Source organism: Zingiber officinale, chromosome 6A (genome assembly GCF_018446385.1).
Source record: "Zingiber officinale cultivar Zhangliang chromosome 6A, Zo_v1.1, whole genome shotgun sequence".
NCBI classification, from domain to species: domain Eukaryota; kingdom Viridiplantae; phylum Streptophyta; class Magnoliopsida; order Zingiberales; family Zingiberaceae; genus Zingiber; species Zingiber officinale.
Window position 1 is genome coordinate 132,664,878 of NC_055997.1, and position 142,106 is coordinate 132,806,983.

Genomic DNA, 142,106 nt, shown 5'->3' on the forward strand with positions numbered 1-142,106 from the left:
TAATCAAGGCAAGAGCAGTTAAGCTCGTGGAGCAACAGAGAGAGAATGCGCAAGCCGAGCGGCTGAAGCAACAAACAACGTCAGCATCAGGTGGCCGAGCGGAGGCAATGATCCCCGAGCAGACGCCTCCCCCGAGACAATGATCCAACCGACATTCAAGGGGGAGCACCGCCGAGCGGATGATGATGGATTGGGACTTGGATCAACCATGAAGCGCAAATTATCTCCAGCCTTTCCGGGGCAGGGTGAAAGGTGCACCAATATAATGTGTGCTGTATATTTTCCATTTGGCTGTATATTTGAAATGTAGGAAGCAAAATGTTAAAACGCAATTGGCATTATCTGCCGAGCGGCCTATCTCCATGATGTATAAGATCTGAGGCACTGACTCAATGTCGAAGACCCCGGGTCGATTGGCCGGGCGTAAAAATTATCCGAGCCAAGTCATCGAAGATGAAGACCCCTCGCCGCTCGGTAGGGCGTATGTCATCAGTGTTAAAATTAGCCTTAACATTTGGAGGATGAAGACGGTCGGCGGCTAGATCGACCATGGAGTGCGAATCATCTCCAGCCGTACCGAGCTGGGTGAGAGGTGCGCTGATGTAATTTTATATATTTTTTGGTCGCCTATGTCATTGTAATACAGGAAGCAGAAATAATTAAAGGATGGCAAATAGCTTCGCCGAACGACAGTGTCAAAATTAGCCTTAATGGCCGTCGAGCTCCGACGTTAAAAATCGAGAGACGAGCCGACGTCTATAAACCCTCCGAGCGGAAGACCGTCGAGCTCCGACGTTAAAAATCGAGAGATGAGCCGGCGTCTATAAACCCTCAGAGCTGAAGACCGTTGAGCTCCAACGTTAAAAATCGAGAGACGAGCCGGCGTCTATAAATCTTCCGAGCGGAAGACCGTCGAGCTCCGACGTTAAAAATCGAGAGAGGCGGGCAACCAGAGGCTAAGACCGTCGAGCTCGGCGTTAAAATCGAGAGAGGCAGGCGTTTATAAACCCCAGTGGAAGACCGTCGAGCTCCGGCGTTAAAAATCGAGAGGCGAGGCGGCGTCTACCTCCGAGGTGAAGACCGCCGAGCTCCGGCGTTAAAAATCGAGACAGGCCGGCGTCTATAAACCCCGAGCTGAAGACCGCCGAGCGTTAAAAATCGAGAGACGAGCAGGCGTCTATAAACCCTCCGAAACGCCGTCGAGCTCCGCGTTAAATCGAGATGAGTCGGCGTCTATAAACCCTCCGACGGAAGACCGTCGAACTCCGGCGTTAAAAATCGAGGGAGGCGGCGTCTATAAACCCTCGGCGGAAGACCGTCGAGCGACGTTAAAAATCGAGCCGGCGTCTATAAACCCTCCGGCGGAAGACCGTCGAGCTCAGGCATTAAAATCGAGAGACGGGCAGGCGTCTATAAACCCTCCGAGCGGAAGACCATCGAGCTCCGACGTTAAAATTGAGAGACGAGCCGTCGTCTATAAACCCTCCAGGCGGAAGACCGCCGAGCTCAGGCGTTAAAAATCGAGAGACAAGTCGGCGTCTATAAACCCTCCGAATGAAAACCGCCGAGCTCGGCGTTAAAATCGAGGCAGGCGGTGTCTATAAACCCCGAGCGGAAGACCGCCGAGCTCGGCGTTAAAATCAAGAGGCAGGCGTCTATAAACCCCGGGAAGCGTCGAGCTCAACGTTAAAATCGAGGCGAGCGGCGTCTATAAACCCTCAGCGGAAGACCGCCGAGCTCGGCGTTAAAAATCGAGAGGCAGGCGTCTATAAACCCTCCGGCGGAAGACCGCCGAGCTCCGGCGTTAAAAATCGAGAGACGAGCTGGCGTCCCTCCGGCGGAAGACCGCCGAGCTCCGACGTTAAAAATCGAGAGGCGGTGGCGTCTATAAACCCTCGGCGGAAGACCGCCGAGCTCCGACGTTAAAATCGAGAGATGAGCTGGCATCTATAAACCCTCCGGCGGAAGACCGTGAGCTCGACATTAAAATCGAGGCAGCCGGCGTCTATAAGCCCTCGGCGGAAGACCGTCGAGCTCGGACGTTAAAAATCGAAGACGGCGTCTATAAACCCTCCGGCGGAAGACCGTGAGGACATTAAAATCGAGAGACGAGCCGCGTCTATAAACCCTCCGGCAGCCGTTAAAAATCGAGAGACGAGCCGGCGTCTATAAACCCTCCGAGCGAAAGACCGTCGAGCTCCGACGTTAAAAATCGAGAGACGAGCCGGCGTCTATAAACCCTCCGAGCGGAAGACCGTCGAGCTCCGACATTAAAAATCGAGAGTCGAGCCGGCGATTATAAACCCTCCGGTCGGAAGATCGTCGAGCTCCGATGTTAAAAATCGAGAGACGAGCCGGCGTCTATAAATCCCCCGAGCGGAAGACCGTCGAGCTCCGACGTTAAAAATCGAGAGACGAGCCGGCGTCTATAAATCCTCCGAGTGGAAGTCCGTTGAACTCCGACGTTAAAAATCGAGAGACGAGCCGACGTCTATAAATCCTCCGAGCGGAAGACCGTCGAGCTCCGACGTTAAAAATCGAGTCGTCACCGACTATAAACCCTCCGGCCGGACGAATGCAATAAAGAGGTTTCGCTGGTGAGTCGTTTATTCGGTCGGCCAAGTACCCAAAAGTACTTCGTCAACGTCCAGCGAACAACCTCTTTTGTCGAGACATGATATATTAAGCATAGTGGAAAAGCTACGCAAAATATTTCGTGAGAAATCCCTTGCAAAACGCAAGAGAGGTGGGATGAGAGGCGATTAACGAGGAGAAGCGGAGGATGGTTTCTTGGATGCACCGCTCGACACTACGGGCGTCCAGTCAGTCGAACTATGCGCCTCCTTCGACTGGACTTAAAGGGGAGGCAAGTGATCCGGTGACAAGGCCGGGGGGGGCCTCATGAGGGCAAGGTCGACGACGCGTGGAGGTCAACAGTCAAAGGGAGCTCAACGAGCGGGCGGGACATGCTGATCACTAGGCAAGGACCTTCATTCGAGAAAACAACCATCTGGCCGTGAGCCCAAATTTCTAATAAAGGAAAAAGATCATATGGCCGAGCGGAAAGTCCGCTCGGCTGCATTGCAAATCAAGAGTAAAGGCCGAGCGGTTTCCCGCTCGGCCAGGGTGTCCGGCTACAAGAGCCGAGCGGGCGGCGACTCTGAACCATCCCGGACGAACGACCACCGACGCCAGACCAAAGGCGAATAGTCTGGCCGAGCGGCTTGATGGCCGATCCGGGAAGAAGTCACAGAGTATGGGACAGCGGGTACGTCATCTTAGTAACCCATGTTGCTAACAACAGGCATGTTCGAAGACCAGGCCATACTCAGTATCGTACGACAAAAGGTTCTTCTGTCCCATCAAGGAGACGCTCAGACTGTAGCAGCATGGCGTCAGACATGCTCTTCTGACAAGCTCATGCTGCGGTATGGTGTATGGCACGTGCACACCTCGGTTTGTGTGTACCAAGCTCCCATAGCTCTATATAAAGGGCCTCACTCTTCACCGGAGGTATGCATTCTACGATATTTGGAGTCACTTCTTTGTTGTCGAGCTTTGCCTGACTTGAGCGTCGGAGGGTCGTCGCCGGGAACCCCTTCCCGGCTCGACTTCTTTGCAGGTTCGCCGGAGGTTCGTACGACCGGTCGGAGATCTACGTCAACGACTCGGAGAGCGCCACGTGCCCAGCGTCCGTTGATTCAGCTTTCGGACAGGATCAGATGCCTTATGTTTGAGTGTGCAGGAGCTTAGGAACATAAGAAGTCGAGCGAAAATGATCAACTCAGAAATTGACTTAAAGACCTGAGGTGTCTCAGTTAATTGGAGGTACCTCGGATGCACAACAAATAAGTTGTCTCAAATGTAGCTTAAGGCACCTCTAATGGACTAAAGGCACCTCAGATGAATAGTAGTCGAGGAGCCTCCAGATGATCAGAGGCATCTTCAATGCTGCAAAATCGTTAAGGAGCCGTTATGATACAGATGAGATTCTATCTCATTGGAGGCACCCTGGATGTCATTGGAGGTGCCTCCAATGCCACATTAGCAAACAGTCACATCGACCAAAAGTCTATAAATAACACCCTAGAGGTAGGAGTTCAACAACACACTTTGTATTTATTTTCTGTACTTCATTCTAAACTTCCAACTGCTATAAAAGGTTTCTCCGCCTCCAACCATTGTAAAAGGAGTTTCTTTTAGTGTTTTCCATTACTTTGAATTAATAATTGTCTAGGTTGTAACCAAGCAAATCTTCTGAGTCCCTTCTTTACTTTTATATTACTTTTAATTAATTAATTAGTGTGCTCTTACCAAGATAAAAGAAAAAGAAGTTTTAATTTTATTTGTAAGCTATTCACCTCACTCTAGTTGGTTCACTCGGTCCAATAAGTGATATCAGAGCTAGGACGCCTTAGAATGACTAATCACCAACTAAAGCAATAAGAAGATGGCAAGATCAAGCATTCATCTACTGATGTTTAATGGGGAGTTCGCACTTTGAAAGGGTAAAATGGATGTATACTTTAAAACTGATTTTGACATTTTACTAACAATAAAATATGATTTTGAAGTACCCCAAAATGAGAACGGAGGAAAAAAAGAAAAGCACCAATGGAACCAAAAGTGATAAACATACTTTGTAGTTAATGGTAAAGTGAAATTCCACCCGCTGAGTGTACTATTATCTTAGAAAGTCAACCGAATTGATGCCTACGACTCCGCCAAAGAACTCTGAGAGAAGTTCCTAGAGCTTCATGAAGGAACCTCAAAGGTAAAACTAACAAGACGAGACCTACTCCGAAATCAACTAACCAACCTCCAAATTGAAGAGGGAGAAAAGGTGGCTCAACTTCACATACAAATCAAGGAACTAATCACCAAACTCAACAACCTCAGAGAAATGATAATGAATAAAGATTCAGTAAGATATGCTCTAAATTCATTCCCGAGAACTCCAGAATGGACGTTAATAATAGATTCTGTTGGAGCAATCAGTATGACCCAATATTTTGATGTTTAGACAATGGTTTAAGTTAGGTTTATTATTGTATTTGATATGCGTTGTGAGTATGCAGGATGCAGGTACAACAAAGAAAATCCAAGTATGATCTTGGCAAAGGCGAAAGTCCAAATGGAGTCTTGGTGGTGTAAGTCCAAACTTGAGTCTTGGCAGTGTAAGTCTAAGTATGGCTTGACAAAGATAAAGATCGAGGTCGAAGAAAGCTCTTGAAGGCAAAGTGTGAAGGATGGGAAAGCATCCTAGGGACGCAAGACTGATAGAGGAAGCTAGAAGGTAAGGTCATGGGAAGACTCGACAATGAGGACAAGACCGATGGAAGCTCCTGAAGGCAAGGCGTGAATGATGGGGAGACATCTGAGGGACTCAAGGCTAATGGAGGAGGCTTGAAGGTAAGGTTGAGAGTTGTGCGGGCAAGGGAGGAGTGCATGAGTGATTGTATTCGGGGATAAAACCCTACGTTAGGATGATTTACTAGTCAACTAGTATGTTTCAGTCGACTGGTGGTTGAGAACCAACAATTCAGAAGGATGCAAAATTTATGGTTGCAGAGTTACCAATCGACTATCACAAGTGCCAATCAACTGTTCAGTTGACTGGCACAAGGACCAGTCGACAGTGTAGTCGACTGGCAGCAAACAAAATGTTTCAATTCTCTTACCCCATGAAGACTAGTCGACTGGTAAGTATGGTAATCAATTGGTATCGAGCTGTTGGAATATAACAGTCGATTTTTTCATAGAGGTCAGCCTATTTGTAACTTTACCAATTGACTAGCTGCAGGAAAACAACTTGGATGTTTTCCCCCGAGCTCTATATAATAGAGTTTAGGATGACTAGCTTGGGTAATAAAATAGACTTAGTTAAAATCTATTAGAGTCTTCCAAACTCTCATGTGATCAAGCGTGCTTGTGCGAGATTATGGTAAGGTTTCTCCACCCACAAAGAGTTACTTGAGCTAGTTGGGATTTTTCAGGGAACCATTCATTGATGGATCGTGACAACCGTAAAGTAGGAATTCTAATCTTCGAACCACGTAAACGAATGTGTTAGAGATTTATTTGTATTTCTTTATAGTTTTTATCTTTCATATTTGTTGTTTTGTATTTCCGCTAAGTTAACAAGTGTAGGAAGTAAACGACGTAGGTGATTGACTATTCACCCCCTCCAGTCAGGCATCAAGATCCCAATGATTAGTATTAAAACAAGGAGCGCTCTTAAAGGACTAATCGTCTAAAGGAGCAAACGTTAGAGGAAAAAGATGGAGTCAGAAGGACCATTGGGATAAGATATCCGAATCTCATCTCCTTACAATGGAGATGATTTCGAGTATTGGAGGAAGTAGTTGGAAACTTGGTTCCAAATGGATTGGGATCATTGGACTGCGTTGGAAGTTCCTTTCAAAGTTTCGACGGATAAGAAGGAAAAGTGTCTCCGACCTCAGTATTAGACTAAAAAATAAAGGAAGTAATTGAAGATGAATAAAAAAATAACTAGATTATTATTAAATTTATTATCTTCCAATATTATGTCACGTATAGATATGTATAAATATACTCATGACCTATAACATATGATTGCTCAATATAAAAATTGTATACAAGTCCAAGAAGTAGAGCCTAAGAAAACTCAAATAAATTTTTTTCTAATTTTAGATTGTGTAGCACTAGTTCACTAGAGTTGACAGCTTACGGCAACGTCTTCTCCCGCAGCAGCTCACGATGGCGGCGGCGGCCTCTTCTTCGGCGACAGCTCATGACGCGGGCTGGCGTCGCATGCGGGAGAGATGAAGAGTAGTGGCCCAGAACGTAGAAATGATTAATTTTAAATGATTAATTATATTTATTTTTTATTAATTAATCTCCCCTCCTTCCCAAAGTAAAGATAATTATTTTCCTTCCCCTGCCCATTCATTAATTAACTTTTCCTCACCCACCCAACCAGAGTTTAACGACAAATAAGATTAAAATCACATCTACATTCTGATCAATACAAGTGTACTTACATTTTTTCCGTTCTCATTTTTCTCAAACAGAGAGTAGCAGACGTACAATAAGACTACGATGATTGGTAGAATAACACCTTTTGTTTCATCAATGATTAATTGTAGCGATAAGTTGCTTCACGATACATTCTTCAATCATACACGTTGTAAAAAAGAACCATCTGTACCGTGAATGAAGCTACCGCTTGCACTAACAAGATGAAAAATAGCGTGTAAGATTATTCTCTTGTTGCATTCATGTTTTGACATCTTTTAACAGTCCACCTTTATCCAGCTCTGCGACTAGATCTTTCAGTGATGGAACTTTACCGGCCAAGGTCCTGTACAATCTGGAATACCTGGCTCTTGTACCATCGGCTGTTCGTGCGAGGGCTAGCAAACTAATTGCTTCGGGCAATTGATCAAACACCTTTTTGATCTCCTCAAAACTAATATCAGCAAGAACAGAAGGCCTTGGAACAACTCTGATGATCTCACCGCCCTTGGGCTCATCCACACGCGCATCTGCTTTGATGACTAACTCAGAGCTAGAATTTGCACCACATTTCACAATGAAGGGGGCCGTAGAACCGGTGTTGAATTGTAACACATTCCACTGTGATACAACCTCTGCACTAGAAATCGAATCTGCTAGTGGTTGTAATGCTCGTGTTTCATCATCTAGGGAATCATCTCTTTCAGGGATCTTCTGCAAAATTAGGACGATTATATGTTAAACTCAGGAATTTGAATCATTGATCTTTACTGTCTTTGTCACTTCAGCTGATGTATTGATCATCTCCAACTCAGCCTTAAATTAATGTTCGCTAACAGACTTCAATACATCATACCAATTGTAGAAAGGAATGATGAAATATATGTGAACTCTTGTGCTCGACATACCTCGACAAGTTTACGAACATCTAAAATTTGCTTTTTAGCACATGGATGATCAATGTCAAGGAGTGATGGCATCCTCTCCAAAAGTTCATCCAGAGTTGCAAGCATCACTTTCCTCTTCGATTTATTAAGAAAACTTGTTGAGGTTTGTCTCATAATTTCCTGCAAGAAAAAAAGTAAATGTTTATTTTCAGCTGGGAGAACCACTATTATTCCTCCAGGAGGTAACCAGAAGAGAGAAAGGAGAAAAAAGGGACCTTGACTTCTTTTAAAATGGTATCCAACGAAATGAGAGATGCCAATCTCGCATCTTCAGCAGCTGTAGAAGGATTTCGGATAGGTGAACCCCCTTGTTCTTTTGTTAATAATGCTGAATCATTTCTCATTTGTTGCAGAATCTATAAAAGAGAAGAAGCAGCAGAACTCAGATTTCTCTAGTGAGCAAATATTTCAAAAAAGGTAGCATGGATTTAAGAAAACCAAGCATGTATCGTCAAACAATTTGACAAACATGTTTTAGAGCAAATTAAGAACATTTCTTAATAACAAACATGAAGCACAATAATAGCATCATCATTATCAAAGCATGTTAGTCCCACTTGAACTTAGCTGCATAAAACTGATGCTCCATTGGGCTCCATCCTAGGGTATAAATCATTAGTGCAAAGACAAACCACAATATATTAGAGGTAATCATGATCTCAAACTGTCGATTGGTAAAATTAGCACAGTCAAAATATATCATTTTGACAGTCGGTAAATGTCACAATGTCACCCATGTCGACAATCTCGGTGGTATCAATTGCGACATGAAAGTTACTGTGATTGAACCTTTGCATTAAATTTCATATATACGGGTCACGAGGAGAAGAGAAAACACTATAAATAGGGAGAGGAGAAGCACCAATTGAAGCAGCACCAGCATCAACAGTGTCACTAGTGTCGAAAAAAAATTGATATGCATCCATATGATGTGGAGAAATCAATTTTAATATCAAATGTCATAAGAACATTTGAAGATAATATTTTGATTTAGTTAACTCTCTATGCTATACATTTGAAGATAAACAAGCTAAGCGAATAGAAGAGCTTTATTATTAAAACTCATTTAAGTTAATCTTGACATCAAACTCAACGATTCTGCCACCAGAACTCAAGTACAGTGCAATACTTTAACCTCCAAAGAAATTATTTCTCTATAGAAATCATGCTAAATTATTTTCATCCATTGATACACTCATTATGCTATTAATTTCTTATTCTTTCTAATTGGACAAAAATACAAAATTCTGGACAGAATTAATCACACTAATACAACAAGTAATTTTACATCTGCCACTGCCAATATTCATTCACAAAACATTAAATAAAGGGAAAGCCATTATTGAATCCCAGTTTTGTTTTTTTGGTAAGTTTTAATTAAGATAGGAAATTGAGTGCTTTAATACCTTTTTCCTCTTATGATCAACAGATTCCAGAGCTGATCGCAGCTTACTGACGTGGGCATGATCCTCAGCTTCCTCTGTTGCCAGAGTACCTGCTATATCCTGTTTAACAAGCATATAATGAGGAAAGTTCCAAGTAGGAAATTTACCAATTGAGAGAGAAATTGGAGTACTTCAACTAAGACTGATGGTTGAGCATTTTAAATTACTGAAATATGCACATTCATCGAGTATTAAAAGATGGACTGTGACCATGAATAACAGGATAAAACATGGAGACGTGTAAACAAGGATATTTCAAATTCCCAGTTAAAATTCATGTATAAAAAAGAATAGATATTCATGGTGCATTTGATTCAAAGAAATAGAACAGTTATTCTAAGGGAATGGAATGGACATAATATTTTATGAATAAAGATTCTTTGATTCATAGAAGAATAGATAAAGAATATCTAGCACTATGTTTATATTAGAAGCATTATTAGGAATAGACAATGAGTTGTTTTGACAACTATAAAATAGCCCAAAATGAAATATTTAGTCAATTAATCTTTAAGCTAACAATGATTGCCTGGTCTTGGTCCTGGTCCAGTGTTAAATGAAATATTTCAGGGGAGTAGACAATCACTTCAACCAAATTTGTTGACCTCAGTCAAACCAGTTCCAGCTCAGAAAAACACTATCCAAGCTACCCGAACTTAACCAAACCTCACTTTACTTAACTACCTTTGGACACATTCCTTATAGGTGACAACCAGCTCCTGAAAGAATGTAATTGGTCATAAAACTCTGGAAATATGCAATCATTAGTAGAGTAATAGTAGCACCTTTAAGTGTTGCAATTGTGATGAATAAACTTGTTTGGTGTATTCAGACAAAAGTTGGCCTAGAGCATCAGTACTTGGAGGCTGTGCAGTACCAAGACCGGCCATCCATCCATCCATAATAGCAGTCGACAAAAGTTCTAGTTGACCAGTTGAACTTCCACTGACAGAATCAATACCCGCAACAGAGAGGAAATCATAATTCTCTGCAAGCCATGACCGAATTTGCCGCTGCAACTCGCCAGCTGGTGTATGAACAAAGAGAGCAGCAAGTGACTTATTTCCAATTGCAAAAGCTTTAGCCTCCTCAGTTATTTCCCGCAGCTTTCCTCCAGAGACATGCTGTCTCCATGTCTCCTACATTTATGAATTAAATAGTACTTAGAAAATGAAAATATGTCATCCAACAAACTAGACAGCAGTTTTTCCTTAATGTGAAAAAATCTGATACCTGGTCAATCCCTCGAAGCTTCAAGACTATGGATGACAACTTGGACTTCCTTTCTTGCTTTATGTTAACCTTAAAACCATGGACTTCTTCAGGGAAAACAGTTCTCGAACCAGAATCATAGTGAACCAGAGACCTACTGGGACTGTTACCACGGCTGGAGCTATTATGGCCAGCATTAGCTTTTTCAAGGAATCGTTCTACCGAAGAAACCTACTAAAAAAGAGTGGAGACCAGATATAAAGGATTTTCACTGTTCTCAAGAAAGAGCAGTTCAGTTAGAAATTCTAGAGTTAATGTAGAAGAGAGTGGGATACATTACCTTGATAGACTGCAGCTCAGGTGATCTAGCAAGCAGAGATCTTATGTATAATATTCTGACACGTGAAACTAGCATAGTATCCATAACCCTCTTAGGTTCCATTTTGCGAATAAAGGAAAAAACAGCATCTCTGATCTCAGCAAGTATTTCGTGTTCCCTAGCAGCACCTGCTTTGATGACTGCAGCCAAAACCTGCAAGACAGTCTATCAGTATGGTATTTGTACTGCATAAAGATTAGTTAGGAAGTTGATTATATTTTACGAGTAAAGACACTCCAGACGCCAAATACAATGAAGTACCAACTACCAACAATAAAAATACCAGCATAAGATAGGAAAGATGAACATTTATGATTATTTTACAGATTATGAGCCAAACAACTCATTGAATTTATTCATCGATAAATAGATTTAACGTGTTAACTATATCAGCAATATTAAAGAAGTAGATAACTCTATATTATAAAAAAAACTAATTTTTAGAGGTGCCAAAAATGAACCTGACCTAACAACCGGGCCCAAGTGAACACGAAAAATATTGGTTTAGGGTTGGGGGTTTTAGGGTTCGGATCAGATCGGGTTGGACCCAAAATTTGATCCAGAAAATAAATTTGGCTTGGGTTGGGTTCGGGTTGACCCGAAATCTGAACTCTGAGGTGTCTGACCCACATATTCTTGTAGTGAGCTTGCTCTGGACTTGAGCTTTCAAGACTGAAGACTTCCATTTTCTTTTCATTTGAGAAGTAAATCGTTGATTTTATTTTCTTCACCTTGGATTTTTCATCTATAAAGGTGAATTCTTTTGTTTCTCAAGTCAATACTTCATCCACATTTGATGTGTTTCCTTTTATTTCTCTTTTTTCATGTTTGTTGTCTCTGGCCCAGAAAAAGCAAATCTTGGTTTTAGTATGGATTTTATTGCTGGGACTAATTTAATAATTTACTTCCTGGGATTTTTTCAGTTTTCTGAATTTTTTGAAAAGTGTCATGTTTAATTATCCATGGATGAAAAGGGTGGGGCTGTAATTTCTAGAATTTATCTCTCTGATTCTTAGTAGTTTAAGTTCCAGTAATACGTTTTTGTTTCCTGAAATTAGCTTTGTATTCAAGGTGTTTGAAACCGCATAAATTTCTTGAAGCTTCTGTTTGTTCCTTGTCACTATATTATTTTTGGTTCATTTAGAAGGTGATTATAAGTATCCGGGTTGGTTGGGTTATTCGGTTGGTCTGGGTTTGGGTTTATAGTTTTCAAGTTGGTTTGGGTTCGGATCGGGTTGAAAATTTTTTTATAATACCCTTACTTTAACCCGACCCGAACCCACCCGACCATCCGAATTGACACCCCTACTAATTTTGTTCAGTAATAACCAAGACAATGTATACTATACTCTTTACATTAAGACTTTGGGGGACTACCCAATTTACACTAAGCATTGGACTATAGTTCTGCATAGGAAGGACAAAATTCACTACATAATTTGTGAGCAAAGATGATACATGCTGCATTAACAACAAGGATTTCAATAGGTTTATAGAAATAAATACTAGTCTAACATGGAACCAAGACAAAAAAAAAACTAGGCACAGACAAGATGCAGTTGACTCTCTCATGCCACCCAAAACATCAAACAAGCTATTACAACCTTTAGCGAGAGACACAGGCACAAATTCATAAAGGTAGAGGAGATAAACTACTCTAGGAAATTCTAGGGTTTTAAGGTCCACTAGATTGAAGGAAGACGAGAAGAAAGATAGGAGGTTTTCATCTCATTTTTTCCTTCTATTCTTTCCTCTCCTCTTCTTCTGTTGGCTCAGGGTTGCAAGATGACTAAGAAGAGAGGTGGGACAAAACGGACAAGTGAGAGAAGGTATATGAAGGAGAAGGGGGAGATAACACAAAGAGAACGAGAAGGGAAATAGAAATTAGGTTGGTGAGTATGATCTTGATCAGCATTGAGATGTATCGTGTAGGCATAGGTGATAAATTTTTATGAACACACTTTATCCACGTCAATAAATAACACATACCAGCATCAAAAGTTTATTAGCACCATCAGATATTGCAGCAAAACTCTCGAACTGGTCAGGATCAAAATCACCGAGTGCAACAGTAAGATATTCTCCAGCAGGTGTTGTCTTAATTTTCTCATTACTTGATTTTACAAGAGCTCCTGTATTTTCATTCTTATCCTGTGAACCAGGCAATGATAGGGCATTGAGGGAAGGCAGTCTGTTGTTATCACCCCTGCCCAAATAGAAAGAATACATATATATTGCAGTCTTCAAAACAAGAACAGAATTTGAATGTGAAACGAACCTGTTCAAATCTTTTCCCTGCATGTCCACAGTTCTTCCAGTAGCAGGGTTCGACAGAATCTGCAGGGCCAAAAAAATTGAGGGCATTGAGATGGAATGATAGACCAAAAATAAAGTTTCTTTTGAGTTTATTCAGTTTGACAAATATTTATAATTCCAACCATGATATACATTACATACCCCAAAGGTTGTTAAGATTGAGAACTTATTTAAGTACAGCGAGAAGTTCACAGGATAGAAGTTTAAATATACAATTTTTTAATTTAAGAAAAATAATTTGTTTTGACAATGTCAAAATAATATGTTATCATCTTGTTACCAAGTCATATTTGTCCCATTCATTGGAATCGGCTAGTCAGCTATATTAACCCTAACCCAATGATTGAACTGAATATGATAATGTTATTATGTGGCAAAAAAAAGGTGAAACCATCACCTCGGCGGCCCCTCCAGGGTGGCCCCACACTTCTTGGAACGGGATAAATCATGGGGGCTTGACCAGCAACAGTAGTGCATGATATTAAAAGCAGTATTCGAAGATTTGAATATTTGATGTTCCCGATATTAAAATATAATACCAAAATTGATTGGCAAGCTACTTATGATCCAAAAGCTTGAGCTGCTAAGAAAGTGACCAATCTATATATTAATTTTCTTAAAGATATGAACTCTTCTCTACAGTACATCAATGTAAGGACATTTAATGAATAGCTCTAGTCAATAAAATTGCTCTCTTGCCAACAAGAGACACCGTGGTATAAGCATGTTATTCACAGCATGCTGTAGGTCCTCGATTTTAGTGCCTACACAGTTTGAATAGTACCAAATAACCTAAATGTCATTTGGAGTCTATTAGTCAAACTTCATTAGACTATATCAAACATGACTGAGACTTTAGATCAACCTCATAGAAATAAGTATAGGATAGAATGCCCAATTACTTGTCAAATAGATGAACCAAGCATCACCTAAATGGTAAAACATATTTGCAAAGTGACACAAAAGCTATATCACTTGATTCATGAAAGAAGTACAGAAATGTGAATTTTTCTATTACGACGTACCGAATTGACTGACAAAAAAGAATGACAAAACTCGTAAGAGAAATGGAAAAAATAGTATGCAAGAAATACTACAAAAAGCTTTGTAAGGAACCTGAGGTGAAGAAGCAACTGATGATTTTTCTGTGAGCCTATCAAATAGCTTCTCATTCTCTTGATGCAATTTCTGCATGCAAAACAATACAAAATCAGAATTCAAGAGGATATTGGCAAACAAAGCAACAAAATAAATAAAAAAGAAAACCAAACTGAGTTAGCATATAATATAATAGAAAAGATAATCAAATACCAAATAATGCATCAAAACATGATATCCAAAATATTATTTTTCATCAAACAACTGAATCCAAAGCAATTCTCATCAGCATTATCCCACATCACCTAAATAAAAATATATCTTATTAACTGTCATGTAAGCATGGAGCTATAACTGAGGACAATAAATTAAACCAGTTTAATATACCTCAATAAGAGCATCCCTCTTTGACAGCTCCTCTTCAAGTTTCTTTGTGACCTGCAAAGACTCGGCAGTATCCTCTGTTCCCTTAGGAGTAGAAAGAACTCCAGTGGGGCTTATCTCAGATCTGCTAGTTGTATGAGCATCACTTGATTGGAGGGCTTCATTGAGTTGAGATTCGATACCCTTTAGTTTGGCCTAGCATGTGGAAGTGAAGACATTCAGGATTTTATAGATTCAAAAGTATTATTTTAGAAAACATGCAAAATCCACCACAAACTTCTTAAGATTCTTGATTGGAAAACTTTGGAGAAATTTTTTACAAAATTATCTAGTACTTGAAACTTGCAACATGTTCATCACCAAAAGCTCTTAATGCAAGATATGTTGTGCTAATGTCAACAAAAATAAAGGGACAAACAAGGCTCAATGACTCCAAAGTTTAAACCCAGTGATATTTCTCCTCCAGTTATGCACAACACTTAAGCCTCCACCGTGGCCACAAACTCTTTGCAGCAAATCATTCAACGATATGCAAAAACTCACAAATATAATATATTAGTATAATTGACCAGGAGACACATAATCTGTTTTCCTTATGTAAATTGTAAACTAAACTAAACCTTGTTCAAGTTATTGTTATTTTTTAAAAAAATGAATTGTTGGAGAACCATAATTCGAAGGTAGCTGCTCTGTTTTTTCCATGAAAAAAAGCTATTCCTAGGCATGTTTTGTTGATGCAGTACTTAATTTTCAATTTTGAGCAAGCTCCAGTATGAAACTTGACGCATTAGCCTAAAGAATGTTTAAGCCTAAGTAGAAAGTATGATTCTATGAGAAAAAAAGCAAATGAGATGAGTGGCAAAGGAAAAAAAAACAAGAAAAATATAGGCACATAATAAAATAAGTAGAAGTGGTAGAAGCATTTGCCGTTTGGAAACAAAAAAGTTGTTAGACTCTGTACAGTCAAGTCTCTCATTTGGATCAGCAAGGTTAGACTCACTAATTCTGACAATGACAGTTTCGCCCAATATTTAACATGTAGAAAACACTAGTGGAAAGCAGAACAGGCACAAATAGGAGTCAAAGAAAAATAGCTTTGCAAAATCTGGCAAAAGATAAGAAGATAGAAGATGTGAATGCTAAAGGACCCAACATCAGAGCTAAACGCTCAAAATTGCAATCAGAATAATATGAAGGAATTGTTTCTATTTTCTACAATCATTTAATATATCCAACATGAATTCAAGTAAAAGCATCAGTGATCAAAGATATTACTGGGGGAAAAAATAAAGATGGGTGAAGGAAGCTTCCCAACTTATATTATCATCTGAATGAAGATAGGGAAATAAAATACAAGATCATAAATCAGTTTTGTTTCAAGGTTTAAACCTGTAGCTTCTGAATGACTTGATCGTGTTCATGGATCTGGGTTTTCTGTTCTTGCTCGGATTGCAACAAGCGAGCAACCTGATTCCGAAGCTGAACATTCTGTTCTTCTTCAACCTTGTGTTTTTCTATCAGTGTTAAATTTTCTGCCTGCAAATAGAAACATGCAGTAGAACATTACCAGTGGCTCTATACTCAACTGCATTAGCCATAGTAATCAAGAATTCGTTCAAACATGCACACGTAGATATGCTAAAATGCAGGCATCAATGTCTGAAATGCACAGCAGGGTGTGAATCATCTAAGAATTCCTTAATTACTATAAAAAAATTAAAATTCCAACTCTTATTATAGGCTTTTTGATCCCACCCCGCATAAGATCCATAGTACTATCAAATCACATGGAGCATGGTAACCAAACATGGATTTGTTCGCTACCAACCAAATCCGACGGCATGGGAAATAAAACTCCAGTACAAAAGGAGGGCCCTTGCATAGGAAACTGAATTTGTAACATCAAGTACCAGCATAATGGTAACAACAATAATCATGATTTAAGGTACCAGTCTAACACCAACTTAGAGATCACAAAATGCCTTAAACAAAACTTCCATACTTCAGGTGTATCAAAAGTTGACTGCAATTTTTTGGAATCTAAACCATTTGATCACAGCAAAATTGAACTTTGAACAACCAATGATTTGGAGATCAATCTTTTAAAAGGGACATAAAACCACAGAGACAAAAACCAAACTAAGACCTTTAAATCTGCTTGAACTGTCAAAGAAGCTTTCTGAGCTTTTTGAACTTCATTGAACAACTGAATGCATTGATCATTAGCATCTTTAAGAGCAAGCTTAAGCTCTGTGACTTCATTCCTAAGATCAAGAACTTCTTTTTCTTTCTCATAAAGTTCCTTTCGTGAATCATTTGCCTAGAAAATAAATAATAATTTCATTACATAGCTCATCAATCCTATAACTATGGCAATTACTTCATAGTGTTCTTACCACATCTTTCCATTTCTTAATTGTATCACGATTACCAAGGCTCAATTCTGCATTTCTTGCTCTAGCAGAAAAGTTTAGCGTAGACAATGCTTTAGAAAGATTTGAAGCATTTGAGCAGACATGTGCAATCAGCAAGGTCTTTGAGCTACCACCTGCCACAGGAAAAGGCATAAAACGTCTAACATTACATTAAAGAATTTGACAATAGGAAACAGAATGCAGTGAAATTAAAATGCAATGCAATGGGCACTGGTTCATCTTATTCATGGTTAATAGAGTAACTGTCATATGATGAAACTTTCTATTAAATGAATTGAGAAAGACACTCTTCAACAACATTATAAAATGGAGCCACAACAGCAGGAAATATTTGAATAGGATATGACATCTGAACCAAAAAGATGAAACATCCAATAGAGCTAATCCCAACTCAAAGAAGACAAAACATAATAACACCGTCTCAAACAGGCTTAATCAAAGTATTTTTTTATAAAAAAAAAACACTCACTTTTTGTATGATCCTCCCCTAAGATAGAAGAATTCACAAAATATTGAGTATAAAAATAAGAATAAGCAAACAGATGATGGAAGGTCAAAATCTAATGGTGAATGCTTCAATGAAATAGAAATACAGAGTCCATAAGGTGTTCAGTCGTCATCCCTTAAGCCAAGTGATGATTATAGGCTGATGATTAAACTAGTCTATTACACATTGACCAGCAATAAGGATATGACTAGGCTTGTTTTCGCCCTACTGAATCTCAGAAGTTTACCATATCATTGTCATGCCATCAATCATAATTGGGGACTATATCAATGGGGTAATCAATCAGAATTGTCAAAAAAAAATGTACAGATTATCATTGAGTTTTCCTACATGAGTAATAATTTCATTGCAATTTTTTAAAGTGAATTGTTCATAATCATGTTGTGTATCTTATAGGACTGAGATCCCTATCGCTCCTGCTATGCTGCCTACAAACAGAGATGAACCTAGTTATGCTCTTATCCTAAATCACTTAGTCGATGAACCAAGGCAGATTGATCCTATCTAATGCAGAAAAGGGAATAATATGAATTTTAAATTTCAAGTTTTGGGTTGTAATAATTATTGGAACTATGTTTTATTTTTCCTTTCTTTTTTTGGGTAGTTTATCATTTGAATGGTAGTAAATTAATAGGGGTAATTGTAGAATATTGTCACTTTTCCTCATTTTCCCTCTTCTTGAGGTTAAGGTTTTCATTGCATGCTATGTCACTATCCCAAAGGACCCAAACATGTAACCTCTAAAATGTTAGAAGGTCTATTGAGCAGGGTTCCATAGACAGAAATCCCATTCAGCAAAAAAAAAAAAAAAAAAAAATGTTCGCATAGACTAAAATCAATGCAAGGAAAGATCCCATACAAAATGAACTCCTAGGCCTGAAGTAGCATTATGTGCTCCCAAGTCCCAAGTCAGTAAAGAAACTACAAACAAATCATCATGACCAAAAATTGCAAAGATATCTTTCATGGAGCATCATATAAAATTTTAAAATAGGGCATACCCAGGGAGTCAGCAAGAATTTGGGTCATCCTCGAATTTTCAAATGGTATAGACTCTTTCTTTGTAGTCAATGAATTTAAAACATCACCCAACCTAATCAGTATAAAAGGAAAACAAAAATTGAAAATAAAAATATAATGAGTTAACATTCTTTAAAGTTCTCAGAAAACATCAAACAAAGAAACATATGAACAAAAAGCATTTCAAACTTACGCAGAAAGTGACTTTGAAACATGTAAAAAGTTTGTTATATGATCTCCTGTAGCATCTTTCACCATAAAGCAATCACTTCCAGGTAAATCAACAAGAGAGAACTTGCTGTAAAGAGTCTCTCTGGTGACCCAATTGGAATACTGAATATGAATTGTAACAATCCTGGGGGAAAGATACAAGGTATGTATGAGATGAAAATGTCACTACAAATATACACAAACAATTTGCATAATTGATGATTTGATTGTAATTTAAATGACCATTTGACAATCAAAGAATTAAAGATGATTGACCCATTAAGAGAATTGAAAAGTTCGCAAATTTTAGTTAAAATGAAAACACTGCTGCAAAATTAACCACAGCATTGCATCTACCATCCATATTACACCAACATATTGGATTGGAATTTTTTTTAACAGCTAATGTATTTGATTTTCATGGATAAAATTGAGATCACTCTGAACAGTTTTTACATTTAAAATGAAAAATTGATGCAAATATCTACATCATACAGGCTACAATTTTGAAGTCAAATACCACAGTTAGAACATGGCACAACTAATTTGGATGTTTAATGTAATGAATGACAATTCTTCAACGTGGTCATCAACATGTATTTGTCCCAACTATGACTGGGGTCGGCTAAATGGCAATTAAAATAATAGTGTAACATAAAATTGCTGGTGTAACTGTTAGATGACTACAATCCTTTTTGGCTTGATTCATCTTTGACTTCCATCTCAAACAAGAGATATTCCATTATGAAGAGAAACAAAAGTGGTTTTCTCAGCCACCTCCTCGATAGTAAGAATAGGAGCCTATTGAGCCCTATGGAAAGATGTCAAAATCCTCAAACATTTCAGTCCCCATAAGGAGAGTTGCTAGTGTTCAAGAAAGAGATATTCTAGCTGCCTGCCAAATGCTGCCGGTCATACATTGCAACGCAAAGCTGAGGGTGGTGTTACCTTCCGTGAGGGGCTGACCATGTCAAGCATCAGAAAAACATGAGTCTTTGGTATAAGTTGCAACAAATGAATTTCTGAAGAAATGGCTAATTCGGAAAAAAGACAAATTGTGTTACAAAAGACAGGAGGGGCGTGTGTAGTTTGACACAAGGAAACAGCAAGAGAAGGTCAGCAGTCAGCAGTCTTGGACTATATCTTATCCACTCAATCAAATATAATTTTTCCAAGTTATGTAAGATTTTGCAGATTAACTTAAGGTTGATATGGACAAATCTGAACCAAATTCATCAATAAACTCCAACCAAAAATGATTCTCCCATATAATAGGCAAATATCAACCAGTTAGGAAATAAATCCTGCCAAAACATGTTCATTTTTGCACAGATTCACAGTTGAACCAACCTGCTCCTAGCACATATAGTCACTCAACTGTGAATCTGAGACAACTATCTTAAAGAATCCTAGCTCAAGACAACTTTTATACATACAAATGCGAGATGATGGCTTTTGATAAATGTGCCCCTCGATTCTGCAGTGCAACTTGAAGTACTTTAGTAAATTCCAAAGGATTGTCTACTTTCTCCTGCACTAGTTCCAAGGATGAATCCTGGCTGCTCAACTGAATGCTTGATGAAGTGCTTAAAGAGTTTGCAAGCAAATCTTGAACCTAGCAGAATATCAAAAGCAAAACAACAAGAAATTAATCTCATAAGAGAAATACATGCCTGCAAATTCTAGCAACTAGAAGTAAAGCCTGTGCTTCCTTAGAGCACTATACAAGGGATGAGAGGTATGGGTATAAAATGAAGGGGGAAGAGAAGTATCTTGCTTGCAATAGTGCCAAAAGGGACAAGAATCGCTTCCTAGAATCTCATGTTGTTGGGTTTGTATGGCCCTTAAAGCTGATGCAGGCAGAGGCTGCCTATTCTGATTCCAGACACAACTTGCAAAGATTATGATGCAAAGACTCGAGAAGGATGATGTCAAAACAGAAGGTTCCATTGAGCAAGGGCATAAGGTTCCTAGGCAATAGAGGGGCTTCCCATCCGAGTTGAGTTGGGTTGGCTATTTACAAGAGAGAAATATCCCTTGTTTTTGTATTTCTCTCCTTAACTTTCAAACCTATGAAATAGTAAAAAAAGAGCTTCCCTCTTTCCCTTCTTCCCACGTGATCAGTTATGGATCACTAAAGAAGTGAGCTGCTATTAACATGAGTTCAAACATTTTTCTCTAGCTCGATGGTTCAATTTTCTCATCTAAGCAGATTGTAACAATTGGTGTCAAAATAAATGTAATCCTAAGCATGGTGAGGTGTTGAAAAGGTTGTCCTCCAAATTGTGTAGTCACCATTGGACCTCACATGTTGATGGGGATTCTCTTTTAAGAATTAAGATTTGATGGGAATTTCAAGCTTTAAGCAAGGAAGATTGAGACATGCCTCAGTTTAGTCATGCAGGAAGAATTGTGAGCTGATAAAAAAAAAGGCTATATAAGCTTCAATGAGTGAGTTACTATTGACATGTTCTTAAGCATTTATGTGTTAGTACTCTATCTATGAAGGTTGTGCCGCCTTGTTTCATCTCATTCTCTCCAAGGAAACCTAGTTCCAGAGATAACTAGGAAACAAATGAAAAATATTTGCAAATTGGAAGTCTTGTAAACCTGTTCATTATGAAGCTCAAAGGCAGTAACATAGAAAGTATACTGAGATGTTGAAGCAGTATCTGAATTAGAAAGATCAAAAAGCTCCTCAAAGCTGCGTAGGTATAAACCACGTTCATGACTAGATCCTTCCTGAAAGCAGGATCTGAATTAGAGATCAAGCAATGCATGCAAGCAATGTCAAACAATGTATTCAACATAAAGAATAACCTTTCAAACTAAAAAGGCAATGATGTCCTGTAATTACTATGGATGCTTGGAAACTGAACTAAAGGACGAAGAGGCTAGAGAAACAAAACTCAATCCCGCTAAACAACAATTTTAAGCTCAATATAGCAATGAGATTATGCAGCTACATAGGGAAATAAAGATTATGAATTGTTGATTATTTAGAGTAACAAAGAGAAAAAAATACAAAAAATGTGTATGCCTAAATGGTTGGGTGATCATCAAACATCCAATATTTAACCAACTCAAAATGTCTTGAGAACAATCTTCCTTCGCAATGCATTCAAGTTTGAACTGTGCAACCACCATTTCCTTCAGTTAATTACTTTCATTATCCTCAACCTAATATAAATAAAATAGAGCACTTAAGAAGCTGCACAAAGACATACAATCTTATCTCCAAAGTGAAGAACATTGTGAAGGTAGTGGGAAGGCTAGGAATTTGCTTATTTCTCCAAGATGTAAGGTTTCAGCTATGTAATGCCATGCCATCCAATCCCAAAACCAGACTCTACCGCTAATGATGAATTTGTTGTCAAGAATGTATACATTGATTGTTTGTTTCTTCAACTTCTCCAAAGAATAAAAAAAAACACACTAGATCCACAAAGTACAAGCAATATGTACCAGTCCATAGAATGGCTAGTTTGCAAAACAAGGATACCAGGATTATACTAGAAATCTGGGGAACTAGGAGAAACCACATTCAATGCACATAAATTCAAGTCATAAGGGTGTGTTGATTCAGGTCACATTACAAAGTTTTACAATTGGTTCTGACCAGCACAAATCAAAACCTTGAGAGCTATATGTTGAAAATGTTTATAATTCAGCAAGGCACATGGTTACGCACAACTTATTTTGGCTTGAATTCAATGATATCGATTGACACAACAATACTGAATAGCTGAATTATGGTTTGATTTAAGTTTTTTAACAGCTTAAAAAAACTGAACAAGAGCACCTGGAACTTGAGAAGAAAAAATAAAATGGATGCTCTAGTTTTAAATGATTAAAAAATAGTATTAATGATTGGATATAATTATAGAAGGACCTTTAAAGAATGTATTGAAAAATCAGTGTTTCATTCATTAAGAAGCAATTTACTAACCCACATAAAAGTCTAAATGGATGTTCACAAAGGTCAGAATCATAATAAATTCAACACATGCAGCTACTTTAACTTTGTTGTAAGCATATTAGGAGGAAACTAAAAGAAAGAAATAATAAGATCAGGAGGGGATCCAATGAAAGAAGAAAACCATTGTGTATGTCTTCCCAGAGCCACTTTGGCCATATGCAAATATAGATACATTATATCCATCCAAAGCTGACTGCACAAATGGTTGAACATCACAAAAGAATTCCCCTGGAAATGTGCATACAACAAGATGTTATGAGAAGTCAGGTAAATGTGCTTAACATGCATGGTATAACAAGCTGAATGGAGAATCAAAATTAGCTAAAAATTGACTCTTTAAACTTTATATTTAACTTCTAAAAAATAATGGAACCACGAACCATAAAACCAGCTTGTCATGCTGGTTCTAACATGTGAACAATTAGCAGAAGTTGGACGCTAGTAAATGTCTAGAATAGAAACATCATTTTACCTTGTCCAACATGAGGGCCATATACTCGATCAAATTCATAATCCTTCTTGGGATTGGCAAGTGAATCATCACAAGTGTTTACCCGGACTGTATATTCATCTGGAAGCTCAATTATTGAAGGGCCTTCATCTTCAAAAAGTGGCCTTATGCGACAATACACTTTAACATTTCCTAAAATAACAAAAAGCTCAAAACATAAGAAAACTGGAACAAGAAATTGTCAAATCTGAAAACAATCAGTTGAAATGAATTAATAGATATTTTATGTACCTTTGGCAGTCAACAAATCATTGAACAATTTTTTCTTCTCATTGATTACGGGAGTTATTCTAGCCTCACTTTCAAGAGAAGCTTGATCTGAAATAGAACACAGATTTAAAACTATGGGCCAATTTAGTTAAATATTAATTATAACCTATTCCACAAGGAAATTTTTTAACTAATACTCTCCGATATGACTTTCTAGTCCTAAAAGAGGAGCCTGATAAAATAGACAGCCATTTTAACCAAGAAATCAATTATACTGACAATACCCTGCAGAAAGGTAACAATCAAACAAACTAGTGAAGACAAAATGGAAAAAAGAAAAATATAGACAGAAACAGTGAGCAAACATTTCTTAAACAAGTAGGGAAAATAGCAGGTTTAGGCTTACCTAATTTCCTAGCCCTGTCTGCAAGTACACCAAGATAGCGTGTAACTCGATCAAGTTTGGCATGAGAGTACTCTTTTAGATCAGTGGCTTCCTGCCTCAGTTCCAAGTAGTAATCTCTTGTGTGCTAAGAAGACAAGTTGACAACAATTATTGGTGCATTAGATATGGTGAAAAAATTGCATAAAATGAGACAAAAGGATCGAGTCATCATTTCCTTCACTAAACACATTTAAATATTGAACCTTTCAAAAGTATCTATGCAACCTACTCCGTAGCTAAAAATTCAACTTTCATCAGGTCGTTTTGGCTATCAATTTGATGTGTTCAAAATTTTAAGCAAATTTATTCCAAACTTAATGGTTTACCTTTCTAGTTTCTTAACGTTGTGAATTATCCATATAATTCTTCAATGTTCAAGAAACCAACCAACTCAAATTCAAGTTTGGTTTCATGTCACATGACGTAAAAATAATAACTTTGTTAAAGGAAGTGCGACTTCGAGTTTGGGAGGGGAGTTTACAAAAGAGGAAAGGAAGATAAATCCAAAAAGAAAGGGAGGCAAAAAAACGAACCTTTACTTGTTTTTCCAGCTTCTGGAGCCGAACGGCAATCGACTTTTTCGAAGAGTCTGGGCGGGGAGTTAGAGACGGCTGCGAAGGCTGCGAAACCGACAATGGTCGGACCAGGGGTCGGGAGCCCCGGTCCTCGCCGACGTCGGCCGACCTTCTCGGCTCGAAGCCCGGCAAATCCCACGTCCACCGGTTCTTCGGCTCCGCCATTGCCACCGCACCTATTCCCTTGAAGAAAAAACAAACCCTAGATGCAAACCGCTGAGAAAAACAAGAAGATAGAATTGCAAAAAGGTGGGGTTTGGAAAGAGACGAGAGTGGAATAGGAAGGATAGCCAGGGAAGCAAGCGAGGCCTATCTATCTGTTCATCATGGAAGTCGTGAGACGAAGAAACGAGGAGCAGTCGCTGCCATAACTTTTTTTCTTGGCTCAGAAACGGTATTGAGTTGGGTCCGCGTCGATTTGGGCTTGCATTGAATCCAAATTAGGGCTTGAAAAAAAGGTACGAACTCACGGCGATAGCTTTCGCCATGAATGGGGTCAGAGGAAAGGAACGAGAAGGACGAGACAAAAAGGTGAATCAGATGTGGCTGTAGACTTGCTTGCGTTTGAAATCTATTGGAGGAGAAAGAAGACGACGGTTTGGTTCGAATATTTAAAGTAATATATTAATGTCTATAAATAAATCTTCTTTGAAAAATACTTTTAAAATTTAATAATTCTTTTTTAAATACTTAATTAATATATTATTTCACTCTTCCGAACAAGAAAAATGAAATCTCAGGGATAATTACATAAAATGATAGGGTCGAAAATGACAGGTCATTAATTTATATTTCTAATTTTTTTCTAAGATTTTTTTCGTCTATCATTACGCTAAAAAAATATGACACATTTCTTTGTTAATAAAACTGAAGAAACCATTTAACTTGAATACATTAAATATTTATGATACTGTATAATTACGAAGAAAAAATAAATATAACTTCCATCATCTCATCTATTTAGTTTTGTATCATGAATACAAGTTATATTCCTCCCTATTAATCTAGGGATGGATTGACGGGATATTGAGACGACCGATTTACTTTTTTGCCACATGAATGCAAACTATATATTATTATTATTATTATTATTATTATTATTATTATTATTATTATTATCGATTCTGTTCAAAAATTGATGAGATGGATGTTGGGATGTGATGCTCCTTGATCTCCTATGGACTTTGTTCCGACCTGCAACACAGCTGACGTCAGTGCCGAGTTAGGGAAGGGGGCCCCGACGATAGCCCTCCGACGCTCAAGTTAGTCTCCCTTGAAGAATAAGAAGAAGTAGATAGCAAGAAGACTGTAGCGCAATAGTACAATATCACATACCTTCGCTGATACCTGGACCCCCCTTTATACAGGGCTCCGGTAGCACGTGTGCACGCCTCCTAAAACGAGCATGCATCTCAAAGCTTCCCCTAAAAAGACTTGGCAGTAAAGTGTCTCTGACACAGTACCTTACCAGGGCGAGCATATCTCTGAAATGATAGTGAAAACTTCCACCGTACGATCCTCTGTCTGACCATGCCGTCTGTCAGTGGCACTAGCTCCCAAAAGGATGTCGAAATATATCCTACTATGTATGTTACTTGGCCGAACGGAATAGCCACTCGGCCGGAGTTCCGCTGTCCACGTGTATCCATTGTCGAGCCGAGTAGAATAGCCGCTCGGCCGAAAGTCTACTGTGTCCGCATGCTTCATTGCTGGGTCGAGCGGAATGGTCGCTCGGACGGAAGTCCTCTGTTTGTATGCTCAGCTGATGTCGAATCGAATACTAGGTCAAGCGGGGTAACTGCTTGGCCGAAGTCGGGCTCTTGTCGATGTCATACTTTGTTGTCTAGCCGAGCGAGGTAGCGGCTCGGTTGAAGTCGAGTTCCTGATGTCATGCCTTGCTATCTCGTTGAGCAAGGTAGTCGCTCGGTTCAGCTTTTGCGTGTCATTTCCCTTGAGCATCGGTTTGATTGTTTCTCGTATCGGAGAAGGTGGGTTGGAGCCTAATCCCCGATCGGATCGGAGCATGAATCGTCTAGCCGACCGATGTCATCCACTCGTTTACCGTCTTTATTTTGACCTTTTTGACTTTCATCGTGACAGTGAAGTGGGACCTTTCATCAGCAGCATCAATAATAATAATAATAATAATAATAATAATAATAATAATAATAATTATTATTATTATTTAATACATTAGGGTCTATTTTTTTTAATGCAAAAGACGACTGTGGTCAGTGGATGATTTGTTTATTTGTATCTTACCGTGGGGTCACATTTTACTCCAAATATTGCTACTATTGTTTGATAATTTATGTGTTTAAAATGTACTCAATTAATTGAATAATTCTAAAATTGGACTATCTTCTTCTAACTAACCTTAATGCAAGCCGTCTTCATTTAATTATATAATTTCTATATTTTTTTAATTATCACACATAAAATACTGAGCATTTGGAATTCTATTGATTATGTAAAAAATGTAAACAAATTGAAAAATAAAATATATACATAAATGTCACAAAAAGTTAGCATAAGTTTATAAGAACTATTATAAATAGTAGCGATTGTGCAGACATATTAGGTGAGCTAGGCCCTATTATGTAGGTCTTTTATTTTATTTTGTTGTGAGATAAGATTTAAATATTTTTATAATTTTATACACATCTAGGGGTACTTACAAAAATTAAGATGAGTTAATTACCCAATCAAACTATACTTGGCTTCGCCTCTAGTTGCGTATATAATATAATACATGAACACATGTAAATAACAACCCCTTCTTCATAAAAAATCAATTTAATTCTTTATATCATATATTAAATTGATAAAAACAAATGCTACAATTAATCTTAACCAAAAGACTACCCATAAATTGGATAAGGGTGCGCTAGACCTATGCAATAATACAATGCTAGGATGATGCACAACAGCAAACTACTATAATGAACTCCCCATTATAAAAAATTAATTTAATATCATACTTGAGCTTAACTAAAAAATTGAGAAAAGTATAGTTTCTAATATCGTCAACTCAAGGTATTTAATATATCGTAGATGAGTCTTGAACTTTAAATCTCTTATTAATGTGTTTATGAAAATTATTAATAAATTTTAAAATCATTTTTTGTGTGAAAAATAAAAGGACATTAAAATAATTTTATTTTAGGTTTCATCAAAATTAGTTAGTATTCTTAATAAAATATTATTAAGATAGTAGGATATGAAATTCCATAAAAATAAATTTGGGTAAAAAATAAAATAATATTTTTTATTTTATTTTCATCCTTAAACGTCCTTATTTCAATATTGTTATAGTGTGTTTTACTAAAATTTTCAAATTTAATTAAAATTATAACTAATGAAACAATACCATATTGAAATACTTATTTATAACTTGATAAAAAATATTTTAACTTAATTAAAAATCAATTTAACTTAGTTAAAATGCTCTGTAATTTTGGTAAAAAATGATATAATATATATAAGAATGCCAAAATTATTATAAATATTTTTTTTATAAAATTGCTGCGCGTCATAATAATTTTGGATAAAATTATTAGAAAACAAATATATTTAAATAGGAGCCACTGTTGGGTCAAACCCGATCCAGTTCGCCTTTCCGACTGGGCCGCCATCAATCTGGCAGCAAAGTGGGCTAAACGGCCCGTCTCGCCATATAAATTTTGACCATCCCATGAATCGGGTCAGAAGCCGATTTAAGATGTCCGGCCAGTATCCGGTCCAACCGGTATATAAGACGAAGCCCGAAAAGCGAAACCCCAAAACCCTTCTACTCCTGCCTCCGGTGCTTTATCTCCTGTGATAACTCCTCTGGCTGCTATGCCGCGCGCTTGATGCCCTCCCTGTTTCCAACTACTGCAACCTCCAAGTTCCGACATCCACTGCAGTAACACCGCCTACGGTTTCTTGTTCTGCCTCTCAGATTTGAGCTGGGAGTTTTTATACTTTTTTTTGTTTTTTCTTCGTTTGTTTTGCTTCAAAGGGTTTGGACATCGAAACGTGTCGGCTCGAATGGCGCTCCAGATGCGTAGGCTCTTCCTCACTAGCTCATTGCCTAATCACTCTCGGCTTACCTCAACCATGGTAATTCTGCTGGCTAGTATATTTTGGTTATGTGAAAAAAAAAAGATTTTTCAGAAAAAGAACGTTTTTTTTCAGTGTCTTAGTGTTGATGATCGGAAATTGTCAACGTCTTTCAAAATGTTTAAAAGTTAAAATATTTGATGACTGTTAGAAAGTAACTTACCGCGCGTCACATAAAAAGAACTACTTCCTCTTTCTTTCTCCATACCTGTCTGTTGTCTTTCTCATGTGGTCAGTTATCATTTTGTCAATGTGCATTTACGTCACTTGCCAAATTATTTGCCAGGGAGCACACATACATTTGGTTTGCTCTATTGCCACTCAACGGGTTGGAATACCTGGTCACCCTTTCAATGCTAATTAATGTTATTTTTGTGTTTTTTTTGGTTCTGGTTTATCAGCTTCAGTACAAGTTGGGGCAGAATTTTCCGCCGATATGCCTGCAAAATTCAGTTTTCTTCAACAGTATAAATTATGGGATGCATGCCCACCGTACAAGAGTGAGATTAATGTACAGTAGCATATCAAAATACAAAGAAGCTGCTACTACTTTTAAGCTTCTTCATTCAAATAAAGAGAGCTCCATTTTTTCAAGGATCGGAAACAGTCTCTCTTGTCAAACTCGACAAGCTGACAATTGTTCTAGATTTAGATACTTTTCTGGGGAACTTCTTATTAATAGATTATTTTCATCTAATATAAAAAGGAAAATTCAGAATAAGACAAGGTCAAACAGTGTTGGCAAAACACAAGTGTCTGGAATTGAAAGTAAAGGGGATCAAGATCCTTCAGCCAAGGTGTCTCGAGGAGCAAGGAAGCAAAAAAAATCCACTGCTACCAGTGACAATGTTGATGGAAAAACACATGCTACAGTATCAAAGTCATCTAAAAAGGCACCTGTTATTACCACCAAAATCACAAGTAAAACATCCAATGTTGGTGAGAGCAAAAAGGAGTCTGTTAAAGTTGTCAAGAAAAAGACTAAACAAGCAAACACCAAAACTCCCGTCAAGGATTCTAAAGTTGTCAAGAAAAAGACTAAACAAGCAAGCACCAAAACTCCTGTCAAGGATTCTAAAGTTGTCAAGAAAAAGACTAAACAAGCAAGCACCAAAACTCCCGTCAAGGATTCTAAAGTTGTCAAGAAAAAGACTAAACAAGCAGTGACCAAAACTCCCGTCAAGGATTCTAAGGCTCCTGAGACTAAAAAACAGGACAGTAGTAAAAAGAAGCCTGGACAGTCTACAATAATGTCTGTGAATGGTTTGAATGCTGCTGGAAGAGTGCTTAGTACAGTGGGTGGATCTCATGAAACCAATTCTACTTATCAGAAATCTTCAAATAAAGCAAAGCGTCAAAAAATTTTCACACCTCTTTATCCACCTTCAGGAAAATCAGTTGTGGTTGTTGAGTCTGCCACTAAGGCAAAAGTAATCCAAAAATATCTTGGGGAGTCATACGAAGTGTTGCCTAGTTACGGCCATGTGAGAGATTTAGCTGCCAGATCCAGATCAGTAAGGCCTGATGATGATTTCAGCATGGTCTGGGAGGTACCTGCTGCTGCATGGACTCATCTTAAGAGTATTAAAGTAGCACTAAATGGGTCAGATTTCTTCTTTTTCTTCATGCATTCTTACTTTGTTTTCCTTTTTATTGTAGATATGTAGCATTTCCTCAATTCAAGCTGATTTTGATGTTTTGGAAATTACTGAAAATATTTTGTATCTAAAGTCTAAACCCATGTTGCTTTGGTAGAAAGCTCCAATTATACATCGTCTCAATTAACACATAATCCCCAAAGATTTATTAACTACAATTGCTGCTAAATAGTAAATGTTGAAAATAGGGTGTCAAATGGAAGTATAAGATTGTCTATTCAATTGAAAGAAGACAATTCATATTAGGCTGCTAATTTGTGAATTACATGGTTCTGTTTTTGACCATATATTATCTGTTTTCACTCGTCTTAGTTCATTTTTTTCTCATATACTTGTGGTTTGTTTAGTTTCTGTCTCCCTATTTATGTTACTTCTTGATGCTATCATATCCATTTGTTGATGTAATTCTTCTAAATCTCTTCTACTATTGCAATTCACTTTAGAAGCTTAATACTCATCTACTTGCTATGTGATTAATCCGTTGCTAGTTTTATAATGTGATTAAGCTGTGGGGAAACCCTTGTAAGTGATCCAACCTTGTTCTCAAGATAAGAGATTTTATTTGTTTGTTTAGTTTCTTTTTTTTTTCACAATCATTATTCTACTTTTGCGGTAAAGTTTTCATGGCTTTAATTCTTTTTTCTCTTATGTTAATTTTGATTTTTAGAGCTGAAAACCTGATACTTGCATCTGATCCTGATCGTGAAGGAGAGGCAATTGCTTGGCATATAAATGAGATGTTACAGCAGCAAGATGCCTTGAATGAAGATATCACTGTCGCAAGGGTTGTTTTCCATGAAATAACAGAATCTGCTATCAAGAAATCATTACAGACCCCAAGAGAGATTGACATGAATTTGGTCAATGCATATCTTGCACGAAGAGCTCTGGATTATTTGATTGGTTTTAACATATCACCCTTGCTATGGAGAAAGCTACCTGGTTGCCAGTCAGCTGGACGAGTCCAGTCTGCTGCTTTAGCTCTGATATGTGATAGGGAAACAGAAATAGATCAATTTAATAAACAGGAATATTGGACAATTGATGGTGAATTTCGAGATGCAGAGTCAGATTCTGCAAATAGGAATACATCTTTCCTTGCGCATCTAACCCATTTAAAATCCAAAAAGTTGGATAAACTTTCTATAGGTTCTCACGAAGAGGCAGAGGGTATTGAAAAACAAGTTTCGCTCTCCAAGTTCAAAGTCAAAAATATAAAAACAGGCAAAGCTCAGAGGAACCCTCCAATGCCTTATATAACATCTACTCTACAACAGGATGCAGCAAACAAGTTAAACTTTCCCGCTGCATATACAATGAAGGTTGGTTAGAGATCTATGTCAGAATGATTTCTTGTTGTTAGTATGTTGGTCATTTCTGTTTAGTATCAATTTATAATATATTTTCCTGCATAAGTTAGCTTTTGAAATGACCTTTTTATTGAATGTCAATTACATTTTCATCCTTCTTTTCTTCTTTTCTTTGTTTGTTATGAAGTTCTCTTCCTTTTGTTATGGGTTATCATTTTTACTACTAGACTTGTTTTGCTGTCTACATATTGCATTGATTAGATGAGGCAAAACAAATGGATGTAGATATACACCAAAAATTTTAGATAATATGTTGATTTAGTGAAGACATTGACTTTTCTAGGTGTGTTCCTAAAATATGGTACCGGAGAGTGTATGTGGTCCTTCAACCTTGCATCTCTTTCCTATTCATCTAGGAATCTGAGTAATTTAAAATGTAAGGAACCATATAAGATGCTAAATAGATATGAAACTATTTCACATAATCAATTACCTCTAACAAACCCGATGGATATGCAAAAAAAACTTATGTGAAAGGCATTAAAATTTACTGAAGAAAGCCTATGTTGCATGGATACGGGTACGAGTATCGTATCGAACACGTTACGGATACGGTTATATGGTAAATTTTAAAAAATATAAGACACGATACTGCTAGGATACAATGATTATTAAAAAAAATTATATATATATATATATATATATATAGTATTAAAAATTAAAAATCCTAGGATAGAAAATCATATTACATCAATCTTAATATCCATTACAAACAACAAGTAAACATAACAAAATATAAAATACCAAATCTATCTTAAACAAGTAAAAAAAATCAAACATCTATATCGGTCTCATCACCAACACCGCCTTCGTCAGTAAATAAGACTGATTCAGGTTCATCAAGAGACAATTAGCAATTTCAAGGATAGCAGCACCCTCCATGTCCATGGTATCAAATCCATTTGCTCCAACATCCCACATCTTACTTTCTCCTTCACTATAATGTGGACTTCTACTAGATAAAAGATGAAGATTATAGTGAACATATACCAAAACTTTCACTCTTTGTGGTATTATCTTGTTCCTCTTCAATGAGTGTATGAAACTGTACGTGCTTTCCCAACATCCTATTGTACAATATTTTTCTTTTGGCATAACAAATTAAAGAAGTGTTATACTGTTATTCCATTGCAAAATAGGCTGCACATTTTAATTTTTCTGCTAACAACAACAATTAAGAAGAAAAAACAGATTTTGGAAGGCAGCGATTTCAGAAATTCTGAGCAACGATATCAAAAGAAAAAACAAAACAGTAAACTTGCCAGAAACGGGAGAGTGGAGCGCAGCGGTGGGAAAGAGATCTGGCGGCACAAAGGGAAGCAACAGCAAGCAGCAGGTCCGGTGGCGCAAACAACAGCAGCAAACAGCAAGTTCGCCGGAGGAGGGAGGCAGGCCGACATCCAGGGGCGACGACAGTTCATCCTTTGTCGACGGCAGAAACAAATAGGGGCTGCCCTTTTGTTTGTTCTGCGGCAGGAGAAGGTGTTTGTTCGGTAGAAGAAGGAGAAGGGGAAAGAACTGGGAGAAGAAAGAGAGGATTTAGGGTTTTTAGGCCAAATTTGTTTTTATTTATTAATCAGTTTAAGAAATTTAGTATTTTTCAATTTAACCCTTGAAATTTTTATTTTTTGCAATTGAGCCCAAAAGTATCCAAAAACGTGTCTCATCAGTGTCCTAGCCGTGTCCTTGCCGTATCCGACTGGTCAATCTTTTAAAAAGTCGATAACACGATTTTTGCCTTATCCGACACGCATATTTGCGTGTCGTGTCCGTGTCCGACACTTCAAAAAAAAAAAGTTAGGAGTGTCCGTGCTACATAACAGCAAACAAATAGCAAAATGTGGTGTGGTTGTAGGTAAGTATTCATGTTGTTTCATTTCATCTTCTGTGAACATTATAATTTGTTTAAGGTGAGCCTTAACTTCCAAAGAACACAATCAATGATCATTACCATTGATCAGTATCCAACATTTGCATGTCATTTGCCGCTTCATTTCTTTCCATCATTTTCATCTTTCTTTTTTTTCGTCTCAATTAGATCAAAAACTTACAACACTGATAACCTGTTTCACATTTCACCTTTGCTGCTTCTTCTGCGATGATAGGTGTAGAGTATGTAATTTCTTGGACAAAATTCTTTGCATAGTGTATATATGATTGCACATAAAATACACTAAAATCTCAACAACTCCAATTGTCCCTCTCCCCTCCCTTCAATTGTCATATTTTCCTAATTACCTGTTTTGTTTGCCTTTATTTGCAGTTGGCTCAGAAACTGTATGAGGGAATCAAGCTTTCAGATGACGAAGCAACCGGATTGATTACATATATGCGAACTGATGGATTGAATGTTGGTATTTTTTTCCATTTGTATTGGACTTGTTCATTTTCTGACAGAGAGATTTATAAATCACCAAGATCCAAGTCACATTTCGTTAACTTCTCATATCTGATTATAGTAAGCTGAATTAGGCAATCAAGTGTAAAATAAACTAGCATTAGAACCAAGACTAAAGCCAGTGATTATACAATTCAGTTAAAATAATCACATAAATCCATGTTAAGTATATATTCTCCTTGTTGATAAGATTGTAGAAGGCATATGCTATTGGTGAATGGATATAGTTGTTGCATTAGTTGCATGTCATGCTTTCATTCAAGTGATCAATGAACATTCAACTAATTGTGAATTCCAAACCAGCTAGACATCCTTTCTGGTTGATTTGTTACTGTTTGAATATCACCATTTTTTTGAAAGGCATTTATATGTATTTCTTTAACAGTCAAATCTCTGGAAGATATTTTACTTTTCATTTTTCGAATTGCCCACCCTCTTTATTTTGCTTTCCTACTAACGTTATTGATAAAGCCTATCTGGCATCAAATGTCATGTTTTTGAAAGAAATATCTGACTCAATATCACAGAATGGTTGTTGACTGTTGAATAATTTTTTGCCTTTTTGTCCCAAGGTTTCTAATGAAGCTGCCGAGGATATTCTCTCCTTGGTCAAAGAAAGGTGAACCTACATAAACTATTAATTGACCTTCAATTGGTCTTTAAGTATTTATTATCTGTTTTAAGCATGCCGTGCCACATTTTGGGATTTTCAAAAGTTGTGCTAGGACACTTGTGGTTTAGAAATCTGACATTAATCAAAGATATGTGATAGAGTTTGTTCCGTGTTCACATTCTTTATTCTATTTTGATTGATATGAACGACAAGGTTATCCAGTATGCCAGTATTTGATAGGTGAGAATTCATCATAGAGGCATTGATACCCTTTCTATTATCTCATTGTATTCTCACCTTGTTTCATCTGAATAAAAAAGGATAGAATGAAATGTAATCAACACACATGGTTGTTAAGCACTCAACAAACTCTGAAAGGAATGTGTATATGTAACAGAAGCATATTTGATGTTGGTGGGATATATGACTATTCTGCATTAGCTTATACAATAGACAACACTATATTTAGCGTATGTTTAATGATATAATTTAGCATAAGTAATTTATTTTGACCTCAAGCTATAAAGTATGAAGATAAATGCCATCTTTAGCTTATTTGAAGGAATTGTAAGCAACAGTAGATGGAACTTGCTAAATATTCCTCCAGTTGCTTCTCCAAACTGGTTGCACCAAGTATTCAAACTTGGACACATATGGTTATACTACTCAAATTCTGTCATGCTAACTGAGTGACATTTTGTTGTTTTCTTGAATTTTCTTTGACACAAATTTTTAGTCATTGTTATCCATTATAATCCTTTCATTGTGAAAATCAGTTCAAAATTACTGTAACCTTAGAGACTAGAAGTACATTGTTTGTTAGACAATTGAACCTTTAAAATTCTTTAATGTTAATAATATGAGAACTAATTTTCTTCAGATGTTATTTTTCTAGTGTGTTAATAATCCATCTATATTCAATAAGTGAGCTTTGATCTAGAAAGAACCAGGTATTTCTCTTGGTAAGGCCTACAGCTCAGAAATCCATGTTCCATATAGCTTCTCTCAGATAAATCTTCTAGTTTTCACTAGATTCCAAGGATGTTAATAATCCATCTATATTCAATAAGTGAGCTTTGATCTAGAAAGAACCAGGTATTTCTCTTGGTAAGGCCTACAGCTCAGAAATCCATGTTCCATATAGCTTCTCTCAGATAAATCTTCTAGTTTTCACTAGATTCCAAGGATCATGTCTTCTGAACCAAAAGTGATGTTATGTGCGGAGAGATTAGTCATTCAAACACTATGATAGTGATCCAAAATCTATGATAGTAACATAATTTTGTCTTCTTTTTTGTTATAATGCATAACTTTTGTAAGTGATTATTGTTCAATATCTTCACATTTGTTTTTACAAGATTTTTTCTCCACAATGTATCATTGAATGCTTATATCTCTGAAATACAGGTACGGCATAGAATATGCTTCAAAAAGCATACGCAAGTACTTCCGAAAGGTTAAGAATGCCCAAGAAGCCCATGAAGCTATTAGGCCTACCAGCATTCGGAGGTTACCATGTAATGATAATCAATTTTTGATCTAATTTGATTGCTGTATTTTACCTTATCTCTAGTTTACTGGAAATATTTCCATGTACATCCTAAGATCTATTCTACCCTTGATGATATTTTGTATTGCAGTTCATTTAATTTGAAAATATCTAGGATTTTTTTAATTGACCTGTACCAAAATAAAGTAGCAATTTGTGAAGGCATTCATTCTGATTAGAATAAGAGAAAGTTCATACATGCTTATGCACACGATTAGAAGACTGAGTTGTTTAATTTTGTATGCTGTTAAAGTAGGAATTTGTTATGGCACCTTGATGTCTTAATATGGATTTAGTCTCAGTTATCTCTTCCTTTGTGCTTTTTTTCTTTTATCAGTGCTTATGCTATGTTTTATATTTTATTTATGCCAGCATCTTTAGTTGGGATCCTTGATGATGATTCTCTAAAGTTATATACTCTTATCTGGAGTCAGTCAATGGCATGCCAAATGGAAGCTGCCAGTATCGAAACGGTGAAGCTTTTTTTCTCTGCTAACGCAATTATTCAATATCCATGCACATCTATGTTTGCATGTGTGTGGTGTTTGCCACCCTAATTCTTACTTTTCACTATACTGGGCTTAATTGTTTTTAATTTCTATGATGTGCATTTACTTTCTTTTCCTTTACTTTGTCATTCGTTTGCCTGTTGTAGATTCAAGTTGATATTGCTAACACTGAAGGAGGCATGTTACTTCGGTCAACTGCTTCACAAGTTGCATTCCTTGGATACCAAGCTGTATATGAGGTTTGTTCTGTATATTATATTTAGAGTCTTTCCTAACTCAGTAGGAATTTATTTTATTTTCGACATGGTTTCTTTTGTATTTTCATTTCAGCATGATGTGGAGTTTTCTAGGCCTTCCTTATTGCAAGTTTAGTTGAGACTGATGTTTGAAATCGCATTTTGTGTTAGACTTCGGTCTTTGGCTGGGAATTGATCATGGAAGCTTCCCTTTGCAGAACGCAAATGCAATCTTGTAACCTCTGAGGAAGCTTTCACTAACTCAGTGGAAAACTTAATTGACCTCGCAAAAGCTTTGCTGTAGCTTCTTAATCTCGTGGAAGCTTTGCCAATCCTGTAAAAGCTTCATTGACCCCTTAGAAGAAGCTTCACCGACCTTGCAGAAGCCTCATTGTAGCTTCATTGACCTTGCAGAAGCATTATTGACCTCATGGAAGCTTTTTTGAAGCTTCACCAACCTTGTGGAAACTTCGTTGACCTCTGAGGACGACTCCAACTACATTAGCGAGATGTTCTACTCTTGAAACACCTAGCGAACTTGCAGAGCAGAAACACTTAGTGATCTTGTGACCTCCTGAAACACCTTTTGACCTCTGCGATAGCTTCACCGACCTTATGGAAGCTTCGTTGATCTTCAAGCAAGACTCTGGCTGTGTTCCAGTTGTCTCAGGTTGTTTTGTGCTCTAGTTAGCCAGCAGAACGAGAAAGTTTACTCATGCCGACTGAGACTGCCACATGTGCATATCTTGTTGTGCATAGGTTGCCTCTGAAGAGACCATGTGTATAGTTGTGTTCTCGTTACATAAGCTGGATGAATCCGAACTGTTCATGCTTTGGAACATGATTCATGCTACCATCAAGACATCACATAGGACAAGCAAGTTCTCTGGTGAATGGTATCATGAACTTGCCAATGTACCTTGATTAATTCAATTCTTTCTGATTAAGTTCAAGGGTAGTTAGTCTTGGTATTTTGGGGAGGTGGCCAATGCCATTCTCAAGTAGCCGAGTATCCTCTAACCGTTAGCACTAGGTAAAAAGCAGGCCAAAGTCTGTAGCACTGTCAGCATGGTTACTTATGACACTTCCGTACTTTTCTGGTTTGTCTAAAAATAAATTTTGTTTTAAGTAGTCAGCTGAAAATTCTGAATTAAGTTATTCAAAGTACATCCTTAGGAGATTAGTAGCACATCAAACACATTTCAAGTGATGTTTCATATGTAAATTGCATGATTGATCTCCTTTTTTAGTTTTTTTGCCTTTTTGTCTTTTGTTAGAGAATTTCAAAAATTTGTGTATACCAGGACAAAGAGGTGCAGCTTCCTGAAAAATATGAGAAAGAAGAGGATGCTAATGTTGCAGCTTTTCATGCTCTTCATAAATTGAAGGTATATCCATAATTCCTTACTGCGTCTTTTAGGTCTAGTGATCTCTCATCTCTGCATTAATGACAGACAATATAAAAGCAAGAACAAGGCATGTATCTCAACTATTTGAAATCAGTTTTTAGATCTTCCCCACCAATGAATATTTGGTTAATATCCATGCTCATATGGTTTTTGACATCAACTGCTGAGAATGATGACAAATTCTGTCTGATAGTGACGCTATTCGATTATGAATGATGTATGCTTGTTAACACTTTAATAATGTTGCTTAGTAAATGCTTCTCTTCTAGGTTCTTCTTTGCATATATCACTTTTTTTTGTCAATAGCTGAATGATATGCACTATGATTTCACTTAATGCAGGTGGATGATTTTTTAAATTTGCATAAAGTGCACTCTCATCAGCATCACACAAAACCACCACCACGCTATTCTGAAGGATCATTGGTTAGTATGGTCTACTACAAGATTGGGTTAATATTAGTTATCTTTTCCTATTATTTCTTTCTCAGTAATTTGCAAAGTTGGATTTTCAGTTTATCTAATGTTGCCAACTTTCCATTGTATATACTCTTATGAAGGTGAAAAAACTAGAAGAACTTGGAATTGGAAGACCATCAACTTACGCATCTACAATGAAAGTGTTGAAGGTATGATTTAAAGTGCATTGAAAGTACGATTTAAAGTGCATACTATTGATGATTTCTTGGACATCTATATCTCATGTTTCCCAATTGAACTAGTGATATTTTCTATCAAAAGAGTAAGGAATTGAAAGAAGCTAAATTCTGGAGTTTAGCAAAGAAAAAAATTACAATTCCTTTGTGTAATATAAAATTTTAGTGGAAATACGAGGAAATGTTCAATAATATCCTTTTAAATTACTTATTTGGTGACATTTGTGAGACTATTGATAAGGCAAGAGTGTTACTCTCCGAGTCATTGTGTCTGATGTTATTAGTTTCTGGTCATGATTGTGTTGTCTCTCTGGATTTCAAGAAATATGTCACTGTCTTTAACTAATTAATCATTGAGATGCATTTTGTTTGCTTTATTGGTTTTAATAATGGTCATGATTATTGAGGTAGGAAGTTTACTGGTTTCGGATATTGTTCAATTAACTATTTATTGGCCAATATATCAAGCAAGGTTGGTTAAATACCCTCAGTGATTTTGTCATTATGCATTGCTAGGAAGCATGCTGATATATAGTCACTAAGATTCTCTTTTTCACTCTATTTATTCTCATTTATGTTTTGCATAGAGTATGATTGTGTTATCATGGAAACATCATGTTCTAACTCACGTTAAGGCACTTGTTTAACTACAGATGGTTTTAGCAATTTTATTTTGTTGGGTCTGTCTCGGCGGTCAAGTGTTTATTTTCAATCTAGCATCTTGTGGATTGACATTTGAGATGATTGTAGCTACTCTGATTTGTAATACTAGGGAGCAACTAGAAGTTTCCATGGGTAATTGCTTCTGAGGTTTTATGTATCTATTAATTATTAACATGCCGTTCTCCTTCTGTATATATTTTTCCATGTCTTGATCAGCTATTGCCTTTTTGTTCAGGATAGAAACTATATATCAATGCAAAATCGAGCTCTTCTCCCTGAATTTCGTGGGCGCATGGTATGAGATCTGCACAGTAGTTAGTGCATGGTTAATTATTGTAAATTTTAGGAAGGCAAATTTTGATTGAGATCATTGCTATCTTAGTTTTTTATCCATTTCATCTGTACTGAATTCTGTTGATGGTCATCCTGATGCTATATAGTGAGGGACTTTGAGCTCTTTAACATCTGTTTGACTCCATGAGTAGACTGCCAAAATTTCTTAACCGAAAGGAATTAATTGCATTGTACAATGTTCAAATGCTACCTAATTCCTAAGAGCCTGAATCAGCCTCAAAGTTCCTTGCTGATCTGTGTCAGGTGGCATGTGATGCATGGTTTAAAGTGCCATGCCGAGACGGTCGAAACAGACAAAACATCTCGTCCGTTCGGCGACCGGCATCGGCATGACCCCAGCACCAGACCCGCGACAGGTGCGACGTGTTGTGCAACCCCGTGATCACAGCGGAGGGGTTGCTCGACCTTGCAATAGCAGCGAAGGGGTCGCATAACCCTTCCGCTGTCGTCGCCGAAGAGGCATCGTGCGACCCTGCGATCGCTGCAGAGGGTTTGCACGGCCAACGCGGTTTTGCTGAAGGAGTCACACAATCTCCGCGGCCATGGCTTGTCGCGCAATCCCGCGACAACGCCGAAGTCGTGCAGGCTCGCGAGTGGTGTCAAATTTCAGATTTTTTTTTTTAATTAAACTTATTTTAATTATTTTAATCAACTCCTAGCTATGATGGAGATAATCTAAAGAGACTTTATTACATCTTAATAAAATTATTTAATTAATTTTATATTTCATTTATTTTAATTTAAAAATTATAATAAAATTTGTATTTATCTATTTATCTATTTTCATATCTTTTCTTTTTTTTAAAGATTATTTTTTATATTGTTTATTTTTTTAAATATTTATGTTAAGTATTTTAGTTTTTAATTAATATATTTTATATTTAAAAAATATCGAAACTATATCGGCATGGCACGATATGGCACCGAAACCATATCGATCTGGTTCAGGACCAAAATCTCGGCACGGGTGGAAATTTTAAACCTTGATGTGATGTATTAATAGTATTAGCAGATATTTGATCTGAATAGAGGCCAATCAAGAAATAATTTAGAAAAAAAACATAGTAACCATGAGCAAATCAAGATGATGTTTCTTACCATAACAAGTTATACTTACCAAACTATTTCGCAAATATTTTGAACTTGGTGGATATCTTTCATATGGAGTTGATTAATACTAATTAGCTTTTCAAAACTTTTATGGACGCAATTATAGTTGTGTACTCAATCTCAGAATGATTATACGGAGTTATTAGATAACAATTTCAACAAATGGCATACCTGCCAAATTATCGGGTTAGATACATCACAATACACTAAATCACCAGCATGTTGTGCATATGTATTCCTTAATGTAGAAAAGAAAAATAAGAAAATGGAGACATGTAACTTGTCAACTCTCAACTCTAGTTGACATTTTGGGAGATATCAAATCAAGAGAATGCACACAATGACTAAGGAATTAGCATGGTTTATATTTCACTCGCCGATCGACACAACGCTGACACCAGCACACCACATAGCCTTGTGGATGCCTGCATGAGGCCTCGCGGGCGCACGAGGCTGAGTTTTGTTTTTCAATTTAATATTTTTTAGGTTTTTAACTATGCCGCTGAATGTTTTTTTTTCAATTTCTTTTTTACTATTAATTTATTTTTATGGTTTTAATGCTTCTTTCCCCTCTTAATTTTTCTCCTTCCCCATCATTTTAATTTTTTTATTCCTTTCATCTGTAAACACATGAATTTTTTATATTTTTTTTTTTATTCCTTTCCTCCTTGAATACATTGGAAAAAATTTTCTTCTTAGAATGATTAAAATAAATTAAATTCAATTTAATTTAAACTTATTTGATACTAATTATTATGTCTAGATTTTAGTTAATACTAAATTAATTTTTACTCAATCTTAATTTTTAAAATATTAATTTAACCTAATAGATATATTTATAGTAATCAAATATTATAATAATATATTTTTTATTTAAAAAAAGTACGACACAATACGATATCGAAACTGTACCGTTTCGGTCATAAATTGAAATTCCGATACAACAACAACCACCAAGCTTTATCCTACTAAGTGGGGTTGGCTATAGATTGAAACTTCGATACCGTTTGAAATTTTAAACCATGGGAATTAGTCAAAAAGAGAGCTACGTGGATGTTCAGTTCCTTTAATTGGGGAGTTTTTCATATATACAATCTCATAGGATAAGCCTCTGGTTGTTGCTTGTTAAGCATTTCTTTAGTAAAAAAAAAATCAAATATTACTAAAGCAAGTCTCTCAGCTTTGTAAGACCTTCTAGTCAGTTGTTTTACCTTTCTTCATGTTTCAATTTCTTTCAGATCCTGCTGTTGTTTGGTTGTTTGATATTCTCTTCAATAACCACAGGTGTCAGCATTTCTTTCCCATCATTTTTCAGAGGTTGCTGATTACAGTTTTACAGCTGACATGGAGAATGAGGTATCCTATTGTTTACTCTTCCAAACAACTCTCTTTAAGTTCTATGACTTCTTTGGCATTGAGTGGATAGGAAAAAGAAGATATGTTCATCTGAGACAATGTCATAAATAATAAAAAAACTGGCTCTATTACTGCTTATAATACTGATCATAGAATTTTAGTTTTACATATATGGAATAGATATGTGTGCTCTCATTTTCTCATCTTGTTCAGACCAAATCTTTACTTTCATCTTGTGTAGAGTAATTGTGGATAAAACATAAGCTTCTGGAGCAATTTGTAGCTTTTGCTGTTATGTTATTTCATTTTCACAGAAGAATGTCAAATGGTGCTATTTCATTTCCTTTCAAGAGGGTTATCATCTTTAATAGTCACTCTTGTATATTTTTGCTGATTAAAACTAATTCTTTGCCCTCTTAACTTTACTACCCAAACCTTCCATAAAATTTTGCTGTAATTATTAGTATATCTGTTGTCTATTCATTGATCTAAAGGACCATAATTGTTTTTCTTAATTTTTGTGAAAATTGTTAACTGTTTAAGGATTTGGGGAGAATTAATTATTTGGTAGAATTAGAAAATAGAAACAGTTGGAATTTTATGTCTTTTACTAGTAGAACAAACTTAAAGATGGTAGCAAGTGTTTTATTTAACAAGCTATAGTTAAAATGCATGTGCCTCAATGATATATAAACTTTTTCTCTATGAAATATTCATTGATTTCTTTGTATTTATTATGTCATTCTTCAATATTTTCAGTTAGACAATGTGTCTACTGGAACCACCGAATGGAAGGGCCTTTTGAAGGATTATTGGATACGATTTAGCAAATACTGTGACCAAGCAAGCAATTGTAATTTCCTTGAGGTAGGTGTAGGCTATCCTGTTTTGATATATAACTTTTATTGATGTTTATCATTGTAGACTTCACTATCCTGCTTTTTCTCTCTTTATTGTTAATTATTGGAGGTTTTCATTGTGCAGTTGGAAAACATGTTGGAGAAAAAATTTGACAACCTATTATTTGCTTCATTGAGTAGCAGGAAATGTCCTAGGTGCATATCTTACTGTTAAGATGATCTTACTTTGTTATTTTTAGGTCCTTTGGCTATCATCAAATTTGTTGTTCATTTCTATCTTGTAACAACTAAAGTTTGGAATACTATTTGGCTTTAACTTTTGCAGATCATCTACTTCAATTAACATATAACTAAATGCGTCCTTGTGTACTATACAGTTGTTCTGTGGGGACATTGAAGTTTAAAATCAGTAAATTCGGTGCTGGCTTTTTCATTGGGTGTGATCAACATCCAAAATGCAAGTATGTCAAGATATTTTTTCTTTTTTCCTTTATGATGCTTTGCTTTGTCAAAAGATACGGAATGTGAATGCTAAAACAGTACCTTACATCCAACTTTTATAATTTTTTTTAGATATTCAATTAGCTTCAAACATCAGAAACTTAAGATTTTTAGTTAGCTAGAGAAAAAGTGTTGGTTTCTTTTTCCATGATCCAGCTGGTAGTTTACAAGAAGTGTAGCCAGTCGAATACCTTACTGCAGGAGAAGGCCCTCAAGAACCACATCTAGAATAGAATGAAGTGAAATCTGATGCAAAAATGATTATGAAAGTATATTTTATTCACAAATTATTTTGCTTCAGCTGCAGGCTGCAGCTATTTGTTTGAGGTACAAGTGTCAGGGGAATTAGTGAGAAATTGTGCAATCATTGTAGCAAAAAAAAAAAGTGATAACTCTCACTTGGGCCCCTCCATAACTGCTCCACACGATCTAGGAGGTAAATCAAGGGCTTCACCCAGCACTGAAGCCCTTGCATGGGATTAGGTGACCAGTGATGCATTTCACACACCCTGAGAATCAACGTCATGATCTATTGTAGCAACACCACGTGCAAGTATCAACTGTGCCAGCTCGTGGGGCAGAAATTGTGCAATTATGTGGCTAAAAAAAAGCGATTCGCTCGTTCCAGCGCTCTCGCCAACCCGTCCTTAGGATAACATGGAGGAGGTAAATCACGGGTGGCTACTAGTCATTAGTACAGGTGGCCAAAGCATGGAGGAAGGCATGCTCAGACATACCGAGTTTCGACCATAAGACCTTATGTGGCAACACCCCAAGCCTTAACCACCGCCCCGCCCCGAGGGGATAGAAATTGTGCAATCATGTGATAAAAGGCGATTCGCTCGCCCCCAGCGCCCCCGCCAACCCGTCCCTAGGCCAACACGGAGGAGGTAAATCACGGGTGGCTACTAGCCATTAGTGCAAATGGCCAAGACATGGGGGAGGTTATGCTCGGTCACGCCGAGTTTCGACCCCAAGACCTCATGTGATAACACCCCATGTCTTAACCATCGCACCGCCCCGAGGGGACTAGAAATTGTGCAATCATGACTATGAGGGAGGTTGTTGTGATCTCTGTATGAGAAAAAAATAGGGGGCTCATGAATAAATAATGTGACAAAAGATGTAGATAGAAGAAAGAATAAGGCAGGTTGAGAATGCATGATGATCATTCAGAAACAAGCAACATGAAACACTCTGGCATCAAAGGACATTTGCCCATATTTTTATAAATTCTATGTTTCTAGTCACGATCAATCTAAATTCAATGTTTCTGTATTGAAAATGATGTCTGTCTTAATGAATCCATTTTCTACTATGTGCATAACTCGTGATTTCTGTAATTTTGTGCCCATGGTTTTCAAAGTAGTAAAACTATATTTTTTTAAACTTAATTTACAATTTGATGTCGCAGGTATATTGCAAGCTCACTATATAGCAATGATGACGACGACGACATTGACGAAGCTGAGAAGATAGACGTGTCTTTTATCCCAAAGGTTCTGGGATGCTCTCCTGGTTCTACTGAAAAGGTTTGTACCATTATGTTTTACCACATGATCTTTGACCTCCTTTGTTTCGTAATGTCCTTCCCCATGTATCAAAACTTAATCTGTGTTCATTGAAAAGAACTTTATTGTTTCCATTTCCAATAGATTTATTTAAAGAAGGGACCTTATGGATTTTATGTGCAATTGGGAGAAGATAGAAAAGGTTTCTCACCAAGAAGAGCTTCTCTTTCTGAGGTTTGTAACTGCATATTGGTAGAGAACTGTTATGTATGTGTTACTTAGATGTTTATCTGATCTTATTGGTTTCAAACCCCCATGTGATAATTTACTTATCCAATTTGTCCCTCTGGGAACAACCTCAAATGATGTTGATATGCCTGGATGACATATTGAGAAATACAACCATATGTCTCATTATGAATAATTATCTCTTTGATGGAGTTCTGGAAGTATCATTCTGCATCTAAATTTTGATTTCCAGCCGCAATATGGTTTCGGTACCATTTTGTGCCAGATCAACTGAACTAAATTTTAGTCCTATAACATCTTCTCTTAACTTGTTTACGTCCAGTATATGCAAGACAATTGAATAAAAATCTCAGAGCAACAAGTTAAATAATGACAAACATTTCAACTAGTGATTATACCTCATTGCTACCAAAAATGATTGTTATGCATCTGCATAAATCCTCAGTAGTTTGACATTGATATTTATATTTCTTGTCAGGGAATTCTTCACAACCTTTTTTGTCCTCTAAAAGCTCAAAATTATTCTGTTCAAGCTTGGTTTCATAATGTATTTGTTAATAATGCTACTTGTTTGGGACCTTGTTATCATGTTTTTTATTTTTCGCATATATTGTATCATGTAACAAATATGCTATTTTCACTCAAGGAAATTATATTAAGTCTATGAATTTTATTTTCTTGAACTTTTGAAACTCTTGGTTTTGGAAATTGAGACACATGGCATATCAAGTGAAAACTCAAAATTATCTATTTGAATCAAGAATTTGTTGGAATCTATCTACAGATGACCAAAGATTTTGCGTCTTTTACATTGGAAGATGCTATTGAGCTGTTCCAGTACCCAAAAACTTTGGTAAGCTTTGATTCAACCTTCATTCTCACTTATCGATTCAGATTCTCCACTTTGGACTATATCAAGCAATTGATGATGATTGTATTTGGAAAATAGGGAAAGCATCCAACGGATGAATACCCTGTTGTGTTGGCTCATTCAAAGCATGGGTTCTTAATCAAACATCGCAAAACTGTTGTCACCTTACCAAAGGTATGCCTATTTCTAACTGAACTAGTTCAAATCCCATAATTAAGCTGCTTTAGCTCTGGTTGTCACTAACTTTAGTTATTAAATTTCTTAAAACCTTCAATAATGATAAGTCATTGAAAATTGTAAGTCAGTCTGTTTTCTTGCCTTTATTTATTGAAGGGAAGAATTCATCCCTACTTGGGAGTTTACTCTCTTTTACAAAATGCCTGTTTAAACAAGCAGACAAAATACTAACATGACACGAGGCATTCCTACCATGTCATTCACTATTTGATTAGTTGAATTACTGGTGGGTATGGTTAGGTGAAAATTCAAAAGTGTATTTTGGGTGGACAGAAATAATTTTTCCGACATTAAATCTCAGTAAGTGGGAAATAGCCATCTTCCAAATGGCCAATATGCACTCCCTAAGTTTGTGTTTTAATACGTATTTGATGCAGGATGCTATTTGTATTTCTTAGGCACAGATGGTTTCTGTGTGCATGTTCATAGAGATATGGTATCCCATGCTCAATTTCTCACTTTAGAATCTGTAGAATCTGATGGCTCATTTGTTTCATTAGAATGGTTATTTATTCCCTTTGAGTTGAGTTCCCAAGGAAGAATCATTTCTATGTTTGATTACAAAAATGAAATGGAACTACTAATTACCTCATAATTCTTATTCCTTAAATCATCCTTCTTACCTACATGTATTCTTTACTCTATTCCAAAGGACATATTCATACTTTAATTCTATTTTAAAAAAAAAATGTATTCTCGCTCTATTTGATTCTCTAAGGAACACAACTTTTATTCCCTATCTATTTCATTCCGTGAGATTAACACCCAATGTAGCATGATAGATCTATTTTCAGATGCTTATCAATAAATGTTTTCTTACCTTAATATATGTGTTCACTTTCCAAATGACTGTTATCATTTGCCATGCTCACAGAGTTTCACCCCCAAGACCATTACGTTGGAAGCCAGTTTGAAGCTTTTGTTGAGCAAGAAAGCAAAGATGAGTGGTCGGCGTAAAGGTAGCAGCACTAAGAAATCCTATGGAGATGGCTCCTGGTAATGAATGGAAGCATAGAACTTTAAACTCTTGTCCAAACACACCATGCGAGCTCATGAAGACAACACAACTCGATCAACTTTGTTTGCCGAGAAGCTTTGCCATTTCATTTTCCATGGAGGCGGCGGCGCATGTAGTCTTCCAGTAGTTTGAGACCGAGTGATGCACATTAACATTTTTGAATTGTTATTGCAACTCTGGCTCTCATGAGTTCTGTTATTTAAGCTGCAATTCTTGTTGTGCAGCAAAGAGATATAGAGGAGAGTTGCTAAATAGCCATCTTCGAAAACTTATGAAACTAGTTGAGTCAGTTCCACTTGTCATATTCGTTAACATTTTTTGTTTCCGTACTGTTCAATTTAATGCAAGAGCTTGTTGTTGTTGTTTTTTTGTTTTTACTTAAAAATAAAAACAAATACTTTCGAATACTTTAGAAAGTATTTGTTTTCATTTGAGTTTATTTCCATTTTACCATGTTCGAGTGGTAGGTAAAATGGTAGGGAACGAATTGAATTTTTCAGTATAGGAGATTTAATATTGGTATATTTAATATATCATATCGATATCAAAATTTTAATTTAAATGATATGGAATTGAATTTATACACTGGACGAATTTAAACGTATTATCTTTTGTCATGGTTGACAACTAATTTGGGCTTTATTGTGAATTCAAAACGAAGTTATCCATATTAATCAAGCCCAATCTTGTCCATCTCAATCATCATCCGTCCATTCCATGTGTGCCCTAATTTATTAAATAGGTAACTTTCAAATGTCTACCAATATTTGTCTAAAATTTAAAAAAATCACACATGACTTGATTACTATTTTTTTTTAAAAAAATAAAAACTATTATCAACTATTTTAGGAGTGCAAAAATAAGTATTTTGATCATTTTGATGATAAAACAAAATTAAGGTATTTTAACATTAATCAAATTTAGCGATTTTGAAACATTCAGAAACAGTTGGGGGCTTTTTGATAATTACCGTTTCTCTATAGATATATATATGTTTACCAAGTATTCAATGGCAAAACCTCGAGTAAGCGGCGGCGCTGAGGACCAACCACCGCGAGAAGACGCCCACATCCAAACACATTGCCTCAGGAAGGCCACTTTTCAATTTCTTGTGTCCAAGATCTTAATTAGAAAATGCTTTCTTGCTTGGATGAGTGGATATTTACGATTTGTTTTTATCGGATCTGTTACTTTGTTAATCTTTTCGTCGACATTTTAGAAATCGAAGATTTATAAAGATATGGAGTATCGAATTCTGTTTGGTCTCCCGCATAATCCGATTAGTTTATTTTTCCTCTCCTTTTTAATGATTTCGAATTTGATTGTCGTATTGTGCACTATTGGCCCCTTGCTGACAGTAGTTGTCTGCAAGGAAATTGCGAGAAATTGGTCTTTAGGTGCTAAATTAATTATTTGCCAGAAGAAAATTAGTTCATGGGTGGCTTAGATTCTTCATTCCCATGTATTTTTTTCTGTCAAGATTTGGCTCAAAAAAAGTTTATGAATTCAACAAATGTAGAAAATCAATGTTTCTGTCATTGCCAAACAAGATTGATGTAAAAAATTTTAGATTCGTCTTTATTCATGTCAAATAGTTCCTTCACTATCTGACAGTTTTAGTTTTATTAGTCCTGTTACAAAATGATGTTCCTCGCCTTTATTAATGTCAAATATATGACCTTTGTCCTTCACCTTAAAATCACACTATTTTTTATTATTTTAGAGACAAAGCAAAAAGATGAGAGTTGGAGATCTGATGCTGATGTGGATAATTCTTTACCATTGTCTTCAAAGTTCTCTGATTGCTTTATCACAAATGCTAATGTACTTATTGCTTGATGATTTATTTTGGGTAAAATAAAGATTTCTGGTCTTTTTTTGGTTCCCTATGTTTTTTTATCTCTTATTTGAGAATAATGATCCCGTTGGCTGTTTACTTTTGTTATTCAATTGAATTATTCAACTTTTTTGCATGTCTCTTTACAGAAAGTACACATAAATATCATGAACATATTTGTATTAAAGGAGATTAAATTGTTTATTTTGAGTATATTCATCCTTGCTCTCATTTTGCTGCTTCCTGTCCTCATTGAGGGCAAAATCATTATGGCTTTGCCTATTATTTTCAATACTTTTTTCACTACTCTTACACACGTCTCAGTTCTCACTAAATTTTAGCCACTTGATCCTCTATCCTTTGGTTGGTACAAAAAGTAAGAAATTACAAGACATTGCTGATGACATTCTGTTTTAGTAGGAAGATACTTAATGCAAAAATGGGCTCTTGAGTTTTTATAAGAGAAGGGAGTATCAACTCTTTGATTTAGGACGCCATATATTGCATTTGATAGATGATTTAGTTTATTTTCTTCTATCAAGAGTTAGTGTCTATGCAGTAACATATGTTTTCTATCAGAGATTTAGTATGATTTTTTTTTTTTACTTTATCTTGAATCTAATTGAATATTTTTTTCCTTTTCAGAAGAGTGTTTTGAGTTTTCTGTTGGAAGTTGATTTTTTTTTTAAGAAGCTAGATGATGACAATTGTTGGTCTGAAGTAAATGTTGAAATTAAACATCACAATGACCTTCAAAGTTCTCTGATTGCTTCGTCATTAACTTGCAATGGGTTTGCCATGCAGTTTGAAACTAGGGATAAAATCTTAGAATTTATCTTAAAAATTTTAAATATTAATTCTTTTGTTAATTTTACTAGTTATTAGTAATTAGTCATTCAGGCCTTTTAAGAGAAAGTCTCTTGATGTTTTTTAAAGTGAATTTTCAGCCTTCATGTAAGCAACTTTTTGGTTGAGATTCATTAATGTTATATTTGTTCTTGAGATAGTTAGCTACCATTGGCGCTGTGTCCATATTGTATCCATCTTTTAGATGAATTTAGATTAACTTTGATGTGGCATAATTTTTGTTCATCAACATAAAAACAGAGCAAAATGATGAGATTGTTTAATCTGAAGTTGATGTGGATAGCATTTTACCATGGTCTTCAAAGTTCTCTGATTTCTCTATTAGAACATATTAAAACAATGAAATCAAATTAAACTCTTCATTTCTTGTTTCAGTGTTTTAGTTAAATTTAAAATTCTCATCTGAGGCAACCTCAAAATCAGATTGACAAAGAATTGAAATCCTGTTGGTTAGGTTATTTTGTTCAATTGACTGGTTCGATTGAATGCCTTCCACTGAGAATGGAATTGGTTTGGCTTTCTCGGAATTTCAAAACATTCTTTTACCCAGTTTAAAACGTTGATCTGAATTAGATTATGTTTGTCATCACCTTAATTTATATCAATTATTTGAGTTTAGAATTATATCTTTCATTGATCTCTCTCTATGTAATGGGACAGATCTGATGAAGCTGAAGCCCCTGCAAGTTAGTGGACAAATTCAGTTCAGTGAAATGCTTTTCACTAAAAGAATTGTATCAGTTTGCTTTCAGATTGGAAACATTATTTACTCTTGTGTTCATCATCATGAATTGTTTCAACTATTTAGTTGATCTCTATCTAGACTCTAGTGTTGTATCTTGATATTTCATCAAATGATACTCAGAGGCTTACCTACAAGTATGCTCAATGTAACTATAAGTTTCCACGAGTTGGTACAGTTGGTATGGTAATTATATGAGTGTTTGACCTTTTTCATGTTTGTGTTAGGGTAAAATGTTGTGATTTATTTGTTTGCATCTTGTTATGGTGGGGTTGGTGATTGTTTGGCATGAGCGACAATTTCGTCAATTGTTAAATAGAATTCGGGTCTAGCAATGACCATCTTATCTGGCCTATTTTTCAGTACATTTTAGAATACCACATTAAAAATAGATCGGGTACAAGAGATAAATATTAAATATATCTAAAGAAGTTTTAAATTTTATCAGTTTATCTATAATAATTATATATTATATTAAATTGCCTCACGGATTAGGGTCTCCAAAAGTATGATCTCCCCGTGCAAAGGCGATCATTATTACATCATCGGATTCTGTCCAATATTGCTCACAAATTATTTTTAATGTCTTATTAAAAAATAATAATAATTCTTAGCATCATTCATTATTTCTAAGATGATTTATTAAAACTAATACAGGAGATAATAAATAAATACATTTAAGGAGATAAATATATATTTTATAAAATACTGAAAATTTAAACTTTGTTAATTTATCTATAATAGTTGTATTTTATATTAAGTTGGATCATATTAAATTATCGAATTAGAGCATGATGAAAGGGAGCTTCTGGTGACGTGGTTTAAGTGAGGAACCTCTTAGCGCGGATCCTCTGCACCAAATATCCCTGCTCCATCCCTGCACCACAAATTCCATATAAAATGTTATCACGTGCAAAGCACGTGCACGCTGGACCACCAACTCACGCGAAACGCAAGAGCCAGCGATCCCTAGCTTCTCCATTGTCCCCGCGTCCGCGATGGTCGGCGGTTTACCAGCTAAAACGAAGAGGAGGAGGAGCCCTAACCTCACGCCGGCGACGGAAGCCTCTCTCTACCACAACGTCCCTGACGGCGGAAAACCCTCACGCCCACATATTTCCCAACCCTAACCCCTCGCGTCCCCGACGACGCGCGGCGTCCGCGACGGCCTCCAACGGCCCCGGCTCACGCAGAAATCCAACTCCGGCGACCTATTACAGTTCCCTGACTCCTCTGAGGTCCAGCCCTGCCCGGCGACCAACGACACCCAAGCTCTGCCGCCCTGATTTCAACTGTTGGTACATGTTTTGAGCTTTCCTCAGCGTCAGCTTTCCTTTAATGTTGAGTTCCAGATTAGATGTTGAGTTTGTTGAGTTTGTTGAATACTGCATAGATGCAGTATTCATCTGGACCAAAATGCTGCACAGATGCAGTATTCATCCGGACCAAAAATGTAAACCATATGCACAAAAATGCTGCACAGATGCAGTATTCAGTGAACAAAAATGCTGCACAGATACAGTATTCAGTGCACAAAAATTTAACCAAGAGTATGGGCATTTGATACCTATTCTGGTTCTCGTTAATTACCATTCTTGGTAGGATCTGGAGCATTTGATAACTAAATAGAAGTTGGACATGCAGTAATTTGACATAAAATTATTGTTTTTATATGCTTCTTTTGTGTTATTTTTTTTTCCATAATAGATTTTTTTTTGTAGGATCAAAGTAATTATCATGGAGGGTGAATCTACAAGTTGTCGTCGTTTGAATTTTGAAGGAAATGAGGATATTCAGGAAGGTGACTTTGATGTTATTGATGAAGGTAATAAAATCATATTGGGAATGTATCGAGTTTCATTATATCAAATTTTCCTTTTTAATCATTTTGCTTTGTTTGTTTGATTATATAAGCTTGAACATTGAAACAGATTTGGATATACCACAAATGGGATTGGAATTTGAGACAGAAGAAGATGCATATCAATTTTATTTGGCATATGCTAAAAAAGTTGGATTTGGTGTAAGGAGAGGTAGAATCCACAAGGATGAATCGGGTAAATTACTTGATAGGGTTTTTTGTTGTTGTGCCCAAGGTAAAAGAGGAAAAGACAAACGAGATATTTATGTCAAAGCAAGTCGTGATGAAACAAGATTTGGTTGTGAGGCTAAGATGAAGATTTGTAATCGGAAGAAAACAAGTTTACTGTGGTACAGTTTGTTAAAGAGCATAATCATTATCTCTCAAGTCCAAACAAAACACACCTCTATAGAAGTCATAGAAATATATCTTCTTCTGCAGCGATACAGATTGAGATGGCAAGTGATGTGGGAATTCCCCCAAAAGCATCTCATGATCTTATGGTGAGGCAAGTTGGTGGGAGGGAGAATTTAGGATTTATTCCTGTGGATTATAAAAACTACTTGTGATCCAAAAGAACAATAAATATGAGAGTTGGGGATACAGGGGGTGTATTGGAATATTTACAGAAAATGCAGTTCGATGATCCTAATTTTTTTTATGCTATCCAAGTTGATGAAGATGATTTGATTACTAATATTTTTTGGTCTGATGCTAAGATGAGAGTTGATTATGTTAATTTTGGAGATGTTGTTTGCTTTGACACAATCTATAGAAAGAACAATGAAGGTCGGCCAATTGCATTGTTTGTAGGTGTTAATCATCATAAACAATTCATACTTTTTGGCGCCGCTTTATTATATGATGAAACCAATTTGACTTTTGAGTGGTTATTTGATACTTTAACTAGAGCTATGGGTGAGAAAAAGTCAACTACTATTCTTACAGATCAAGATGCAGCAATGGCAAAGGTGTTAGCTTCCAGATGGCCTGAAACACATCATCGTTTGTGCATTTGGCATATTTATCAAAATGCTGCCATACATTTGAGTAGAGTTTTTTCTATGTTTAGAGACTTTGCTAAAGATTTTTCCTCATGTATATATGATTTTGATGAAGAGGAAGATTTTATTTCAGCATGGAACATGATGTTAGCCAAGTATGCACTTGAAGACAATGATTGGTTGAGGCGCATGTACAACATCAAGGAAAAATGGGCTTTAGTATATGGACGACAAATGTTTTGTGCGGATATGACTACAACCTAAAGAAGTGAGAGCATGAATAGTATTATGAAAAAGTATGTCACTTATAAATACAAGTTTTTAGACTTCTTCAATCACTTCCAAAAACTCCTTGATGATCGTCGATATGAGGAATTAAAAGCTGATTTCAAATCAAATACAACTATTCCCTATTTAATGTTTCCAATTGAGATTTTAAAGCATGCTAGTGAAATTTATACTCCTGAGGTATACAAGTGTTTTCAACAGGAATGATGCTTATCTCATGATTCTAATCTAGAAATTTGTGAGGATGTTGATACATTTACAAAATATAAAGTTACTCCTCACAAAAAGAAAAATCATCATATAATTACACTTGATAAGAAGTGTGAAAAAATTGAGTGTAGCTATAGAAAATATGAATTTGCTGGAATTTTGTGTTCTCATATTCTGAAAATATTTACGTGGAAAAATATCATGAAGATCCCAAGTGATTATGTATTAAAAAGGTGGTCAAGAAAAGTAAAAATTGGATATTTTGGAGTTAATAATTCAATGACTAACAATGCTAGTTTGGATCCAAAAGTACTTCAAAACATGCGTTACAAAGAGTTGTGTGGGTTGAATATTCAATTGGTTACCAAGGCAGCAGAAAGGGATGACACTTACATCTTTGTTAAAGATGCTATGTTGAGCTTGTATAAGATAGTGAATGATAAGTTACAAGGTAATGAATCAAATGTCCAACAATCAAATGTGAGCTAAGCATCTTGGGAATTTGATTATAGTGAAGGGAACTCTACTGGAGTGAAAGGGATTAAAATGAAGAAAAAACAGTGTTAGGTAAGAGGTTGAAAGGTGGGTTAGAGAAGATTTCAAGGAAAAGAAAAACAACGAGGAAAACAAACCAAACTTCAACAATTGTAATGGTTTCTATTTCATAACTTTGCAAATTTTGTTTATTTGGTATTATTTGTTGTAACTTAAATCATTCTATTTTTTATAACACAGGGTGTAGATCAAAGTATTTCTATCGTGGCCAGCGTACAATGTGACCGGATCATTCATCAAGTTGGTATTTATTTTACTTATGTTAATCTAAGATAATTTATTTTATAACTATCTAAGATTGTATTTTATTTTTTTGTTTTAGCCTATAAGTTCTGTGTCAACAATTGGTAGCTCTGTTGGTAGTTTCAATATGACTAAGACTCAATTTCCACCATTATTGTCATCACAACTTTCTCAGGTATATACATCTTAGTTATCACAAATTTTTTTAATTCTGATTGAAATTTATAATAGATACTGCTGCATTGGTGATATTGGTAAGCAACACTGACATATTTAGACAAAAATCAAGAATATAATGATAAAACTATAGGTTGTAAAGTGAATAGACCACACCACCTAAGTAGTTATACAATGTGTTCAGTTCCAAAGGATAGTCTTTATTTCATACATTAGGCAGCATGCTCTAATGCATCACATAGATTTCTGTTTTCGTCAAATGTTGTTCTTTCCATTTTAGAGTTTCCAGGTAACCAACGTGTGTTTGCATATGATACTTCTTCCATGGGCTCTTGTATGTGATATGCTAGTATTAGTTTGGAAAGTGATTTAAGAGACCTAAATCATGTTTAACACTTACAGCATTGAAAATCAGAGAGACCTAAATCATGTTTAATCTCAGTCATGTAGAAGTTGAGGTCAGGACTGGAATAATACGAGATTAGTGACCCCATGAAAATCATCCCTACTGGAATTATTGTTTCGACTTCCTAATAGTTTACAGTTGTTTACTGTTATAGGTGCAATTCTCATTTGTGTAGTTTGTTGGACCACCTCCTGCGGCCTCCTCCCCTTAGACATCAACGATCTCATTTGGGTATGCAGAATGTTTTTTCCGTTCTGCTTTATAATATATAATTTGCGATTTGACTGACTGCATGTTGATTAGTGATATCTAATTGTGAATCTGTATTTTGTCATTGCTAGCTTGCAATTGAATGTGGAGTTGGTATTGCTGTTCTTGTACTATGTTTTGTCGATAAGAAGGGCACAGAGACCAATATTTAGGAAAAGTTTGGCAATGGATTCTCTCGTGCTCCTTTTGTCGTTGTTGTGGTAAGTTTCTTTGATCAAGCATGCCTTATTTGCAATTTCGTGAGTACTTGTCAATGCCCTGTATGCCTTATTTTTATTGCACATACCCTAAAAAAAATAACAGGTTCTTACATCTAGCACCATTTTCTGATCCCATTTTCATCCTGCTTCTGTAGGCTATTTCCATCCTGCTTCTGTAGGCCATGACTGGAATTTTTCTAGCGTGTGTACCTCTGGGAGAACTGTTCTTTTTCCACACCGAAAAAGGAAGACAATATTATAGGCCATGTCTGGAGTTTGCTGGCATGTTATATTTTTTGTTATGTCTTGTTGGTGAACAGATATTAGAATATGGTATTAGATTGTTCCCAAAACATTTAATATGGTTATTGTAAAAATTATAGCATATACTTCTTTAACTGATAGTTTGCTGTTGGAATTTATTGTTGTAGTTAGTTTCGATGTATTTTTTATTATTGCAGTTGTTTAAGAAGGAATACCACCTTAGAACATCTGTCAAAATTCATTTGCATGCTTTCTTACTGCAGCATCAAGTTCTGACCAGTCTAGAATTTTCTTTCATAATAGAAGAAGATGTTAAAAGGCTCTTCACTATAAACAACTAAATAGCCTGATTCAATCAAATGAGGCAAAACTCAGTTGCATGTTAGGTTATGTTTGAACTTTTGTGCATGTCAAGAATGTCCTAGTAAGTGCTAATTCACAACTCTAAAAGATTATCTAGCTGTCTATGATCGATAAGGAAAAAAATACTTGATATATTTTGTTTACAATAAATCATGATGCACAGTTAAAGTGAAAGCATGTTTATGAACAAGAAAGGAGATGGGAGACAGCGACAAACTCCAACCTCATAAGTTTTAAGAGCTGAGAGGAAGGAAGTCCATTGGCACTCCACAAAGAAAATTCCTCTCAAACCAATCAGATGCAATAAGAACAATATTTGAATGTCGATCAGATGCAATAAGATTCTGAAGAGCCACATCATCATGCACACGAAGGATTAGAGATGAGAACTAAGTCCCAAAAGAAGAACAACACAGAATAAATCATTACAATATTTTCAAACCATTATATAACATGTTCCACAACATCCATCTTAACAAAAAAAAAACAATTATCCTATGACATTACAACTCCAACATTAGTCAACACTAATTAACCACCTAACCTAATAAACCACATTACAACCTTCAGCTGGTTCTTACAAACAGTTAATCTGTCATATTACAACAACAACATTACTTAACATTAATTAACAAGACCGAACTAACAAAGTAATAAGGTAAACAACCAAAAAGAGTCAGATTCACTATAACTAATATCCAGACCATTAATGGTACATTTGAATCTCCTAGATTATGTCCACGAGAAGCAATGGGTTCACTACCTAACCTTGACTCTATTTTTCCTAATCTTCCATGACATATTTCACTACTGTCTTCATCAGACAAAGTATCGCCTACCACCCACTTTTGCCAACCATGTTGCCCACATCGATAATACCTCCTTCCGGGATTTTTGGTCGATCTAGAAACACATACCAATGTTCTTTGTCCGCAATCCCTGCATGGTACATGTTCAAATTTTGTATTTTCGATGGAGTTGTAACTTGCTGATGCCATGAAATACCAACCTATTAAGCAAACGAGAATTACTTAGAATCAAATATTTTTTAATGTTCATAGATTGTATGCTGAATAAATTCAAAGAAAGGAAATAAGCTATTTTGCGTTACTGTATGTTAAGTTCATTTAGACTGACTCCATGAATAGGTCCTCATGTTGTTGTCCTATATTCTTATATGGCGAAACCTATACTTATGTTTAAGAGTATAAGTATATAACAGTGAGGGAGAAACCTATCTCTCTAAGCATGCGGAGCAATCAATCCTACTTTCATGTGCATGCAACAAACACACAAACATAGAATATACACAGATACATATATAGCAGGCTGATCAATTTTCTTTGTGGAGTGCCATCTGATAATAGCACAATATAAAGATGTTAAATGTTTCAAACAAATGAGGGTTACATTTTGTTTTTTTAAGAGTAATCTTTAGATTGATGTATCATGTAGGAGTTTAATCAACAAAATTCAACATCAAATATGGAACTCAACATTAAAGGAAGTGCACCGAACGCTGAGGAAAGCTCAAACTTTGTTTGTTGGTCCGGATGAATACTGCATCTGTGCAGCATTTTGGTCCAGATGAATACTGCATCTGTGCAGTATTCAACAAACTCAACAAACTCAACATCTAATCTGGAACTCAACATTAAAGGAAAGCTGACGCTGAGGAAAGCTCAAAACATGTACCAACAGTTGAAATCAGGGCGGTAGAGCTTGGGTGTCACTGGTCGCTGGGCAGGGCTAGACCTCAGAGGAGTTAGGGAACTGTAATAGGTCGCCGGAGTTGGATTTCCGCGTGAGTCGGGGCCGTTGGAGGCCGTTGCGGACGCTGCACGCCGTCGGGGATGCGAGGGGTTAAGGTTGGGAAATATGTGGGCGTGAGAGTTTTTCGCCGTCGGGGGCGCTGTGCTAGAGAGAGGCTTCCGTCGCCGGCGTGAGGTTAGGGCTCCTCCTCCTCTTCGTTTTAGCTAGTAAACCGCCGACCGTCGCGGACGCAGGGACGATGGAGAGGCTAGGGATCGCTGGCTCTTGCGTTTCGCGTGAGTTTGTGGTCCAGCGTGCACGTGCCTTGCACGTGATAACATTTTATATGGGATTTGTGGTGCAGGGATGTTTGGTGCAGAGGATCTGCGCTGGGAACCTCCCTCTCTCAAGTGACAGAGCCGTTTTTAATTATTTTTTTATATTTGTTATTTAAAAAATAATATACACATAGTAGGTAAGTTGAGAATAAAGTAATTAAAGATAGACGTTAAATAAAGACTATTTTGATAATCGTTGTTCAATGTTTAATTTTCTTTTAATTAAAAAAAATCTATAAATACACCACGAACTCATATTTTTTAATTCATTTCTTCATTCTCTATTTTTTTTCATCATTTTATTTCTATTTATATTTGAGATGGACGAAAATTTCAATGCTTCTTTTACAAATCTTTTGAATTCTTCAAATGGGAAAGAAAATATATCTTCTCAAAATATCCGTATTTCTGCAAATCATGATGTCCAATATCCTAAATTTTTCTCTCACACATAATACCGTCTAAATTTTCAAAATATTTCATATGCTCCACGAGGTTTTTCAAATTTCTTAAATTTCTAAAGTTTTCAAAATTTTTCACTTCCCCTTCAGAGTAACGCCGCCCCAGCTCCATTTGGTATGTATTTATACCCAAATTGGTCAGTAATGAGCAACTAATTTGGGATGTCTTCTATGCCTTTCATATTTTCACCTTCTCAACCATTAGTCATGTTTTTTGATAAAGTAAGAACTACTATCGACCCATCTATCAGCGACAAAGAACCTCTAACGCCATTGTCCGTTCCAACATCTCAATGGTCACCACACTCATCACAAGAAGAACGTGAAGTTGAACCGGAGAAAGATGATTCAAAACGAATATTTTGGTCTCTTGATAAAGACATAGTCCTTGCAAAGTCATGGGCAACTATCAGCACTGACGCAGTCATTGGCAATGACTAGAAGGATCAATATTTTTGGAAACGTATAGCTGATTACTACAACAAGCATCGACCCATTGGAACTATGAAGAGAAGATATCAGGTGCTAAAATCATATTACTATAAGTTTGCGCCGATGGTAAATGAATTTTCTGCAATCTATAATAATTTGTATATTCATCGTCAAAGCGGATGGAGTGATGAGAATGTGTTGAAGAATGCATTGAATATGTGGAAAGCCAACAATAAAAATAGGGATTTCAAGTATATGCATATATAAAGGATTCTTAAAGAATATAAGAAATATGCTCCACAATCAGTTGCTCATTCCTCTAACAAGAAAGCAAGAACATTGGAATCAGGAGGGAACATTTCAGCATCAAATCCAAATCTAGATACGAGTGTTGATGTTGATAACTCTAAAGCCCGCATTCGTCTGATAGTGCAAAAAGCAACGAAGAAAAAAAACAAATCCAAAGTCTGCGACACAATGGAACAAATCCTTAATAAAGAATGACAAGATATTAAAGAATATAAATTGAAAAAAATAACTTTGCGAAAAGTTGAGATCTTTAATAAGGATTATGAAATTCTTACGAAGGATACTAGTGAGATGTCATCCAGATAACTTAGGATATATGAAAAAATGGTTGAAAAAAATTAAACAAAGACATGATCTATAGTAAATGTATTTAAATTTATTTTTTATATATTATTATAATTTATGTCTTCTTATTTGATGAATAGTAATATTTATGTATTTTTTAATTATTAATATTCTAGATTTAACCATTTATATATTTAGCAGAATTTCGGAATTTTATAAAAATTTAATTATATATATATGATAAAATATAAAAAAGCTGATGAATTATATAATAAAAAAAATATGAGACCCCACATATGAGAGAAATGAAGAAATTTTTATTTTTAATGTGGCGTGATATTGAAAGAGGTATGGTGGATGCTGTTATATTCAATCTTTGAACTCCGTCGGCCAGTTGTTCTTCGGATAATGATTAGTTAATCGGATTCGACTTTTATACCCGATCGATTTCTATACCCGATCCGTATTTAGTTGCCATCCTTATATTTTATCTCACCCTAAAACGCTCACCCATTACCCCGCTTCTCTCTCGATTTCCTCTCCCTCCTCCCTCCGCCGCTTAACCTCCGGCCATCTCCGGTTCTCCGCCTTTTACTTGTCGATCTACTCTCTCACTCGATCTCGATTTCTTCCACCACTCCATCTCGGCTCCTCCCTCAACTTCCGTCCTCTTAACCTCCGGCCATCTCCGGTTATCCGCCTACAACTTGTCGATCTACTCTCTCGCTCGACCTCGATTTCCTTTGCCACTCCCTTACGGCTCCTCGACTTCCGTCCGCTGGACGCTGACTCTGGTCTTCTCGTCACCTCTCCCCTCCGACTGCTGCGTTGCTGCGCCTCTGACATCTATTCTGGGCATTTACCTCATGTCCTCAACATCGACGACAAGAAGGTATTCTTATTCTGATCTCCCTTGGTCTTCCTATGCCCGCTTGAATTGTTGTTGGTGATGGTTAATCGGGATCCGCTTGTATTTATTTGGCCTGCAATTGATGGTTTGAGTAAATGGAAACATGCTTAATAGACATTTCAAGTGCTGATCCAGAATGGAAAAGAAAAAAAATTATAATAGTATGATCGTATACAACTATTACGGATTTTGATGCTTATGCATTGTCAATTGGGAAAGGAAATCTTTTTATTCTTGTAAACCAATCTTTTGTTAGGGCAGTGAGCACGTGGAAAGGAGCTGCACCATCATAAAAGGGGACAATTATAATAGTATGAAAATAAGTCTTAAAGAATTATAAAAAGATAACATTTTTATATCTTAAGGAAAAGTAATTTAAATTGTCTTTTGATAATAATAGCTGTGAATAATATTTCACCTCATTGGTCTTATTTATATTTTATCAATATAATCTCCAATTTATTCATGTTGATTTTTTGTGTCTACATCACTGATGATACTTCCCTGTAGACTTAATGTCAGCTCAAACAATAAATGCCATCATCCTAAAGTTGTTTTCTTTACATGATCAGGTTAGAAGTGTTGCATAGTCCTGATCTTCTGTAAAAACATTGGGGAAGGAAGATAAATAATAAATACCCAAACAAGATGGCAAAGAAAGGTGAGAAGCTGAGCTATATGTATGCAAACTAGCTACTTTTGATGCCCGTAGTAGGTCCATGTCTGTCAATTCACATAGTTTTATTCTCTTTATTCTAATTTTTATTTGACTAATATCATGGGAGTTATGCTGCCTTTTTGTCATTTGTTCTATTTGGACATCACAATATTAATATTATTCACTGTTGTCATCCTTGTGTAAGACTAGTTACATAATTTATTAGTTTTGGGAGGTCTTTTACTTGATATTGGTCCATCCAATATGTTTGGAGAACAGAAAAGAAGAAAAATATAAAGTACCAGTGGTAAATTTCCTAAAGATAAAGGAATATGCTGCAAAAAGGACAAAGCTTTTGAAACAAACTAATTAAAATAAATCAATTTTCTCAAGTTAGTTAACAGTTGGTAGTATGTAAAATTTATTTGTAAATATACAAACTGTATATTCATATTTTTTTCATATCGATAGATTCTACCATAACTTTATTCATACAACTTCTTTTAGATTTTTCATTTGATTTTAAAGGTCCTGAATCATGATTTTTTCTGCTACCAGGCATTAGCCTAAAATAATTCAACATTGTTAAGCTGTATAGTACTAATTTGTACCTTTTAAGGAGAAACCAATTGTTCAAAGATTATTTTTTCTTAGTTAGAACTAATCTCTAGTAGTTACATTTGGAACCAGAAGCCTATTTCACATGAGAATTGTTTTAAAGAAAATTATTGTTGTTCTTAGCTAAAGCAATCTCATGTTGTTATATTTGGAATCATAAACCTATATTCCACATGAGAATAATTTTTTTTTTAAAAAAAACTGAATTTACTTATACATAATATCCCTTCTAGTGTTAGATAAGAAATCTGGAAAAGAAAGAGAAGGGACCAAAAATCTTCTGCTTAAGACAAAAAAGAAGAATCTTAAGTTAAAAGATCGAAAAGAAGCCAAAGGTGTTGAGGGAACTTTGCTTAAGCTTAAAAGGAAAAAGCTTAAGTTAAAAGAAGAACCAAGTCAACTAAGTTTCACTAATCCAAATGTTGGAGCTTCTACTGAGGTTGGAAGTAGTTTGAGCATTGTGGAAGGTAAATGTTTGTATATCCATATGTACTGTTACGCACCTACTTTAAAACGACATGTTTTTTTATATATTGAATTGCATCAGTTTGGAAATTGGAACTAACAAATTCATTGCTTGCTACTTGCAAAAGATGTTGAAAATCCTTTGCTTAAACTGAGAAGAAGGAAACTTAAGCTAAAGAAAGAATCTGTTATTCCAAATGTCGAAGGTGCTTCTCCTGAAGTTGATATTTTAAAAGGTATAAGTTTGTATGATCCAATTTTTCATGGTCTTGGGGCTACTTCCGACTTAATTATTGATGATCTTAATATGAAATTAGTTTTTTTTTAGTAACACATCTGATGCTTAGTCTGGCTCCAGTTTTTCTGTATAATGCTATCACATGATTATCTGCTAACTGTTACACAATTGATAACATTTTGTCTATTCAACAATGAATCAATTGATAACCATTGTGAAAGATAACCATTGAGATCTCTTTCATACATAATGTTTTAAGATTAATGACAAATTTATTAGAGCCTTAGACTAAATTATTCTTTGACATGTGATGTTAAGATTCATGACTACTAGCTGCAAAAGAAAAGCAATTTCTATAGTTTTTTTCCCTACCCACTCCCCCTCCCCCTCCCCCTCCCCCTCCCCCAACTCGTCCTCCGCCATTATTCATGTATTAATGTGTCCTTTCTTAAAAGATGAAGCAAAATCATGTTGAGAAGGCAACCATATGCTTTTTGCCATTTATTGCTATACATTAGATGTAGACATCAACACATGACTTTCTAAACTCTAATCATGAATTCAATCAATTTCAAATTTGTAAAAAGTTCTTGTCAATTTATAGCTAAGCTTTGGAGTTGTGAATTGTGATAGTATGGTCAAGACTCGAGTGTTACTGGTGAATCTTATTGAATTGAAAGTATAGATATGTACCTTTCAAGGTTCTAAAATTCGCTAGGCGCTAGTCGGGCGGCAGACCAGTGCCTAGCGCCTAGGTCGCCTAGGCGGGGACTAGGCGCCGCTAGGCGGATTCCTCGGTATCCCTTGTTTCATGTGGACTGTGGACAATGTCATATGCAAATCTAAATGTTGTCTTAAACAATTTCATAGCAATGAAGATCTAACTATGTATGCTAAAATAAATACATACTTTCCAATACCAAAAAATGAAAAACTATAAAAGAAAACTAATAGTTTTGTGCAAAGGAAATATACTAGGCTCAGTAAATATGAGTAAAAGAAACAGTTAAACAATAGAAGTATAGAACATGTAGTAAGTTATCATAATCATATAGTAAACAGTAGAACATTGGAAAATAGTAGCAATAGTTCATTCAAGATTGCAATGCATTGTGAACTAGTAACCACTAAGCAAAATATAATTGTTAAATAACATAAATCATGTCTTAACAAAATGAGTTCAAAATTACACAACTAATAATATCTCATAGACTCATATTTATTCTGCTTCTTCTTCTCCATAATTTTCAATAACTTGTTCTTCATCGGACACAAACTCAATATCATTATTGTGATCCTCGTCTTCTTCTTCGGGTTCAAAATCATCTTCATGGAGTTCTCTCACTCTGGAGCTTCTTCGGGGTTGTAGATTTTCATCTGCTCCACTTGCTTCATCAACCATTTGCCAAGTGAGCCCGGAACCTAGTTCAACTTCATCATCTTCCCCACCATCCACAATCTAACCTTGTGCATTTGAAGCATCTTTTGCAAGAAGGACATCAACATTTCTTTCTTTTTCTCTTTTTTGTTTGTTCAACAATCTAGCATTAAATTGGACAAATACTAGATTGTTCAACCTGTTGGCATCCAACCTATTTCTTTTCTTTGTGTGAATCTAAAAAAACAGAGAAAGTAAATACTATAGTTAGTACCTGAATATAGAGTATAGACGTTAAAAATTATAACTAATTTAATTAAAGAGTAGACTGAAAGTTTAAAACTTACTCCTTCAAATGTACTCCAATTTCTTTCACACCCAGATGAACTTGTAGTTAATGAAAGTATCCTCAATGCCACCATTAGCAAGTTAGGTGTGTGAGCACCGTATGTACTCCACCATGCACATGGATCAAATGTATCATCATTTTTTTCACATGTTTTTGCTGCCAATGTTTTTCCAAATAACCCAGTCTTATTTCTATATTTTGGAAATTCCTTGTTAATAATTGTATCTTGTAAGTCTAACTCATTCATGCAAAGTTTCCATGCATTCAAAAATCCCCATCGCGACCTCCTCATAAAGAGCAATCGAACTATCTTTGTAGTAAAAATAAGGATTCAACAAAAATGCAGTGGTATGCAATGATGTATCAAGTCTATCCTTCATTTTTGACTCAATAATGACTATGATAGGCTGATAATTTGATTCCACGTTATTCAGAGCCACCTTGATATCTTCTTTAGCTTGAAGAAGCTCCCCATATAGAAACCCCATCGATGGCTTTCTATCTCCATCTACCAATCGAAGAACTCTTACCAAAGGAGCAAATATTTTCAAACAAAGTATTACACCATTCCAAAAACTCATGCTCATTGAGTAAGCCAATTTTCCTTTGTTTGTTTTTGACCATTTGCATTTCTCCCACATATCACTTGTAAACATGGCCCTTAAACTAGCTTTTTTTTCAATCAAACTTTGCAATGTGAGGAAATTTGATGCAAACCTGGTAACTCCTGGTCGGACTATGTCTCTCTTCTTCGTGAAACTTCTCATCAATGATAAAGTCTTATGGTGAGCATAGATGAAAATGGTAAAAGCCTTGGACTGCTCAATCACCTTTTTATATCGTGGAAGTTTGCCAATACTTTCAAGCATGAGATTAATAGTGTGAGTTGCACATGAACTCCAAAAGATCCCGTGTCGTTTTTCTCTCATCAATTTAGCTACAGCCATATTGTTGGTGGCATTGTCTGTAACAATCTGAACAATATTCTGAGCTCATACTTGTTCAACACACTTGTCAACATACTCAAAAATAAGTTCAGCTGTATGTGCCTTCTCTGAAGACTCCTTAGACTCTAAAAATGTAGTACCCTCCTTGCAATTAACACACAAATTTAAGATGCTTCTTCTTTTTCTATCACTCCATGCATCTGTCATGATCGAGCATCCATTCTTTGCCCATTCTTCTTCATATTTCTTCAGCAATTGTTTTGTTCTTTCAACTTCGGCTTTCAATAGTGGCTCCCTAAGTTGATATTGAGTTGGAGGCTTGAATCCTGGTCCAAATTGACCCACTGCCTCCATTAGTTGCTTGAAGCTATCATTATCAACAGCATTGAATGAGATTCCATTTTCATAATCCCATCTCCCAACATATTGTTGAACTTGTTGAGTTCTCTCTTTGAAAAGAGCCTCATTTATATTTTTTTGTCGAAGTACTTTACTTCCACTAGAGCCTGCATTTTCTGGAGCAATTGTCGATGCATATCTATCCATGGGGCCAAGTGGAAGAGGTTTTTTAACTCCATCCATCCCTTCAATTTCAAGACCTTCTTCTTCATTTACGGAAATAGCCACCTCTGCTCTACAACTTTGTTCTTCCATTGTTTTGTTCTTCTTTCTGTTCCTCCCTTCTAAAATAGCATGTTTGCACTTATTTTTGTCTTCTTGAGATGCTTTTCAACAACCAGATACATTTCCAGGTATATTTCCAATGTGCTCCTTTATCCTATACACTCCTGACATTGCTTTTCCACATAACTTACATTTAATTTTGTCGAGGTTCTTAGGATCAATCAATATCCCAAACTCCCATCCGATGTCATTTGACTTTCTTCTAAGAATCTCAATTCGGGTTGAGTGATATATGCTGTCGAAGATGGATTGCTTGCCATTGATAACAGTCTAACAGATAATCTGAAAAAAATATATATAACAAGACATAATCACATAACATATTAACATGATAATAAAATTTAATTATACCATACAGACATACAATACAAAATATTTCAATAACATTAAGTCATTAACAAGTCATGAGAATATTTTTTTATATATCTTAATCTAATTAATAAAATTTATTCGATATTTGTTTAAATAAATTAAATTTTAAATATATTTTTTATATTTTTAAATCTGTTTTATACTTTTATAAATTAATAATATTTATTGGAATCTTTTAAATTTTAATTTATTTTTCATATTTTTAAAACTGATTTATATAAATTATTAAAATTAATAATATTTATTAGAATTTTTAAAATTTTAATTTATTTTTCATATTTTTAAAACTGATTTATATAAATTAATAATATTTATTAGAATTTTTAAAATTTTAATATAATTTTAATATTTATAAATCCGATTAATATAAATTAATAATATATAAAATTTATAAATATGATTTATATAAAATATAAATTAATAATATGTATTATATTTTTTAAATTTAAAATATTTTTTATATTTTTTATTTTTTAAATCTGAAAAATGATAATATTTATTATAATTTTTAAATCTGTTAATATATAAATTAATATTTAATATTATTTATTTAAAAAAATTAAGTATATTATTTATATATTTAAATCTGATTATATAAGTTATAAAATTAGTAATGGAATCTTAATTTTATATATAATTTTATATATTCAAAATTCTTTTATAAAAATTAATACAATTTATTATAAAAAAAATAAATTTAAAATATATTTAATTGGGATGATAATTTTATTAGGTTTTACGAACCAACCTATTATTGAATTTGAAATTATCCCCGTTAGGAATTGTTTTAATTTAATAAATCTAAAAAAAAAGAAAAAACAAAAACAAAAAATGTCGTCCCCGTCTCGCGACTCACACGACGGCGCGGACGCCACCGGCGCCGGAAGTGTCGCGGAAAGCTTCCAGTGCCGCTGGAAGCTTCACGAGATGCTGCCGAACACGTCCTACGACGCTTCCGGCGGCTGCAGACGCGTCCGGCGTCGCCGGAGACTGCGCGACGATGACTCAACAGTTAACAACTTAACGAAACAAGACGTAAAAACTTAACGGAGCCCGGATCGACGAAGCCTTCGAAGCGGCGCACGGCGAAACAGCGACGATGATGACGCAGCGATGATGACGACGCAGCGACGATGACAACGAAACAGCAAATTTGGAAGACGAAGCGGCGCACGGCGAAGACGTAAACAACAAATTTGGAACAAAATATTAAAAGTTTAAAACCTAAATAACTCGGTCGAGGCCCGCCGAGTCACGCCGAGGGCCGCCTAGGGCCGCCGAGAGCCGCCTAGGGCACCCGCCTGGGAGGTTTCCGGCGCGGCTTGCTGCCGCGCAGCGCCTAGGCGGCCGCCTAGCCCGAGTTTTCGAACACTGGTACCTTTTTGTTTGTTGATTGGAGTATATAGAACATAAGTGAAATAAATCCACGCTTTTTGTAGAAGAAAGATAAATTTATGAAAAGGAAGATGAAAAGGGTGAAATACAAAATATTTTGTGAAAATGCATCTAAATAAGGGAAAATCTGGTGAGCAATTTGAACACTTAGACATTTCATATCATTTGCTAAAGGGTTTATTTTACCTCTACATTTTGATTATTTTTTGACATACCAGTTGAGCATAGCTATAAAGTTTTGTCAAAATGTTGGGAAAATAGCTAAATGTATTCCTTCAGTAAAAATGTTGCTAAATGGTCTATGTTTGACCTCTTAGAAATGTGTTTTTGGATAATATATTCCCGTGTTCCACCAGTATTTGCTTTGCTATTGTCATACTCATGCAGATTCTATTTTTTTCTTTTAGTTGCTCAGGCATCAGGAAATGACTCTCCAGAGTTTGAAGGAGGAAACAGGGCTGTTCGCTCTGCCGGTGACGAGGAAGTGTATTTTGTTAAAAGAGTCAAAACTAGTGAGATTCCCTAGCTCTAAAAGAACCTACTGGAATACAGTGTCTAAACGTGTTTGTATTTATTTTGTTTGACAGAAAAGGTAAAGAAGTCCAAAAGGAGCAAAAAGGATGTTGATTTTCTTGTATCAAAGAACAATAGTAAACTGGAAGCCGAAAAGGTTCACCAGAGATCCTTGGTGGACGAAGATTGTTCTAGTGGAATGAAAAGTACCTTGTTTTCTTTCTTTTATTTTGGTCATATAGTGATATATACGTGTGTATATGAATGAAGAGGAATGAGAAGTATATTACTTTATTTAATTTGGTCAGAAAATGATTATATGCATGCATGTGTTATAGATATGTTTTCCAGTATTTACTTTTATAAGTGAATATGCTTCCGTAGGGAAAAGCATAAAATTTGAGAGCTTTTTGAAATTACTTGCTGATAAATAGTTTTTGAGATAATGTGTTCATATTTATTTTGTTTATTTGACAGAGAAGGTTAAGAAGGATGAAAAGAGGAAAAAGGAGAATGCTCTTCATGTATCAAAGAACAATAGTAAACTGGGAATTCTCAGTACGGTAGATGCTGAAAAAGTTGACGAGAGATCCATGGTGGATGAAGATTGTTCTAGTGGAATAAAAGGTATATTGCTTTCCTTGTTTTAGCTTGGTCATATAATGATATATATATGTATACATGTTACAGATATTTCGTCCAGTATTTGTTCCTACAACTGAACATATTTGTGGAGTGAAAAGCATAGACTTTTAGAGTTTTAATTGCTTAGATGTATATTTTATGATATAATAAATTCATTTTTTTTATTTTATTTGACAGAGAAAGTAAAGAAGAATGAAAAGAGCAAAAAGGAGATTGATCTTCATATATCAAAGAACAACAGTGAACTTGGAATTCTCAATACAGTGGATGCGATAAAGGTTGATGAGATATCCTTGGTCGATGAAGATTCTTCTTGCGGAATGAGAAGTAATTTGCTCTCCCTCTTTGACTATGGCCCTATAAGGATATATATCTATCTCAGATGTTTTTTTTCCCATTATTTGTGTCCACTATTCTGATTCACAATAATTGCCTGGAGCTAGAGAGTCGGTTGTGTGGTTTATTTGTTCTATTATTTTGCATTCTCATAGGCAGAAAACTGTATTTTACCTTTGCAGTAAGTAGTCTTGTATCCATATCTCAGAATATGGCTGATTTGACTCCTACTTTTTCAGAGTGGATTAATGACTACAAGCAGAACAGACCGGGCTTGAAAATACTGCAAGAAAGAATTGATGAGTTCATAATTGCTCATGAAGCACAACTAGAGAAGGTATTTTACTTGGCTGCTCACTCTATTGCTTTATGTAAACTAGATATTCAGGTGTTGGGTTTGCCCGAAAGCTTTTCACTTGCTTGTACTTTGTTGTTCTTTTTATACATCATTATATATCTACTTGGAGCTTTGGCAAGACATTTGGCATTTGTGTTATGTGATTTGCAGGAAAAGAAAGAAAGAGAAGCACAGGCTGCGGAAGGAGGATGGACAGTCGTGGTCCACCACAAAGGCAGGAAGAAAACAACTGATCCAGAAAGCGGAATAGCTGTGGGTTCGGTTGCTCAAGCTGCAGTGCTGGATAATATGGCTAAAAAGAAAACCAAAGTTGCGGAAGATTTTTACAGATTCCAAAAACGGGAAGCGCGGAGAAGTGGTAAGTTTGCTTCTCCCTGTTTTGTTTAGCTTAAAACTAATGGTGAGTTTGAAAAGTAAGATTTTGCATCTTTGGAAATTAGGACTGCGCCATCATCTAATCTGACATCTTATATCTGGTTAAGAACCTTCAGATGAATGGATTTTTCAGTTCATCCTTCCTGCTCTTTATCTCATCTTGCCATTTCTTTTGCAGAGATCATGATGTTGCAGAGCAAATTCGAGCAAGATAAGAAACGTATCAAACAACTGAGAGATGCAAGGAAGTTTAAGCCTTATTGAAACCGGTTACAATTTCTGTTGAAAAAAAAACGGAGTAGGAATTTTTTTTTGAATGGAACTCCAATGCAGCCTAATTAATGTGGCATCGGCTTTGGATAATGTATTTGTTTTTGGGTAGACTAATTATGGTTTATCTTTATCTAATGTGTAAGCATTATGTGACTACTAAAAATATCAGTTAATATTTTTTTTCATATATTTATAAAAATTAATTAGATTTTATTGTCATTGGGAAAATGTTTTTATTGTGTTTGAATATATTGTAGTTTATGATACGTTTTTATAATAATTTTGGATATAAATTTATCAAAATATTCAACTCATTAGAGATTCACTTTTTTTTTCATGAGTCCAAGGCACGAGTTGGGCGGGGCCTTGACATGATCTGACTGTTCTCGTCTAATGTCTAGCACAACCTTTGCTATGTCGGGCCGCGTTGACCCACGGTGGTCTTGAATGTTTGATACCGCTAGGCATGATAAATTGGGTGTATAATTTGACTTTTTGGCATCAGAACACGAAATGTTAGTACTTAATTTTAACTTAAAAATAGTCCCCTCGAGGCGGGCCGGGCGGTGCGGTAACTAAGGTATAGAGTGTTATTACATAAGATATTGGGGTCAAACGGTGCGTTTGAGTATATCTTTTTCCATGTTTTAGCCATTTGTATCAATGATTAATAGTCATTCATAATTTACATGGTCTGTGTTGACCTACAAACAAATTGACAGTGTACTTAGGGTTGTAAACAAGTTGAGTCAAGCTTTGGGGTGTTCAAGCTTGTTTAATAAGGTAACCGAGCCAAACTTAAAATGAACTAAACTTTTGAAATGAGTGTTCAAGCTTGGCTTGGTTTATTTTTTATGAGCTTGAACTTGTTTGAAACTTGGTTCATTTAGATATTATCAATCTCTCAATTCAAGCTTGGCTTGAACTTGGTTCAAGCTTGGCTTGAGCTTGGTTCGAGCTTGATTCGTTTAGATGTTATCAAGTTTGAATTAAGCTCGGTTCGAGCTTGATTCGTTTAGATATTATCAAGCTCTCAATTCAAGCTTATTTAATTGTTTGAAACTTTTAGTTGTTTGATTGATTATTGAATTTGATAATTTTAATTAATTTATTTATTTTATTGTTTATTTAGCATATTGAAAGAGTTTTATTAATGAATATGGTTCATGAACATTGTTCACGAACGTTATTCACGAACGTTAACAAGCTGAGTATATATATGTTCAAGGTTGTTTATTTAGCTTAACGAGTTGCTCAAACTTGTTTGTTTAATTAATCTTATATATATTGAATGAATATAAATAAACTTTTACCAAATCAAACATCAAATTTATTCACGAACGTTTTGTTTATTTATAGTCCTAAGGATACTAAACAAATAACCTTTACCACATAATTTTAGTTTAAAAGAAATTGAAGACGTATACAAGCACCTCATATAATAATTAAATTTAAATTTAAAAAATGGTACATTGGAACAATAAGTGCAAAATCTACATCAATACTCCCGCTATTTTTTTATTTTAAACTTTCAATTTTCTGTTTCTAAAAAATAGGAAATTTGTTCTTATGTTTATCCCGATATTTACATAACTGACCTCGCCAAGCGTAATTCGCTCCGTAGAACTCAACCGACAGTCCGTCCGTCTATTTAAACCCACCTCAAGTCGAGAAATTCAAAGTTGAACCAGAAGAAAAATGGCGGTGATTTATTTTCCATTGCTCAAATTTCTGGTTGATTCGGTACTGATTAGTAAGTTTTTTCTTCGATGCGAGCTTTGGGATGATGCATAGTTATTTGTTTGGTGGTGATTTCTCTTCTGTTGCTTAAATTTCTGATTGATTTGCCGCAGATATACTAAGATTGATCGATGGAAGAGGTTCCGGAAATCGATTTAGGGTTTCGAATGTGCACTAACTGCGGCTTGCACGGCAGTTCTGCCACAGAAGGCCTCTGCTTCAAGTGCTATTGCGCCCGCTTCAAGGCGGAGCACGCCGGCTCGGCTTCCTCCTCCTCCGCCTCCCCCTCTATGGCGGTCGTTGATGATTTTTCGGAATCCGCGGCGGCGACCGTGGTAGCGTGGCGGCGGAAGCCGAAGCGGTGTCATATGTGCCGGAAGAAGGTGGGCCTTCTGGGGTTCCGGTGCCGGTGCGGGGAAACCTACTGCGGTCAGCACCGCCACCCGGAATTCCACACCTGCACCATCGACTACAATCTGACCGGAAGGAAGCGGATCAAATGTGAAAACCCCTTGCCCGACCCCCAGAATCTGTCCACGATTTAGGCGGCCTGCGCCTACGACATGCTCACCGAGATACTGTTGGCCGTCGACGTCGCCGGAATTCCCTTAACGACGGATTGATATTTGATTCCCTTCCCCTTAGGCGCTGTGAAGATTTTTTTGTTTTCCTTTTTAGAATTTTGGGGTTAAAAATCAAGATCACTTTAATGTTTTCAAACTCGACATTATTATCATACATCAATCTGTCACTCGTCATTATTATCTTCCAATGTCTTGAATTTTGCTGGGCACATCATATGTATATTATTATTATTATTATTATTATTATTATTATTATAATTATATCACTTGTCCGGGGCTATGATGCATTGAAAAGGTCGTTTAGTTATCTATTAAGTATTGTATTCATGGTTTTTTCCTTTCAAATGGACTTGTAGTTAAGGGATGTTAAGGTTCTAAGTTATTCGTCATAAATACTTTCTGATTTATTTTGATGATTGATAAAATTTTTTTATAGAATCGGATCAGTCATGCAAGCTCGAGATTATTTAGTTTGGTTAATTATTTTTATTGCTATGTTACCTTTCTATATAGTTGAGAGGTAAAATAATAAATTTTGAAACTAGACAACTTTGAAATTTTAGGAGAGATTTAAAAAAAAACAAGAAATTGAAAAAATTTATACACTTTTTCGGTTGAACGTCAAATTTACCTTTAAATCTAGAGACAGTGATAAGTGAAATAAAATAAAATTTATGTGTGAAATAAAAAAAAAAGTCAAGAAACTCCAACTATAGACTTTGTTTTCTCGGAAGATGATGAATGTATGGAAAGAGAGAAGCAAGTGAAAATAAGAAAAAGTATTGTTTGAGTTGAATCTAATAGTTGATAAATGAATGAAATTTTAGGCAAATTTTAAAAACAGACACTTAAATTTAATTTTCTAAAAATATTTAACTGTTTATTCTTTCATTTGATCGATCGCTTTTGGATGTGGAAAAAAACAAGTTGTTTTTTTTTAAAAAAAAATAATCATTCTTAAACATGTGAATTATTTTCCTCCAAAAACGTATATCCATTTCAAAATCCTTCACCGTGCGTTGAACGCCATGTGGCCTGTTCGCTGAATGCTTCGACCTCGGCTAAACCGAAAATGAAAGCGACCACGACAAATAGAATCGTTCAGCGGCCGGCATTTTCATCAAATTTTGATTTTCTCCACAACTTTAAACAAAATTTAATGCTCAACTTCCTTTCCTCTTCCGGTGCTTCCGAGGTTGCTCCAATCATCATTACGAACCAGAGTTGATGTAGAGGGAGAAAGAACCCGAGAGCCACTCTTCTCCTCCATCTCATACGAGCTAGGTACTGCAACTATTTACTACTGATTTAATTCTTTTCTAGTTGCTCTTCTGTTTGCAGATTTCAAGTTTGTACTTTTGATTTGTCATATCCCGTTTTTCATTGGAACTTGTATCTTTTAATCAAGGTTTAGGTCGAGAAACATGTCCTCCTTTAATCTCACTTACTAAAGCCCTCTCCTTATTGTATTTTGTTCTTGATTTCTTTTGTTTATTTGGGTAACAGAGTTGACGTAGAGGAGAGAAGGAACCGAAGCAAGTTTCCCCTTTCATCTTGTATGGTTCTCTGCTACCATTTAATACTCTTTTCTTTTATTCAGAGAAGTTTTTGTTTCAATCTTGGTTTAGATCTATCTCATGCCTTTTCGTAGGTGGTAGATTTGCAACACTAGGCAGGGATCAATTCCCGATAAACACATGCTCTAGGAAAAAAAATTCCTCTCGCCCTTAACCACTTAGAGGTTGACTATATGATAATCCTGTAATTTATCTTTTTTCACATAATTTTGAGATGGACTATGAGAAACATCTAAGGTGAGCGTAATTACCTTTTACTAATATGATTTACCAACCTCTTCTTCTTGTGTTATCTCTCTCACACTCGCTTTTTATGTTTCTCTGGGTGAAGCTTACTGAGCTAAGAGATTACAATAGTTTGATAAAAACTAGATTATTGATTCTTATATCTTGCTTCAGAAATCTTGTACTTTGGCAGTGTATTTTTGTAATTGAAGTTTGCACTTTAACGGCAACATAATTGCCTAAGAGTCAGTTTTGCTACTTCATATGTAGGAATCAAATCATAAAATTCAAGTGTATTTTTCTTTCTGCAAGTTGTTTCTTGGGATCATTAAAGAAGACACTCAAACAATCTAATCTATTGGGCGAGTGGATTCACCCCTTACAAACCCTATAACTTTTATCAAAATGGGATTCACCTCTTGATACAATTATGCAAGTCCTCAGTTTATTCACTGAATTTGACATTGGCAATATAACAGACCTGTCATCTGAAATCAAGTTTACCCTTGAAAAAAAAAACAGTGTATTTAAAGGAATCCTTCTATATATAAAGATTTAAAATTCTTTTCTTCCTTCTTTACAAGCAGGAAAATGATCTTATTCTCAAGGATCATGTTGACAAAAGGTTAGGCATCTTATCACCTCCCTAAACATTATGCTGTTAAATAAATTTTCAGTTTTTTGTTTTACCATTTTGTCTGATGCAATTATATATCTTTCGCGTAAGCATAGGTATATGGATTGCTGTCGGGTCGATTGTCGTCATTGTGATCCTAACATTAATTGTATCATGGCGCTTATTCAAGAAAAAACATCCACCAAATCCATCTATTTCAGATGAAGGTATTCAAGTCGTCTTTGTCACATATGAAAATGTGGCTGTGAAATTGATCTAAATGCACTAAAATCTTGTTGTATAGAAACTGCAACCTCCAAGGTACTCGTATTCAAGGAACCAGGATGTCGAAAAATGTCAGTTAGGGAAATCTATGCTGCTACAAATGATCTAAATGCATTAAACTTCATCGGCGAGGGGGTAGCTGGTAATTATTTCTGCCCTTATATACATTTCATTTTCTTCGAAATGAAGCTAAAGATTTTTGAGTTAGAGGAAATGAATTTTTTAGAACAAGGCTTTGCATTTCAGGGAAGGTCTACAAAGGTCTGCTCTCAAATGGCTGCCATGTGGCAATCAAACACATCAAGGATGGATATGGAGAGACGTTCATGAGGGAAGTCGCAAGCATGTCTCATATTCGTCATCCAAATCTTGTTGCTCTGTTGGGTTTCTGCAAAGAAGAGGATGAATGCTTTCTCGTCTATGAATTGAGCACAAATGGAAATCTATCCGAGTGGCTCTTCGGTAACGAGTCCTTGAAAAGCTAATTCATTATATCTCCTTGGCTATTCGTCTGGGCTGCTGAACACGAACCCAATGTTGCAGGAAAAGATAAAACTTTGTCATGGACACAGAGACTTGAGATTGCAATCGGTAGCGCCTGCGGCCTTTGGTTTCTTCATACCTATCCAGAAGGCTGCATTGTTCATCGGGATGTTAAGGTTGGGTTTAGTTTTGAACTGACTGATCTGATTGAGATTATAAACTCATTCTAATATTGGCACTCGTTGATCATGCCACCCCAATGTTTTGCAGCCAACAAATATTCTTCTCGGTGCTGATTTTGAAGCCAAACTCTCTGATTTCGGTTTGTCGAAAGTGGTAGACCTTGGTGCTTCTTTTGTGAGCTCAGAGGTGAGAGGAACCTTTGGTTACGTTGATCCTGAATACCGTCAGAATCACCGGGTAAATGCAGCTGGAGATGTGTATAGTTTTGGAATCGTCCTCTTGCAACTTCTCTCGGGGAAACGAGCGATCAACATGAACTTGAAAAAGCCAATGCCATTGAGCAAAATGGTCATTTCTAATTCCTTCAATTTGCTGCTTTATATGCTCTATAGCATGATTAACCTTCTCTTTTAATTTGACACTCTCGTGGTAGCATAATAGTACATGTACATGTTTGATTCATGACTCATTTCTCTCGTAATTCTTTGGTCAATAGTTGAAGCATTCGATTTTACCTTCCACAGTCAAACTCTTGTTGACTTGTTTAAGTCAACCCAATCTGGTTGTGTTAGTTCTATTGACAATGGCTTGTCTAGGATTTAGTGGTTATCATCAAGACGGGCAATCGCTCAGTTGGTTCACTAAAAGTTCTTAGCAGCAAATTTACCATGAAAAATATGCTGATAAAAAAACTTGTTCACCACTCCAGTGTCGAATGCTTACAGAAGGGGGTACGCTTTCGAACTGCGCTGATCCGAAATTTGATGGAGAGTATTGCTCGCTCTATCTTGCCTTGCACACAAACAGCAACGACCGGGCGCTCGGCTCGCTGTACTCTTCCGTTGGCAAGTGAAAGATCGCCGTGACACATTGTCGGCCACCCAGAGCCAAGTGGGCCGAGGTTGCTGGGCCAGCCGGCCGGGACGCAGATGCGGGGAGGATGGCCGATCGCCGAACCCTCAATGGCCGCGATGGAGGCATGGAAGCTAGGAGCTCCGCGGCAATAGGCTCCTGCGACAGCTTGGCCACCGAAGGAGTCTGGTCGGAGGATATCTCGGGCGTAGTCTCAGGAACCGCGGATGGATTCGAGTCGCCGACCTCGACCCTTTCGGCAGATCCCACCGCCGAGGCAGCAGAGCGCGAAGACTCTGTTCGGTACCTTTTACGCCTTAGCAATGGCTCGCCGGAGGAATCCAAACTCTCCGAGCGGACGATGGGCACTTGCTCGAATGGTTGCTTTAAGCCACCGACAACCTCGACACTGGGGGCTTGGCTAGCTTCCCCCCCCCCCCCCCTTGCAGGGTGGGAATCGCTGCGCTCTCATCTTGGGAGCCGACCGGCTATAGGCCGCCGTTCGCCAATTCCTTAATGGTGACCGCCTTGATCTCGGCGTTCTGAAGCTTCTCCAAGCCGGACATCCAAGCACGCAGCATGACTTCGACTGCAAAAGAAGTAGAAAAATCAGTTAGAATCAAAGGAAAAACGTACATGAAACCTCTTACCTAAGTTGGTCGAGAGCCCAGTACGGATCAGACTCAGGCCGAAGATATACAGCACACACCCTCAAGAAGCAATTTATGGATGTCATACTTCTGACCGGCTAGCATGGATGCGGCGTGAAAGTAGTCCGAGCGGTTCTTGTATTTCTTCAAGTCAGGTTGAGGTGGTAGGCCGACCTACCAACGGGTCCGGAAGATCGGCCGTTCGGGGAGGCATATAAAAAAGGAATACTCCTTCCAATGTTTATTGGAAGTTGGCATTTTTTCAAAAAAAAAATCAACCCGATCTGAGATTGAAAGTCGAAGGTACCCAGTTTGGACTGTTTGGGGTAATAGAAGTAGTGAAAGCCTCTTAGCGTCATCCTCATCGAACCTGATCTCCATGGTGGTGTACCAGAGTCCGGGAGGGGGGCCGACGGCTAAGAAGAGCTCGTCATTTCGATAAAAGGCAAAAACAACGGAGGAAATGCGAACGAAGAAGCAAAAAGATCACTAGAAAGACGCCATGAACAAGGAAAGGTCAGAGACCAAGAGAAGGAAGCTTACGGGACAAGGATCATCGGAGTAGAAAAGCAAAAGGTCGCTGGAGAACACTCACAGAATCAGCAGAGAACTCAAGCGCAAGAGCACGAAGGTGAAAAAGGCAGTGAGGCGGCGGGCTCATATACCTCGAGCTCGGCCGACCGGATTCATCCAATCTAGATCGCGAAAACCTATGCGAAGATCCGATCGTTGAATTTAAACCGCCAAACGTCGCCATCAATGCCTGTCACGTCAGGCGTGCGGTGGCTACGGGTCTGACACGTGGGACGCTATCATTGGACGGTAATTAAGAGCGACATGGGAACCCACTCTGCCTTAATGAAAAAAGATTTGCACGAATTCTAAGATATTCGGGTGATGTCAGCCGAGTCCCCGCTCGTCTAAGACAGCCAGAGGAAAAATTCTACAAGGGTAAACCTTAGTTCTTCCGATCAGATCAAAGAAGCATGATGCTTGGCCGAGCGACTGCTTTCAGAAGGTCGATCGACGAGGATCAGGTACAATGATGAAGGCCGATGGGGGAAGAAATCAGCGCACACAGGTCCAGTCAGTCGGACTGCAGCTTCCTTCGACTAGACTTGACGAATAGGTTTGTGATGCGGTGATAAGGGGGGAAGGGGGAAGGCCCCACCCCGTTGCCATGGTGGAGGTCAATGCCATGGTGGGGGTTAGTCAAGGCGGTCAAACGCCCCTAAACCACTGGTCGATCGGGGTAGCATGCTCACCTGATCGGGATAAGGAAGACCCGACGCAAAATCATAACACCTCGATGAAGTTCCGAGCTTCCGACGCTTAGAAAAACTGCTAGGTATCTGCAAGAGCACGACGTTCGGCTTCCCCGCTCGGCCTTATATAGAGCTACGAGGACAGAACGGATTTACGATCGAGCTATGCAGAAACAGAAGGGCGGCTGAGCGGCTTTCTCAAGACAACGGCAGTGCCGGTTGAGCGGCCTCCCCGTTCGGCCAGATAACACACTCATCCGAGTCGAGCAGCTATCCCGCTCGGTCAAGTAAAATACACTGCTAGCTGGATATTATCTTTTTGAGAGCATGTGCCGTTGACAGGCGGCATGGTCGACGGCTGGTTCAGACAAAAGATCGTACTGCAGAAGCTTCCACTATCACTTCAGAGATATGCTTGACTCGTTAATGTGTTGTGTCAGGGACACTTCACTGTTACATCTTTTCAAGGGAAACTTCGAGAAGCATGCATGTCTTGGGAAGCGTGCACGCGCGCTACAGGAGCCCTATATAAAGGGGGTCCAAGCTTCAGCGGAGGTATGCGATAATCTATTGTTGCTGTTACTATTCGCTACTTTGCTCTGCTTCCACACATCGTTGGTGACTGACATGAGCATCGAAGGGCCATCGCCGGGGGCCCCTTCCCTGACTCGGCACTGACGCAGCTGTGGTTGCAGGGTCTCAAGGAGTCAACACACGATCAACCGGAGTGCCACATTCCCAGCTTCTGTCACCTCGACTATCGGACAAGATCAATACTCACTCCATTTTTTGCTTTACTCTTTCCAGTACTGTATCATAACTTAAAACCCGAGTTCTCTATCATCTTTACATTTTCGCCTATCCATTTTGTCTCTTGTACACACAACATACTAATTCTTCTCCTAATTTCATATATTTATAAAAATTAATTAGATTTTATTGTCATTAGGAAAATGTTTTTTTTTTTTGTGTTTGAATATATTGTAGTTTTTGATACATTTTTATAATAATTTTGGATATAAATTTATCAAAATATTCAACTCATTGGATATTGATTTTTTTTCATGAGCCCAAGGCACAAGTTGGGTTGTACCTTGACATGATCTGACTGTTCTCGTCTAATGTCGAGCACAACCCTTGCTATGTCGGGCCGCGTTGACCCACAGTGGTCCTGAATGTTTGATACCACTAGGTATGAGAAATTGGGTGCAGTTTATAATTTGACTTGTTGGCATCAGAACACGAAATGTTAGTACTTAATTTTAGCTTAAATATGGTCCCCTCGGGGTGGGATGGGTGGTGCGATAATTAAGGTATAGAGTATTGTTTTATGAGATATTAGGATCAAAACTTAATATGTTTGAGCATGTCTTTCCTTATGTCTTAACAATTTATATTAATGATTAATAATCATTCATGATTTACATGTTTTGTGTTTACTAAAAATAGATTGATGGTGTATTGGACAAATCACCTTTGTCATATTTTTTCATATATTTATAAAAATTATTAGATAAAAATTAATTAGATTTTATTGTCTGGGAAAATATTTTTATTGTGTTTGAATATATTGTAGTTTTTGATACATTTTTATAATAATTTTGGATATAAATTTTATCAAAATATTCAACACATTAGAGATTCATTTTTATTTCATAAACCCAAGACACAAGTTGGGTCGGACCTTGACATGATCTGATTGTTCTCGTCTAATGTCGAGCATAACCTTGTTATGTCGGGCCGCGTTGACTCATGGTGATCCTGAATGTTTGATACCGCTACGCATGAGAAATTGGGTGTATAATTTGACTTGTTGGTATCAGAATACGAAATGTTAGTACTTAATTTTAGCTTAAAAACGGTCCTCTCGAGGCGGACGGTGCGGTAGTTGAGATATGAAATACTATCACATGAGATATTTGAGTCCAAACTCGATATGTTTGAGCCTCTCTTTTCTTATATCTTAACCATTTATATTAATAATTAATAGTCATTCATAATTTTAGCTTAAAAGAAATTGAATATCGCATACAAGCACCTGATATAATAATTAAATTTAAATTAAATAAATGGTACATTGGAACCATAATTGCAAAATCTACATCAATACTCCCGCTATTTTTTTTTATTTTAAACTTTCAATTTTCTGTTTCTAAAAAATAGGAAATTTGTTCTTATATTTATCCCTAGATTTACATAACCGCCCTCGCCAAGCGTAATTCTCTCCGTAGAACTCAACCGACAGTCCGTCCGTCTATTTAAACCCACCTCAAGTCGAGAAATTCAAAGTTGAACCAGAAGAAAAACGGCGGTGATTTATTTTCCATTGCTCAAATTTCTGGTTGATTCGGTACTGATTAGTAAGTTTTTTCTTCGATGCGAGCTTTGGGATGATGCATAGTTATTTGTTTGATGGTGATTTCTTTTCTGTTGCTTAAATTTCTGATTGATTCGCCGCAGATATACTAAGATCGATCGATGGAAGAGGTTCCGGAAATCGATTTAGGGTTTCGAATGTGCACTAACTGCGGCTTGCACGGCAGTTCTGCCACAGAAGGCCTCTGCTTCAAGTGCTATTGCGCCCGCTTCAAGGCGGAGCACGCCGGCTCGGCTTCCTCCTCCTCCGCCTCCCCCTCTATGGCGGTCGTTGATGATTTTTCGGAATCCGCGGCGGCGACCGTGGTAGCGTGGCGGCGGAAGCCGAAGCGGTGTCATATGTGCCGGAAGAAGGTGGGCCTTCTGGGGTTCCGGTGCCGGTGCGGGGAAACCTACTGCGGTCAGCACCGCCACCCGGAACTCCACACCTGCACCATCGACTACAATCTGACCGGAAGGAAGCGGATCAAATGTGAAAACCCATTGCCCGACCCCCAGAATCTGTCCACGATTTAGGCGGCCTGCGCCTACGACATGCTCCCCGAGATACTGTTGGCGTCGACGTCGCCGGCGTCAAAGATTCCGTTGACGACGGATTGATATTTGATTCCCTTCCCTTAGGCGCTGTGAAGATTTTTTGTTTTCCTTTTTAGAATTTAGGGTTTAAAAATCAAGACCACTTTAATGTTTTCAAACTCGTCATTATTATTATACATCAATCTGTCACTCTCGACTCTGGCTTGTATTTTATTTCCATTTTTTTTTCTTTGAAAAAATTTGCCTTTGAAAAGGCAAGAATATCTTCCAATGTTTTGAATTTTGATGGGCACATCACCAATAATAATAATAATAATAATAATAATAATAATTATTATTATTATTATTATTATTATTATTATTATTATTATGGGCCCTGATAAGGACATTTAGTTATCTTTTAAATATTCATTAATTTTTTTCTTTCAAATGGATTTGTAGTTAAGGGATGTTAAGGTTCTAAGGGGTTCGTTATAAATATTTTTTAATTTATTTTGATGATCGATGAAAAATTTTTATAGAACTAGATTAGTCATCCAGGCTCGATGTTATCTAGTTTGGTTAATAGTTTTTATTACTATGTTACCTTTCTATATAGTTGAGAGGTAAAATAATAAGTTTTGAAATTAGGCAACTTTGAAATTTTAGGAGAAAGTTTGCAAAAAAAATAATAAATTGAAAAAATTTATACACTTTTTCTGTTGAACATCAAATTGACCTTTAAAAATCTAGAGACAGTGATAAGTGAAATAAAATAAAATTTATGTGTGAAATAAAAAAAAAAAGTCAAGGAACTCCAACTATAGACTTTGTTTTCTCGGAAGATTAGATGATAAATATATGGAAAGAGAGAAGCAAGTGAAAATAAGAAAAAGTATGTTGAATCTAATATTTGATAAATGAATGAAATTTTAGGCAAATTTTAAAAACAGACATTTAAATTTAATTTTCTAAAAATATTTAACTGTTTATTCTTTCATTTGATCGATCGCTTTTGGATGGAAAAAAAGAAATAGGTTTTTTAAAAATAATCATTCTTAAACATGTGAATTATTTTCCTCCAGAAACGTATATCCATTTCAAAATCCTTCACCGCGCGTTGCACGCCATGTGGCCTTTTCGCTGAATGCTTCGACCTCGGCCAAACCGAAAATGAAAACGACCGCGACAAATAGAATCGTTCAGCGGCCGGCATTTTCATCAAATTTTGATTTTCTCCACAAGTTTAAACAAAATTTAATGCTCAACTTCCTCTCCTCTTCCGGTGCTTCCGAGGTTGCTCCAATCATCATTACGAACCAGAGTTGATGTAGAGGGAGAAAGAACCCGAGAGCCACTCTTCTCCTCCATCTCATACGAGCTAGGTACTGCAACTATTTACTACTGATTTAATTCTTTTCTAGTTGCTCTTCTGTTTGCAGATTTCAAGTTTGTACTTTTGATTTGTCATATCCCGTTTTTCATTGGAACTTGTATCTTTTACTCAAGGTTTAGGTCGAGAAACATGTCCAACCTTTTCTTCTTGTGTTATCTCTCTCACACTCGCTTTTTTATGTTTATCTGGGTGAAGCTTACTGAGCTAAGAGATTACAATAGTTTGATAAAAACTAGATTATTGATTCTTATATCTTAGCTTGCTTCAGAAATCTTGTACTTTGGCAGTGTATTTTTGTAATTGAAGTTTGCACTTTAAGGGTAACATAATTGCCTAAGAGTCGGTTTTGTTACTTCATATGTAGGAATCAAATCATAAAATTCAAGTGTATTTTTCTTTCTGCAAGTTGTTTCTTGGGATCATTAAAGAAGACACTCAAACAATCTAATCTATTGGGCGAGTGGATTCACCCCTTACAAACCCTATAACTTTTATCAAAATGGGATTCACCTCTTGATACATTTATGCAAGTCCTCAGTTTATTCACTGAATTTGACATTGGCAATATAACAGACCTGTCATCTGAAATCAAGTTTACCCTTGAAAAAAAAAACAGTGTATTTAAAGGAATCCTTCTATATATAAAGATTTAAAATTCTTTTCTTCCTTCTTTACAAGCAGGAAAATGATCTTATTCTCAAGGATCATGTTGACAAAAGGTTAGGCATCTTATCACCTCCCTAAACATTATGCTGTTAAATAAATTTTCAGTTTTTTGTTTTACCATTTTGTCTGATGCAATTATATATCTTTCGCGTAAGCATAGGTATATGGATTGCTGTCGGGTCGATTGTCGTCATTGTGATCCTAACATTAATTGTATCATGGCGCTTATTCAAGAAAAAACATCCACCAAATCCATCTATTTCAGATGAAGGTATTCAAGTCGTCTTTGTCACATATGAAAATGTGGCTGTGAAATTGATCTAAATGCACTAAAATCTTGTTGTATAGAAACTGCAACCTCCAAGGTACTCGTATTCAAGGAACCAGGATGTCGAAAAATGTCAGTTAGGGAAATCTATGCTGCTACAAATGATCTAAATGCATTAAACTTCATCGGCGAGGGGGTAGCTGGTAATTATTTCTGCCCTTATATACATTTCATTTTCTTCGAAATGAAGCTAAAGAGTTTTGAGTTAGAGGAAATGAATTTTTTAGAACAAGGCTTTGCATTCCAGGGAAGGTCTACAAAGGTCTTCTCTCAAATGGCTGCCATGTCGCAATCAAACACATCAAGGATGGATATGGAGAGACTTTCATGAGGGAAGTCGCCAGCATGTCTCATATTCGTCATCCAAATCTTGTTGCTCTGTTGGGTTTCTGCAAAGAAGAGGATGAATGCTTTCTCGTCTATGAATTGAGCACAAATGGAAATCTATCCGAGTGGCTCTTCGGTAACGAGTCCTTGAAAAGCTAATTCATTATATCTCCTTGGCTATTCGTCTGGGCTGCTGAACACGAACCCAATGTTGCAGGAAAAGATAAAACTTTGTCATGGACACAGAGACTTGAGATTGCAATCGGTAGCGCCTGCGGCCTTTGGTTTCTTCATACCTATCCAGAAGGCTGCATTGTTCATCGGGATGTTAAGGTTGGGTTTAGTTTTGAACTGACTGATCTGATTGAGATTATAAACTCATTCTAATATTGGCACTCGTTGATCATGCCACCCCAATGTTTTGCAGCCAACAAATATTCTTCTCGGTGCTGATTTTGAAGCCAAACTCTCTGATTTCGGTTTGTCGAAAGTGGTAGACCTTGGTGCTTCTTTTGTGAGCTCAGAGGTGAGAGGAACCTTTGGTTACGTTGATCCTGAATACCGTCAGAATCACCGGGTAAATGCAGCTGGAGATGTGTATAGTTTTGGAATCGTCCTCTTGCAACTTCTCTCGGGGAAACGAGCGATCAACATGAACTTGAAAAAGCCAATGCCATTGAGCAAAATGGTCAGTTCTAATTCCTTCAATTTGCTGCTTTATATGCTCTATAGCATGATAATTAAACCTTCGCTTTTAATTTGACACTCTCGTGGTAGCATAACTAACATGTACATGTTTGATTCATGACTCACTTAATTCTCTCGTAATTCTTCGGTCAATAGTTGAAGCATTCGATTTTGTCTTCCACAGTCAATCTCTTGTTGACTTGTTTAAGTCAACCCAATCTGGTTGAGTTAGTTCTATTGACAATGGCTTGTCTAGGATTTAGTGGTTATCATCAAGACGGGCAATGGCTCAGTAGGTTCACTAAAAGTTCTTAGCAGCAAATTTACCATGAAAAATATGCTGATAAAAAAACTTGTTCGCCCCTCCAGTGTCGAATGCTTACAGAAGGGGGTGCCCTTTCGAACTGCGCTGACCCGAAACTTGAAGGAGAGTATTCACCCGAAGCGTTTGAGCTCGCTCTCAAGCTCGCTCTATCTTGCCTTGCACACAAACAGCAACGACCGAAGATGGCGGAGGTCGTAGCGAGTTTAGAAAAAGCATTGGAAATCTCGAACAGAACAATGGAGATGTCTGCTGTAACTAATGCATATAGTCTTACTGTTAATTAACAGGTAGCACCATCCTTGTATTGTTACGTTGCTCTATCAAGGTTTAAGTACAAAGTTAAGCAAATATTTTTGCAGCGTGTGTATATATGTAGTTTTTATATGTTGTTATACCATATATCTTGTGCAATTGATTTTTTTTTTTAAACTCTCAAATATTTTAATTAGATTATCAACTTTGTGTTTCGGTCGATCAGATGTTATAATATATAATTGTTGAGCAATGCATCGTATTATAGAAAAAATGTATCGTTCTTTTCTTTTAATATATAATGTTTTAATTTATGTTACATTTGTCAAAAACGAAACTCTTGGGGCGATTTAAGCAAGGTAGTTTTCCAATCACATATGTAGTTTTATAAATGTCTAAAGAACGTAGTATCTCTGTTTCTGTAACAAGGTTAAATATCTTTAATTCCCGTATTTTTTTATCGACGAGTAGTATTTTGTCTCTGTATTTTAAAAATAATATTTAATTTTCTTTGACTAACAATCGGATATCGGATATAAAATTTTTTATAAAAGATAATTATATCTTTATTTTTTATCATTTTTTATAATAACTTTAAAAGATAAAAAAATACATTAAATTGATGATTATATCATTTGAAAAAAAAATAATCATTATATCATTTGATAAAAAAATACTAAAATTACCAATATGAATTTTTGTCTGTCTGAATGTATTCCATTCGCTTTTCGTCAAGCTCTTTTTGTATTTTTAAGAGAGTTCTTTATTTCTTCTATTAAGTATTGTGATTTTTGAGTGTCATTCTTGAACTTTTTGGAAGGTGAAATTGTTGAAGTATGATGTTTCTTCTATTTCATTTATCCATCGGAATCCACATCTATCATTTTTATACATGCAAATACTAATTGACCCCTTTAGATATTAGTGGTTTTAGGTTTATGTAATATATTAAGATGTTTGAGCACTAAGTCATTAATTTTGTAGTCACAATAGCCTATATAAATTTTCTTCTTGGATTGTATAATATGCGTATTGGTGTAATTTTGCCATATCAACACTTTACTCATACTTCATTGTATGTCACATTTGATGATGAAGAGAAAATTTTTAATGATAAGCTTTATTCCATCTTCATTTTATTTTGGTTTATCAAATTAGAATTCTATTTCTTTTTTGGGTATGGAAGGGTGGTGGAATTAATTTTTGGCTGATTATCTCAGAATTTTTGTTTTTCTATTATTTATGTTGATACATGTATAAATTTTGTGAGTATTTTTTTGAAGGACATAATAGTCAATTCAATATGTTTCTTTTTTCTTAAGACTATTATTAAAAAAATGATAAAAAAAGACAATGGTATAATTATCTTTTATAAGTTTTTTCACATATAACTTTTGATAAAAGGGTTAAAATATTATTTTTTTAAATAAGGGATAAAATGTTACTCAATAGAAAATATAGGGGGTTAAGAGTATTTAGCCTAAAAATAATTTTTTATTCTAAAAAAAAATGTAAGAACCTCTCTCTTCCTTTTTACTATTCATCAAAAAAAAAATTATGAGTCCAAAATATTTTGAACATCTCTTTTCTTTTTATTTTTCATATGAAAAAAATTCCAAATCACTTTTTTAATGTGATGTTGATTTCCAAAAATAAGTAATATGATATTACTAAAAATTAGTAACATAGTGAAAAACAGTATAGTTTATTTTCAGAAATCGATAACAGAAGATTGATTTTCTGTGTTGCTAATTTTTGAAAATCAGCACCACACAGCATCACAGTAAATCAACCACACGTTGAATTTTGAAAATCAACAACACATAGCAATACAAAAAATCAACTATGTATTGCTGATTTTCAGAATTCAGTAACACGTAGATGATTCCCTGTGTTGCTGAATTTTGAAAATAGCAACACAATACAATGATGTTGATTTTAAAAAAACAATAAGGTTGTTGCTGACTTAAATTTTAAGATATCATAACTTTTGACTATGATTGAACCATGAGACACATAATATATCAAATCAAATTTCATTCAGAGACATTCGATTTGATATATTATGCACCACATGATTCAATCTGAATTAAAAGTTATCACCTCTCAATTTTTACCCTGTTACAATTTTGATTTGACATATTGTACGCTTCCCATGATCTCATGGTATTTTGACCGAAACTCACTAATGGACCTAAATAGGTCCGATTACACGTATTTCAGGTCTTGTGGATTTCCATGATTGTAAGGAGTTCAACGGTGCATTCCATTGCTTATTTTAACTTCTCCAGAGGCATTAAAATTATTATTGGAAGCATCAGCCAACATATATGCTGGGTAAATTTTGAGAGGTAATAATTTTTTATTCAAATTGAACTATGGGACACACAATATATCAAATCGAAGATCTCTGAATGAATTTCAATTTGATATATTGTGTGCCCTGTGATTCCAATTAAAAATTATGATTTCTAAATGTTTAAGTCAGCAATAATGTTATTGCTGATTTTATGAAAATCAACACTATTGTATTGTATTATGTTAGTTGTTGTTTTTCAAAAATCAATAAGACAATGTTGCTGAAAATTAACAATATAGTGAAAAGTGGTGTTGATTTTCTAAAATCAACAACATAGAGTTGATTTTTTATGTTGTTGTATCGCTAATTTTTAAAAATCATTAGCATACAGTAACATAGAAAATTAATCATGTGTTGCTGAATTTTAAAAATCAGTAATGCATTAAAAAGTAATTTAGAATTTTTTTGGATAAACAATAAAATGGATAGAGAGAGTAAGAGAGATGTTCTTAATTTTTTTTAGATGAAAAATTATACTGTTAAAAGTGATATTAAGTTATTTGATTAATGACTAGTATTAGAAAATAAATGTATATCAATTGTTTTATAAGAGATCATATAACTTATTAAAATTATATATATATATCGTACCTAAAATTCAATATACCTAAACTTTGGTATATTAGATTTTCAACATGATTTTATACTGTTCATATTAAAAATTTCGATATAAATTCTTTTTAGGGAACAATTGGAATGGTAGGATGACTAGGTTAGTTTATGACGATCTATTATACAATGCTGTTGGAGGTTATTAGAATTTGGTAGATTTGTCAGTTCGTGTCTAACATGTGAAAAGGTCCATAAGCAACTCCTCTTCCATGTTTTCTTTGCTCAACCACATCTTACGCATCTAAGATAGATGATCAGCTTTCCTCTTTTTTCTTGAAACAAAATCTTTAACTTCTATAAAAATAAGATTAAGAAACGAATACAGTGATACCGCACACCTAAAATTCGGTATATTAAAATTTTCATATTACAATAACATCTATAGTAAAATTATAAAAATAGTACTTTTTAAGAGGATAGTAAACTACAAGACTTAAAATCCTAATTAGAAAAATATGTAATTTATAAGAAAATTTGTTCATATTTTAACATATATTAAAAAATTTTTAGTTTCATATCAATATAAAAAGTTCGGTATAGTATAATATTGTATTGAAATTTTATTAATATCGATATATTATATACATGTCGGTATGATATATATTTATATATAGGTACATTTAACAAAAAAAAAACAAAAAGACTACTACTGTTAATATCAATATGTTCTATATATGTTGATAGTAAGGATTGAACCGTCTTTTCTTAATTTTTAAATATAAAAAATATATGAGGTATAAGAATAGGAAATAAAAGAATAAGAATATAAAAGACTACTACATAAATATTTCAGAAGTTAATTAGATTCACTAAACATTTTTTCAGAAGTTAATTAGATTCATTAAAAAAAACTTGTAAAATAAGGAGATAATTAAATTAAGAAAAATAAGGATAATTTTTTTAAAAAAGTAAATTGTTGTGCTAAAATATAAGTTTTTTGGTGTAAAAGTTGAAGTTATAACCGTAATACCCACTAGATGGTCTTATATTTTCTTAAAAAAAAAAGTAAATTATGAGAGATATTTATCTAACACAACACTTTTGCACTAAAATATAAGTTTTTGAACAAGATAAGGTCTCAGAACTGCTAACTTTTATTTTTAACTTTATTCCCGTGAAATCTATCTTGATTATTACATAATAAATTATTACTAATAAATTCTCTAACATGTGATCGATGTGAAATAGCACCATTGACTGAATCCATACTACTCTTTTTCATATGCTATCTAGTCATTTTCTTGGTTCTTGAAATTAAAATATATTTAATTTCATGTGAATTAGGACGGCTATCTGTTAATAGATTTATTGGGATAATTATGAGTCATTTGGTTTTATTATTTTTATGATGTTTTTTAGTTTGGCTAATTTTTAATGTAGAATTTGATTGGATGTTCTATTTAAATGAACAACTTGATCCAATTTGCTTAAATATTGTAAAAGGATTGAGTGATGATGGAGGAAGGGATATTTACAAAGAAGAAGCCATTGGGAAAAAGAACGGTCACCTCGAAAGATGTGAACAAAATGGTTAATTAATAAACAGATTAAAAGTAAAAAAAAAAGTAAAATAATTGAAGAAGCACCATCCACTATCACCACTGGTCTTCTTAGAATGTGGGGAAAAAAAACACCGTCAATAAAAAAATTAAAGAAAAAGGAGTTTGATATTTGCTAGGTATCATTTTCTCGAGAAAAAAAAGTAAAGAAAATTATAGAATTGTGATTTAGTTTTAATATTATATTATACGTTTATATGCTATTTTCACTAAGTTTAAATAGTCATCAATGATAATTTTGTCCCCTCTCGTACACTTAAAATTTAGAATATTACATGATATATTTTATAAAATAAAATTTGATTAGCTTGGATTCACTTGGATAGTTTTTAAAATACTAAGATGCAATTTAAGACTTGTTTAATGCCAAATTACTATCTTTCCATTTTGTTGTTAAAAATATTTCATATCTAAGACTAAAATTTCTATTAGATTATTATATTATCACCTAAATTGTGCATTTATTAATAGAGAAGAAGTATTTTGACAAAATATATAAATATATAAAAGTAATGGTGGATATTATATTTTAACATAAAATTTAACTATCAGGTTATATTAGATTAGAGGAAATTAAAAAATCATACTAATACTTTTAAAAATATTAAAGGTTTATATATTAATATTTTTTAAAAAAAGATAAATCTCCGGGGGCACTTTCAGCTAGATGCTGTTCCGGAACATGTGACTATATAAATACTTTTTGTTCTCTTCCGCTCTTCTTCACACTCCACAGTTCGCAATCCACATCACTCGCTGCTCCTCCCTGTCTCCCATTTTTAGCAAGGCTTCGATCCGGTGCTCTCGTTGCCTCTGCTGCCGTGAGCTTGATCCGTGTCCCTTCTCTTCCTCCACCAGATCTTACGGAGCTCAGACATGAAAGGGCTAGGGCTGTTCATTCTCGCGATGATCTCACTGTACGGATCTGGTTCTGCTTCGGCTGCTTCACCTGCGAGTGAGTGCTCTTGTCGCTCAAATTTGGCTTTCTACATTGCATTTTTAACACATTGAGCGTTTTTGATGTTCTAGGGGAGATTGTTACTGCGGCGGTCTCCAATGCTGCATCCGCGCTCGTGAATAGGTTTTGGTCACTGAAATCTACAAGAAAAAATGGTATTTTTTTCTTCTTTTTTTGACCCAGTTTTTTTATTTTTTTGGGTTCTTTCTGTTGGATTAGCGGCTTGATCTGCTCTATTTGTTGCAGCGATCTCTGCCAACCGTCCGCTGATGAAATTCGAGAGCGGGTATACAGTCGAGACTGTGTTTGATGGGAGTAAGCTGGGGATTGAGCCCTACTCGGTCGAGGTGACGCGGAGCGGAGAGCTGCTGCTGCTGGATTCTGTCAACAGCAACTTGTATCAGATTTCACTGCCATTGTCGAGATGTGAACATTTTTTTGCTTGATATTTACTTGGAATTGTTTTTTTTTCTAATTCTACGGCTTCCATTACAGTGATATTTGATTAATTACCTCAAACTGAACTTGGTACTTCCACTTAAAAAGATCTAAAATTTGAGCAGAAATGCCGAGAGATTGTATCACGTTATTCTGCCAGATTTTTGAGAGAGTGACAATCAAACTTTAGGGGTTTAAGTTATTATTCCACTACTTTTGGGATTTAATTTGTTCTGTTCCAGCTAGACCTATTTCAGATCAAGACTTTTTTTTTTTTTGAAGTTTTATCATGTCTGTATTCACTATGTTTATCATTTGCCAAATTTGCATCTTTTGGCATTCATAGACGAGTCCTCAAATTTTTGTGTTCCTTTTTCACCAGTCAAGGAAAGGAGTGTTTTTCTTTTTTTGGGTGGGTGGGTGGGTGTCCCAGGCAAAAGCAAGAAGGTTAAAGCCCTCCGAATAGTATCGTTATATGGATTTGAATCCTTGACCCTATGTTGTGCTTTACTTCTAAATCTGAAGATAGCTAACAAAAAATGATTTATAATGCTAAGGTATCAGAATAATGTTTGATTTCCATCCTAAAGTGCTTAAAGAGTTTCTGTATGTTTTTGTGATGAAACCACTATATAAAACTTCTTAGCTGATCGTACTTGTGCACTTTTGACTACTGCAGATAGCAGACCTAAGCTTATTGCTGGTTCTCTTGAAGGCCTTGGGGGTCATGTGGATGGAGGTCTGAGGGAAGCAAGACTGAACCATCCTAAAGGATTTACAGTTGATGAAAGGGGGAATATATATGTTGCAGACGCATCAAACATGGCAATCAGGAAAATCAGTGACATGGGTAAGATAGAATTCACGAAGCGTGGTAAACATTATGTATGTAGGCCTTATGGTTAGGAATAGAATGCTGAAAGCTAATTGCAGAATTTCTTGGTAAAAAATCTATCCAAAATTTAACTTTAGATAGGTCAGGCAGTTTAAATTCAAGACAAGGTCCCTTTTTGTTCTAACAGTTGCATGAATTTATGGGCAAAGTAATAGGAATTGGTTTCACGAATCCAAATGACGCTACGTAGTTGGAAATTATTACAACTGACACTCAAGTTGGGAGTTAATTTGCTATTGAGTAAATATTGAAAAAAAAACTATGCTTTATGATGTTATAGTTGCTAAGATACATTTGATCCTGAATGTGCTTGTATATTGCTCTAGGCATTTAAGCTATTGCTATTTATCTTTCAATTTTAAGGGGCCTAGATCTGTGAAATTTTCAGAGTTAACTTTGTTTCAGCATGCTTTGAAGAGAGTTAGTATTCCAAATATCCTACCTTATTTTGTGGTTCAATCTGTGTAGGGGTTACAACCATTGCCGGAGGAAAGTGGAGTAAAACTGGGCATTCTGATGGTCCCAGCGAAGGGGCAAAGTTCTCTACAGATTTTGAAGTTGTTTATATTGCTAGTAGCTGCTCTCTCTTAGTTGTCGACCGAGGAAATCAAGCAATCAGAGAAATTCAACTCAACATTGACGATTGTGCTCACCAATATGACACTGGTTTTCCGCTCGGTAGTTTCGCTTATTTTACTAGTTGTCACCTCATTAGTATAGAACAATACTAATGATTGAAGTCTATTGCATTAAAATTTGATTTCTTGTATCTTGGCATGTACGTTGATCGGGATTTATGAAATGTTCTAATTTTTTTTTACCAACATAGGAATCGCTGTTCTATTTGCTGCTGTTTTCTCTGGTTACATGCTTGCTTTACTCCAAAGGCGGGTGGGAGGAATGGTCTCTTCCGAAAATGTGAGTAATTAATCGATATCCTACTTTGCTATGTTTATTTAAGGAGCATTATTCATTATGTTTTTGATCGAGATGGTAACTATCCCTCAAGTGGTTTAAGTAGTCAAAATTAGAAATTTGTTTTCCTTGATTATATCCCTCCAAAGTTTACATAATTTGATTCCTTTATTGATAAACATTTTAAATTCAGTCGATGGGGGGCATAGGGGCATATTAGAGTTGGTTCCATGGAAAGTGATTGGCAGATTAGAAACATGGCAAATGGAAAATTCTAACTGGCCAATAGTAAAATAAATTCCCTTCTAGCAACCCTGCACCCCCTTCTCTGCTTCCTCCAACAGTCCTTTGTATTTGGCAACTTCTGCTATTCCCTGGTTCAGTCCACTGTCAACTAGTGGCGTTGTCCTGAGGTGGAGTTACCTTTGTGTTCAATCTTAGGAGCTCCCTCAAAGCAAAGCTCCTTGCAGCATCTTGTGAGCTCCCTTCCTGCGTGCCTGAATAGGCAGTAATCAAGCTGACCACCTACTCAATCTGGTGGACTACAGTAATTGTGATGAAGCTTGAGTTGGAGCAGGCACAGATTTAGATAGAACTTGATAGGCAAACCAGGCAGGGATTTTGGCCGAGCTTGATTTGGTAGAGCTCGATCACGTGAGAAAGAAATGGAAGGGGAAATATTTTCCTTTGTTCACAGTCAAACAAGGGAAAATAATTGACTTTTCCTGAAAAAAGTTTACTTCGGAAAATTTTTTATACCTGAAAATACCTATTTGCCACGGAACAAACAGATCCTTAGGAAGAAAAAAAAAAAATTAAAGTCGAATTGTTATTGCAAGCAACCAGCACTTGTCTTTCATATGTTCTTAAAACCACAGTTTTACTGAAAATAGAATGATTTTTTTACCAGGATCCTCAAACTGCTATGAAAGGAACAACCATGCCTCCATACCAGAAACCAACCAGACAATCAATAAGACCACCACTTATTCCTACCAGAGATGAAGTGGAGAATGCAGATGAAGAAGGCCTCTTCACTGCCTTTGGAAAGCTTGTATCCCGAGTATTCAGAAGGAGATCAAAAACTGCACATTTTCAGCAGCAACAGCAGAGATCTAGCAGTTGGCCCACGGCAGACAGTTTTGTCCTTCCAGAGGATGAGATACCACCGCCATTAGAGACAAGAACTCCAACTACGCTAGCGAATTACGCTTTCACGTCGAAAGAGCCAGAAAAAATCCAACACATTCGACACACTTCGCCTTATCCAGCAGGATGGCATGCTGAACCACATCAACCACAGCAGCAACAAGTTTATCAACGACAAAATCTCCAACGACACAGGCAATACTCATCTGGCCCGCAAACATATTACAAGCAGAGCTGTGAAACAACAAACGAGATCATTTTTGGAGCGGTTCAGGAGTTGGATAGCAAGCGGCAGATGGTGGAGATTAAGGCACTAAACTACGGTGATCCCATTTACGAGCAGTATGGTGTGCGCTACCGAAATAATTACACAGGTTTTGGCAACTACTGATTAGATGGAAGTTGAATCTTCCTAGTCATTCGCAGGAAAGTTTCTCAGCTAGGTTATATACTTATATCTATGTTATATTGTGATCTTCTACTACATGCCTAGAAAATGGTGAAAAAATATAAAATTTCTGGTGCTATATTGTAATCTCCAACAATCTTTGTCTTTGTTTTCTTAAGAGAAATCTAAGCGTAAGATATGATATTGTTGTAATAGATAGTGCAATGCTCTTGTGCTTTGGTGTCGCATGCATTTCCCCTCTCTTGTACTACTGTGTGCTGACACGCTTTTGATACCAGATCTTCTGAGGCATCATCTTAGAAGATTCCATGTCCTGAAGACTGAGCTGAAGGCCAAATTCAAAGTACATCAGCCGTCGCAACCAGTTCATGAGCACGTAGAATGCATAGTGAAAAGTGAAGTTGTTGACGACGATCGCCCAAACTGGTAAACTGAATAGTTTCATGTTGTTGTAGGAGAACACTAACACATACAGTAATATATTTGTATCAAAATAATAAATATGTAATAAACATGTAAATAAAAGAGTAAGGTCCACAAATTGTTATCTTTTTCGGTTGGAGTGTCGGCGTGCCGACTATCTTTAAAGAATATATTGACGCCGACGGTGCAGAGGCTCCGGCAATATTCTCCCAAGATCCGACAACCACTTACATCGTCCGTAGGTGTACTCCAAGACGAACGTCGCACTCGGACTCAATCTCAATCGTGGAACACAACCTCAGGACAAGGAAAACTAAACTCTCGGAAAAGACAAAGAAGGCAGCACACACGCAGTGAGCGAAGAAGAGTGAGTGAAACAGACTGCTTCGAAACGAATTCAATTAAAATTCTACATTAGCAAGATTTATCCATTGAAAATGAGGTTGTTCACTGCCCATTGCAATGCACTCTGACTTCCCTTGTTTTTGTCAATGGCCACGGCCACCAATGGAAACCCTGGAGCCACTTCCATTTGTGTTGGATGCCCATTGCCTTTCTCCACCATTCTTCGTAATTATTCAGTTTCGATCTTATTTTTCTTTTCTCCCTCAATTTCTTCATCTTCTTCTAATTCTTTCACTTTTATCCAAACCACAGATAGATAGATTTCGAACGCTAAAACTTGTGGTTCATTTAAGCTCTCTTTTCTATTTTCTCCTCTTGAGTCCTTTTTTTTTAACGTCTATAAATACTCCTTCCTTAATCTCTAATTAATTTTTTGGAATCTACCATTAAGATTTTAGTAAGGTTAACGTAGATAAATGAATTAAAATATAATTTTGTGTTATAGATATTTTTTTTGAATATCATTATATTTTCCTTTTTAAGAAACATTTTATAATAAAAAATTATTTAAATTTTATAGCAAATATCATGAACAATATAAAATATAAATTAGTTTATTCCCTAGATCATATTTCAATGACGAATATATTTTAGAATAAATGATTAATAAATAATACTGAGCAACAAAAGAATGATATTAGAGCTTTGACAAATATTTTGGGATATTTTTAAAACTTCAAATAAAATAAGTTTGAATTGATTTTTTTTATTTTTTTTTCAGTTTGTTAAAGTATATATATTAGCTTCCCTATCTAAAATACATAATTTAAAATAAAAAAAATTAATTTATTAAATTTAGATATTTATTTTTTAATACACCAGCTTCACTATTTATTCTCTCTCCTTTATAATGTTTAGGAAATGAAGTTCATTTTCTAAATTTATAAAGGTATTGTTCATAATAAATGCATAATTTAGTAAATGGATAGAACTACCTTATCTAAAATTTTGGATAAAATTTTTGAATAAGATAAGTTAATTAATACTTGCAATTGGTGTTGGATTACTCCACATGTTCTCACCTATCATTAAACAATATGTGATTGAAAAATAAATTATTTTATAATTTTTTTCAATGAGATGGGGGCAACTGTCCACTAAAATTATATATGGCTCCGCCCCTAGTTGTGTGTGTAATATAATACATGAACACGTGTGGATAACGAACTCTCCTTTATAAAAATTAATTTAATTTTTTATATCAGATATTAAATTGATAAGAATAAATATTACATTTAATCTTAGCCAAAAGACTATCCATAAATTAGGTAAGGGGCATCAGATAAAATTAATTTAATATCATACTTGAGCTTAACTAAAAAATTGAGAAAAATAAGTTTTCTAACATTATCGGCTCAAGATATTTATAGAATCTTTTATACTCTCAGTCTTGCCAATTCTAAAATGTGAGACTAAAGAAAAACTGTAAATTTTGTCTTGATTAATAAGAAAAATTTCTATTAATATATGAGTGTCGAATTATAGATCACATATGTTTAGAGAAATTATTAATAAAAATTAAAAATATTTTTGATGTGAATAGGAAAAAGAATATTAATATAAATTTATTTTAAACTTTACCAACATTAATTAGTAAAAGGGATAAGTTTTTTTTATAAAATAGTAAGATAATAAGATATCAATTCTTTAAGCGAATACCTAAAATCCTGAATGCTATAGAAATCAATTTTAAAAGTTTTTTTAATGAAAATTAATCAGAAAACCATTTATTTTATTTAAATAAATTTTGAAAGAAATATTTTATCTTAATGTAGATTTCATTGTTCTACTTCTCGGTCCGGTTGGCTTTGGCTTTCCGGTTCTATATATAAATATCTCAAAACCCTAAAAAACCTAAGCTGAGATGGAACCGGAGGCGATGGAGTCCGATGTTGTTTTCCTTTCCGGTGACAATGAGACCGCCGCCTTGGACGGGGACGACCTTGCTGTCGGCGTACTGTCCCGCTTCCAATCCTCTTCCAACGACGACCGCCAGCACCTTTGCGCCACGGTCGGCGCCATGGCTCAGGCACTCAAGGACCAGGGCATCCCGCACACTCCCGTTGCCTACTTCGGCGCCACCGTATCCTCCCTTGATCGGCTTTCCCGCCACCCCGCCTCTGGCTCCGACCCTGCCACCGCTTCCCTGCTATCCTTCCTCGCCATCGCGTTCCCCAAGGTTCCTCGTCCCGTCGTCAGGAGTAGATGGAAGGAGGTGTCTGAAACTTTGATTAGGGTGCTAGGGTTTGATTCACTACAGCCTGCCGGCGTCAAATCTGGGCTGCGTTGTGCTTCTTATTTACTCGCAGTTGGAGATAAGGCGAATTGGTCGGACTTGTCACCTCTTTACGATTCTCTTATAGGTTTTATGACGGATCAACACCAGAAGGTACTTTGTTAAGCTCAAATTCTCTACAGAAAAGTATATTAAAGTTTTGTATTTTTCTAGCTCAATATCTGTTAACTATATTACTGTCACTGAGCTGATACATTTATCCGACAAACTGACTATTACTAGAATTAGATCTTTTTTCCTTTCAAGGACCTGACGTAATATATGATTCCATTGATCTTGTTCTTGCAATTTCTTCAGCTTAGTTGATTTTGGAATCTTATTGATTTATACTTGTTACCAACTCATGCTTAAACAAAAAAAATCTCCCAACTTGATGCTGATTGTCATGTATTGTTTTTTTTTGTGTGTTAACAATAAACTGAAAATATTTTATAGGTGCTGTTAAATGACATGAGGAAGTAAATATATCTAAGTAAATGGTGTTGAAATATCCTTTGTCTTGTACATTCTAAAATTTGTTATCATTTTTGTAATTTTATCCTTAGCTTGATTTATAGAAAATATGATGTGTTGTAGGTAAGAAAGGAGTGCCATACATGCATGAGTGATGTGCTGAGAAATTTCCAGCATCATCCTGTTTTACTTATAGCAAGTGAGGTTATAACCTCCAACTTTGAGAGATATCTACTACTTGCTGGTGGATCTTATGAGGATTCAGCTCCTTCAGAGGGCCCTAAAGGTGCTATGCTGGTCCTGTATATCTTAAATGCTTTGAAGGTCTGCCTTCCCCTTATGGCAATGAAGTACACAAATACCATTTTGAAATACTGCAAAAAACTTTTGGAGCTGCAGCAGCCGATTGTAACAAGATGCATAATGGAGGTTCTTTATGCCCATTGCAGCAGTCCAACTGCTAGGGTTTCTCCAGAATTGCTACAAGATTTATTGTGCTCACTAGCCCTGACTGTTCCTGAAGAAAAGTCTGCAGATTATATGGCATCAACAGCACGTTTATTACACTTTGGTACAAGAAAAGTTTATGATCTAAACAAGGAGATCTGCATTGTGAAACTTCCTATTATATTCAATTCTCTTGGAGGTATGCAGTTACTTTACTAATCTGTAGTATTTATTTTGAATAAACGCTATTGAAAGTTAATGAATTTCACTGCATGATAGATATTTTAGCCAGCGATCACGAGGAAGCTATATTTGCTGCTATGGAGGCCTTGAAGGGTTTATTATGTGCTTGCATTGATGAAAACCTGTGCAAGCAAGGTACCGATCAGATAAAAAATACTGATGGAGGGTCTAGGAAATCTGGACCTACTATCATTGAGAAACTATGTGCTACTATAGAAGGTTTTCTTGGATACCGTTATGATGCTATTTGCGACATTTCATTTCAGATTCTCTCGACAACATTCAGTCAACTAGGTAAAATTTTCTGCTTGTCATCTTAAGCAACCTAACCTTCAATTAGTGCCATTTATGTTTGACAAATAATGAAAACTTTAACATACTGATCTGTAATTATGTTTGTGAGAGATGAAGCATGGAACATAGTTATGGAATATATACAAAACTAATAGAATAAACTCTTGTTGAAATACTTTGCCCGAGACTAATTGCTGGCCTCACATGTACTATCTAATACCAATTTAGAATGTTCTTTTAAAAACAATAATTTTTAAGGTAGTCAAAGTTATTTATGCTACAGAAAAAAGATTGTGCGTGAGGTCTTTATATTTCCACTATCTCCAAGAATCAATGTGAAATGCTCAGTCTGTATATGGTGATTGGTTCATATTTTGTGTGATTATTAACCATATTCTTCTGACTCTGTTGACATCGTATTTGTTATTATTTGTCCTTATTCTGCTTTATGGTCCATCATGATTTCTGTCACTGAAACTTGCAATATTGAAGGTGTAAGCAGCAATACTGTTGCATTCTCTCTCGAAATCTAATTTTCTTTTGCTCATTTGTCGCCTAATTATTATTTTCATGTATTGGGATATTTTCAGGAGAATCATCTTACTATCTAATGGTTGGAGCTGTTAAAAGCCTTGCAGATATGCAAAATTTATCAGATGAGGACTTCTCTTTTAGAAAGCAGGTGTTCGTTTTTAAATAATTATATTTGAATGTGTTTCTGTTTAGTTATCAATATAAATGTTTTTTAAATATTGAAATGTTGACTGCATATGCCTCCTCACATGCCAAGATATAATGTATATGTGCATTGTGTTGAGTTGACTACATGTCACTTGCATATGCTTTTGAAACCATCAATATTAAGAATGTAAAATATAATGTTTATAGAGTTTACAATTCTTTGAGGGGTTGTCTTGGTTTATCATTCATGGTTGAACCTTGCTAATGATTAACTTTTACTATAGCAATATTTTCCTTGTCTACATGCTGTTTCAATTGCAATGTATTCCTTGTTTACCCTTTGGCGATACAAATATTCTCCCTACTTTATCAGTCAGTAAATTCTTTGTCAACTTACAGCTTCATGAGTGTCTTGGATCAGCTATTAGGGCCATGGGGCCTGAAAAATTTCTTACCATTGTGCCTCTTAACTTGGACGTGGAAGTTGCCTCAGACGCCAATGTTTGGCTATTTCCAATATTGAAGCAACATGTGGTTGGATCAAGCCTGATCTTTTTCTCAGAATACATATTGGGTATCGTTAAACGTTTGAAGCAAAAATCCCTTGAGGTATGTGCTACCTTTTGCTAAATTAGAAAAAAGAAACACCTCAATGTTCTTTTAGTTCATTATTATTTTTCACATAATTTAATTAAGTCATTTTTTGAAAAAGCTTGAGAAGGAGGGAAGGGTCTTTTCAGCAAGAAATGCAGAAGGTCTTATATACGCATTATGGTCCTTGCTACCAGCCTTTTGCAACTATCCTGTTGACGTTAACAAAGGTTTTAAAGCTATTCAGAAGGATTTGTGCAATGCACTCCTTGAAGAACCTGAGTTGCGTGGAATAATATGTTGCAGCCTTCAGGTAGAAATTTTACTAAGTTGATTTTCACACCCCTGGCCTTTCCCCAAGATAAACCGTTGTGCTTCATCTCACTTGCTCCAATTTGTTGTTATATATATATATATATTTATTATTATTTTTTGTAGACTTTGATTCGTCAGAACAATGACATAATTTCAAGTACAACCTCTGAACCTGATGCTGAAGTAAGCCACATTAGAGCAGAAGAGAATCGCTATAAGTATAATAAACAACAAGCAGAAGAAAATCTGAAGGCAATAAAATCATATGCTTCAGAGTTTTTTTCAGTTTTATCAGAGATGTTTTTGAAATCTCCCAAGGATATCGGTGGCTGCTTGCAGGTTTTCATCTTTTTGTCAACAAAACTATGTTAAATTTTGGGTTTCTAAATATTTAATATTTTTGTTAGTGTTCATTAGTATCGTCAAACCAGTCAAAATGTTATCATTTAACATGTCAATACTCAGATAATTCTTCACAATTCTTTCCATGATTCATGTCATTATTGATTTTTCACGTCCTCACATTGCTCCAAATGTTTGTGGCTGTTGATATTCATGTGGTATATAGGTGTATGTGTAACAATGCATAGTAAAATAATCCTTATGCCCTCCAACTTATTCTACTTATGGGTGAGGAAACTTTAAAATGAAATTATTTGTGTGATATGAGTGACTGCATCTAAGACTCACCATATGTTGGAATAGGGGATACTACAAGGTCTCGAGAAGAGCTTCCATATCTTCTTGGAAGCAAGAGGAAACTAGAGCAGAGTATTTTTTTTGTGACTAATCTTGTTGATTTTTCTCATTCTGTTCATATATATCTACTAGGCATTTACATTAGTGTAGAAAAGTAAACAAGTTGACTTGGTTTCAAAAATGTACACACATAACAATTGTATACCATATGGGTGTTTTTTTTTTTTTGAATTGTGTTGTCTTGCTTGTTTTGCTACCATTGAATGGAGAGATGACATTTTTTTCTTTCATTTTGAAGGATACCATCCATGATCTTGCATCCATATCAGACAAAAGGATCGTGAAGAACTTATTCAATGCTATTAGTCAGCAACTGTTGAAGGTTACTCAGGAAGCTATTAAAGCAAAACAGTTACATAATTCTGATGAAACTCTAGATAATTTATCAAATGAAGCATCACTATGCCATGCAAGGTAGGAATCCCTGCTCTGCTGTTGCTATTACTTTTTTTTGCAGTATTTGTTTTTCTCTATGCATACTCCAATATGTCAGCTTTTGCATCAAATGAACTCATAACACTAGTGACTCCAGGGCCCTCCTATTGGACTTGGCATCTTCACTTCTGCCTGGACTGGATGATACAGAGATTTACTCGTTGCTCAAGGCTATTGAGCCTGCTTTCCAGGTACCACACAGTCTTGTTAATCACCATTTCCAAGTTTCTCTCAAAACTATGTGATTTAAGTAAATTCTTGTTTATCATAGGATGAAGAAGGGATTCTACAGAAAAAAGCATATAAAATTCTCTCAGTTATACTGAAGGTACAATGGCATTTTCCTAAACTTTATGCTTGTTGGACTTCAAAAAATCTTGTCATTTATTGATATCAATCTGCTCAATGTTCAGGAACGTTATCACATTCTTTCAGATAATTTGGATGAAGTGCTACAGTTGATGATTGTTTCACTGCCTTGCTGTCACTTTGCAGCTAAACGCCATAGACTTGATTGCTTGTATATTTTGATTGTCCATATATCAAAGGTTGGTGATGGTTACAATTCTAGGCTAAATATTTTTCACTAGAACAGTATGATAAAAATAATATTTTTTTAATATATAATCTCCTTCAATAGACAAGTTGTTGTCCAATTTTAAACTTACAACATTTATGTACTTTTTTTTTTAAACTTCAACCTTCTCATGCAAACCTAGTTGATTCTGCACCAAGTTAACCTAATCTATTTTACAGTCTCTTAGAAGATCTGGTTGTAAAGCCTACAAAAAGAGCCCTTGTTGTTTCTGTCTTATAGGAAAGGAACCAAGTTATGTAAAATACCACTGCATTTGTTCATGTGGGAACAATCTAGTTTCAATTGATTTATTCTTGCAATTAATAAGACGACAATTTTTATATTGGTGATTCTTCTCACTCTCTCTCCCGAGGTTGCCGATTAGACTCAGCCCATTTGTTAACTGGATCAACCACATAGATATATAAGTTTCATGAGATAGCCAAATGAGACAAATCTCGTTCATGCTGTTGTTAGTTTTATTTAGATTATTTGTTGAAAGATCCTTTTCATGATAGAATGTTATTTGTTTACAGGATTTATTTGATCATAAGAGGAGGGACCTAATTAGCTCTTTTCTCACTGAAATAATGCTTTCGTTGAAAGAGGTATGTTATTAGTTTTCCTGGTAAAGGGTTACATGTGCAAAATAGATCCTCTTTTATTGTGTATTCTAATTAAAGAAGCTAAGTAGAAATGAAAGATATACTTTAGAATTGGATGAGTGAATAGACTGATAGGAGATTAAGATTGTATTTAATATCATTTGGATAATTCTAACATACAATCTGTCATTATGAGATACATTAATTTTGCATCTTGACTTTTTTTCTTCTCTAATTAACTATGGTTGATTGCTTTTGTCATTCGTTTTTCTCCATGAGGATCTTGTAATAGGGTTCATAAATAATTAGCGATTCAATACAGGTATGACCATAGCATTTAATGATATGGTAACCTCATTGTAGTAATGTTGATAGGATTCTGTATGCCTGTAATATTTCTCTGTTTGGATCATATTAAATTACATATTCTGATATGATTTTGTATTTCCTGATGCTGTTGCTTCATTATGTTTTCCTTGTTCTGTGATTGACTGTTGTCATCTTTTACTAGGCGCACAACATCTTTTGATATTCTTACGCAAGTTTCTAACCTCACTGTGATGCACTTGCTTTTTAATCACTTATAATTCTCTAAATATAGCAAGGCTTTAGCCTAGACTAATAGAATTATCATTCACCATAATTGTTTACATCCCTTTGTTAGGTTAAATGAATACCAACTCAGTGGCCAATGGTCATGCACTCATACTACCTAATCCTTGTGACTCGTCGGCGCATTGAGCATAAACTCATTTTGTTTGAGCAGTATTTCGTGATTTCCTACATCTCATGCTTTCAAGAATATGAATTTATGCCTGCTTTCTTTTTGGCTTTGAAGATGTAATCCAATACTTTTGCTACTTTAGTGCTGTATCTTAAAATGATTTTTCTGTTCATTCTTTCTAATGTTTGAAAAGTTTAATCAGTTAAATAGTGTGCTTTCAGAAACACTTTTTTTCTTGCTGTTTTTATTTCTCTTGTTTGAAGATTTTTCTGTTTATTCTTTCTAATATTTAAAGAGTTTGTTCGCACAACAGATAAACATATAGACATCTTATTTGTCTCCTTCCTGCAGGCAAATAAAAAGACAAGAAACAAGGCTTATGACTTGCTTGTTGAAATAGGCCATGTATGTGTAGACGAGGAAAAGGGGGGAAGACAAGAAAACCTCTTACAATTTTTTAACTTGGTAACTAAAAGTCCTATTCTTGTCAACTGCATTCCTTCTTTCATAGCTAGTGTTTAAAGTATCAGTGTCAGAAATTCGGCATTCGTGTCAACTTTAGTGAACACCTGGCACAGAATAGCAGGCCAAACCTCCTCCATGCTATCTAGCATAGCTGGCCTTGACACTATCACTCATGATGCAAACTTTTGCATCTGTGATGCGTTGACAATGTTTAGACTTTGTGTCTTAATGTGGGCATGAGACAATAAATCTATCCAGTATGGTGGAGAGACAGCTCAAGATTTAAGATACTGAATTGTTTTCCAGTATTTATTTAATTCTGATATCCTCGTCTTGCATTCAGATTGCTGGTGGTCTTGCTGGTGAAACACCACAAATGATCAGTGCTGCAATAAAAGGGTTAGCTCGTTTGGCATATGAATTTCAAGACCTTGTTGTTGTAGCTTTCAACTTGCTTCCCTCCACATTTCTTCTCCTGCAAAGGAAGAACCGTGAGATTGTCAAAGTACCTTGACTCACCTCCCTTTCTCTTTATGATTGATCATAACAGGGTTTTTTTTATTCAAGCTGAATATTACATGTGGCAGGCAAATTTAGGTTTTGTCAAGGTATTGGTGGCAAAATCTAAAGCCGATGGCTTGCATATGCACTTAAAGACAATGGTTGATGGGCTTCTGAAATGGCGCGATGACACCAAGAATCATTTCAAGGCTAAGGTATTCTTCACTTTGTTTTGCGGGGATGCTCTCCAGGCAAATCATTTCATTTTTTGAATGCAAGAGCACCCCTTCTTGTAATTTCTCAATTGTTAAAATAACAACAATATGTTTACCGAAGCCAACATACTTGTTAAACCTTGATCAATATTGCAGCGTGACGCCTCATTTTAGTCAGCATTTACTGTTACAGGATGACTGGTTGCGATAGAAAAGCTAATTAATTCGGTAGTTTGTTTCCAAACCTGCATAGTTGAAAATTGCTCATTATCTTGTCAGACTCAACCATTAGCCTAAAATAGCCAAATGAATAATAGTACACTGATCTAAGCTTATATAACTTCTTTATTAGCTCACCACTTACCATTTATGACTAAGTTGGGTTGTCTTCCCACCTAAACTTACACCATCATGCTTGTAGGCCTTCCAGCACCTCACTATTCTTATGATGAAGTTCGATGCAAAATATATATTGATTCACTAAGTTAGAGAACTAATATATTGATTTTTCAGGCACAACCATCTACCCAAAATCTTTAAAGCTCCAATTGATAATTGTTCACCTACTTGAGAGTTGAGCCTACAAAGGCTCTTTACTAGAGTCTGCAACTCACCATTTACGAAAGTTTGGTGTCCCTATTAAGATCCAAGTCTCAAAATCATCATCCCTAAATTGTCTGCATGAGTCCAATGGTGGGCTACACCTTCAAGCATGTTGACCAACAAAAGGGTGTTGTTGGTTGATTTAAGTATATTGCTTGAACAAGTACAATAAGCGAAATGCCTTAAGGTCCGTCACAGCAGAACTGATAGGTTATTCCGCTATTTGGTTGGACTTCCAGAAATATTGTGATTTACCTATCAATTTTTTTTTAAAAAAAATTGTTCAAAAGTTATATCAATGTGTCCTTTTTGTATTACTCACTTCAAGGTGAGGTATGTTAGACATAAATCAAAACTGTCCTCGTTTCTTATCAGGTTAAATTACTGATTGAAATGCTTGTGAAAAAATGTGGCTTTGATGCTGTGAAAGCAGTTATACCTGAAGAACACATGAAACTACTAACAAACATTCGGAAGGTAACTTGATATTTTCATTGAGTTGATTTTCAAAATTCAAACTGTCATGTTCCTGGTCTTATTATCTCTTGTAGATTAAAGAGAGAAAGGAGCGGAAATCCAATTCTGAAGCTGATGATGAATCTCTTGTATCCAGAACAACCATGTCGAGGTAACATATTATTACCTCCCATAAGAGAAAATGATCTCAGTATCTTGATAGCTCTTGTTGATTTTTATGTCATCTTTTTTAATTTTTTTTAATACTTCTCAGACACAGTAAATGGAATCATACTCGTATCTTTTCTGATTTTGGAGATGAAGATTCGGATGACCATGCTGGTGAACAAGCAATGACAAAAACAATTGGTCGGCAGACAAAAGCTTCTCGTCCTGGCACAGGCATTTCGTCTGTAAGGTATTGCGGCCAGTTCTGTTATTTGAATTGAACTCATTATTAGCAAAAAAATTTTTATCATGGTTGTGTAAGTAATAAATATTTAAGATAACAATACAAATATTTTGAAAAAATATTTTAATACTAACTCATGGGGCATTATATAGTGGGCCAATTGAATATTCCCAGTATGCGTTTTGAAACCTTATTTTATATTGATGTGTGGAAACGACAGTTTGTGATGGAATAACATGAGTATTCATATGAACCCTACTACACTAAATTTCCTTCTTTTCAAAACCATTTTTTTTTAATAAAAAGGTTCTTGTTCTATAGAAATGTATTATGGTGTTTTTTTTTTTTTTTTTTCTGTTTATAGGTCAAGCCGAAAACGCTCAACAGTTAAGAGCCTGCCAGAAGATTTGCTCGATCAGTCGGATGGTGATCCACTCGATCTTCTAGATTGCGAAAAGACAAGATCAGCACTACGATCCTCAAATCAACTCAAAAGAAAACAATCCTCCATTGAAATGCCAGAATTTGATGCTGATGGTCGCCTTATCATCCATGAAGATGGTTACAAACCTAAAAAGGATAGAGTTGTCTCAAATGATGAGGCAGCTACAAGAAGCCGCACAGATGCTCGCTCTTTGCCAGCATCGTCATCAAAATCTCAGAAAAAGCGACAGAAGACTTCAGATTCTGGTTGGGCCTACACTGGCAATGAGTATACCAGCAAAAAGGCTGGTGGTGATTTCAAGAAGAAGGATAAGCTGGAACCCTATGCATATTGGCCGCTTGATAGAAATCTGCTAAATCGGAGGAAGGAGAGGAGGGCTATCGCCCGGAAGGGTATGGTGAGGATAATGAAAGTTACAAAGAAGCTCGAAGGGAAGAACGTATCTGCTGCACTCTCTTTGAACAGAGCACCGTCGTTCAAAACTAAACAAAAGAAGGTTGGGAAGAGGTAATGCGGTTCATTGATTCGAGTGATAAGAATTGAGTTGATGTTCCATAATTTTGTTTAATGTTATACATTTATGAATTGTAATTCTTTTGTATCGGGTTGTGGTAGTTTGTTCAAAATTCCATGTTCGGTTGTATAATTTATAGTTTTGGCATTGCATTACTAAATTATGAAATTGGATTCTCAAGTTTCTTTTGGTTAATTACTAAATCAATCATTTATTGAGACTAACAATTTTATTACGTATTGAGTAAGGCAAGTTATCGCAAGGCGTAGGTAGAATTATATATTTATCAAAAGATGCATCATAGATTTATTTATATTAAATGACGCCCAACAAAAAATGTTCTTTTTTTACCTTTTCTGTTAATCTTCTCTTGTCAATTATCATTTTTCAAACATCTAAGTTACATTTTTAATTAAAAATTATTTTGTGATTTGGATGCATGTCTTCTCACCTTTTCCGCTTGCCCTTCTCCTAATGTTTGGCGGCATTGTAAAATAAGAGTTTTAAGAGAAGAGTTATAGGATAACAACAGTTAAGAATTACAGCGTTGAAGAATAAATTTGTAGCAAGAGGAAAATTAGTAGACGAAGATAGTTAAAGATTTATCGATGTATGTATAAATTTACTATTGTAAGATTGTCATGAAAAAAAAAATATTACAGTTTGATAGCAAAGGGTGATGAAAAAAAATCGTGTTTATTGTTTCATTCGATGTATGAAGAATAAATATTCAACAACACATGCAAGGTGCTCCATTGTGATGTTAGATTTTAGCTAGACCTTGCTCATGCATATTAGGTTGATATGGTAGGTATGAGGATGTTGGGCCTAATATACAATCATACAAGGTCCACTTTATTAGTTGATCAAAAATTTGGTTTGATATCATATTGTTTAAACACTTTATTAGGTTGATATGGTAGGTATGAGGATGTTGGACCTTCTTCTCGTTTAACTCTTCATAGTGATTGAGAGTTTACATAAATCTAATTACTCTAGGTCCATAAATATGTTTAGATTAGATCCCACAGGTCATCTGAGTTGGTATGTGGTAGGATGCTTGCCACATGAGGTCGTGGGATCGAAACTCAGAGTAGTCGGGGCATAAATCCCCCGTCCCTGTGCAACTCACCCTACCTGCCACATGCTCGCTCAGGATGCTGTGATTTACCTCCCTCGTGATGACCTTGGGTCGGGTGCGGCGGGGGCGCTGGGGGCGAGCGATTTCGCCTTTTGCCACATAAATATGCTTAGATCAAAACTCACTTTAAGGACTTCAACTTGTTTGATTACACCCAATGAATGTGTTGTTACTTTCTGGTGTTGTAAGGAGGTAAATTGTGCTATCTTTTGCTTATTCAGGGTTCTGAGTGATGGTCCAACGCTATCAGAATTTATGCTCCAATGAAAGCTGATATGGGATGATATCAGGTCCATATCAGGCCTAACATGAGCCTGATATTATCCCATATCAGGCCTAACATGGACCTGATATTATCCCATATCAGATTTAACATGAGTCTGATGTGAGATCATATCAGGTCTTGCGTGATTTTTGTTTAAAACTTACTTTTATACCATATATACTATTTCTCTTGCTCAACCCTTTCTAGTGTTTGAAATTATGGAAAATTACAAACCCTAGGTCTATATCAATTGAATTGTGTCACAACTACTGATAAATTATGAAAATCTAATATATACATCATATATATCATTACTTGGTCTTTGCTAAATTAGTATATACAACAACACTTGATTATGTAGTTATAACTTTGCTAAATTAGTTTATAATTTTTTTATCAGGGACGATCATATTACTGAATAAATTTTCTCTGAGATATAGAATAACTTGAAACAATTTTTTGCATGGGACATGGAAATAATGTAGGAGAATTATCGAGAACAAATATTCCATCGGTGTCTATTTCTATTCTTTGTCATCCTCCTCTCTCTCTCTTTCTGTCTGTCTTTGAGCCACAATTACGATAAATAGCCGCTGGGATAAGTGTAGTCGTCTTTTGCTATGATGATTATAATAAATAACCCTCTTATTTAGGGGATCATTCAGTATCTAATATACTTTTCTTCATTTCACCGTAGGGTAGCGGATGAGGGGCGCTTGGCATGAATGTTATCATGTTCTACATTACTTTTTTTTTGTTCTCATGAGTTGACGCAGTTGATACTTGCATGTGATGTTACTGTAATAGGTCACGAAGTTGATCTCTAGCATGTGCGCAATGCCTTGCTAGTCACCTGACCACTATACAATAGGCCGTTGTACTAGCTGAAATTCTTTACGATTTACCTTCCTTTCATATTATGTGAGACAGTTCTAAAAAAGTCCCAGGTGAATATTATCACCTTTTACTACAATGAATGATTATTATTTTTTATTTCTGATCCACATCTAGTGAGCTTTACATGCCAAGCAAGGATTTTTTACGTTTTCTTTTGCAACTCCGATCACCATCGAAGAAGGAAGGTATGATTTTCATCTCTCTTCCTCCCCATCCTTTTAGTTAATTGCTCTATCTTTAAACTAGTCGATGGATGTTTGGGGTTAATATATAGATCAAGATTGACATAAGTTTGATCTTCCGATGAAGCAATAATTTCTTACAACTATCCGAGTGCAATGGTGCAGCGGCCAGACACTTCTTAATTTTTCAAGTCATCTAAGAATCGAATCACAGCTTAAACAAATTAATGGATAAATTTATTTTAATGGAAAGCACACACTGCCTCCAGGATGGTAAGCCTTCCAATCTCTTTCATGGAATTCATTGATCTCTCGATTTGTTAGTACCGGTAAAATTGTTCATGATGAAATCCCTAGGTTTGAACATTGTTATTCATGGTTGCGGCATTGTAATTCTATCTCTAATCTCATAGCCATTTTTTTTTAAAGAGGGCATAGACCCGCTGCCTAGATTGTTACTGATCTCATTATTTGTTTCATTAGTGTTAGTTCTGGTTAAGAATATAAGACTCAGGGAATTTTTAAGTTCCAGATCTGATATAGAAAAAAAAATAGATCTAGTATCTTAACGGCCCTTTAATATTAGTCCCACGGATATAAAGGGAAGTACGTATGGGCTACCAGATCTGATATAGAAAACTCCTATAGCATATCGTTTATTTGAAGTTTAACCTGTCATAATATTACTTTCTTAATCTAGGAAGGAGAAATTTTATAGGATTGACATTGTTCTTTTCTCCATTGTGTTAGATATATTTCTGAATCATACTTCACTATGGTGGCAAAAGATGAATATATTCACCCAGCGATTCGTACTTCACTCTGAAGTGGACTTTAGGTGGTGGATGAGATGTATAATCTAACCAATCTACTTTCTCAATAGATACATGAGATACAGAACTTTAGAGACCGACTTATCATTACATGTCCTGAAATGAAATCCAACCAACTGAAATCGATTAGATCATTCGACTTGAGTTTATGATTAAAAAAAAAATTAATATTCCAGAGGACACTGCTTATGAAGATTTGGCTATTCTAATCTTAAGTAATCTTTATTTCCATATTTCTATATAGAATAGCCTGCGAACCTCAACAAGTTGAGAAATGGGGAAACATATAAATTAATATTCATGTTGTCCAACTACTACACGGGAGAAAATAAAACCTAAATAACACAAATTACGCTTCTTGTTTAAGTAACTAGATCAAGATCTGGATGTAAAAGTATCAACAGAACTAAACCTTGAGCTTCGTACGGAACGGGTCGGGCCAACCCAGCATTAGTGAGCTCGTCATTAACCTCACTAGATGTGGGCCAGGCTGAGCACTCACCGAACCCACCAACACGATGCATGTGCTGGCCTGACGCTGTTGTACTTGACTTGGCCCGTTGCAATTTGTGTTAGGCCCTCGTCTCTCTCCTAGGCGGCTAGGCCCTACCACAGTCAAATCACTGTTAATAATCCCTTTAGCATAATATGACATGGGCATCTCTACTTGTAACCGCGGTTAATTCCTTTAAGATAATAAGAACATGGCATGTATACTATTGGCACCAATTAACTACTAACAACCAATGACTTTATTCACGAGTTAGAAACGAGATACGTACGTGGTCAAGCTGGATTAGCCTAATAATTACTAATTATCCTCATAATTATTTATTAGTTTAACTATGTTAGATTATTAAAACTTAGGGCGTCCATCATGATTAGAGCTCATTGAGAGCTCATTCGTTGTCACATCTGTGCCACATCAAAAGTTAAAAGTCTCACACCCCTCTCCACTATAAAAAAAACCTCTCAACAACTTTTTCATGAGTCCCACACTCTTCATTATATATATTTCATTATCTCTTCTTCATATTACATTTTATATAATTAAATTTTAATAAAATTAAATTCATAAATTACTAACATAAAATAACCTTCATAATTAAAAAATTACATAAATATCACAATACATATATCGCAATTAATAAATTATTTTTCCACTGATTACAATTATAGCGTACTCAGATATACTCAACTAAGTCGGCTCGAAGTTGATGATGTAGTTGATTATCACGTAGTTCGTAATTTCTGCGGATGTATGCTTGAAATTCTTGAGTGGAGCCTTGAAATATTTGTGATTGAGGATTTCCTTCATCGTCCGACTAATTGACTACTGCATATCCCTTATTCACAATAATCATATTGTGCAAAATAATACAGGTATACATGATGTCCTTCAAATTATCCTTGTACCAAAATCGTCCTGGACCTCTTATCATTGCCCATCGTGATTGGAGCACCCCAAATGCCCTCTCGACATTCTTTCTCGTGGCCTCCTGTCGTTTCTTAAATATTTTTCTCTTGGGATCCTAGGGACATGGAAAACTCTTAACAAAAGTAGCCCATTCTGGATAGATCTCATTGGTCAGATAGTATCCTTTTGTATATTGTGTATTATTAATCGTAAAATTAACCTCGGGTGCATTCCTTTATAAGACGTCGTTGAATAACGGTGATTCGTTAAGCACATTGATATCATTACGTGACCTTACAATCCCAAAAAAGGCATGTCATATCCACAAGTCCGAAGATGCAATGACTTCGAGCACAATTGTTGGGACGCCATGATCTCCTCAAGTAAACTGACATTTCCAAGCGACGGGGCAATTTTTTCATTGCCAATGCATACAATCAAGACTGCCAAACATGTCAGGGAAACTATGTCTCTGCTCATGCATTTCAAGCAAGTGTTGGATATTAGCAGTATTAGGTCTTCTTAAATATTAGACCCCGAACACTTTAATTACACATTGATAAAAGTTGAATAAACATTGGATGACAGTTGTTTCAGCAATTCGTAGATATTCATCATAATGATCAGCAGAGACTCCATACGCCAATTGACGAATAGCCGCTGTGCATTTCTGAAGTGGTGACAAACCTTTTTACCCTGCTGCATCGACCTTCCATTGAAGATATTCGGAATGATTTTTCACGGCATCAACTATACGAAGGAATAACTCTTTTTACATTCGAAATCGACGTCGAAATATGTCATCAGGATATATCGGATCATCAGAAAAGTAATCATTGAAAAGACGAGCATGCCCAACTTCACGATCTCCATTCAGATACCTTCTCCTCTGTGTTCTACCGGAAGAACTTTGAGCTCTTTGACGTACATACCGTTTGTCGCTGCTCATATAGTTGGAGCATTCTTTGTTCATCTATATCTTCCGTATCTTTCGCCAATTCATTTCTCCAGAATTCATGGAGCATAGATCGATCTGGATTTTGAGTCATTTGAAATAAATCAAGATATTTTTATGGTTGAAAAATATAGAGAGTTGAGGAAAGAAATCGAAAGCGAAGATAATAATGAGATGAATGAAAAAATATGAAATTGATCATGTATTTATAAAAAAAATTTAAATTAAAAAAATAAATTTAACCGTTGAACAACGGCTAAATAGCCGTTGTTCAATGGCATAGTACATGAAGAATATATTAAAATTCTAACCGTTGTTTTTTTTACAATTATTAAAAAAAAATAACAACACAAAGAAATGGCTCCGTAGCCACGGAGTTACTTCTTCGTGTAAAGGGAAAAACCTCCCTCCACTATGAGAGAAAGGTTTTTTCCTCCTGCCAACTCACAGTGAAAACTCCCACTATGGATGCTCTTACACGACTCGCTCAACTGCCTAATCTCCATTGAACCGTTTTTGTGATTACTACTGCCCGATCGCCTTTTTTTTTTTTTACTTTAATAAAAATGCTATGGCCGTTTTTGAAATAAATACAAACAAGAGTGTTCTTAATAAAAGTATTCATCATTTTTAATAAGCAAGCTGGCGTTAGTTTTCTCCCTTCTCCAGTTCTCCTCCTCTTCCACAGCCAACGCCATACACGTTCCTCCGCCACCGCCCCTTCAGTGCCATCGCCGGAGAATATCTTCATCAGTTCCTTCCTATCACAACGATCATGGTCTGATACTTCAGTGCTTCCTTGGGATGGTGGGATACTTGTATCCCAAATTAATAGTTTGCTGGGCGATTCAGTCGATGCGGACCAAGAAGACAAAGAATCCTCCATCTCATGTTTTCGATATGCATGGGTATGATGGGACTTGCATTAGAAGTTCTCATGTAAATGGGGTTGCTGTCGGCGACTGTAACACAACGTTCAAATCTGCAATGCCTCCTGATTCACTGACGATTTCTACTTCCATCGAGAGAGACTGCTTCACGGATTTGCCTCCTTTTCCCCCACCTCTTTCAGATGCCCTATCGGTTTCTGATGCATGGCACTCCAATGTTTCTTCTTTTATGAAACAAGAGAATTTACTTGGCATTGGATTTCAAGGTGCAGAATGTGAAGGCGATATTTTGAACGGAACATGTTTGGAGAGTGTTGCCACTGGACTTCTAGATCCTACAGTACGTTGGAATTTGGAACTTCTTGAGTGTTTGATATTAACTAACGTAGATTTTGATAATATCTAATTGACGCTCGCTGCAGGATAATGTAGGTTCTCAGGGTCCAATTTTCCCTTATTTTTCTTCCGAGGAAGAGATAAATTTGACTGCTGAAACTTTGCAACCTCCAAAGGTAAACTAACATTAAAAAAAAAACAAAAAGTCTCTCTATTATGTTAGCTTAAGTTGATTAATTGTAACTAAGAAACCGCAGGATGAAAATAAGATGAATAATGTCTATCCATCGCCTTTTCCTAGTGGAGAAACAGGATCAAGCAGGACGACTGGAATGGTATTGCTGAGCTCTCTGTTCTATTTCTTTATGTTTTCCTTGTTTGCTTATTCATTACTAATCTTCCTGTTGTCACACTAACTGGATATCAGGTTTCTGGTTCTCAATCGTCTCTACAAATCAATGCTACTACCAATGGTTGCAGTGTAGCTGCTATGAAGCCGCGCACGAGAGCAAGGCGCGGCCAGGCAACTGATCCTCGTAGCATTGCGGAAAGAGTATGTGGTCTTTTTCCTGTTGTGATATAAATTACATCTAGATTTTCCACTGAATTATATCGCTTTAACTAAATACAGCTTCGAAGAGAGATTTACAGATAGGCTGAGGAACTTGCAGTAGCTCATCCCAAACTCTTAGAAGGTATTTCTTTTATATAAATATATATATTTCCTCAGTTATTAAATCTTGGTTTAGCATCCATGTAGACCTCGATCAGAGAATTGGTGTTTGCTAAAACTGAATCTTCCACCATTTCATGCAGACTGATAAAGCCTCAATGCTTGATGAAATCATTGACTATGTCAAATTCTTACAACTGCAAGTCAAGGTGCCTTGGCTTTTCTGCAGACAATTTATTATGATTCTTGATTCTATTTGACTATATCTTTGATACTTTTGAAGGTTCTAAGCATGAGCAGGCTAAAGCAGTCTTTCCTCTACTAACAGATGCCCAAGATGAGGTACTTTTTAAACTCCTAACCTTGTTTTTCTCTCATGAATTGCTATATCGCAAAGAGAAAGCCACATGCTAATGAAAAGTCACATCGAGCAAGACGCGTGAATTAGCAACATTATGGCAGCCTTCTCTTGCTGCTTTAAAAATTTACCTATAAATCTCTTTTCTTTCAGGGCTCTGGTACCCTATTCATACCTTCCCCAGAGGAAGCACTAAATCTATCTGACTCAGACAACAATCTAACCTTTGAGTAAGAAGTAGTGAAACTCATGGAAACAAATGTTAGTGCTGCCAAGCAGTACCTTGAAGATAAAGGCCTCTGCCTCATGCCGATTGCTCTGGCTGCTGCAATCTCAAACCAGAAAGGCTCCTCCAGTGTGACCTGTGGAGCAATCTCCTCTTAGAGCAGCCAAGGACCAAGTAGGTGGGAGGCAAAAGTCACCATCTGGCCTGTTCATTTTTCATTGTTGTTGTTTTGGTTCAGTTAGCATGACCAGCTCACTAAGAGTAGGTTTTAGAGTTGACTTTTACCATAGTCGTTTAGTAGGATGTATAGGTGCATGATCTTCTTACTTGTACTCTAATATGTACAGGTGTATTAACATTCTAGTTCATGTTGTTTGTTAAATAGAGGGGTTTTGTCCAGGTGAAGTTATAACTAGCATGACGAAATGGGATTCAAGTTTCCTTTGAGGTATATAGAAAAAGAAAAACTCTTTTTATTATTTCTTGCACCGGAAAAAGTATCGAGTGGACCCTTTACATGAATTAGAAACAATTCCAGCTGAAAACTTGTGCAACTCAGCTAAGGAATAGTCAATACCTGTGCCACAATATAAGCTGATGAGTCTGTTGATACATTGTGGGAATGATGTCTTCTTCCCAGCTGTTACATGTTCTCGACAATGTATAGATATATGTTTTGCAGCAAATTGATAATATTAATACTTTCCAGTGACTGGCCCTGTCAATTCACAATATTGATATACAAGAAGATAGATTACTGGAATTGATATGCCAAAACATGAATCTCATCTAGCACCTCTAAAGATATGTTAATATGTGCCAGTTCAGCATCATGAAACAAAGTTAGCTATAACACACTAAATAAATTTTCAAATACGAGATTACATGGCAATAACAGATTGAGCATTTTCATATAGACGCCATAATTATAGGAATTAGAAACACAACTCCTCGGAGGGGCATTTTCTGATTACTAAGTAGGCGCAATGTGGATATGTAATTAGTTTACTGAATCTAAAGCTCACAAAATTCACCACTTAGCCACTTCTTCCGCGTTGAATAGACCTCAATGCTGTCTCATCTCAGTACTACCCAACAACACTCGCATCGTTACACCTCATCCACCTTGTTAGTGTGTTGATGATCCCTGACGCCCTTACGTCAAGTCAACACTGAGCCACAATTTCTACTCAGTGAGCTCCATCTTCGCGACTTCTCTCTCTAATCAAAACCCAACCCGGGATTAAATCAGTTAGATCCCAGACAGAGTTATTGTAGCAAACATAAGACAAAAGGAAAAAAAAGAGAATAAGAAAATCCTTTTCCTCTTAGATTTTATCTAAGGGCCTTTGTTTTGACTCATGAAGAAGATTCAACTTGTTTGAGGACTTCATACTTTAAATTCCGCAGCAAAAAAACCTTGCATCAACTGAGTAACTTGAAAATTTCATTGCTTCAAGATTTTTAACTTTTCCCTAATAGCTTGCCAAATTATAGTCAAGAGCCACAGAGAGTTTGATCCATTGTGCTAGCCAAGGCATGTTAGATAAACAATATATTGTAATGTAGATATAATAGTAAGTTTAACATGTGTGAACCACCTTAGAGATTGACCAAGGCATATCAAATAAGATGGCATAGTGAACTTTAATTGTGGAAGATCAACGACAATGAGTTTTGAATCAATCAGGAAATATACAATTAAAATGATATGGACAAGAACCCAAATGTACAAAAGACAAACAAAGTTATTTTTAAAAAAAGAAAAACAACAAAAACAGTAAGATATATAATGAATCCATGAATGGGTTAATTAAATTTATTATTGATGCACTGGGAGGTTCATCCAATAGTTTTGATATATATTAGAAAATGAAGCTCCAATATATTTGTCCACTATAACACAAACGCCAATTGCAGTTCAAAATTGAAAGCTGACCTGCTAAAGTGAAATGGTACGCCGGTAAAGCACTTCGACATCACTGTCATCCTCTTCCTCTGAAACCAATTGGCTTCCTGGCATCTCTAATTTTCCACCCATAATAAAAGAAGGCCCTGGTACATCTGCTTCGATATAATCCCCTTGCAACCTCTCCTCAAACCTCTTATCACTACAATTCAGTAACCAATCTAGACTACACCTGATTCCTTTATTTGCAAGCTTCTGGTATCTAGGCTTAATTCGTGATTCTAGGCTGTAGGTGAAATATTCTGGGAAACCAAACAGCTCCTCCATAGGCCGCTTCATCTCGCTCTTGAAGTAATAGTAACTGTTCTTCATGAGCCCGACCTGACAAGCGAGAACCTGAGGGCACTTGATGATCATTTTTGCAATAGCTTCATCAGAGAAGGCACGGCCTCGTAAGAATTCCACAGGTTTCAAGATCACATTTTGCTGGAGGCTTACAATTTGAGGCATCTTCTCAACCACCCGAGCAAACCCATCGGGATCAATTCTCAGCTTCAAGTTGAAGAAGTACTGTTGCTTCGAGAGCTTGGCTTTAAGGGGCAGTCCAATAATCTGAGGGAATTGAGCAATGACTGATGGAAGGAGCTCCCTGTGCACACCAAAGCTCAAAAGAGTGTCCACATTGGGTTTGATCGTCTCCTCCAGATCGTATCCGAGGATGTAGGGTCGCTTCTCAAGCATTCGAGCGAGGATCTGCTTGTTGATACCGAGCGAGATCAAGTACTCGACGAGGGGCTTGATGGTAGTGCCAACGCGCATGCCAAGGAGGAAAGGGAATTGGGTGACCATGGGACCGATGTCCCTGGGGCAGACGCCAATGCTCACGAGGTATGCAACGGAGGTGCTCATGGTTCCCTCAGGCTTGAATGCTAGTAGCTCCGGGTAACGCTGGAGGACGTAGGGGATGTCATAGCGCTCGACGTCGAGGCCTCGGAGGCACTTGACGACGGGGACAAGCTCGACGACAACGCTGGCATGGAGGGCCTGCGGGTAAGCGCGGACGAAATCACCGAGGCGAGCACGGGGGATGCCGAGCTTCTCGAGGTAGCCGAGCACGGGGATAATGTTCTTGCGGACGCTGCAGCCGAGGACGAGTGGGTAGGCGTTGAGGTCATCAATGGATAAGCCGAGGCGAGTAAGGAACTCGACGCGCTCGCGCATGACCTCGACAGTGGAAGGGAGCTCGAGGTCAGCGAGTTCGTCGGGGACGATGCCGAGGGACTTGAGGTAGTCGGAGATGATGACGCGGGAAACGAGGCGCTCCTTGCGGCCTTGGACGACGCCCCAGGTCACTGACGGAAGCTGGTACTCGGGGAACTTGGAGGCGTCGGAGGAGGAAGGGGAGCTCTTCTTCTCCAGCGCCGTGGAGTAGAAGCGGCGTTCGGCCGCGAAGGAGTCTCCGATCGCCGAATCAGCATGATGGATTGGGGCCGGAATAAGGAAGAGATAGGCGGAGAAAGACGGCAGCTTTCGCCGGAGCACAAGATTCATGGAGGAGGAGGCGATAGGGATGGAGACGTAGGGTTTTGCGCAGCTGAAGAGTTGGTTTATCAGTGGGCCACTTAAAAGGGCTTATAAATGGGCCTCATGTAAGTTATTAGGCTGTTACTTTATACAATTTAGGCTTTATTATAAATGTTATTTTATTTAGTTCAGATCCTCAGTCCCTATTTTTCTTTGTCCTTGTATCTTATTTTCGATTGGACGAATCAGATTAAATCTTAATGATACTTTGCACATCATGAGGATATTGTACATATTTTAAAAATGTCATGATGCCTTAAGATTTAATCTGATTCATTTAATCAGTAATGAGACACGGGGATAAAGAGAAATGGGGACAGGATCTGAATTGTATTTTATTACCCTGTCAAAAGGATGAATTCCCACCATTTTGCTATAATAGTTTTATTACAGTGTCGTTTTGTTTCTCTCATTTTATTGTTTGAATAAATGCAGTTGTTCCGGACCGTGCAGTAGTAGTAGGATGTCTTCTTACTTTTGTCGATATTTAAGGATGTTCCAGCTTCAATAAATTAACGGTGGACTATTTACTGTGAGTGATTTTCAATTTATGAGTTATAAGATCATTTATTTAGAAGGATAATATTAAATGATCAAAATTTATTCAGCTATAATTTATACATGTATGCATGTATAAAGATATTTTAATAATATCATATGTATATATTAATTACATGTATATATTATGATTGAACAATAGAAAATTTTAATTGATCAGATTTTGACCAACAAAATTTACTCTATTTAGAAACTCATGTTATCTTCTCTTATTATATATGAGATGACACTGATTTCTACGTACTAGCACCAAGATAATATTGATTCGTAGAAATCAACCTCAAAATAATGTTACTATTAAATCAGCACTATTTATTTTCATATTGATTTTTATAAATCAACACTAAAGTGTCAACTCTAACATCCTAATACTGGTCAACAAATTAAAGTTGGTCTTTACAAATTAACTCTAAGATTCAAACTGTTCTTTAAAGACTAGTATCATCTTAGTATTGATTTATATAAATCATTATCAAGATGATAGCACTAAGATAGGTGATATTGAATCTTGATGTTAATTTCTACGGATCAATATTAAGATGATACGGATTTATAAAAATTAATATCATCTTACATTGTAAAAGAGATTGTTCCAGTACACGAGAAAGGAATTAAAAAGTCGCTTCATGTGTCCATGTCGAATGTGATCCACTGGAACTCACATAACGACTGTTACATTGGCCGTCAGCACCCTCTCTGTCCGTGCACGCTCAGAGTAATATTTTATATAATTTTTTAGATTTTTTATTATTATGATTAGATGTATTTTCAGAATTGACTTATAATATTAAATATAATTTTGGAGCACAGTTTCTTGGATCATAAAATAGGATCTAGAAAATGAACCACCCTATTTATTAGTGGACAATAGGTCCATAAAATTTTACCAATGACCCTTGGTTAAAGAATGGACTAGGGTATGGATACAGAGAATCCTGCCCCATAATTTTGAGGTGCTCATGTGTATAAAATGATATCGTAATTAGTTAATTTAATGTTGTTAACGTTACCTTCGATATCGTATTAGATCAATTATTTTGAAATTTCGATAAAAAATGAAATGATTTAATGGTTTAAGAGGTGCAAAATTTAGTATTCTATAAAAAGAGAGGCCAATTAGAAATTTTACACATTTTATAGACATTAGCTTAGAGGAATATATCAATGAACTCTAGAACAGTCCACTGTTGTAGGGAATCGAGGTGGACGACAGCCACGTGTCGGTGGTGGTGAAGTTATAGAGAGTAAAGTTGCAGGCGTCCATAGCGCTCATCAAGCTGAAGCCCGGCCACTTCACCCGGCCGCCGGTGGTGGCTCCCGGCCCGTAGTTACGGAACTCGCCGTAGTAGAGCGTGTCGAGCGCGAATCCCCCGGTCCACTCGAGCCACCCCGCCGGATCCACCGCTGCGTCGATGAACGACTGCATCACCACAGTGCGCGAGTACGCCTTCCACGGCCGACCGAGGAAGGTTCTGGCGGCACCGCGGCTGATCTTTGGGGTGGCGCGCACCGTGCAGTTGTGGATGGAGATCCCGGTTGCCTGCTCCGGCATGGTGCGCCCCTGCGCCGTCACCACGTTCGACTGCCCTGGCAGAGGGCGGCGCGCGTAGAGGTTGCAGTTCTGGAAGACGGCGGCGGCGTTACCGAAGATGAAGTCGACGGTGCCGTAGACGTCGCAGTCGCGGTAGAACTGCCGGAGCGTGTGCACGTATAGTGTGTCCTGGTACCCCACGAAGCTGCAGCGGTAGAAGATGGAGAGGTCGGCGCTGTTACGTACTGCCACCGCCTGGTACTTCGCCGGCCCCGCCGTGTTCTCGAACGTGATTCCTACCGCGATGAACCGCTCCCCGTTCACCGCTGCAACCACAATCACCGTCGCAATTGATCACTCATTCGAAATTCAACAAAATCTCATCTTTATATCAAAAAAAAAAAAAAAACAAATTATGGCGATTGCATCTTTATATCGGGAAAAGCACCAAAATTGCAACTTGATCAGGAAACCGATCGATTCTCACCGAATGTGGCGGAATTGAAGGTCGTCCATCCGTCGCCGACGCTGTGATTCGATGTGATGACCGTCCGATTGATTCCTGCTCCGATTAAGATTAGGTTCCGCTTATTCGCCGGCACGATGACATTCTCACGGTAAACGCCTTCGCTCACGTAGACGGCAAAGTAGCCAGCAGCGGCTGCAGCGGTGTCGTTGGGGGCGAAAGCCACAGCCTCGGAGACGGTCGTGAAGTCTCCTTTCCCATCTTGGGATACCTTCACTCCAGGAGACTCGGAGAGCCTCACCGGAACCATCTGGCTGAGCTCTTCCACAAGGCTCCTCCCCGGCGTAGACGGAGAAGAAACCGGCACAGGCGAACTTGGACCACTGGAAGACGACGATCCTGATCGCGTTGAAAGAAAAAGAGAGATTATACAATTAGTAAAATCATCACATCACCGAATCAAAGAGTCATCCAAGATTATAGCTTGAGATCGTATGCAAGTGTCTGCGGTCCTCAAGATCTGAATTCTGGAATCTGGGACCCAAACAACAAAGCACGTTCGCCATTGCCAATTGGAAGACGAGTTGAAAGAACTGGCCTGCGTTGAATCCGGAGGAGCTCCGCCCCAATGCGGTGGTGACGAGCCCGAGGGAGACACCGTAGAGCTGCGCGCCGTCGTCGAGCGCTCGCTGCAGCTCCGGGAATCCGCCGTTCAGGGACGCCGGTAGCCCGTCGTAGCACGTCTGCTGGTTGGTCACCACGGCGCTCATCAGCGCGCGGACCCGCCCGTTAGCGGACGCCTCAGGCCGGCCGCGGCTCGGCCCCAGCTCCGCCTGCACCTCGGCCAGGTACTCCGCGCTCAGCCCGGCCAGTGCGCGGCAGTCCTCGAGAGCCCCGCCGCCTCCGGCGCCGCGCCAGATTGAGAGGTAGCGGTCGAGGAGGGCGGCGGTGCGGCGCGCATGCCGGAGCGCCTGCCTGACTGAGTACTTGCCGTACTCGTACTGGTTCGACGGCGTGCGCCGCAACGGCCACAAGAGGGCGAGACAGAGCTTTGGATAAAAGGACGACTTGCACGCCGACGCCCGAGATACCGCAGGCGAGGTAGCTTCCCCGGCGGCCAAGTGCAAGAAGCAAAACGCTACTAGAAGAGCTCTAAACCACGGCATTGCTACACGCGTGCCACCAGAAACAGAGTGAGCGAAGTGAACTAGTGAAGCCTTCTCCTGTTCGATCAACGATCAATCCATGGGAATATAAATAGTGAAATGTAGGGGATTAACTAGTGATGCTTGAACAGGCCAATCCTGACATGAAATGCGGATAGATATGTTAGAAAGAGGCAAGATTCACGTTCTAAACTCCCTTTTGGAGAGGTCTCATATGCATAATATCTAGAAATTAAAAGAACCGTTAATATATTTATATCTACATTAGTTTAATTTTGAAAGACATTTAATTAGCAAACATGAGAAGAAGGTATTTTACATCAATTAAAAATTGCTCTCGCAACAACCGGTCTGAAACTCTAAGCTCCCTTTAGATAGTGTGAAAAGGTCTTTTTTGTAATGTGAACAGGAATATTGAAGTGAATTCATGAACAAAACACTATTAAAAGAAAAAGACGCCATGCTTAGCCATCGTAGATATGCAACCAACATTTCGTCTTAAGAAAATTTTCTATTGATCACTGGTATAAAAAAAAATGCGCACAATGATCAACTAACTCAGAAGGTTAGTATTTTTTGATTATACTTCTCATGTAAAAAAATAAATTCTATAAATATATAAGTCTTAAATGTTTGGATAATAATCTGAATATCTTATCACGACATCATAATCCCACTCCCGAGGACAAAGAGAGCTAAGAGGCTCATACCAATCCAGTCACTCCAGGAATAAATAATAAGTCTAAATTTATTATGTAATCTTTAAATTTGAGATTATGTTGATAAATTACAGGTGAAAATTTTGAACAGAGAAAGACTTAATATATTGGTTGCCTCATCCTTGTACTGTCATGCCCGATCACGATCATAGTTTTTTTTTTTTTTTTTTGTAATATCATATTAAAATTTGACTATTTTTTTTCTTTTTCTCAGGTAAAACTGAACTATTTCATTTAGAACATAATGCTTTTTTTTTTAAAAAAAAATTGACAATATTTTAAAACTAAACTAAACTTCCAACTCAGCCATATTTTAGATTAAATCTAACAAATTAACAACTCCACTTCTTTATATGCAAAAAATAAAAAATAAAAGACAAAATAAAGCCGACAGGCACTTAACATTGTGAGCTAAGTGGTTGTTGGAGTAGGTTGATATCGACCACATCACCAAGTGAATATGAAATGGCACATCATTGATTTGCTGACGTCTATATCTGCCAAATCATCACAACATCATCATGCTAATGATAATCAGGTGGCGGAAGACTAATAAGTTCATCTTAACACCCGTCAACTCATCCCAAAATTAATATAAAAAAAATAAATCAGGACGATTATTAATCTTTGAAATACTGACTAACACATAAAGAAAGTATTTATCTTTACTTTACTAAAATTTAAGTCACAAACCTCTATGTTAATGATAATAAGGTGAAATATAAAAGTGGCGATACTTTTAAACATTTTAATAGGATTGAAAATAAAATAGTCACTGTAATAAGAATAAGATTTCGTACCAATATTATGATATATCTATCAATTAACTCATACTTATAATATGGTTATTTTTCTGACGGTGAGGATTATGAGACTATTTTCAATTCATTGCAAGAGCAATAAAGTTGTTATTCAAAAAGTTTGGTCCTCAAAATTTGACCAAGAAATTGGTGGTAAAAGAAAATGCATTCTAATGCGAATGAATCAAGTCCAAAGAAGGAGAAGCAATTCCAAAAAAATTCTACTTCAATGATCGAGCAATGAGCGTGCAAATTATTGCAAGATGGAATAAGAGATTCATGAAAGCTACTAGCAATTATTGAAGTGGTGTTGAATGCACGCTTACAATTTAGATCGTCTACTGATCTATCAAACTGCAAACACAAAGACACTTTATGTTTTCAATGCTTATAGATTTGAGTTTCCAACTATTGGAAAGATATGAACATGAGTAATAAAATGGCAGAAAGTAATTAATTAAAATAATATAAACATTTTTAAATTTAAATTTTCCTAGATTTTTAGCAAATACAATTGAGAACTGATGATTAAAAGAGTTATATATGAACACTGATCTTTAAGATCTATATTTTGTCTGATGGAGTAATAGCCTTCCAGCATGACCGGTCTGACTTTTGGGGCCCTTGGAGAAAAGAAAAAAAGAGACCTTATATAGAGTTTAATAAAAAAAATTGAAAACAATATATTTTATTCAAAATATGATAACTCCATATAAAATATATTTCTTAGGATTCTTCAAAAATTATAATATCATATAAAATATATTTCCTAAATTTTTCCCAGAAGTGCAATACCTACAAATACAAAAACAAAACAAGTATCAAATAATCATTGAAAAAATCTAGATCTTCTAACATTTTAAGAAGCAAAATCATTAATAAAGTTTTCCAAATCAAATTTTTCTAATACTTCATTTTTAATACATAAAATTGTTAAGTCATTTAATCTTTCTTGAGATATAGTTGAACACAAGTACGATTTTATCAATTTAGTTTAGAAAGTAACTTTTTATGATTGAATAGAAAACCAAAAATGTTATTTAGAAAATAACATTTTCAATTATTCAAATCTACTTTTAAAGATGAAATAGCAATATCAACGATAACAAACAAATAATTAATCTTGAAAGATTCATCGGCAAATTATGAAATCTCTTTATGATAATTTTCATCAAATTGTTTCTTTCTATGAGTTGTATGTTTTAGAGAAAAAATAAGATCAATTTCCATTTTAGATGCAATTTCTTTCGCTAATGTCATAGCAGATTGAAAACCTTCATCCATCTTTCAAAATAAGAAATCAATCATCTCAAAATCTTTATTGTAATGTCAATTTACATATCTTTAGATTGCAAATTTTTACTAATCAATTGATTTTTTTTTTCAAAATGTTATGCTATATAGTCACACCCAACAAAAATTCAAAACTTTCAAGCTCATTTTCAGCCTCACTCCTAGTCTTAGCATCTTCACTAAATCTCATTTGGCTTAATTATTATAGTTGTGATACTATTAACATGACTTTCCTATCTTGTTGTTGACAATGAATTTAGAGTTAATTGATGAACATGATCTTGTAAAATCTTTCACCTTGTTGCAGAACTAACAAATAAAGTATACATGCGTTGCACAACTCCAAAAAATGACATAGCCTTAACATGAGAATTTGTCATATCACAAATTGTTAAATTAAGAGAATGACAAGCACATAACATATAAAATGTTCTTGGATTTATTTTAAAAAAATTCTCTTTTGTACACTTTGATTTTTACCTTTCATATTAAAACCATTATTATAACCTTGCTCCCTCACATTATCAATATCAAGTCCAAGAGTTTCTAAAACAAATTATAATTCATTAAAAAGTCATATTCCAGATGTATCATCTACTTTCAAAAACTCTATAAAATACTTATTTACCTTTATAGAACAAGCAAATACATCCACACATCAAATTATCAAAGTCATTTGCTCATGGTGACTTGCATCTGAAGTACAATCAAGTATCACTGAAAAGTATTTTACCTTTTTTATTTTTTCAATTATACTACTTCTTACATTAAAACTAATATAAAAATCAACTCATTTTGAATCTGATGACTAAGGTAATGATAATGAAACTCATTATTTTGAATGCATCTAAAATGCTCTTGCATTACCAAATCAATTTTGTAATTAATTCAAGTAGCCCCAAAAAGTTACCATTAATATCTTGGTAAAATTTTTCATTATCCCCACAAAAAGCCAAATTATACTTAGCAAGACATTTCACAATAGAAATAATCCTGGCTAAAATAAGTTTCCAATGTTCTTTCTCTTTCTTAATTTACACTTGGATCTCTTTTTCAATTGTTTCATTTCTTTTCAATCTAACTTCCAAATCAATCCAAGTTCTCATGTTAGTAATATGCTCAACACCATTCTCATGTTATTTAAGTCTATCACTTAAATATTTCCAATCGTTAAGACCTTCATTTGCTAGCAAATTTTTATTTTTCACTGATTTAAACAATTTGCAACAAAAACAATATGCTTTGTTCACATATTTCGATTATACAAACTATTTTCTATCTTGATTCTCTCCATTTGATAATTTTCTTGTGTAATAAAAATATGAAAAATGTCTCGAAAGCTCATCTACAGTGAACTTAAGATTACCTTTTCTTATAGGACCTCTCTACTAAAAGATCACTTGTTTTATTATCAATGTTATCCTGAGATCTTGGATCATATATATCCAAAACATGATCAGTTTTTTCTAACTCATTTTCATTCTCAATTATATTACCAACTTCTACATTCAAACCATTATCATTATTTTCTTTCAATTCTTCTTGCTCATTCATTGCATGATTATTATCGTCATTTTCTATCAATTTTTTCTACTCATTGATTGCATGATCATTAAGTTCTTCTTGATTACTCAATTGTTGCTCATTTATTGCATAATCATTTAGTCCTTCTTGGCTACTCAATTGCATTTGTTGCATAATTATTTAGTTCTTTTTGACTTTTATCGTGTAATTCATCAATTGAATCTTCAATTGAAGAGCTAGCTTTAAAAAAATTATAAAGAGAACCTTTCTAAGTTTTAATAATATGTTTCAATCTTTTTCTTTTGTTTCTTTTCTAACTCCCATTGATATTTCTTTAAAAATATGATTGTAACACAAATTTTAAGTGTAAAAATAAAACACACAAAATAAACAACAAAGCTAGCAAATAGCAACTAAACAAAGACACAGAGCCGTACCTATGTTCGACGGGGCCTGAAGCGAAAATAAAAAGTGGCCCTTTTGTGACGATAAATAAATGTAATGCTCAATTCACACATAACAATACACTAAATACATAAATAAACCAAAAATAATATATTATATCAATAAAAAGTTAATACATATTTGAAATAATTACATAAAAACTACTCGTCTAGCTGTTTTAGAAGCAAAAATATTTATCAAATTTGCATAATCTAATTCTCTGACTATTTCTTTCTCAATCGACAACATTGCTAGCCCATTTAGTCTATCCTGTGACATTGTTGATCGAAGATAATTCTTAATTAACTTCAACTTCGAGAAACTTCTTTCTGCCGATGCAACTGTTACTGGTATTGTTAACAAAATCTTATAGGCAATGTAAGTATTTGGGAATAAACCATTCAGTTTTGTCAAACATTGTAGCATATCAATTGCTCTTTTCTCATTTGTTAAATAGCATCTCACGACCATCAACTCTGAACACAACTCATCGCCATTAATATCTGAACGTCTATCGTGACTCAAAAATTGTTGAAGCTGCATACAAGACTTCATCAGGCTTGTTAAAGGCTCACTCTTTAACTTTTCCAAATTCAATAAAAACCCAAAAATCTCTTGATATTGTTTAAATTGTTCAAATCGAACTTGAAGAGAAGATCGAGCTTGATCAATTATAAACAGAAAATATTCAACTCTAAAAGATTCTTCACCTGATCGTGTCACATCATCATTGTAACTTTCATCAAATTGTTTCTTTCTTCGAATGATACGTTTTTCTCGAAATTTAGGTTCAATCCCCATTTCACTTGCGATTTGCACGGCTTCATTCATGGAACTAGCAAACCCCTCTTCTCTAAACTTATCAAGAAATTGATCAAGTCCTTGTAAAAGGTTGATCGCAATATCAATATCCATATCTTCAGATTGAATAAACTTACTCACAGTATTTATTGCTCGTAACAAATTATACCAGATTACCATTCCAAGCAAGAACTCAAAACTCTCAAGATCATATAGTGCTAAGGTCTCCGCATCACTCTTTGTTTTAGAATCTTCAGCAACTTCTGCCAAGTCAAGTAAAGCATCTCTTATATTTACAATTTGCTCTTTTATGGCTTTAACACTTTCAACATGACTTTCCCAACGGGTATGTGACAATGGCTTAACGGTCAAACCAGACACCTTATCTTTAAAAATTTTCCATCTCTTTGTAGAGGAAGAAAATAATGTGTAGATGCGTTGCACCACTCCAAAGAAGGATTTGGCTTTAGGACAACATTCCACCATATCAACTAAAGCCAAATTAAGACTATGACAACCACATGGTGTGTAAAAGGCTCTCGGATTTATTTCAAGCAATCTTTTTTGTACACCTTTGTGTCTTCCACTCATGTTAGACCCGTTGTCGTACCCCTGTCCTCTTATGTCATCAATGTCAAGTCCAACTCTAGTTAACACATTTAGAAGTTCACTTAATAACCCAAGACCTGATGTGTCATCCACCTTCAAAAACTCAACCCAATATTCTTCTACTTTTGGTGTGTCCGTCGAATCATCCAAACATCGTAGCACTAGAGACATTTGTTCTTGATGACTTGCATCTGGAGTACAATCAAGTATTACTGAAAAATATTTTGCATGTTTAACTTTTGCAATGATTGCCCTTTTCACTTCATTTGCCAAAGTCTCTATTAGTTCATTTTGAATTTTTGGACTAAAATATGTATATTGAGATTCTCTTGCTTCACAACGTCGAACATGCTCCTCCATCACTGGATCAAACTCAGCAACCATTTCTATCATTTGCAAAAATAGCCCATTGTTCTCGACATAAAGTTTCTCATCATCCCCTCGAAATGCCAAAGTATTTTTGGCAAGTGTTTTTACAATGGAAATTATTCTTGTTAACACTTGCCTCCAATGTTGTCTTTCTTTATTGATTTGAAGTTGCATACTGTAATCAATTGTTTGATTTTTTTTCAGCCTCTTTTCTAATTCAACCCAAGCAATCATGCAATCCATATGGTCTCTACTAGCTTCATGTTGTTTAAGACTTCTATGCATATTACGCCAGTCTTTGTATCCATCATTACCCAAATTCCCCATTCTACTCATCATTTGTTCAGTCTTGAACAACTTGCAACAGAAGCAAAATATTTTATCCAATAAAATAGAATATACAAGCCATCTTCTATCTAATGTTTGTCCATTTGCCATTACTCGTGTATAATGTGCTGAATCAAAATGTCTATTGTTACTATCCTTAGGAAACAAAAAATCATTCACTCTTTTTGGACCCATTTCAATTAAGTAATCTCTCAATTTTTGATCAATGTTATTCCAATTTCCAGGATCCTCCAAATTCATAGTCGAATTTAATTTTTCAGGTTGAGAGTCTTCTTCTACGTTTTCATTCGACTCAATCAAATTGGCAGCTTCAACCAATTCTTCATTTTCATTGTGGCTTTGTTCTTCAATCACCAAATTATCCCCAAATTCTTCTCTTTCTATTCTGCTACTTTTAATAAAATATTTGTTAATATCACCGGCTTGACTTTGAGTTAATGCTTCCTCCCTTTGTTTCATTTTTCTCTTTTGAGCTCCAGATAGATATTTAGGAGGCATTTTCAATATTCTTTTATTATTCCTGCAAATTATTAAAAGAGTTCCTAATAATTAGAGAACAATAAAATACTTTTGCAATTTAGGTTCAACCTTTACCAGAAAAAAGACAGAGTTTATTAAATTTAGTATTCGACAAATAAAATAAAGTGCCTAATATCAATATCAAACTTCACATGACTACCAAAATTAAATAATTAGAGAACAATAAACAAGATGGAGATAAGAAAAAACAGAATCAATTATCAAAAATCAAAATCCCATAAAGTAAAGGATCATGAGAAATACACCCAACACAAAAGTAAAGCAGAGATAGGAAGATTCATATTGTTTAGAAAATGATGCAAAAAGATAAAACTTAATGAAGATTCAACTTAAATGTTTAAAACTGATGCAAAAAGTCAAAAAGATGCCTAACCAAATCCTTCACGGCACTGCTCCCAATGACCCAATCTTTTCGTTCTTTTTATGCCTCAGTGGGATTTGGGAAGAACGCTGGAGAAGAGTTAAAGAAATTGTCTGCTCGTGTTGCAACGTCGGTGTGTGCCGCCTCCGTGAGAAACTGAGAATCGACGATGTTCTCTGTAAAAATAGGGTTTATCGGTATGGCCTTATATTTTATAAATTTTTTTTGTAAAAAATGGGCCCTTTCCTGTGATGGGCCCTGAGGCGGCCGCCTCCTTGGCCTCATGGAAGGTCCGGCCCTGCAAAGACAAATAGTGAAAATGATAGTAAAAGAACAATAAAACTTTGTTTGTGCTTAAAGCAACCAATAGATGCCTCCTTTGCAATAATTTCCAACCAAACCAGATATATGAGGCAAGGATCACTAAGAGATGGAATTGTGACAGTTTTTCCTCTTCAAGCACAGATTCAAACTCTTTTTCCCTAGAGGATCTCAAACATGAGTCACCGACTCGACCAAAAATATTTTTTGAAAATAAAAAGAAAAGAATAAGATATCATAGCCAGATCAAATCATCTAGAAACCAAAGCTATGAAAGGGAGAAAGAAAATCAGCAAATCACCTCTATCGTGGTTGAAAATTTCCAAAGATGGTCTTTAAAGCCTGTTGATAGTGATCAGATTCAAAAGCTGGCAGCTTTTACTCTTCGAGCATAAATCTAAACTATTTTTCTCCATACAAAACTGTGTTCGGCAACTATCTTCCTTCAAAATTGATAGCTTTCTTGATCAACAAGATCTCCTACAGAGTACAGACCTATGGTTGCAAGGACAGAACCACGAGACCACGATCAAGAAGACGAAAAGAAGAATCTCACGAAACAATAGTGCAAAAAAAGCATAAAGGAATTCAGAGGCATGTGTCAGGTGAGGTTTTCCCTCATTTGTTTTCACTGCGCCTTATCATTACTTCAAAGATATAAAGCCCAAAGGACAAAAGTTAAGAAACGTTCAATATTCACTATACTGTCTTGGAAAGGAAGCATTTTGTCCACATTCCCCTTTTTTTTCCTTTCGTTTTGTTAGAAGTTATTTCTTAAATTTTAATATATATATATATATATATATATATATATATTAAAATTTAAGAAATAACTTCTAACAAAACGAAAGGAAAAAAAAGGGGAATGTGGACAAAATGCTTCCTTTATATATATATATATATATATATAATTTGGAGCCTTGGGCCGTCACCTTTGATGACATGTCTTAGGATCGATCCTATCTTTTTATATATATATATATATATAATTTGGAGCCTTGGGCCGTCACCTTTGATGACATATCTTAGGATCGATCCTATCTTCAAGGACATCACAAGATGTACATATAACGGGAGACACTGTAGAATTCATGTCCATGAACTTTATAGTAGTATTTTCCTTTGTTTCCGTGGTTTTCTAATGGACTCCGAACTAAATGATCAAATTGCTATGCTTTTAAAGACTATACAAATGCAACAAAATATCAAAGGCCATATAGATTCTGATATTGTATCGACAAAACCTATGTATGATTGTTCTCAATGCCCATATATTAAAGTTTCAAATGCTATATAGGCTTTGTATCAACATTATAATCCAAATGCACAACAAGCAGATGTTGAAGATAATGGGAGGCAAAAGCAGTTGAAATTAAAAGCACCAAGAACAAATTACACTTCATCTCCGGACCTAAAAGATCTAGGAATCATCCTCCTATTACAATTTTACTTCATCTTCTGTCTGTATATCATCAGTCACACAACTACTTCGTCCCTATTTTCATTTATTAAGTCTAACTCCATGAGACTCCGTTCGGGGTTCCCCTCGTTGTAAAGCTGCATCCGATCAGACTCAATCCCTATGTCGACCGACACTACTGCTTTCCCTCCGTATACTAACTAGAATAGGGTTATGATGGTAGCTTCCCTGGGCATGGTGTGGTAGGCCCACAGTATGTTTGGCAGTTCATCTACCCAACGTTTCCCAACGTGGTCGAGTCGAGTCTGGAGCCCTCTGAGGATTTCTCTGTTGGTGACTTTCACTTAGCTATGGCTTTAGGAGTAGGCTACTGAAATGAAGGCATGCATAATATCATAACCTGCACATCACTCTTTGAGTTTCCGTCCCTGAAATTGCCTTCCATTGTCGAAGACAAGTTTATGAGGGATGGCGAACTGAAATATAATGTTCTATCATAAGAATTTGATAATCATCTGTTCGATTATCTTGGTGAGCAGCTCGATCTCAACCCATTTGGAGAAGTAATCCACCGCCACAAGAAGAAATTTCCTTTGTTCAGTTGCCATTGAGAACAGTCTACGATGTTCATACCCCACTGGTCGAACGTGCAATACACGATGGATGTTTTCAATTCTTCTGTTGGTCTATGCGGTATATTATGATATTTTTGACAAGATAAGTAGGTTGCTACCGTCTGATGGCATCGACTTGTAGAGTAGGCTAGAAATAACCTGCCAATATGATTTTTTTTCTCGCTAATGAGTTACCATCAGGATGACTACTACAAGAGCCTTGGTAAACTTCTTGCAGAATGTATTGAATACCCTTTGCTCCGATGCACTTCAGCAAGGGTCTTGAGAAAACCTTTTTATATAAGTGGTCTTCAACTAATATAAACCGTCCGACTCTCTTTTTTATTAATCGAGCCTACTCTCGATCGGTCAGTATGCTGCTCGATCAGAGGAATTCAATCAAAGGTGTCCACCAATCGCTGAAAGTCTCCCTTTCAGTTGACCTCTCAATGTGAGCCACCAATATTACTTGCTTGATTGGTTTGTTCAACACCACAGGAGTTAAAGAGCTTACTGACTTGGCCAGCTCATTCGCATATTGATTCTCCGCTCAGAGAATTTTCTAGATAATCACTTCTTGAAACTCGATCTTTAATTTTTCGAATGCTTCAGCATATAACCTTAGTTAGGTATTATTTATCTCAAAAGTTCTTGATAGCTGTTGTGCTGCCAGTTGAGAGTCCGAGTGGATAAGAACTCAGGTGGCTCCCACATGTCTCGTTGCTTGTAGACTGACGATTAGTGCTTCATACTCCGCCTTGTTGTTTGTAGCAAGATAGTCAGTTGAAAGGATAGCTATATTCTATTTTCCCGTGGGGATATCAAAAGTATCCCCACTCCGTTGCCTTGTCGGGTGGACAACCTTCCACGTATATCCTCCAAATTGCCTCCGGCTCTGCGTTTTGTACCTCAGTCACAAAATCGACTAAGGCTTGCACCTTGATCGTCGATTTGAGTTAATATTGTATGTCGAACTCACTCATCTCTGCGATCCACTTGATTAGCTGACCAGATGCTTCGGGGTTAATGAGCGTCCTTCCTAAAATGCTGTTAGTTAACACAATTAGTAGATACAACAAAAGTATGGGCGTAACCTCTAAACAGTGAGTATGAGCCCGTTCGCCAGTTTCTCAAGACAGGTATAGCAACATTCAATATCTTTCAATATGTGGCTCAAAAAGTACATCAGCTGTTGTTCAGTACCATTCTGTCACACCAACACTGAGTCGACCACCCGCTCTGTGGATGACAAGTACATCCAGAGTGGCTCGCCAGCAATGGGCTTTGCCAGTACAGGTAAAGAAGTTAAATAATTCTTGAGTTCCTCCAGCACCTTGTCACATTCGACGTCTCATTAAAACTTCGTAGCTTGGCACCACACCTTGAAAAATTGGTGGCTTCGGTCGGATGACTTGGAGATAAATTTTGATAAGGTCGTAATCCGTCTGGTTAGACGTTGGGCCTCCTTCAAGTTGCACGGAGGAGGCATGTCTTAGAGTGCCTTCACTGCTTGGATTTGCTTCGATCCCTAGCTCGGTGATGATGTAACCAAGGAATTGTCCACTTTTTGCCCCGAACAGGCACTTGCTCGGGTTGAGCTTGACTCCATACTTCCTTATCTTTCGGAAGATTTCTTCTATGCCTACATAAAGGTTAGTAGCTCGAAGGAATTTTATCAAAATGTCATCTACGTATACATCCATATTTCGGTCGGTCTAGGGCGGAACACCTTGTTCATCAACCTTTGAGATATGGCTCCGACTTTCTTCAGCCCGAACGACATGACATTGTAGTAGATGGTTCCATCCGTTGTGATGAAGCTGACCTTCTATTGATCTTCCTTGGCGAGCAGAATCTTGTGGTAGCCTTGGTATGCGTCCAGCATGCAGATCAGCTCACAACAGCCATTGAATCCACCATCTGATCGATACGCGATAGTGGGTAGTAATCTTTCTTGCAAGCCTTGTTTAGATCATGGAAGTCTACACAGATCCACCATTTGTTGCCTGGCTTAGAAACTAGCACCACATTAGCGAGCCAGCTTGAGAACTGAACTTCGCGTATATGTCCGACTTCAAGTAACTTATCTACCTCCGCTCGGATGATCTAATTCTACTATGCACTAAAGTATCTTTTCTTTTGCTTCACCGACCTTGCATCCGGTCGGACGCACAATTCATACTATGTTATGCTCAGCGAGATTCCCATGAGCTCATGAGTCGCTCAAGCAAACACATCGTGGTTTTTCCTTAGGCAAACAACCAGCTCCACCTTCTTTTCTGCACTCAGGTCGGTTACGATGAAGGTCGAGGCTTCCAACCAGCTGGGATATACTTGGATTTCTTCTTTTTCATCATAGACCAGCCAGGAGGATATTCTAGAATTACCTTTACCTCCAGCCATTGAGCCTTCCGAACGGCCCGTGACTTAGTCTTGACCATTTCGACATAGCACCGTCGAGCTGTTAGCTGGTCGCCCATAACTTTGCCGACCAAGTTATCCACGAGAAACTTGATCTTCTAGTAGAACATTGACATGACCGCTCAGAATTCGTTCAACATCGGTCGATCCAGTATGACATTGTAGGCATATGGGCCATCCACCACGATGAAGTTCATCGTCATTGTCCGTCGAAGCGGCTCCTCCCCGAGGGATATAGCCAGTCGAGCCTAACCGATCAGCAACACTTCATTGGCCGTGAAACCGTATAAGGGTGTTGTCATAGGCTGGAGCTCACTTCGTTCATTCTGAAGCTGCTCGAACACCTTCTTAAAGATGATGTTCACCAAACATCTTATATCTACAAATGTACAGTGAATATTATGTTAGTACCCACAAGGTAGTTTTGATGTGATCAACCAAGTCAGGTTAGGTTCTGTTGGTATTTAACTCTTGTGTCTAAGCATGCAGAAACTTAGGAGCACAGAAAATCAAGCAAAAGACACAGCTAGTGAGAAGGAGGGCATGGGAGAGAGCTGACGGGCTCGGTGCATCCGAGGTACGAGGTGCTACAAAAGAGTATGCGGACAGACGAGGAGAAGGTGCACAACGTTTCCGAGGGACGAGAAGCCGGAGCGGAAGGTTGCTCAAGAAGGCTAGAAAATGGGTTCAGGTGAGTCCTATTCTGGTTGGTCGAAATCACCTAAGTGAGCGGAACCAGAGTGGAAGACCGAGACATAAGCAAGCGGAACCAGAGCGAAGACCCGGACCAAAAACTCAACTGGAAGTTGACTTCACTAGTCCGGGTGCCCAAACCTGGTCCGGGCACCCAAAACCCTTTTGGGCGCCCAAAATCAAAAGTTTATCATTTTGCAATGTGGCGCATCCCGTTGTAATGGAGATAAAAGTTTATCCCCCTCCAGGCACCTGAACCCCTTCCAGGTGCCCTGACCAGGGCTATTAATACAGCCCTGGTCCCAGAAGGTTAGAACAACAATTGTAAATGAGTATTCTTTAGTCTTATTCTGTAATTGAGTACTTCAATTACTGTAAGAGGCTTCTCTGCCTAAAGGAAATTGTTTAATGAGTTTTTCATCTTCCTTAGATTAACAATCTTCCTCGTTGTAACCAAGTAAAATCTCTGAGCCTTTTCTTTCTTTGATTAGTTTTCTTTTGTACAAGTGTTTATGTTAATATAGCTATAAAGTCGAGAAGAGTTTATTTTATTGTGCAGGCTATTTACCCCCTATAGTAGGTCGTCAAGGGACCAATAAGTGGTATCAGAATCCAACAGCTTCAGGAGGATTAACTGCCGAACAAAGTGTTAGACCTCGTGATTGTTTTGGTGTGATCAACCAAGTTAAGTTAGGTCTTATTTTGGTTTGATCCTTGTGTCTAAGTGTGCAGGAGCTTAGGAGCATAGGAAGTCGAGCGGAAGATGCAGCTAGCGAGAAGGATGACACGGGAAGGGAGTCGACGAGCTCGGTGCATCCGAGGGACGAGGTATTGCGGAAGAGTACACCAGTGGATGAGAAGAGCGTACACGATGTTCGAGGGATGATATGTCAGAGCGGAAGCCTGCTCGAGGAGAAGGTCAGAAATTGGGTTCGGATGAGCCCTATTTCGATTGACCGCAATCACCCAAGCGATCAGAGCAACAAAAGAGCGTATAGAGATTATACTTGTTGCTAGAGGTGCCTTTAAAAGACATTGAAGGCGCCTCTGAGGTTCCCTTGCGCCTCCGTAACCTTCAGGCGGGAGGCGCCTTCCTTGTGTTGGATCGAGACGCGCTAGAGGGGGGGTGAATAGCGCTCGTGGCTAAAATCGTTCAATTATCGGAATCGTAAAATCTATCGGAGAAGTAACGCAGCGGAAAGTAAACAACCACACAGAAAGACAAGAGAATTTACTTCGTTCGGAGCCTGTGACGACTCCTACTCGAAGGCCCGCGATCCTTGATCGCTTTCCGTGGGCAACAACTATAAGTTCGACAAGAGTACAAGTATTACAGTTAAGTATAATGAAAAAGTACAGTTATACCGACGACAATATCGTAATCTGAAGATTTCGGAGCTCCGGGTCGTCGGTGTCTCGTAGCAGACACTTCGGCTTCTAGAACAGCTTGTAGCGTAAAGATTGCTTGAAGTTCTTGAGGAGGTGCTGGTCGAAACCCTTATAAAGGGTGTTCAAGGCGCCTTCATCTGCTCACCAAGGCGCCTTGAACACCGAGTCACCGGGAGATGAGGAGCGAACGAATCTTTTCACAGACCCAAGGCGCCTTCCAAGCTTCCGAAGGCGCCTTCCATCGCTCATCAAGGCGCCTTCCTTCGCATGACCCGACACTTGCATCCGAGGCTTTAAGTTGCTCCTTTGCACCTGCAAGATACGTTAGTCCCAAACACTACCCTGCAGCACAAAGTTAGCACATAATACAACAGATATTATAAATGAAGTATTAACAGTCTCCGGACTGTCCGAGTCTGACTTCAGGTTTCCAACCGGAAACCCTAGGTCTGTTGGAATGTATACTGAAAGCCTAAGCTTTGTAAACATTTATTATGAATAAAGAATCACATTTGGTCTAATTATCTACATTTGTAGTTGTTCATTTAATTTATATTGTAGATAACATAGTATGTGGTGTCACATACAGAAGATGATGTTATCAGTACCTTATAAATTATAAACAGTAGCTCACGACCAAAATGGAAAAGGAACAAACCATTAGAAGGTCGTAGTGTAATTAGATATTAGTTTATCTTGACTATATAATTACACTAGTACACTCAGAGTGTATTGAGTAGGACCATTTCAGGTCGTTTCTTTTATACTGACTTTATAAAGGAACAAAGACCTCAGTTATTATGGAAGTGTGTGCTCTTAATCCTAATATAATAACAAGCACATATATTTGATATTTATTTCTTTAATTTATCAATGGGTGAGATTTAGTTCGTTGAATCAATAAACCCGATAAGTTGGGAAATGGTATTACTTATAGTGTGTGTTGTTGATTATAGAAGGAAACTGTGTCCTAGAGATACTAGGTTGATAATGTCCTCAAGAGGAGCTCATAAAGATTGTCATGTTAAACCCTCAGGTGGACTTAGTCCGACATGACAATAAGGTTGAGTGGTACTACTCTTGGACTTAGATATTAATTAAATGAGTTGTCAAGAACTCACTTAATTAGTGGACATTCGATATCTTAAACACAGGAGACTAACACACTCATAATAAGAAGGAGCCCAAAATGTAATTTGGGATTGGTGCGGTAGTTCAATGATAGTTCTCTAGTGGAATGAATTATCATTGATAAAATTAAGTTGTGTGTTCGGGCGAACACGGGATGCTTAATTTTATCGGGAGACCAAACCAATTCCTCCTCTCGGTCCCTATCGTAGCCTCTTATTTATTGAGTTCTATACCCACCTATACCCACCTTCTATACCCACCCAATAGGGGCCGACCAAGCTAGCTTGGGAACCAAGCTAGGGCCGGCCTAGGTATATTATTGGGTGGCCGACCCTAGCTTGAACCCAAGCTAGTAGGGCCGGCCAAATAAAATTAAAAAGAAATTTAATTTTAATTTTTATTATTATGTGGAAGATATATTTTAAAGAGAATTAAAATTAAAATATCTCTTGTAAAAGATCTAAAGATTAAAGAAAGAGATTAGATCTCTTTCCTTATTTGTAGATTGGAGAGATGTTTTATTTTTCTTTAAAAATTATTCACATGTTGATAAAATTAAATTTATAGAAATTTCCTTTTATCAACCATGAAGAGATTTTAAAGAGAAATTTTATTTTTTAAAATTTCAGGAAACAAATTAGGAAGTTTTAATTGTTGATTAAAACTTGTCCTCTTTTGTTTCCAATGATGTGGCCGGCCATCTCAAGTTAATTGGGAAATTTTGTTTTATTTTTCTCAATTAATTCATGTCAAGAAAAATTAAGGAAATTTTATTGTAATTAAATTTCCTAATTTGCCTAGGCCAAGGAATATAAAAGAAGGGGTAGGGGTGCCTTCATGCGACACAACCTCTATTATTTCTCTCCCTCTTTTGTTCCTTGGTGTGGCCGACCATCCTCTTCCTCTCTTCCTCTTGTGGTGGCCGAACCTCTCTCCGTGGCTTGGATACTACTTGGAGAAGAAGAAGAAGAAGGAGAGAAAGCTAGCATCTCTTGGAGCTTGGTTAGTATTTTGGTTTTCTTCTTTGGTGAAGTTCTTCCTTGGCCGAACCTTGCTTGGAGGAGAAGAAGGTGGTTGGTGGTTTCTCATCTCGGTAGATCGTTGCCCACACAACGTCCGAGGTTAGAAGAGGAATACAGTAGAAGATCAAGAGGTTTTTCTACAAGGTATAACTAGTAATTTTTATTTCCGCATCATGCTAGTTATTTATGGAAATAATACCAAATACAAGAGGCTTACGTTCTAGTATTTCGAATATGTTTTTTCGAAGTTGTGTTCTTTTGTTTCTTTCTTTTCCTTGTGATTTGATTGTTCTCTTTGGTTAACCTAAAGTTATTTTAGGAAATTAAATATTAGCTTTCTATTAAAGGTTTTGTCTAGTCGGTGGTGGTTGCTCCCATATCCAAGAAGGCCATGTGCCTCGCCACGTCAGTACTGGGAACCTTTTATGGAAATTAATATTTAATGGAATTAATAACTTAAGGAGACTTGGGTCGAACGTGTTAAGTTCCGCAGGAGATCCAAGTCAAAACCTAAAAGAACAAATAGATTAAGTTTTGGATCAAACGTGTTAAGTTCCGCAGGCGATCCAAAATTTAATTTAAAAGAACACATGGTAGCTAGGAAAAGGTTCAGACCTTTGTACAAAATTTTTGTACAGTGGAACCTATAGGTTTTCTGAGTAGCAACCAACAAGGTCGACCCGACGCCTACTGTTCCCTCTACGGGGAACGCGTCCTCACCTACTCCACTCAGGAGATTTACCTGTTGCCAGTACGATCCTCCAGATCGACTGGACTTTTGCTCGGCATTTGACGCTTCCGGACTTTCTGCTGGACATCCGCTTCCCGGCTAGTCCAGACTTTCACCTGGTTCGCGACACCAGGACTTTTCACCTAGGGTTACCACCCCCTAGGACTTTTGCCTGAAGCCATCGACCTGCCAAGACTTCCCGCATAGGGTTACCACCCCCTATGACCTAGGGTTACCACCCCCTAGGGTTTTTACCTGCCTAACCGCAGCTAGGACTTTTGCCTAAGTATCACTTAGGACTTTCCTGCAAGCTCCATGAACTTTGTTAGATAACACCACCACTTAACTTTGAGCCCTTTGCCATAATCAAAACTCAGGTTCGATCATCTGGTGCTCACTGCA

The 142,106-nt window shown here is 36.4% G+C and overlaps 12 protein-coding genes, 1 long non-coding RNA gene and 3 other non-coding genes across 19 annotated transcripts; 12 read left to right on the forward strand and 4 right to left on the reverse strand.

Annotated features, from left to right (window-relative positions):
* Positions 1-6,978: 6,978 nt before the first annotated feature.
* LOC121998185 (kinesin-like protein KIN-14L) lies at positions 6,979-25,242 on the reverse strand. 2 transcript variants are annotated; one of them, XM_042552975.1, is made up of 24 exons: positions 24,942-25,242; positions 24,632-24,856; positions 24,060-24,183; positions 23,675-23,761; positions 23,405-23,575; positions 23,054-23,160; positions 21,564-21,695; positions 20,390-20,568; positions 18,937-19,098; positions 18,725-18,816; positions 17,177-17,328; positions 16,927-17,100; positions 16,170-16,316; positions 14,784-14,975; positions 14,415-14,486; positions 13,261-13,319; positions 12,972-13,188; positions 10,944-11,135; positions 10,625-10,834; positions 10,177-10,530; positions 9,353-9,451; positions 8,162-8,302; positions 7,908-8,066; positions 6,979-7,713 (listed from the first exon to the last, which is right to left on the reverse strand). In XM_042552975.1, the coding sequence occupies exons 2-24, from the start codon at positions 24,836-24,838 to the stop codon at positions 7,261-7,263; spliced, it is 3,882 nt and encodes a 1,293-aa protein (XP_042408909.1). In that variant the 5' UTR covers positions 24,839-24,856; positions 24,942-25,242; the 3' UTR covers positions 6,979-7,260. The 2 variants fall into 2 exon arrangements, with proteins under 2 accessions (XP_042408909.1, XP_042408908.1); XM_042552974.1 differs by having other exon boundaries at positions 24,632-25,242.
* A 3,194-nt stretch (positions 25,243-28,436) lies between these two features.
* On the forward strand, positions 28,437-48,270 carry LOC121998186 (DNA topoisomerase 1-like). 2 transcript variants are annotated; one of them, XM_042552976.1, is made up of 22 exons: positions 28,437-28,580; positions 28,677-28,777; positions 29,179-30,380; positions 31,103-31,757; positions 34,069-34,155; positions 34,776-34,822; positions 36,224-36,333; positions 36,738-36,838; positions 37,021-37,113; positions 38,415-38,498; positions 38,861-38,944; positions 39,079-39,147; positions 40,073-40,132; positions 42,586-42,657; positions 43,417-43,524; positions 43,642-43,712; positions 43,895-43,978; positions 45,433-45,550; positions 45,674-45,763; positions 46,563-46,631; positions 46,728-46,823; positions 47,761-48,270. In XM_042552976.1, exons 2-22 carry the CDS (start codon positions 28,706-28,708, stop codon positions 47,884-47,886), a joined length of 3,498 nt encoding a protein of 1,165 aa, XP_042408910.1. In that variant the 5' UTR covers positions 28,437-28,580; positions 28,677-28,705; the 3' UTR covers positions 47,887-48,270. The 2 variants fall into 2 exon arrangements, with proteins under 2 accessions (XP_042408910.1, XP_042408911.1); XM_042552977.1 differs by having other exon boundaries at positions 28,441-28,562.
* Positions 48,271-48,929: 659 nt separating this feature from the next.
* LOC121998188 lies at positions 48,930-51,565 on the forward strand. Its single transcript, XR_006116445.1, has 2 exons — positions 48,930-49,756; positions 51,269-51,565. It is a non-coding gene; the product is annotated as an uncharacterized LOC121998188 (long non-coding RNA).
* Positions 49,634-49,711, forward strand: LOC121998983. The gene has a single exon (XR_006116757.1). It is a non-coding gene; the product is annotated as a small nucleolar RNA R160 (small nucleolar RNA).
* LOC121998985 lies at positions 50,433-50,512 on the forward strand. Its single transcript, XR_006116758.1, has one exon. It is a non-coding gene; the product is annotated as a small nucleolar RNA R160 (small nucleolar RNA).
* LOC121998982 lies at positions 50,849-50,926 on the forward strand. The gene has a single exon (XR_006116756.1). It is a non-coding gene; the product is annotated as a small nucleolar RNA R160 (small nucleolar RNA).
* A 9,708-nt stretch (positions 51,566-61,273) lies between the features above and the next one.
* On the forward strand, positions 61,274-71,293 carry LOC121998189 (ribosomal RNA-processing protein 7 homolog). 2 transcript variants are annotated; one of them, XM_042552978.1, is made up of 11 exons: positions 61,274-61,660; positions 62,251-62,339; positions 63,188-63,421; positions 63,548-63,655; positions 69,190-69,294; positions 69,370-69,501; positions 69,773-69,922; positions 70,118-70,267; positions 70,516-70,613; positions 70,785-70,992; positions 71,188-71,293. In XM_042552978.1, exons 2-11 carry the CDS (start codon positions 62,327-62,329, stop codon positions 71,271-71,273), a joined length of 1,284 nt encoding a protein of 427 aa, XP_042408912.1. In that variant the 5' UTR covers positions 61,274-61,660; positions 62,251-62,326; the 3' UTR covers positions 71,274-71,293. The 2 variants fall into 2 exon arrangements, with proteins under 2 accessions (XP_042408912.1, XP_042408913.1); XM_042552979.1 differs by having other exon boundaries at positions 61,274-61,656.
* Positions 71,294-73,153: 1,860 nt separating this feature from the next.
* On the forward strand, positions 73,154-73,567 carry LOC121995358 (zinc finger A20 and AN1 domain-containing stress-associated protein 12-like). The gene has a single exon (XM_042549116.1). It carries the CDS (start codon positions 73,154-73,156, stop codon positions 73,565-73,567), a length of 414 nt encoding a protein of 137 aa, XP_042405050.1.
* Positions 73,568-74,773: 1,206 nt separating this feature from the next.
* On the forward strand, positions 74,774-77,828 carry LOC121995359 (probable receptor-like protein kinase At5g18500). Its single transcript, XM_042549117.1, has 8 exons — positions 74,774-74,890; positions 75,996-76,033; positions 76,141-76,251; positions 76,329-76,451; positions 76,556-76,771; positions 76,853-76,968; positions 77,063-77,323; positions 77,685-77,828. Exons 2-8 carry the CDS (start codon positions 76,000-76,002, stop codon positions 77,826-77,828), a joined length of 1,005 nt encoding a protein of 334 aa, XP_042405051.1. The 5' UTR covers positions 74,774-74,890; positions 75,996-75,999.
* An 87-nt stretch (positions 77,829-77,915) lies between these two features.
* LOC121995361 (zinc finger A20 and AN1 domain-containing stress-associated protein 5-like) lies at positions 77,916-82,634 on the forward strand. The gene is made up of 2 exons (XM_042549118.1): positions 77,916-78,207; positions 82,297-82,634. The coding sequence occupies exons 1-2, from the start codon at positions 77,916-77,918 to the stop codon at positions 82,632-82,634; spliced, it is 630 nt and encodes a 209-aa protein (XP_042405052.1).
* Positions 82,635-83,889: 1,255 nt separating this feature from the next.
* On the forward strand, positions 83,890-86,652 carry LOC121994432 (probable receptor-like protein kinase At1g30570). The gene is made up of 8 exons (XM_042548470.1): positions 83,890-84,019; positions 84,712-84,749; positions 84,857-84,967; positions 85,045-85,167; positions 85,272-85,487; positions 85,569-85,684; positions 85,779-86,039; positions 86,408-86,652. The coding sequence occupies exons 2-8, from the start codon at positions 84,716-84,718 to the stop codon at positions 86,645-86,647; spliced, it is 1,101 nt and encodes a 366-aa protein (XP_042404404.1). The 5' UTR covers positions 83,890-84,019; positions 84,712-84,715; the 3' UTR covers positions 86,648-86,652.
* A 5,208-nt stretch (positions 86,653-91,860) lies between these two features.
* On the forward strand, positions 91,861-96,103 carry LOC121998190. Its single transcript, XM_042552980.1, has 7 exons — positions 91,861-92,100; positions 92,175-92,258; positions 92,350-92,529; positions 93,221-93,391; positions 93,905-94,114; positions 94,266-94,354; positions 95,262-96,103. Exons 1-7 carry the CDS (start codon positions 92,022-92,024, stop codon positions 95,889-95,891), a joined length of 1,443 nt encoding a protein of 480 aa, XP_042408914.1. The 5' UTR covers positions 91,861-92,021; the 3' UTR covers positions 95,892-96,103.
* Positions 96,104-98,580: 2,477 nt separating this feature from the next.
* Positions 98,581-108,963, forward strand: LOC121998191 (RRP12-like protein). Its single transcript, XM_042552981.1, has 19 exons — positions 98,581-99,126; positions 99,610-100,132; positions 100,213-100,470; positions 101,061-101,152; positions 101,551-101,760; positions 101,864-102,055; positions 102,181-102,396; positions 103,055-103,230; positions 103,349-103,442; positions 103,523-103,579; positions 103,665-103,799; positions 104,365-104,436; positions 105,509-105,622; positions 105,966-106,127; positions 106,210-106,338; positions 107,317-107,418; positions 107,493-107,569; positions 107,672-107,815; positions 108,174-108,963. Exons 1-19 carry the CDS (start codon positions 98,602-98,604, stop codon positions 108,763-108,765), a joined length of 3,870 nt encoding a protein of 1,289 aa, XP_042408915.1. The 5' UTR covers positions 98,581-98,601; the 3' UTR covers positions 108,766-108,963.
* A 9,917-nt stretch (positions 108,964-118,880) lies between these two features.
* On the reverse strand, positions 118,881-120,449 carry LOC121998192 (transcription termination factor MTERF4, chloroplastic-like). The gene has a single exon (XM_042552982.1). It carries the CDS (start codon positions 120,399-120,401, stop codon positions 118,884-118,886), a length of 1,518 nt encoding a protein of 505 aa, XP_042408916.1. The 5' UTR covers positions 120,402-120,449; the 3' UTR covers positions 118,881-118,883.
* Positions 120,450-122,082: 1,633 nt separating this feature from the next.
* Positions 122,083-124,275, reverse strand: LOC121994433 (pectinesterase-like). The gene is made up of 3 exons (XM_042548471.1): positions 123,588-124,275; positions 123,011-123,388; positions 122,083-122,849 (listed from the first exon to the last, which is right to left on the reverse strand). Exons 1-3 carry the CDS (start codon positions 124,153-124,155, stop codon positions 122,164-122,166), a joined length of 1,632 nt encoding a protein of 543 aa, XP_042404405.1. The 5' UTR covers positions 124,156-124,275; the 3' UTR covers positions 122,083-122,163.
* A 4,810-nt stretch (positions 124,276-129,085) lies between these two features.
* On the reverse strand, positions 129,086-136,942 carry LOC121995362 (zinc finger MYM-type protein 1-like). Its single transcript, XM_042549119.1, has 7 exons — positions 136,898-136,942; positions 136,706-136,837; positions 134,116-134,180; positions 132,030-132,261; positions 131,631-131,650; positions 130,559-131,582; positions 129,086-130,438 (listed from the first exon to the last, which is right to left on the reverse strand). Exons 1-7 carry the CDS (start codon positions 136,940-136,942, stop codon positions 129,086-129,088), a joined length of 2,871 nt encoding a protein of 956 aa, XP_042405053.1.
* Between the last annotated feature and the right edge of the window lie 5,164 nt (positions 136,943-142,106).

Coding starts and splice junctions, on each gene's coding strand:
- LOC121998185 (XM_042552975.1), bottom strand. CDS start 24,838: ATGGCGGAGCCGAAGAACCGGTGGACGTGGGATTTGCCGGGCTTCGAG. Junction 23,576..23,674: donor TGATTTGTTGACTGCCAAAG/GTACATAAAATA, acceptor TTGTTATTTTAG/GAAATGTTAAAGTGTATTGT. Junction 9,452..10,176: donor CACAATTGCAACACTTAAAG/GTGCTACTATTA, acceptor CTTGTTAAACAG/GATATAGCAGGTACTCTGGC.
- LOC121998186 (XM_042552976.1), top strand. CDS start 28,706: ATGGCGCTCCAGATGCGTAGGCTCTTCCTCACTAGCTCATTGCCTAAT. Junction 31,758..34,068: donor CCGCTGCATATACAATGAAG/GTTGGTTAGAGA, acceptor CTTTATTTGCAG/TTGGCTCAGAAACTGTATGA. Junction 38,499..38,860: donor ATGCTCTTCATAAATTGAAG/GTATATCCATAA, acceptor CACTTAATGCAG/GTGGATGATTTTTTAAATTT.
- LOC121998189 (XM_042552978.1), top strand. Junction 63,422..63,547: donor TAGTTTGAGCATTGTGGAAG/GTAAATGTTTGT, acceptor TACTTGCAAAAG/ATGTTGAAAATCCTTTGCTT. Junction 69,502..69,772: donor TTGTTCTAGTGGAATGAAAA/GTACCTTGTTTT, acceptor TTTATTTGACAG/AGAAGGTTAAGAAGGATGAA.
- LOC121995358 (XM_042549116.1), top strand. CDS start 73,154: ATGGAAGAGGTTCCGGAAATCGATTTAGGGTTTCGAATGTGCACTAAC.
- LOC121995359 (XM_042549117.1), top strand. CDS start 76,000: ATGATCTTATTCTCAAGGATCATGTTGACAAAAG. Junction 76,252..76,328: donor TCCATCTATTTCAGATGAAG/GTATTCAAGTCG, acceptor CTTGTTGTATAG/AAACTGCAACCTCCAAGGTA. Junction 77,324..77,684: donor CAATGCCATTGAGCAAAATG/GTCATTTCTAAT, acceptor TCACCACTCCAG/TGTCGAATGCTTACAGAAGG.
- LOC121995361 (XM_042549118.1), top strand. CDS start 77,916: ATGGCCGATCGCCGAACCCTCAATGGCCGCGATGGAGGCATGGAAGCT. Junction 78,208..82,296: donor GATGGGCACTTGCTCGAATG/GTTGCTTTAAGC, acceptor GTTCTGCCACAG/AAGGCCTCTGCTTCAAGTGC.
- LOC121994432 (XM_042548470.1), top strand. CDS start 84,716: ATGATCTTATTCTCAAGGATCATGTTGACAAAAG. Junction 85,168..85,271: donor CATCGGCGAGGGGGTAGCTG/GTAATTATTTCT, acceptor TTTGCATTCCAG/GGAAGGTCTACAAAGGTCTT. Junction 85,488..85,568: donor TCTATCCGAGTGGCTCTTCG/GTAACGAGTCCT, acceptor CCAATGTTGCAG/GAAAAGATAAAACTTTGTCA.
- LOC121998190 (XM_042552980.1), top strand. CDS start 92,022: ATGAAAGGGCTAGGGCTGTTCATTCTCGCGATGATCTCACTGTACGGA. Junction 92,101..92,174: donor TTCGGCTGCTTCACCTGCGA/GTGAGTGCTCTT, acceptor TTGATGTTCTAG/GGGAGATTGTTACTGCGGCG. Junction 92,259..92,349: donor GAAATCTACAAGAAAAAATG/GTATTTTTTTCT, acceptor TATTTGTTGCAG/CGATCTCTGCCAACCGTCCG.
- LOC121998191 (XM_042552981.1), top strand. CDS start 98,602: ATGGAACCGGAGGCGATGGAGTCCGATGTTGTTTTCCTTTCCGGTGAC. Junction 100,133..100,212: donor TATATTCAATTCTCTTGGAG/GTATGCAGTTAC, acceptor ACTGCATGATAG/ATATTTTAGCCAGCGATCAC. Junction 100,471..101,060: donor GACAACATTCAGTCAACTAG/GTAAAATTTTCT, acceptor GGATATTTTCAG/GAGAATCATCTTACTATCTA.
- LOC121998192 (XM_042552982.1), bottom strand. CDS start 120,401: ATGAATCTTGTGCTCCGGCGAAAGCTGCCGTCTTTCTCCGCCTATCTC.
- LOC121994433 (XM_042548471.1), bottom strand. CDS start 124,155: ATGCCGTGGTTTAGAGCTCTTCTAGTAGCGTTTTGCTTCTTGCACTTG. Junction 123,389..123,587: donor CTCCTCCGGATTCAACGCAG/GCCAGTTCTTTC, acceptor CAACGCGATCAG/GATCGTCGTCTTCCAGTGGT. Junction 122,850..123,010: donor CTTCAATTCCGCCACATTCG/GTGAGAATCGAT, acceptor TTGTGGTTGCAG/CGGTGAACGGGGAGCGGTTC.
- LOC121995362 (XM_042549119.1), bottom strand. CDS start 136,942: ATGACGATGAACTTCATCGTGGTGGATGGCCCATATGCCTACAAT. Junction 131,651..132,029: donor TCTTCCCAAATCCCACTGAG/GCATAAAAAGAA, acceptor TTTCTGGTAAAG/GTTGAACCTAAATTGCAAAA. Junction 130,439..130,558: donor AACATGCAAAATATTTTTCA/GTAATACTTGAT, acceptor GAGTTTTTGAAG/GTGGATGACACATCAGGTCT.